This window comes from Sminthopsis crassicaudata, chromosome 3 (genome assembly GCF_048593235.1).
Source record: "Sminthopsis crassicaudata isolate SCR6 chromosome 3, ASM4859323v1, whole genome shotgun sequence".
Lineage (NCBI taxonomy): Eukaryota > Metazoa > Chordata > Mammalia > Dasyuromorphia > Dasyuridae > Sminthopsis > Sminthopsis crassicaudata.
In genome coordinates this window covers 267270517-267414695 of record NC_133619.1, presented here as the reverse complement: position 1 = coordinate 267414695, position 144179 = coordinate 267270517, and the positions used below count along the sequence as shown (strand labels likewise).

Sequence of the window (144179 nt, the reverse complement as noted above, 5' to 3'; positions counted from 1 at the left end):
GGTCGCAAAGTCAGGCAAGATTGAAATGACTGAACAACATGGGATAGTTGTTAATTCTCCTACTCAGAAAAAAAAAAAGAATGCCATCATAGAAAGAATTACAATGTATATCAATAAAATTATTAGAATAGCAGTCTGTAACAACTTATAACTATAGTTACAATCATTGGGAATCTTAAAATATTTCCATTCAGCAGTTGTGTTATACTAATTAGGCATACCACATTACACCTCAACTCTAGGAATTGTAGAAGCAAACAGTCAAGCTTGATTATTTTTTTCTGGTAGCTGAACTCACTTTTACAGAAGAATCACTTGCCTTCAATTTCATAGGACAATATTACAATCTGGTGCCAGTGGCTACTGCTGCTGTTGCTACAGACCTCCAGCCCTTTGAATACACAAAAGGTATCTTGAACTAGTTATTTGCCAAAATCAGAAAAGAACAAATACAACGAGAGGCAAAAACAGACAAGGTCTCCAGTGAAATCTCTCCTGGTTGAGGGCTTTCATGTACCTACCTTCAGAATGGGATCACCATTATATGAGAATAGAAAAGGACCCTATCCTTCATCAACCCTTACTGGGATCACACCTAATTCCTTAGAGAGCTACAACTAAGAAACCAGTTAGATGTTCTCTCTTCTCCTAAAGAGCCATCATCCTTTCCAATGAAGAGCCAATTAAGAGACTTTGTCAACACACAGTGAAAATCCTTCAGTTATACATAGCTAAAAGTAAAATTCCCCCAGACTTTTATGATTTCATACACTAAAAACAAGCAAAGGAGATCTCTGAAAGTTACCAAAAAATGTCCCTCATTAACCCATATTCCATAATCACAAATTTCTCTACCACAAATTTGATGAACAAAGACAGAATTATCTATTTCCCATTGGGTGACTTGGAATCTATTAACTACAAAATAATTCCATGGTTTTTTTTTTGCATAGAAATTATATTAGCAGCTGCTTCAGTTTCTTTTCTTCTATTATTTTACTTATGACAGGATGTGAATTGTCACATGCAAAAGGAATAAAAATTTGTTGAAATTTTCAAGATATCTCAAAAGTCTCATAGTCTACCATGAGAAAGTGTCAAATTTGTATAGTCCCTGGCCCAGCATAAAAAGAAACTGGCAAATAAAATGCAGTAAATTTTTCTGCTAATTTTGATTTGTCTCAGACTTTCTTGGGAATTAGTATCAATGGGAATATTTTTAGTATCTACTTTTTTATCATGATAAAGAATACCAAATAATATCATTCTGACAAATGCCCATCTCTCTGTGCTAGTCATGAATTATTGATATTAATCTAAAGATACAACTTTAATTGTGAGGTCAAAGAAATGCTGCCACAAACATATACTCCCCACTTCTTATTCCCAGAGAAAGGTCTAGGTGACCCTGTATAACTTCTAGATGACTAGATGACTTCCTTAGCACCTTCCAACATTAAAATTATAAGATTCCAAAATCTCAAGAAAGCCAAATTCATTGACCTCTCTCCATTATTTTCTATTGCAAATAGCCTCAGACTTAAAATGGAAATCTTTTCTATCATGGTTGAACACTACATTCCTTATGGTCACCATGTAGTAAAAGCTCTTTTAGCTCAATGATATGGAAAGAAAGAGAAAGGGATGACTTTTACTAGCTGGCCCAAGTGGAATGAGAGGTGGATGAAAGGCATGTTGGAATAAAGAAGAGTACTATTTGAGGAGTCAGAGGACCCATATTCAAGTTCAAATCCACTACTACTTGGATGATTTGGGTAAGTTACTCAGTTTTTTCACCTGTAAAATGAAGCAGTTAAATTAGATCATCTCTATGATTCCTTCTAGCTTACCAATATGATTCATGAGCCACCACTTCTGATAAGATATTGATGAGATGATCCCCGAGGTTCACTAAAAGTCAAAGATCTCAAAGTTCAAAAATAATTCAGAGGTCTAGTAACTACTACAAGCACCTAATCCAATTCATGATATAAAAGTCTATATAATTAAAACTATGATTCTTCTAGTAGCAATGGATGGCTATGAGAGCTGAACAACAAAAAAGAGCTTAGTGCCAACAGATGAATACTTTCACTTTATGGTGCTGGAGGAAACTTTTGAGAATTCCTTGGACATGAAGGAGATCAAATTAAGCAATACTTAAAGAAATGAATTTAAGCCATTCATTGAAAGGTCAAATACTGAAACTAAAATAAGATAGAACTACTTGGGAAAGATCCTGATGTTGAGAAAGATTGAAGGCATAATGGCATGGATAGACAGTATCATAACAACAATGAACATAAACTCAGGTCAATTTTGAGAGACAGTGAATGATAGAAAAGTCTGGCTTGCTATATTCCATGAGACCAAGTGTTCAAAAAGTCATATGACTGAATGACTAAATAATAACAAGTTCTGTTTGAATGTATCAAGTGACGAAATAATTTATGATTTCAGAATAATTGACAGCTATAGGGCTTGCAAAGTACTTTATCAATGTTATCTCATTATATCTTTTGAACAATGTTGTATGTCGGTGCTTTGTTATCTCTGTTTTACAGATATGGAAACTGAGCTTGTGAGAGATTTAGTGATTTGCCCAAGATCACATAAGTAGTAAATGCAAAAAGCAAGATATGGCTCCAGTCTTCCTGATTCCAAGTCCAGCATTCTACCCACTGTGTCACCTACCTAATTCATGCCAGAGAATGACACTGGGCCTTTATCCTATTGTGACCATAAATATTACAGAAGATAAATACCAAAGAATATGGAGAATCACAGACCACTCTTAAAATCCTTGTTAGAAGAGAATTTACAAATCTACCCAGAATTCCTGCCAAGTCTCAATTTTTTTTTTACCCATCTGCTTTCTACAAGAAATAAAATAAACCTCATTTTATAGTTTCAGATAAATATGTCCAATGTGATAGTCTTCTTGGAAGAGAAATCCTTTTTATAAATTCTCTTTTAAATGAATCCTGGTATTGCAGTGAAAATGAACATAGGAAGGAAAAGTTTTTTCTGTTTATAGGAAGAAAAAAGTATATTTATAGGAAAAACTAAATTCAGAAGGACTTTTTATGAGATTGCCTATCAATCTATATCTATTTATCTGATAGGCTTAGATATAGATTGATAGGCAATCTCATAGAGTCCTTCTGAATTTTGTTCTGATGCCATCATGTTGTTATCTGTGGGAGAAAAAAATAAATTAATTAATATATTGTGTTATCTAAATTGTGGTTTCTCCAGACCTTAAATAATTTTGAAATAAACACAATCTAAAAAAAAAAAAACTTCAAAGGCAATTATGGTATACAGTAGGAAATAAGCTTTGATAAAGTATCTATTATATGTCAAGCTCTGTGCTAAGCACTTTACGATATTTATCTTAATCTTACAAATATTATCTTAATTTGATCTTATAACAACTGTGAGAAGTATCATTATTATTATCTCCATTTTACAGTTGAGGAAACTGAGGCAGACAGAAGATAAGTGATGTTGGATTTGAAGCAAGCTTTTCTGAACTTTGGGCCCAGTGCAGTACCTCACTGTCTCGAAATTCTAGAATTTGAAATCAAATTCTAAAATCTAAGAAATAAACTTTCTTCTCCAATTTATTTATAGGATAACTTAATTTAGCATTGATTTACCTATATACACTATGAAGAAAAAATATTGTAATTGTTGAAGTATAGTGTTAAAAAGTAAAGAGATTAATATTTGACTGATGGTTAAAAAAAAACTCTGCATTCTAGTCACAATTCAACCATTAACTAAAAGTATACACTTTATCAATGTCTTAACTTCCTTGTACTTCAATTTCCCTAAATGAAATAGTCTTTTCAGCTTTAACTCTATAACTCCATGGGGGGGGGGGGGGAGGGGGAATTGATATCAAAATAGATGAATTAAATTTTTTAAAGTTTTAAAAATAAAAGTTAAATCTATAAAAAGTGAATCTGTTCATAGACTAAATTTAAATTAAAAATAAATCCTCTTAAACCAGTAGGAATTAAGACATTTTTGTTTTAAAAGCATCAAGAATGGCAACATAGCATTCTAAATGTTTAATACTTCATTAATGTATTACTTGACATATTCTTTCCTTGAGAAACAGCACCATCTTTAGGCCACAGCAGTCACACACAGCTAATGATAAAATGCAGTTGTTTCTCTAGTCATTTGTACTAATCTGCAGACATTCTCCTTGGCAAACACATGTGAGACAGTTGATCAATATTAAGGTCAAATGTACACGACCATGGAACAAATGAAGCTTCCATTTCTTTAGGATATGGAATCACTGACCTAGATGTCCTCAGTAATACCAAGGACAAACTGAAAATCCCAGCTATATACAATTATACAGAAGTATTCTACATCTAATCATAAAATGAAGACTCAAGAAGACTTAAACTAGTTTACAAAATAACATATGTGTGTCTATTATTTGGATGGTAGTAGAAAATGTTACTTGAGAGCAGAGACTACTTTACACCTGTATTTCTATACCCAGTATATATATACTCATTATACCTTGTACAGCACATGACATATAGTAGGTACTTAATAAAAGATTGTTAATTGATGTTCCATTTTTAAGGTACTCTTCTCATATTAGAAAATTTTCAGTATTACAACATTATGTATATATGTTATATGCATCATACGTTTTTGCAATATTATCCTATTTATTATTTTTTAAAAATCACATTGAACTTTAACATGAATGATGATATAAGGGAAAATACTTACCTTGTTTTGCTTAGACCAGAGAACAGAATAAGATACAATTTGTAAAAGGCAGATTTCCATTCACTTATCACCCTACTAGTGATAAGCTTTCAGAGATCCATCTAAAATCTCCTGGTCACTTCTAGGGCAGCTGTACTAAATCCTAAAGGACTTGGCATTTTAGGATGAGAGAGGAATCCTTTAGTTACCATGATAAACAATGGGAAGGGGATGCATCAAAAAGAGTGAGCATCAAAAAAGAGCTTCATAGTCAATTGATTTTAAAGAAAAAGGCAACATCTATTTTCTGACTCTCTTTCCAGAATGCATAGTATGATACTCTACCATACTAGTATTATAAGGGGGTGAGGGGCACCTCTCATCCAGCACCAATGTTTGCACATGGTACCTAGAGCATGTGTTGCTTAGGTAAGCCAGAGTCTGGTCCTTACCTGCCTCTTCTTTTTGTTTCTTTTCCTGTGACCATACAACAGTGAGAAATGGATTTTTCCATGAGTATCTACATTGGATGTCCAGAAGTTTCTCAGGTAGGTCTGGAAGAACAACAGAAGAGCCTCCTGTAGCTAGTACAATGTTTATTGAAAAGAAAAAGCCCACAGTCAGAAGGGTGAGCCTTGCCTGAAGGGAGTTGTTGGGATTGTATAAAGCCCAGGTGATAGTAAAAATGAGTTTTCAGAAGTTTTGCATGTTCTGATGTTTTTAAGGAACCATGGATTCCTAGTTCATATTATGAATCTTTGTCAATGAGTGCTTAAAAACATTTTGTGTTTAAGGATTTTTGTGTGTGGAAGAAATAAATAGCTCTTGTATAATTATCTCCATTGTACTAAATTGTATATCTGCTCTCTTTTGGGGAAACCTTACATATGAGTCAAACCCAAGATTTTCTTTGGGCCTCTTGAGGTAGGGCCAATAAGAGTCAGAAAAGAAAAGAAAAAAAAATGACTCTACTTTTAAATATTCCAGGACCCTCCAGGCAGGTACCCAATGATCTAGACTTAAGTCAAGATCTGAAAAGGCTCTTAGTGAACAGAATACTCTGCTAAATCAGCACTATCTGCTTTACTCTCAAAACATAGCTTGTTTCATAAAATTATTTAGCTAAGATTGTCTTTATATAATAAATATATACCAGTCATGTCCTATCCCAGCTCAGCTCCTACTGTGGACACAGTGGTCCTGGAATTGTGGAAATGTAGAGCAAAGTTTCTTAAATTGCAGGTCATGACCTCATATGGGATCAAATAACTGAATGGGGGGGGTCACAAAAACTTTTGCAATGGTAAAAGGTATTATATATTCCACTAAGATTTAATTCTTTATGTAAAAATAAATAAGTACATCTATCACATTAGTATGCAAGTTTGCTTTCGTCTTTAATAAATGGAAAAATTATATGTATACCTAAGAATTGTTTTAAGATGAATTTCTTTATGTTTCATTATCAGTGAATGTTTAATTTGTATGTTTTTTATACCTATGTAACTGGGTTGCATTAAAATTTTCTCAGGCAATAATGCGTCACAAGTTGAAAAAGTTTGAGAAGCCCTGCTGTAAAGGAGATGCCATCAAATAAAGGTTAAACAAGATATGCTGCTACATATTTAGCCACCAGATGGCATTGCTAGCCACTGTTCCAATTCTATTTATCACTAAAGTTTTGGAAATTCCCACACTCATCTCAATGATTGTGTTTTCTTACTGTGGGTTAGGAAGTCCTAACCTCTCTATAATTCTCAGAGAATAGGTTATCTTTTATCCACTCATTGACCATGAGTGGTCAACCATTTCATAAGTTTAAGGAATGTAGTTGGTTTGGATTTACCCACTCAGAATGGTTTTGAGCCTCCATCTACAAGAAAATCTTTCCTTTTCTCTGAATCTCCTATTTCACTAAGTCCTAATCATTAGACTTTAGTATAATGCAGTTAACACTAGAGGACAGACGGCATTCTAGAATACTATATGCATGACCTGGTTGAGATGGAGCAATAGAAAACAGTATCATCAAAAAAAACTATAGAAAAAAAGAGTATCAAGCAGATGGTGATTAACAGTGTCAAAAGCTGCATGCAGACAGGTCAAAAAGGATGAGGCTTGAGAAAATGCCATTGGATTTGTCAAATGAGAGGTAATTGTGTTGAGGGGTGAAAGATACCCTAACAGTGATGGGATTCACACACACACACACACACACACACACACACACACACACACACACACACACAATGTCCCAGGTTTTTGCAAAAGAATTCAAGTCCCGATCTGCAAGCAAGATTTTTTGTTTGTTTGTTTTTTGTTTTTGCTTTTTTGGAGGGAGGGAGAAGGCTTTATTTTCACACTGAAAAGCTACCCAGTGGACCAATTCCTGATAGAAATTAGTAAAGCTTTTGGGAACAGAATCTTGTCTTTTAGTAGCCTTATATGGTTTGGGGCTAAGGAGCAATTAGGGGCTAATTTTCAAATCAATAAAGGGTGCTGATTGTTTCCCAGACCAAAGTGATTTCCAGATTAATTGGAAGTGGGAAATTCCAATGGGAACTGGATAGGAGGTTGGGGGAATTTCCCCAGGTCAGGTGGTCCACCCTCTACAAAGATCAGAGAGACAAGAGTCACAGAGCCCTTATTGCATCAATTGGTAACTTAGAGAATAGTTTGGGTAAAATGATGAGGTTTGAAGATGGATTGTAAAGGTTAAGGAGTGAAAAGAGAAAAAAAGGTATCAATTGTAGACAGCTTTTTCAAGGAATTTGGCGACATAGGGCAGAAGACAGAAGACAGCTGTTGGTGGATATAGAAGGGTTTGGTTTGAGAAGTCATTTAGGGAGGGGTTTAGGCTAGGAGAGATAAGGCATGTTCATTAGCAGTAGGGAAGAAGACAGGAGACAGAGAGAGGATGAAAATAAATAAAAGAGAAGGTATGATAGAGAAGGCAATTTTTGGAAGAAATAGGATGTAATGGAATTGTTTGGTAGTTTTGTAGTGGGTTTTGGGGGGGGTTGCATGAAAAATAGAAGGAACTAGTGAGCTATCACTATCTGATATCCTAGAATTTAAGGAAATATATCATAGATCAATTGATTTCAAATGACTATTTGGAAGTATTTTTTCTGTGTATATGTGTGATAGCATGGTATCAGACAACATCTAGTAAAGAATAAATTGAAAATAAAGCAAAATATGAGTTTTGGGTTTTGGAGTAAGGTGACTTCCGAGTTCATTTCATGAGCTAATGTTAACTCAGGAGGGCGTTCTGTACCTATTAAAATCTAGAAAGCATAATCCAAGTCTTCTTGTTGAGGTGTGAGAAATAAGAGTTGAGAAATACCCTGTCAGCAATGGGGTCCCCTGGCAGTTGCAGGCTTTGTGAAAGAATTCATAAATCCAACTCAGACCTGTAGAATGGATCTCTTTACATGAACAGATGATAATGATGATGATGGGGGTTGAGGTCCCTTTAAGATTCCTCTCTGACTGCCCAACCCCCATGGCTGACCTTGATTCACAAATCCTGGTCAAAAGCACCCTTTGAATATTCAGGCCTAGCCTCACTATCAGCTCAGCTTCCCCCAGCCCTCACCTGATCTGAGCTAACTGAAAAGCCTGACAAGAACTTGGGGGTACCACCCATCTTCTTCTAGGTATAAAAGAGCCAAGCTGGAACTCCCTCTTTGCAGGAGCCCTCCCAGCCAATACATATTATCCTCCTGGCCATGTAAGGATTCCTGCCCGCCCAGCGCCTACCTTCGGCCCTGGCATCTTTCTAACTGAACTTTACTTCCAAATTTCTACAATAAACCTTTTATTTGTCAATCTAGGTTTTCAGGCCTGTAAATTCACTTACAGAGAATACTGTGCCTCATGGGATTATCTATGCCCCGAGAAATGGGGTTCCCCCTTTCCTTTCCCTCATTAATGATACAAGGAGACTGAGAGGCAGTTGCATCGTCTGACCTCTTTCCTCTGCCTCCCATTTATTTCATCCCCAGTCCACAAGCAACACCTGTGTTTGTAAAGGCTGCTTTGCAATTCCTTCAGATGTTATGTTCCACAGCTGTGGAGGCTCTAGAAGAATTGACCTGCCCCTTCACTTAGGCATAGTCCTTAACAGAAAACAACTTTCTTAGCAGGCACAATCCTGTTAGTATTTTTGCAAAGGTCATATTGAGTTTTTTTTGGCCCAAAGCTGGGGACCTATCTCCAGATGAATTTGAATTGAAAAGGGTGGTTTCCAACTACACCCAGAGAAGGAACACTGGGAAGTGAATGTAAACTGTTAGAACTACTATCTACCCAGGTTACTTATACCTTCGGAATCTAATACTTAATGTGCAACAAGAAAATGGTATTTACACACATATATTGTATCTAGGTTTTATTGTAACACATGTAAAATGTATGGGATTGCCTGTCATGGGGGGGGGAGGGAGTAAAGGGAGGGAGGGGATAATTTGGAAAAATGAATACAAGGGATAATGTTATTAAAAAAAATTACTCATGCATATATAATGTCAAAAAAAATTTATAAATAAAATTAAAAAAAAAAAGAAAAGGGTGGTTTCTTTTATTGAGTTTCTTAAACTGCAGGTCATGACCTTCTATGGGATCAAATAACTGAATGTGGGGGAGTCACAAAAACTTTTACTATGGTAAAAGGTATTATATATTCCACCAAGATTTAATTCTTTATGTAAAAATAACTCCAGAAAAACACAAAACTCAATTTTCAACTCAATAAAGGGTGGTGATTATGCCCCAGGCCAAGATCTCCAGTTGAATTGAATGAGATTACTATCTGGGAGTTTCCCTTATGAGCAGGAGGATGAGGCCAGGTGGGTTTGAGACCTAGGACCACCCTTCCCCCAAAGATCAAAGAGGACAATTTACTTCATTTTCTTACCCTATTCATAATTAGGATTTAAATTAGCAAAAGATATAGATTTTTAAAAATTGATCTCTGAGACTTGCTTTTCCACAAAGATGTATTTATTTATTTTGTTGTTGCCCTGTTTTGTTTGTATCCTTCTGTGCAGTCATTGTGTCCTGACTTTTTGAACATCTTAAGGACTTTGTTTTTATACTAGGAACTAATAATAAAAATAGCACATCAAAAGAGACTCCTCTATAGGAACACTTAACTGAGCCAGGGAAAACAAAAAATAAAAAAGAAATTAGATCATCTAAAGATGTTTCCCCTCTGTATAAAATGACTACAAATAAATACACACTTTTATCAGACAACACAAACCTTTCAAACCTTCTGATATATCTACTTAGAGAAGTAATATCCCTATATTTGATGAGGACCCCAGAGCAGTGATAGATCACTTCAAGGCTACATTTAAATATTGATTTTAATTAATAAATTTAATTTCATATGTCTATATAGCTATATATTTATATAATTTAATCTATTTAATTTAACTAATATATTTAAAGCTATCTATAATCCTACTAGAGAAGATATTGTAACTGATGTAATGATGATTCTTTTCTGCTTGAAAGAAAGACAAACAAATCAGTGTGAAATGGAGATTCATGATTTCCTATTGAATCTTTTTTCCCCCTAAGGTGATTGAGGTTAAGTGACTTAACCTTAAGTGACCTAGTGACACACAACTAGGATGTGTTAAGTGCGGAGACTACGTTTGAACTCTGGTCTTCCAGACTTCAGGATTGATGCTGTATCCACTTCACCACCTAGCAGCCCCTTAAAGTTTGTTTGTTTGTTTTTTTAAGGGGGGCGGGGTTTGTTTCTTTGTTTTTTAGGCAGTTGAGTTTAAGTGACTTGCCCAAAGTCACATGGCTAGTTAGTGTATAAGTGTTCTGAGTACATAATTGAACTCAAGTACTCCTGACTTCATGGCCAGTGCTCTATCCACTTCACCACCTAGTTGCCCTGAATCTTCTTTTTATGTTATGCTGTGTACATGAAAAATTTTTTTGTCTTTTTTGTATGTAAATTCAAAATGAATAGTTGTTTGTCCTTCATACTGGAAGAGGGCCATGACATTAGGGAAGTGTTGCCATGACATGAAAGTGAATTGGATTTAAGTGAGGGAAAGTTGTACAAGGTCACCTGTCTCACTTTCCCCTCCAGAGTCATCTGGCTCCAGTGGCAAGATATAGATCAAGATGACTGGAGATAGTCCTGGATGAAATCCTAGAGTTCATCATAAAAATGCCATGGTCAATCATACTTGCACTTTCGGAATATCACTTTGGTAGTTCCCTAGCAGATAGGCTACACAGAAGAGAAACTTAAGGAAGAGGATCTAATTAGGTAGCTATTTCAATAATTCAGGTAAAAGGTAGTAAGGGCCTTCCATTCTTCTCCCAGCTACACTTCTTTCTCACCACCATGACTCAGTTACCCTCACACCCACAGCTTCCCTCTGGCCCTGAGCCTTATCATTTTGGACATCCTTCACCACATCAATCCTCTTTGTTGAATTCCTTCCAGGATCTTCATATTGGGCACCAACCCAATCCTTGCTCACTGTACTTCTAATTGTCTAGTTTCTGATGAAGATACAAAATGAAGATACAAAAAAAGTTGTGATGCAAATAGTCTTCCCCTTGAATTTTTTGGGGCGATGGGAGGGAAGCTTTGAGGAACTCTCCTCTGGGGGAGACCCATCTCAGGGAATCAAGATAAGTTATCTTGGTAGTGACTAGCCGCTGTACCCTGAGTTGAAAATGGTTTATTTTTACTTGAGCCTGTCTTTGTATCCTTTTTAACAGAGCCACACTTGTATTATATGTATATAGTTATATTGAGTTTGCAAACTAAATTGTCATTTGTGAAAGTTTGTGTGTTTTTCATTTTTTTTCCCTCTTTTTTTTCAGTTTTGTATGAGAGACTATGTATGAGAGAGAGGTTTAAAAAAAAGGTTTGGTTTCCTTGGTTTGATCTTCCTATGAAGAGCCTTAGTAGTCTAGGACTGCTCCTACTTAGCTTCAACTTAAGTGGTCTCATTCAACTGGAAATCTAGGTCTTGGGGCAGTGACAACATTGAAGAAATCTCATTCAATTGAAACCCCAGTCTCAGATCTCTTATAAAAAGACAATTTTAAACTCATATACTTGCAGAAGTCTGAAATAGTATGCTTTGCCAAGGGACCTTTCCTTTTGGCACAGCTACCTACCAGGACTCCTGCCTGCTGTGAAGAGACCTTCTTCTCAGTGATAACCTTTTGTTATTTCTCTGCCAGGACCTTATCACTAAGAAGTCTGCTTTCCTAGCAAAAGCTGGCTTCTCAGTGCCAACAGAATAAACTTCCCTTTTGCCATTCAAACTTTTCAGGTTCATGAATTCTTTTCACGTTGGATCTGCATCGACCAGAAGGGGTTCCCACAACATTCTGCACTGTCACTAACCACATCTCACCCACCCATATTTTCCACTCTCCCCTCCAAGTCTCAGTTCTGAAGGAATTCATAGTCTAATGAGGGAAACAATATGAAAAAACCAAGAATATCCCATACAGGATACATCTGGAGTAGTCTCAGAAGAAGGTACTAAAATGAAGAAAGACTAGGAAAGACTTCTTGCAATAGGCAGAAACTTAATGTGAAGAACTCCAAGAAAGCTAGGATGTAGAGATGAGGGGAGAGTGAGTTCCAGAAATGGGGAACAATCAATAAAAATGTAAAGAGTTAGAAGGAGGGTGCTGTATAAGGAACAAGGAGACCAGTATCATTGGATTGCACAGTGCTTTAAAGGGAATAAGGTGGAAGAATATTGGAAAGGTAGGAAGAGGCCAGATTATGAACAGCTTTCTTCTTTTTACACTTTAATATTTTATTTTTCCAAATATGTGCAAAGATAATTTTCAACATTTACCTTTGCAAAACCTTGTGTTCCAATTTTTTTTCCTCTGTCCCCTACCCAAGACAGCAAACAATTAGGCAATCTGATATAAGTTAAATATGTGCAATTCATTTAAATATATTTCCATATTCATCATGTTACATAAGAAAAATCAGATCAAAAATGGAAAAATATAAGAAAGAAAAAAGCAAACAAACAACAACAACAACAACAACAAAGCTGAAAATACTATCTTTGATGCACATTCAATCTCCATAGTTTTCCTTCTGGGGCAGATGGTTCTTTCCATTAGAAATCTATTGGAATTGCCTTGAATAACTTCATTGTAGAAAAGAGCCAAGTCCATCACAGTTGAACATCTCATAATTTTGTTGCTACCATGTACAATGTTTTCTTAATTCTGTTCACTTCATTCAGATTTAGTACATATAAGTCTTTTCCAGGCTTTTCATTTCTTCTATAGCAATAATATTTCATTACATTCATATACTATAACTTATTCAACCTGCACAAGGTATTTTCATTCATACTTGAAAGAGAAAGAGAAACAGGTCATGGAGAGAGCCTTTATCTGATGAGCATTGCGTCTGTGTCTTTATCCAACTCATGATAAAAATGGTAAATAGCATAGTAACAAGCACCGGAAGTTATTCAACTGTTCCTAAATCTATCTGATTTTGCAATCAGTTAGTCAAGCTCTATCTTAAAATATGTATATATATATAAAATTCATCAATTGTTTTGCTAAAATCTAAATAAACTGTATTTATATTATCTCCCCTCACCAATCTATTTCACTTAGCAATCCTGTAAACAAAACAAACAAAACAAAGTTAATCTGCCATGATTTGCTCTTCATGAAGCCATTTTTTTTTTTATTAATACAATCTAGACTTTTGAAAGAAATGGCAGTCAAGCTCACTGGTCTATAATGGGCAGGGAGTAAGAAATAGCCTTATACTCAAAGTAGTGTCCCAAATGGATGTATATGACAATAGTAAGAGTGAAGAACTTATTCAGCCTACACAAGACATTTTCATTCAAACTTGGAAAAGAGAAAAACAGGTCATGGGCAAAGTCTCTATCTGAGGAATATAGAATCTCTGCTTTTATCCAAACTTAAGAGCTACAAGATTGAGAGGTGGAAGAATTAGCTTCACCCCCAGCTAGAATGAGAAAGTTTGCAAATTAGCTCACATTAAGAAAGTAAATTCCACCTTAATACCTCAGGCTAGCAATTAAAGTAGTAGAAAACTTTGATTATGAAAGACTGTTAACAATTCTTACAAGGTGCTAAGTCACTGGAATGGATATAATTATCTAATTTAGAATGGTACTTAACAATTCTCTAGTTCAGAGTTCACACCTTTCACACCTTTAAGAGTGCATACTTTTAAGGAGCTCCCAAAAGCCCAGGGAGTACCCACAAACCCATTCTCTGGGAGGATATAAGGAGCCAGGATTCAGTGAAGAGGGTCAGAGTCTGGATTGAGTCAAGGGGAGAACTTCAGGGAAGGTCAAGGAGATTCAGAGCCAGGATTCAGTGGATTCCCAAGTCCAAGAGATTCACAAGTCTAAAGGAAAAGCCTGCTCATGGATTTCCAGGAGATTCACATCTAGGATTGACTTCTGGGAAACCCACAATCCCACACTCTTGGAGGTGGAGTCTGATTCATTCCCACTTCAACTTTCGTGCTGGCTGGAGACACTCGGACAAGAGCTCTGGGGAACCAAAGAGAGAAGGCCTCTAAGAAAGCTAGCCAAGCCCCAAGTGAAGGAGACAAGGCTTGAAGGAGAAAATAAAGGATCTGGAGATAAGATTTGGAAAGAGATAGTAAAGGACTTTAACTCCTGGCTGCATTTTGGAATTATTGGAACTGAACTGAAGCCAAGGCTGCCTCCAGAAGCTCCCCAAGGGATCTGCTCCCAGAGAATAATCACAATCTAGAGAAGAACATTACAAAAGACAAACATTTTGTTTGAGGTAATTTTTATTTCAGAAGTAGATTTTATTTTCTCATTGTAGAAAAGACATTGTTTTTATATTTTTTCCTCCTTTTCTGTATTTCCATGACCCCATCTGGAGTTTCATTGGCAAAGACACTAGAAAAATTTGCCATTTCCTTCTCCAGCATATTTAATAAATGAGGAAACTGAGGCAAAAAGGACTAAGTGACTTGCCCAGGGTCACACAGTTAGTAAGTATCTGAGGATGGAGTCATACTCAGATCTTCCTGTCTTAAGGCCAGGTCATATATACACTGACCCAATGCCTCTCTTAAGGGAAAAAAGAAAACATAAAAGATATTGTAAGGTATAAATGATAGAACTAGGCAACAATTTGGATATGGGGGATAAAATAAAATGAAGTATCAATAATACCAAGGAGATACTCTTGAAAGTAATAAGAATGGGAGAAAGAACTAAGATGGAGAAGCAGCAGGAAAGAATAAAACCATGTTCCCACCTAACTTCTCTAAACAGACCTAATAAACACACCAGACCAAATACTGCTAAGGAAATTCAGAAAAAGTCACAGTAAGTTCTTTGACTAACCCAAGTCAGCTTAAGGACACACACAAAAAGATCTACAGACACTGGGAATGGGGTAGACTAGGAACATACCATATAGCACCCTTGGCCCAGGAAGAGACCATGTACCTGGCAAGAGGAGGTCTCAGATCCAGACTAGGGCATCCTTAGAACAACTGCCCTGCAATGCAATGCAGTGCAATGGAGACAGATGCCAACTGACAGTTCATCACTCTTTACTAAGATCTGGGTCATAGAGCCAAGGTTTATTGGAAAAGGACTTGCATTGGGATGTAGCACTCCCAGGTAGGGAGACCCTGCAGCAGCCTAGGTATGGTTCAGAATCCAGAAGCACAACAGGATCCCAGTTCCAGCATGTGGTCTAGCCTGCAAAAAAATACACAAGAATACCAGACCAAAAAAGAACCTGCAATTCTGCCACTCTGAATCAACAGAGCTTTCTAGCTAGCTCATAGGAAACAAATCTAGAAGCATCTACTTTTTTAAAATTTTATTTTATTTTCAAATCATGGAATAAAATAAATATTTACATAACACAGTACAGGAAAAAAGAGAATTGCACGTGAAACTGCAAATCTGTCATGTACAGCTTTCTAGTTTCTCCAAATTTACAACAAAGTTATCATGTAAATTTCTATCTACTTTTGCTCAGACCAAAACCTAAGTCACAAAATTGCAAAGTTCAGACAGGAGGACAGCAATCAGACCTTGCTGTGAATTAGACCACCTTAGGAACACTGAAAGACATAACAGAATAGAATAGAATAACATAGAATAACACAACACTCAGTAAGCCAAGAAAGCAGACACAGACAAAATAGTCCAGAATTCCCTCCAAGCAATCTGGAATTATACCCCAAAAGTTATCAAACTGTGCATACCCTTTGACCCAGAAGTGCTACTACTGGGCTTATATCCCAAGGAAATATTAAGGAATAGAAAGGGACCTGTATGTGCCAAAATGTTTGTGGTAGCCCTTTTTGTAGTGGCTAGAAGCTGGAAAATGAATGGATGCCCATCAGTTGGAGAATAGTTGGGTAAATTATGGTATATGAATGTTATGGAATATTATTGTTCTGTAAGAAATGACCAACAGGAGGAATACAGAGAGGCTTGGAGAGACTTACATCAACTGATGCTGAGTGAAACGAGCAGAACTAGGGGATCATTATACACTTCAACAATGATACTGTATGAGGATGTATTCTGATGGAAGTGGATATCTTCAGCATAGAGAAGAGCTAATCCAATTCCAATTGATCAATGATGGACAGAATCAGCTACACCCAGAAAAGGAACACTGGGAAATGAGAGTAAACTGTTTGCACTTTTGTTTTTCTCCCCAGATTATTTTTAGCTTCCGAATACAATTCTTCCTTTGCAACAACAACAACAACAAAATTCGGTTCTGCAGATAATTATTGTACCTAGGATATATTATAAGATATTTAATATGTATGGGAATGCCTGCCATCTAGGGGAGGGGGTGGAGGGAAGGAGGGGAAAATTTGAAACAGAAGGGAGTACAAGGGATAATGTTGTAAAAAAAAAAAAAAATTACCTGTGCATATGTACTGTCAAAAAAAATGTTATAACTATAAAATTAATTTAAAAAAAAAGAATTTCCCTCCAAAAGCATAGCAGAGCCCAGTCCTAACATTAATTGAGAATTCTGCTAAAAGAATGGATAGAATTGGTGACAGTGAGAAAAGATGAGATACCTTGATTTTTCTTCTGGTTTCCAGCTTTAAGAGAGAAAATAAGTGATACCAACCTCTCTTCAAGACACTGAAAAGAGAAAAAGATGCTTAAGAAGAAAGGCTGGTAGCTACTTTCATGTTCTGATCCCTAGTTTGCTTCACTAAGAACTTCAGGGAATTTCTTTTTTGGTGAGATTTGGGACTCTCTCTCTCTTGGCTGAGCTCAGTTGCCACTCTCCCAAAGGGACAGAATAATAATTCCTTAAAAATTAGAATTGGACAAGGGAAGCTAATGAATCAAGATACAATTAAATAAAATAAAAGAATAAAAAAATAGAATAAAATATAAAATAGCTTATTGAAAAAAATAAACCTAAAAAATAGATTGAGGAGAAATAATTTAAGAATTATTAGATTATCTAAAGCCATGATCAAAAAAGAGCCTTTCCTCTTTCAAGAAATTGTCAAGGAAAACTGCCCTGAGATTCCAGAATCAGAAGGTAAAATGGAAATTGAAAGACTTTGCTGATCATCTTCTGAAGAAGATCCAAAAATGAAACCTCCAGGAAGGAAGGAAGGAAGGAAGGAAGGGAGGAAGGAAGGGAGGAAGGAAGGGAGGAAGGAAGGGAGGAAGGAAGGGAGGAAGGAAGGAAGGAAGGAAGGGAGAGGAAGGAAGGAAGGAAGGGAGAAGAAGGAAGGAAGGAAGGGAGGAAGGAAGGGAGGGAGGGAGGAAGGGAGGAAGGAAGGAAGGGAGGAAGGGAGGGAGGAAGGGAGGGAGGAAGGGAGGAAGGAAGGAAGGAAGGAAGGAAGGAAGGAAGGAAGGAAGGAAGGAAGGAAGGAAGGGAGAAGAAGGAAGGGAGGGAAGGTGGGATAAAGAGAGGGAGGGAAGGTGGGATAAAGAGAGGGAGGGAAGGTGGGATAAAGAGAGTGAGGGAGAGAGGAAGGGAGGAAGAAAGAGAAAAGAAAAGAAAAAGCACTTATATGTACAAAAAATGTTTATAGCAGCTCTTTTTGTGGTGGCAAAGAATTGGACATGGAGGAGATGCCTATCTATTGGGTAATGGCTGAACATGCTTGGATATATGATTATAATGGAACATCATTGAGCAATTAGAAAATAAGCCTAAAATTGATTGTATGCTTTGATTATAAAAAAGAATGCCAAGAAAAGAGAGTCCAGATAACCTTAAAGGTCATCAGTCAAAGAATGAGAGTCCAGAGTAAACAGAAAGAGAAGAGGAATAATGAAAAAAGTGAAAGAAATCCTTTCTGGAAAGGTCTGCCCAAAAATAAATAAATAAATAAATGAAGATATTTTAAAAAACTAATGAATAGTAAGTACAAGCTGAAGGGAGAAAACAGAGAAGGAATTTACTTGTCTAACAGAGGAAAAGGGGGAGGGAAGAAAAAAAAAAGTTAAAAGCAAGGGAGACAAAGGAACTAAAAAGCAAAACCCCAAAGGGAAAGGGGTAACAAATGAGAAGAGGGAACCAGGAGTGAGCAAAAGTGAGCAAAAGAAAACAATGAGAACCAGGCTATCTTTCAAAAAAAATTTTTTTTAAATGAAAGTAGCTGAAGGTACACAATTACAGCAGAAAAGTGAAAAAAAAAGGACAGCTAGTTGGCACAGTGGATAGAGCATGAGCCATGAATTCAGGCCTTAGACACTTAACACTCCTAGCTGTGTGACCCTGGGCAAGTCACTTAACCCCAGCCTCAGGCAAAAAAAAAAAAAGTGGAAAAAAAAATTTATAACTTGGGGGGAACAATTTTAGAGTCAGAGAAAAATATAAATCAGACTAATAACTTTAAATGTGACTAGATAAAACAATCTAATAAAACAAAACAAAAAAAAAAAAAAGAATGATGTTAGATGGTAAAACAAAACCTTATGCTATTGTTACATGCATATCTAGGCAATGATATTAGAGCTTTCCCATAAGAAATGTGCCTTGCATGTAACTACATAAATTCAGTTACACCTGTGAATTACTACATCCGTAAGTGTGATTATTTCTTATTTTAATGTTTGACTTTTTTGTGTTGTATTCATTCGACAACAATAATGATTATATTTAAAGGCTCTTTTTATAAGACCACTAATGTCATTTTTGTTACAATTAGCTAGCTTTACTCTATTAATTAGCCATACTTTGTTAGTTATGCTTGATGGTTGTCCTATGGCAATGCATGAACTTTTGAAATTTTCACGTATTGAAAATAAAAGAGAGAAATGTGCTTGTATTATGACCTGTGTTATAACTGCATATAGGTATGCATCTCATCACTGCAGTACCGTGTCAAGTACTGATGTACTATTACTGCATTTTATTTTGGGTTCTTTGATGCTATCAATTAGATATCCAGGGTGCTAAGAAAATCATCCTTATTTTAAAGCGGCGATATTTCTGTTTTCATTATGTTGTTTCAAGTTATCACTGACTTTTCAACTACCTATAACTTTGATTCTTCAGAAATTTTTGGCATTCCAAAATTTGTAACAATGTGGTATCACTGGGAAAATATGTATTTAAAATTTGAAAATTATCTTCATTGAAGGTGTTTTGGTTGTTGTTTTGTTTATGATTATCATGGACACTGTGAGATAAGATGACCAAAAGTCTTTGTGAAATGATGCTTCTTTTCATTCTTGGACAGAAGAACATAATTCCTTTAAGTTGCCTCTCCAAGATGAGCGTGGGAATTTATCTTTTTGCTTAGTTAAAATTCCCTCTTTGTCAAGAAGATCGAATTTAGTTCCAATCAATCAATGATGGACAGAATCAGCTACACCCAGAGAAGGAACGCTGGGAAATGAATGTGGACTACTTGCATTTTTGTTTTTCTTCCCAGGTTATTTTTACCTTCTAAATCCAATTCTTCTTGTGCAACAAGAGAACTGTACAGTTCTGCACACACATATTGTATCTAGGATATACGGATATACTATAACATATTTAACATGTATAAGACTGCTTGCCATCTAGGGGAGGGGATGGAGGGAGAGAAGGGAAAAATCAGAACAGAAGTGTCAGGGATAATACTGTAAAACATTATCCATGCATATATTCTGTCTGTAATGAAGCCCTGTAAAATGTAGACTTAAGCAATTTTATATATCCTGTGATTGAAATACTGAATTTGGTTATTCTCTTTTCTGTCCCCCAGATATTTTAATCTACCTAACTAATTGATAATAGGATTTGTTTTGATGACTCAAGGAAAGGATCTAATTATCAGAAGCTTAAATTCTTTCTCAGGTTTTGTGAGTCAGAGAAATTACAAGAAAGGGCTCTCTCTGTCTTTCCAAGTTTTGACAGGTTCTAGAAGTTTTGTTTCTGCATTTTTGATAGGAATAACAACAAAAGAGGCCCTGAGAATGCAAAAAGTGAAAAACTTATCATACTTGTTAACTCTTGACTTAAGCTACAAGTCTATTTCCTTTATCTATGTTGTTTTTATTTATCTATATTTATTATAAGAGAATAAAGGTTAGAAGATTGGTACCAGGTAATAAAATTATCTGGCCATGGCAATCCATGAAACAAATATCTGATTACAGACAAAAAAGGGACCTACATGTGCAAAATCTTATTTAAAATTGTTTAACTTTCTTGTTTTTCTTATTCTCCCTTCTTTATATAAACATGCACCTTAATCTGTTGGGATGTCTATCTCCCTTAAAGAAGAAACCGCTCTGGGTACATTACCTCACATAAATGACTTTATTTGATTTGGAAACTCTCTGAGCCTGAATTCTTTTGAAGATGACACTGGAACATACATCTGATACCTCAACAAATTGAAACCCAGGTTTTTCATACTTCAACTCCATCACTTTATCTAGTATATTGTACAGCCTATGCTATGTAATAATGATTTTATCAAATCCAAACTCAAAAAGAAACATCATTTCATGGAAAACTTGGTTATCTTAATTTTAAAAAGAAGTTTTATTTACGCTTTTTTATTTTATACCACAACGAATTTTCTTTGTATGCCCTATTGCCATTGAACCCTTTGTTACAATATAGCAAAAGCCTAGCATTTAGGTAGAGATTTTGTTTTCTGCCTTAATTTAAACATATTTATATCAGTCATTTTCTGGTCCTTTTATGTTTGGGACACAATTGAATACTAGAAACATCTAAGTTAAAAAAAAAAAAAAAGCAAACAGAATGTGTCTTTTAAAATTAGTAGTGAAAATGATTGAATGGAATCAGAAGAAGCTTTGTTCTGGAACTTCCTTCAATTCTTGAGAAGGAAGGAACACATGATTTCTACCACTGTTAAGATGCCAGTAAGGTTCATTCCTCGGTTTTCTGCCACAGCTCAGTTCCATTTTTTTTTTCTTTCTCCATGTGTAGACAATTCTTTCTAATGTAGTCCTTGAGGTCCCCATCCCTTTTCTGCTGCTAGATCATCAAAATTCCAATTCCAAAGCAGCTCAGTACACTTACAGAATATGAATAAGTCCTTCCATCAATCCAGAGACCATATTGTGCCTAAAGGGTATCCAGGCCTAGTTCATACCTAGTTTACACCTTTTGATTCACTCAAGGTATGTTTTCACCTGAAAAAAGTATCTGAACTGAGAGAAGGCAGAAGATCAATCCTTACACCTACATCAATATATTTTTCATAGACTTTTGGAAAGGAATTACAAAAGGATCATAGATTTGGAATTGTAGAGAATTTAAAGGTTATCTCATTAATTCCTTTATTCCATAGGCGAAGAACTAAAGGTCCAGAAAAGTTGAATAATTTGTCCAAGACTACAATTGGTTGTAAATGGAAAAGCCAGAATTTAAACCTAGGTCATCTAATTCTAAACTTTGCCACATTATCTGCCTGCCAGTATCAGCAGAGAAAAAAATTATAATGACGGGCAGCCTTGCCTGTCTAATCTCTGCCACTAGGGAGGCTGAGCTGAAATGGGCTAAATAGATTTCACTGTCTGCCCAAGCCTGGTATCAATACAGGCAGAAAGTAAAAAAGGAGAAGCACCAGGATGCCTAAAGAAGGAGCCCAGGTTGATGATGGTGATTAGTAGTGGTGAAAAGGTAAAATAGGCATCAGAAGTGGTAATAAAATAGCTTTGGGAGAGCAATTGATTGTTAAAAACACTGTTCAATCAACTTGAAGAAATCAAGTCAGGCATCCATTACAGTTTACAAAAGTTTGCTATTTTACTTCATGAGCAATTAACAAAGGGAAAGACAAATTCCCTAATGGAACTCATAATTAACAAGGAGGAAGAAGTGATTAAGATTAAGATTGGGAAGATGCTATTAATGAGGGAAAGGAAAGGGGGAACCCCATTTCTCAGCACAAAGATCCCATGAGGCGCAGTGTCCCCTGTAAATGAATTTACAGCCCGAAAACCTAGATTGATAAATAAAAGGTTTATTGTAGAAATTTGGAAGTAAAGCTCAGTTAGAAAGAAGCCAGGGCCAGAGGTGGCCGCTGGGAGGGCAGGAACCCCTACATGGTCGGTAGGATACCATGTGTTGGCTGGGAGGAAGCTCCTGCCAAGAAGGCTCCGGCTTGGCCCCTTTTATACCCAAAAGATTGTGGGTGGTGCCAAGTTCTTGGTGGGCTTTTCAGTTAGCTCAGATCAGGTGAGGGCTGGGGGAAGCTAAGCTGAGGGTGGGGGGCTGGGCCCGGATATTCAAAGGGTGCCTTTGACCAGGATTTGTGAATCAAGGTCAGCCATGGGTTGGGCAATTAGGAATCTTAAAGGGATCTCAACACCCATTACTATGAGGTAGGGAAAGTATCCTACATTGGGCTAGTTGTAAAAAAGGAGTTAGCAAAAATCTATGTGGAGTTTGACACCATAACTTTGAAAGTCTCAGGGGATGAGGGAAAATAAAGGCAGGAACAAGGGTGGTTGTACTGAAATATTGAGACTACCTTAAAGATAGTCTGGGAAATCTGAGTTTCCTATAACAAAACAGTCTGGGAATTCTAATTGATAAAGGAGCAGGATGGGCTTGTTCCACCGATTCTCAAAGGTTGTTTTGAGTGTCTTTAAATATGCTAAGCTAGACAGTCTTGGGGAACCTAAGTTTCCAAGATGGGTGTTTTAGCATTTCCTGACAAGGGGAGAAAATAAGCTGGATTCAGAATTCACATCAGTGGAACTGGCCACAGTGAGTAACCCTGCCCTTCTAGCCCCAGTAAAATAGAGAGACCTAGTCTTAAAAAAAAAAATAAAAAATAAAAATAAAAATAAAAAATCTAATGAAGCACTGTGACATAATAAATGCAGGGCTTCTTAAACTTTTTCTTCTTGCAGCTCCTTCTCCATCCCTTTCCCTGAGAAATTTTTACATAGCTCTGGATGTATAGTTATATAGAATAGATTTATAAACCAAACCTTTACTGATAATAAATCATAATTTCACAATCCCCACATTCAGTTATATGATTCCATATGGGGTTGCAACCCCATAGTTTAAGGAGCTGTGTAGTAGAAGAAAGAATCTAATTTGGACTTACACCAATTTAAACCTAAGTCATCTAATTCCAAATCTAGTTATTTTTTTCACTTTGCCACATTATCTTATTTAGTAGCCCTGCCAGTATCAGCAGAGAAAAAATTATAATGAAATTATAATTCCAGCCTTGGTGGTGCCTGTCTACTAATCTCTGCTGTTGGGGAGGTTGAACTGAAATGAGCTAAATAGATTTAACTGTTTGTAGTAAGCCTGGTACAATATGGAAAGAATATAGAAAAAGAGAAGCACCAAGACACCTAAAGATGAACTTAGTAGGGTTTAAGCCCTAACTCATGCTTTTTATCAATCAGAAAGTCAGTGCTTTTTGGGGACTCAGATTTTCTTAGAGTCCTATGCCAGATTTTCTTAGGTATAGATTCTTGTACCAACATCATTGGTTTATTGTGAGATTTAAATGAGCATATGTATATGTGTACTTAAGTATCTACTATGTACCAGGCACTGTGCTGAGCTCTAGGTTTACAAGGAAAAGCAAAACAAAAAATTGGATATTAGGAGTTGGGAATGAGAGAGTGAGGTTTGGAGGTTGATACCTTGGTTCCAAACCGGGTTATTGGGAAGAAAGAGATGCTTTCAATAGCAATAGGTTAACTGAAAAGAAGGTGGGACTTGGGGAAAAAAGATAAAAACTTCAATTTTGAATCTGTTAAGTTTAAATGTCTTCTGGGCATCCAGTTTAAAATAGTCTATAGGCAATTGTAGATGTGAAAATTGAGGAAACTGAAGCCCAGGTAGGATTCAACTTCTTGAGTAACTGCCAGTGACAAGCCAGCAAGTTCAAGAACAGCAAATAGTGATAGCACCTCTTAGACTCCTGGCCTTACTTTTCAGCCTGGGTCCTATGGCCTTCATTAAAAAAAGTAATCACTGTGAAAAACGAATTCACTTTTATCAACACCAACTAAGGTTGAGGGGTCAGTTTAAAAGTTCTAAGAGTAGTATCATGTTATGATACGGGAGCCACTTGCCAGTGGCTGCTGGAGGTCTAACTCAAACCTGTAGAATGGATTTCTTCATGTGAGAGGATGATGATGATACAAGGAGACCGAGGGACAGTTGCATTCTCTAACCTCTCTCCTCTTTCCTCTGCCTCCAATTTATTTCATTTCCAATCCACAAGGAACATTTGTGAAGGCTACCTTGTAACTCCTTCAAGTGTTATGATTCACAGCTGTGGAAGTTCTTGGAGAATTGACCTGCCCCTTCACTTAGGCATGGTCCTTAACAGTATCATCCCTTAAACTCAACCATCTTGCCTCTATGCCCAAATCCCACAGCTATTATTTTGGAAATCAATTCCTACATGGGAGTCTTTCTGAAATTATCTATTTTCTAAGAGCCATTCCCCAATTGATAAATAGTAAAAGATATAAATAGATAATTTTCAAAGGAAGAAATCAGAACTGTCTATAGTCATATGAAAAATGCTCTAAATCATTGTAGATTAGAGAAATGAAAATTAAAATAAATCTGAGGTGCCACTTCATACCTATCAGAAATGACAAATGTTAGAGAGGATTAGAAAAAATAGATACACTAATAAAATGTTGTTGGGGTTGTGAAATAGAAATAGTCCAATTATTTGGAAAGTAATTTGGAACTATTCCCAAAAAATCATAAAACTGTACATACCCTTTGACCTAGCAATATCACTACTAAGTCTGTATTGCAGTGGTATCAAAGGAAAAAGAAAAATACCTATATGTACAGAAAAATTTATAGCAAATCTTTTTTTGTAGTGGTAAAGAATTGGAATTTGAGAGTCATGAATCAAGGAATGGCTGTTACACATGGTTGCAATGAAATACTCTTGTGGTATAAGAAATGACAAGGGAGAAAGTTTGGGGGGGGAAGGGGAAACATGGAAAGAACTATATAGACAATAGTGTAAAGTAAGACAGTAGCAATGAAGCTGGTTGTGATCCCTTTAAGAAACTGCATTTCCTATTGATCTGTGATTCCTTTCAGATTCTCAGCTCCTCCTGTCTGAGGCACATCTCCCCAGACAAGTTGTCTTTCCAGGATGCCAGAGCCTTTGATTCACAAATCCTGGTCAAAAGCATCCCTTTGAATTCCAATAGGAGATCCGGGCTTGTCCCTGCCCCCATTCTGACTTGCTTGGGCTGTCCAGGATCCACTGGTTCTGATCTGCTCAGGCTTCCCAACCCCCACTAAGACACCCAATATAAGCTTCCATCAACTAAAGTCTTTGCAGATGGACTTTGCCAGCCTTCTTTACTGGCAGGACCTTCTGTCCACTGAGAACTGCATTCTCAGTGCAAAACTTTGTTTTCCACAGATCTGCCACTATTAAAGTCAGTCTCTTGGTAAAATGATTTCTACCTAACAATAAACTTTCATTTTGCAACTAATATTCAGGAATGAGTGAATTCTTTTACTCCTAAAACCTGCAGCCAATTTAAAGGGATTCTTAATAACTCTCTTATAGCCACTAACCTCTAGACCACCAGGAATCTAGACAGCTCTAAACCTCATTAGCAGCAATGTTGTTGTGGCCCAATGATCAATGTTGAAAATCTTGTTACTTGGATCAATATAATGATCTAAGACAATTCCAAAGGATTGTTGATGAAAACATACCATCCAACTCCAGAGAGAGAACTGATAAACTCTGAATGTAATGTGAAATATAATTTTCTTGCTTTATTTTTTTTCCTTTTTTGACATAACTAATTGGGAAAATGTTTTGTATAATTTCACATGTATAATTAATTGGTATCATTTTGCTTGATTTCTCAGTGAATGAGCGAGGAGTAAGACGGAGGGAGAGGATTTGATTCTCAAAATTTAAAAAGAAAAAATGTTAAAAATTATTTCAAGTTGTCTTCTAGAATCATCAGGTTAATTCTCAGCTTTGATTTCTTCATCTGAAAACTATCTATTCATATATTTTAGCATTTATTAACTGTCTATATTTTTACAATATCTCCAATATTGGTGACTTACAACTGTTATCTTTGATCATCTTGCTGTCAATCTGTAGTTCCCAATTTGCTTGGATCTTCAACTATTTTCAATATTAAATATATATATATATATACATACACATACATATATATATATATGTATATATATATATATATATGTAAAAAGCAATTATCTATTTTCTCATTTTTGGATAAACAGTGGACCTATATTATAGTCATATGCCACATCTTATTTACCCATTGCTCAACCCATAGCCTTGGAGCTGGATTTTTGTATTTGTGTTGAGGTTTGGAAGGGACCCCAAAAGGTTGAGGTCACAGACCAGTATCTAGAGGTATCTCAAAAGAATTCGAGGGCTTGAACCCATGTCCAAGTCAAGGGGCAAAGTTTTTTGTAACTGTAATGCCAATTAAAGTGGGCTGAGTTCCAAAAGAATGTAGCAAGGAACCAAGAGCAAGGAGAAAAATTTATCCAGTTCTTCATGTCATTGATGTGCTAATTTTATGGCTTAGAGGTAGGATTGAGGCATGATCTCAAGAATTTGGTTATCACTGATCAGCAGATGTAGGACTAGTCTAAGGCCAGAAGACTTTAGAATCATTGACAGATTGTCAGAATAATAGTACTCTAAGGTTAGAGAGTATTGGGATCACTAACATATCTTCCCTAAAATCTATAAAATCTTTTACAATCATTGACAGGTAGATTGTTAGAACAATAGCACTCTAAGATTGTGAGGACCTCAGGATCACTGATTCTAAAGCTAGATTGAGAGATTGTGAGAACAAAAGCACTCAAAATCAGGGGGGAACCTCCTTACTACTGTTTCTCCTAGAAGCTATACCATATCATTTTTTCCCTCTCAAGCAGTTTGAACCACACATTTATTTGGGACAAAGGGAAGGAAATTTCAACTTCTGGAGCTGCTTCGATAGAACTGTCCCTGTCTAATGAGGTCTAGACTGAGTAAGAGAAGTATTGGACTTGAAGATGGCGGCAGCAGCATTCAGTGGAGTGCTTAGTGTCAGAATCAGCTGATGGTGGCATTCAGGTTGAACAAATAGTTGTAAGTTCATACCTTGGAGTCTGGAGGAAACAAATCTTACAGTGGGTTAAAAATTCAGGAGTCAAATATGAGCAAAAAGGATAATTAAAAGAGGAGGTGGGGAGGAGGGTACTGGAGACTATCATGAATGTCTCTCGTCCAGACAGCTTTTCTTAGGATAAATACCAAAGAACATTTCTCCCATATCCCTGCTTTTGTCTCCTCAAAGGAGTAGAGATATGAGTAGAATAGTGGCAATATACAAAAGGAAGGAGTGTTCAGGTTGCCTAGGGTGCAAGCACCATAATGTTTAAAAGGCATTAAGCATTGGGTAGAGAGGATGACATGCGGGGTGGAAATAATAAAGATAATAATTAATCTTAAATGGATTTGATTTCCTTTAGCAAAAACCTCTGAGCCTTTTTTAGTATTACAAGGGAAGGCTTTTATCCAATTAGTAAAGGTGTCAACAAAAAACAAAAGCAGTTTGAAGCCCCTAAGAAGGGGCATATAAAATCTGTGCTCCTATAAGTATGTATCCCCTACTCCAGATAGGCTGCAGAATTGGTGGGGAGGGGGTTAACAGCCCTTTCATAATTTACTTGGGCACAAACTGGGAAGACCTGACAGATCTGTTTGTTTCTCCTAGATTGTGAACAGTGAAAATAGGTTTCACAAAGGCATTAGAGAGTACCTTTTTTTCACCCAAGTGAGTAGCTTGGTATATGTCAAAGAGAAGTTTCCACTGGCTGGCTTCAGGATTAGAAGTTAGCCTGAAGATGTTTGAAATCACTCAAAAGGAGAAAATCTATACAATCTAGCCTACCATTTTACCTTTCCTTTAGAATCTTCTTAAATCTCATAGGCCAACAATCCAATAACAATGACTTCCTTGCTATTTCTTGACAAGACAAACTCCCACTTCCAGGGCATTTTCACTGACTTTCCCTCTTTCTGAACTTTTCCAGTCTTCTTACATCTTCATCCATAGACTGTGGAATAGTGACATTGATCTTCTGCTACATCTGCATAAGGCACTCCAAGTTCCCACTCCCTATGTTGTAACTTTCAGTCTCCTTGCTTGGAATCCTTTTCTTTCAAAGATTCAATCTTCTAGATTCCTTCAAATTTCGGATAAAGTCTCATTTTCTGCGAGAAACCTCAATGTATTTCCTCAGTCATCTCCAATTTATCTTGTATATATTGTTTGCACATCACCTCCCCATTAGACCCTGGACTCCTTAAGATTAGTCTGTCTTCAAAACTGTCAATAACTTTAATGATATAGTGTTTGACTAGCCCAAAGACCCCAGCTTTTGGGATAAGAATTCACTGTTTGACAAAAACTGCTGGGAAAATTGGAAATTAGTATGGCAGAAATTAGGTATTGACGCACACTTAATACCATACACCAAGATAAAGTCAAAATGGGTTCATGACCTAGGCATAAAGAATGAGATTTTAAATAAATTAGAAGAACATAAGATAATTTACCTCTCAGCCTTATGGAGGAGGAAGGAATTTATAACCAAAGAAGAACTAGATATCATTATTGAGCACAAAATAGAAAATTTTGATTGTATCAAATTGAAAAGTTTCTGTACAAACAAAATCAATGCAGACAAGATTAGAAGGAAAGAAATAAACTGGGGAAACATTTTTTACAGTCAAAGGTTCTGATAAAGGCCTCATTTCCAAAATATAGAGAGAATTGATTCTAATTTAAAGAAATCAAGCCGTTTGATAAATGGTCAAAGGATATGAACAGACAATTCTCAGATGAAGAAATTAAAACTATTTCTAGCCATATGAAAAGATTCTCCAAGTCATTATTAATCAGAGAAATGCAAATTAAGACAACTCTGAGATATCACTACATACCTGTCAGATTGGCTACAATGACAGGGAAAGATAATGCTGAATGTTGGAGGGGAAGTGGGAAAACAGGGATACTGATATATTGTTGGTGGAATTGTGAACAGATCCAACCAATCTGGAGAGAGATTTGGAACTATGGTCAAAAAGTTATCAAACTGTGCATACCCTTTGATCCAGCAGTGCTACTACTGGGCTTATATCCCAAAGAGATCTTAAAGAAGGAAAAGGGACCTGTATGTGCAAGAATGTTTGTGGCAGCTTTTTTGTAATGTCTAGAAACTGGAAATTGAATGGATGCCCATCAATTGGAGAATGGCTGAATAAGTTGTGGCATATGAATGTTATGGAATATTATTGTTCTGTAAGAAATGACCAACAGGATGATTTCAGAAAGCCCTGGAGAGACTTACATGAACTGATGCTGAGTGAAATGAGCAGGACTAGAAAATTGTTGTATACTTCAACAACAATACTGTATTGTCATGGTCCAGGCTAGCTCCTCTGAAGGGCTCAGGATCAGTCCTAGTCAGGATAAGCAAAAGTCTTTGCCCCATGTTGTAGGCGCAAAAATGTAAATATTCCTGTTGTCTCACAATTGTAATCCTTCTCTGGGAGGAGATTTCTTTTCTGTAAAATCTTTTCTCTGTGAGCAGGTTTCTTGGGAGGCTTCCGGAGCCTCTAGCCAGAGCGAAGGTAGATGTGAGAATGAAATCTTGACACAGAATCTCCTAGAGTGTGGGAACTCTTCACCTTGGCCTTCACTAGAATGACTTTTCCAGACTCTAACTTCTCCTTTTATCCTCCCAGAGAATGGGCTTGTGGGTACTCCAGGGGCTTGTGGGAAATACTTACAACCAATAAACAATCTCCTTTAAAGTATTCCTTCAAAGGTGTGAACTCCCTTAAAGGTTTGAACTAAAGATGTGAATTCTGAGCTAGAGAATTGTTAAGTACCAACTTAGCACTTAGTAAGAACCTTACACTGTATGATGATCAATTCTGGATGGCCATCTTCAACAATGAGATGAACCAAATCAGTTTCAATAGAGCAGTAATGAATTGAACCAGCTACACCCAGCGAAAGAACTCTGGGAGATGACTATGAACCACTGCACAGAATTCTCAATCCCTATATTTTTGTCCGCCTGCATTTTTTATTTCCCTCACAGGTTAATTGTACACTATTTCAAAGTCTGATTTTTTTTTTTTTTTTTTTTGTGAAGCAAAATAACTGTATGGACATGTATACATATATTGTATTTAACATGTATTGGTCTATCTGCCACCTGGGGGAGGGGGTGGGGGGGATGGACGGGAAAAATTGGAACAAAAGGTTTTGCAATTGTCAATGCTGAAAAATTACCCATGTATATATCTTGTAAATAAAAGGCTATAATAAAATTTTAAAAATTAAAAAAAAAATTTAGTCCGTCTTTTGCCTTTCTTACAGTGTCTGGCACATAAGTGTTTATTGACTGACCAACTGACCACTGAAGTCCCACTCAGGATTCTAAAAGTACTTCAGTACCTCATTCTTCCATTCCCAATCACTCAGCACGCTTAATCAACCTGCAAGGAGAGTTTTTCCCTCTCAATCCCAGGAAGGGACGGATTCATAAAGTGGTCTGTGGTGCATTGTACACATTTCAGAATCTTTCACCGCGTGGGGGCTCAATGGATCTTTAAAGGATTGCCCCGAAGCTAACTTTCCTTCCCGTTGCCCCCGCCTATTTCCCGCCCTCTCTCAGCCGCCCGACTCCACCTTCTCTACCCTCCCCCATCCAGAGCTCTGTCTCACAGACTCTCCTTGGCTCTCTGCTCAGCAGGATTTCCCCAGTTTGCGACTTGAGGAAGCCAGAGAAACTCATTTCGAAAGCTTTCTGTAATCGCCTTCTAAGATTGAGATCCGTGATTCTTCCCGCTGCCGACCCCACGGCCTCCCTCTCTCCCCCAGATTACAACCACAGTCCCACCAACTGGTCCCCAGCTCTCTTCTCCCAATCCCTTACATCCCCGGAGGAGGACGGAAAGCTGGCGGAGACGATTGACACAACCTGAGAAGCCGAGACTCTGCGCTGCAAAGGTAAAGCCATAGTTGGGTTGGGTTTTTTTGTGTTTTTTGTTTTTCGCGTGGACGAAAGGAGAGGATCTAAAAGCTCATTTTTAAAATGAGGCCGGAAGTGATTCTCATCTAAAATGTCTGTGACCCAGTAGTGACTCTTCTCCTTTCCACTACTCTCCCGCTAGAAATCAATAAGCAATTAAACTAATATAGATTAGGCACATAAAACGTAGTGAGTATCCAAAGACTCCAGCTTCTGTCATAAGAACTCATTATTTGACAAAAACTGCGGAGAAAACTGGAAAATAGTATGACAGAAACTAGGCATGGACCTACATCTTCACACTGCATACTAAGATGAACTCAAAAGGGACATATGATTTAGTTAGACAAAAAGGATGATACCTTATAAACGAATTAGGAGAGCAGGGAATCTATTAGATCTAAGGGAAAGGAAAGAATTTGTGATAGAGAGAGAATATTATGAAACTCAAATGAGTAATTTGATTACATTAAATTAAAAAGGGGTTGTACATTCCTTTGCAACAACAACAACAAAATTCGGTTCTGCACATATATATATATATTGTACTTAGGATATACTATAAGATATTTAACATGTATGGGAATGCCTGCCATCTAGGGGAGGGGGTGGAAGGAAGGAGGGGGAAAATTCGGAACATAAGGGAGTACAAGGGATAATGGTGTAAAAAGAAAAATTTACCTATGCATATGTACTGTCAAAGAAAATGTTATAATTATAAAAATTAATTTAAAAAAAAGGGATTGTACAAACAAAATCAAGCAACCAAGATTAGAAGGAAAGCAGAAGGATGAGAAATAGTTTTTACAACTGTTTCTGATAAAGGCTTCATTTCTAAAATATGAAGAGAACTGAGTCAAATTTATAAGAATGCAAGTCATTCTCTAATTGATAAATATCAAAAAGGACATAAACAGGCATTTTTCTAATGAAGAAGCCAAAGCCACCTGTAGTCATGAAAAAGTGCTCAAGATCACTATTGATTAGAGAAATGCAAATTAAACTACTCTCAGGTAGTGCCTCAGAGCTGAACAATTTTGATGGAGGATGTGCTATTAAAAATGATGAACAGATGGATTTAAAAAAAAAAAAAAAAAAACCCTGGAAAAATTTACATGAACTAATGTTCAATGAAATAAGTAGACCAGGAAAATACTATGCACAGTAAGAGCAACATTGTACCATGATCAACTGTGATTGACTCTTCTCAGCAATTCAATGATCCAACTCAATTCCAACAGACTCATAATGGAAAATTCTAGGCACATAATGAAAACCATGAAATCTGAATGCAAATCAAAGCATATGTTTTTCACCTTTGTTTTTTGTGTACCTAATCATCCCACTATGTGCCCACTGAATTACCACTTTAATTTTTAGCCAGTACCAAATAGTTTTGATGATTGCTTTATAATACAGTTTTGGATTTCGTACCGCCAGGTCATGTTCCTTTGAATTTTTTTTTTACTAATTCTCTTTATATTCTTGACCTTTTGTTCTTCCAGATGAAGTTTGTTATTTTTTTTTTAGCTCTATAAAATATTTTGAATACTTTGATTGCTGTGGCACTGAATAAGCAAATTAATTTAGGTCATTTTTATTATATTAGCTCAGTCTACCCATGAACAATTAATAGATTTATAATTGCTTAGATCTAACTTTTTTTGTGTAAAAAGTGTTTTGTAGTTATGTTCATATAGTTTCTGGGTTTGTCTTGGCAAGTAGCCTACCAATGATTTTATTTTGTTTCCTGTTATTTGAATTTCTTTGTTGGTAATGTATAGAAATGCTGATGATTTATGTATTTTATGTCCTTTGACTTTTCTAAAGTTATCATTTCAAGTAATTTTTAAAGTTGATTCTCTAAGATTCTTTAAGTATACCATCATATCATCTGCATAAAGGGATAGTTTTATTTCCTCACTCCTTATTCTGATTCCTTCAATTTTTTTTTTTGTTCTCTTATTGCTAAAGCTAACATTTCAAGTACAATAATAATGGTAATATTGGGCATCCTTGTATCAACCCTGATCTTATTGGGAAGGCTTCTAGTTTATGGCCATTACACACAAAACGCTTGTCATTTCAAGGAAAATTCCATTTATTCTGATGCTTTCTGGTGTTTTTAATAGGAATGGTGCTGTATTTTGTATTCGTATTTTGTCAAAGACTTTTTCTGCATCTATTCAGATAATTATGTGATTTCTGTTGGCTTTCTTATTGATATAGTGCATTATTCTGATACTTTTCCTGATAGAACCAGCCCTGCATTCATGGTAGAAATCTCACCTGTCATAATATATTATCCTGGTGACAAATTGCTATAATCTCTTTACTAATGCTTTATTTATAACTTTTGCATCAATATTCATTAGGAAGATTGATCTATACTTTTTTCTTTCTTTTGGCTCTTCCTAATTTAGATATCAATACCATATATGTATCATAAAAGGGATTTTGTAGGACATCTTTGGCCTAATTTTCTAAATAGTTTATATATTATTAGAATTAATTGTTCTTTAATTTTTTTTTATAAAATTCACTTGTAAATCCATCAGGCTCTAGAGATTTTTTTTAGGGAGTTCATTGATAACTTGTTCAATTTCTTTTTCTAAAATAGGATTATTTAAGTATTTTGTTTCCCACCTGTTAATCTGGACAGTTTAGGGGAGGATGTTTTGGGGGTTTTTTGTAAATATTCACCCATTTCCCTTGTCAGATTTATTGGCATACAGTTGGGCAAAATAATTCTTTTTTTTTTTTAAGCTGGGATAATTTTTTTTAAAATATGTAACTTTTTATTGACAGAACATATGCCTGGGTAATTTTTTACAACATTATCCCTTGTACTCACATCTGTTCCAACTTTTCCCTTCCCTCCCTCTACCTCCTCCCATAGATGGCAAGCAGTCTTATACATGTTAAATATGTTACAGTATATCCTAGATACAATATATGTGTGCAGAATCGAACAGTTCTTTTGTTGCACAGGGAGTATTAAATTCAGAAGGTAAAAATAACCTGGGAAGAAAAACAAAAATGCAAACAATTTACACTCATTTCCCAGTGTTCCTTCTCTGGGTGTAGCTGATTCTGTCTATCATTGATCCACTGGAACTGAATTAGTTCTCTTTGTCGAAGATATCTACTTCCATCAGAATACATCCTCATATAGTATCATTGTTGAAGTGTATAATGATCTCCTGGTTCTGCTCATTTCACTTACCATCAGTTCGTGTTAGTCTCTCCAAGCCTCTCTGTATTCATCCTGCTGGTCATTTCTTACAGAACAATAATATTCCATAACATTCATATCACACAATTTACCCAATCATTCTCCAATTGATGGGCATCCATTCATTTTCCAGTTTCTAGCCACTACAAAAAGGGCTGCCACAAACATTTTGGCACATACAGGTCCCTTTCCATTCTTTAGTATTTCTTTGGGATATAAGCCCAGTAGCAGCACTGCTGGATCAAAGGGAGTTTGATAACTTTTTGGGCATAATTGCAGATTGCTCTCCAGAATGGTTGGATTCATTCACAACTCCACCAGCAATGCATCAATGCCTCAGTTTTCCCACATCCCCTCCAATATTCATCATTATTTTTTCCTGTCATCTTAGCCAATCTAACAGGTGTGTAGTGGTATCTCAGAGTTGTCTTAATTTGCATTTCTCTTTTATATGAGTGAAAATAGTTTCAATTTCATCCTCTGAAAATTGGCTGTTCATATCCTTTGACCATTTATCAATTGGAGAATGGTTTGATTTCTTATAAATTAGAGTCAATTCTCTATCTATTTTGGAAATGAGGCCTTTATCAGAACCTTTAACTGTAAAAATGTTTTCCCAGTTTGTTGCTTCCTTCCAATTTTGTTTGCATTAGTTTTGTTTGTACAAAGGCTTTTTAATTTGATGTAATCAAAAATTTCTATTTTGTGATCAATAATGACCTCTAGTTCTTCTTTGTTCACAAATACCTTCCTCCTCCACAAGTCTGAGAGGTAAACTATCCTATGTTCCTCTAATTTATTTATGATTTTGTTCTTTATACCTAAGTCATGGACCCATTTTGATCTTATCTTGGTATATGGTGTTAAATCTGGGTCCATGCCTAATTTCTGCCATACTAATTTCCAGTTTTCCTAGCAGTTTTTGTCAAATAGTGAATTCTTATCCCAAAAGTTAGGATCTTTGGGTTTGTCAAACACTAGATTGCTATAGTTATTGACTATTATATCTTGTGAACTTAACCTATTCCACTGATCAACTAATCTATTTCTTAGCCAATACCAAATGGTTTTGGTGACTGATGCTTTATAATATAGTTTTAGATCAGGTACAGCTAGGCCACCTTCATTTGATTTGTTTTTTCATTAATTCCCTTGAAATTCTTGACCTTTTGTTCCTCGATATGAATTTTGTTGTTATTTTTTTCTAGGTCATTAAAATAGTTTCTTGGGAGTCTGATTGGTATGGCATTAAATAAATAGATTAGTTTAGGGAGTATTGTCATCTTTATTATATTGGCTCAGCCTATCGAAGAGCACTTAATATTTTTCCAATTATTTAAATCTGACTTTATTTGTGTGGAAAGTGTTTTGTAATTTTGCTCATATAATTCCTGATTTTCCTTTGGTACATAGATTCCCAAATATTTTATGCTATCAACAGTTATTTTGAATGGAATTTCTCTTTGTATCTCTTGCTGTTGGATTTCATTGGTGATATATAAAAATGCTGAGGATTTATGTGGATTTATTTTGTATCCTGAAACTTTGCTAAAGTTATGAATTATTTCTAATAGCTTTTTAGTAGAATCTCAGGCGTTCTGTAAGTATACCATCATATCATCAGCAAAGAGTGATAGTTTGGTTTCCTAATTACCTATTCGAATTCCTTTAATCTTTTTCTCCACTCTTATTGCCAAGGCTAACATTTCTAATACAATATTGAATAATAATGGTGATAGTGGGCAACCTTGTTTCACTCTTAATCTTACTGGGAAAGGTTCCAGTTTTTCCCCATTACATATGATGCTTACTGTTTTAAATATATGCTCCTGACTATTTTAAGGAAAAGTCCATTTATTCCTATCCTCTCAAGTGTTTTTATAAGGAATGGATATTGGATTTTATCAAATACTTTTTCTGCATCTATTGAGATGATGATATGATTTTTGTTAATTTGGTTATTGATATAGTCAATTATGCTAATAGTTTTCCTAATATTGAACCAGCCCTGCATTCCTGGTATAAATCCAACTTAGTCATAGTGTATTATCCTGGGGATGATTTTCTTTAATATTTTTGCTAATATTTTATTTAAGATTTTAGCATCAATATTCATTAGGGAGATTGGTCTATAATTTTCTTTCTCTGTTTTAAACCTACCTGGTTTAGGTATCAGTACCATGTCTATGTCATAAAAGGAATTTGGTAGGACTCCTTCAACCACTATTTTTTCAAATAGTTTATATAGCATTGGGGTTAATTGTTCTTTAAATGTTTGGTAGAATTCACTTGTAAATCCATCTGGTCCTGGGAATTTTTTCTTAGGGAGTTGGTTAATAACTTGTTCTATTTCTTTTTCTAAAATGGAACTGTTTAGATTATTTACTTCTTCCTTTGTTAATCTGGGCAAGCTATATTTTTTAAGATATTCTTCCATTTCATTTAAGTTATCAAATTTATTGGCATAAAGTTGGGCAAAGTAACTCCTAATTATTGCTCTAATTTCCTCTTCATTAGTGGTGAGTTTTCCCTTTTCATTTTTAAGACTAACAATTTGTTTTTCCTCTTACCTTTTTTAAATCAGATTTACTAAGGGTTTGTCTATTTTGTTGGTTTTTTCATAGAATCAACTCTTAGTTTTATTAATTAATATTTTTTTTTTACTTTCAATTTTATTAATCTCTCCTTTTATTTTTATAATTTCAAGTTTCGTGTTTGTCTGGGGGTTTTTAATTTGTTCCTTTTCTAGAAAATTTTGTTGTAAGCCCAATTTCTTGACCCTCTCTTTCTCTATTTTATGCAAGTAGGCCTCTAGAGATATAAAACTTCCCCTTATTACTGCTTTGGCTGCACCCCACACATTTTGGTATGACGTTTCCTTATTGTCATTGTCTTGGGTGGAGTTATTAATTATGTCTATGATTTGCTGTTTTACCCAATCATTCTTTAAGATGAGATTTAGTTTCCAATTATTTTTGGTCTATTTTTTCCCTGGCTTTTTATTGAATGTAATTTTCATTGCATCGTGGTCTGAAAAGGATGCATTTACTATTTCTGCCTTATTGCATTGGAGTGTGCGGTTTTTATGTCCTAATATATGGTCAATTTTTGTATAGGTTCCATGAACTGCTGAGAAGAAAGTGTACTCCTTTCTGTCTCCATTTAGTTTTCTCCAAAGATCTATCATATCTAATTTTTCTAGTATTCTATTTACCTCCTTGACTTCTTTCTTATTTATTTTGTGGTTTGATTTATCTAATTCTGAGAGTACAAGGTTGAGATCTCTCACTATTATAGTTTTGCTGTCTGTTTCTTCTTGCAGCTCTCTTAATTTCTCTTTTAAGAATTTAAATGCTACACCACTTGGTGCATATATGTTTAATATTGATATTGCTTCATTATCTATGCTACCCTTTAGCAAGATATAGTGTCCTTCCTTATCTCTTTTAATTAGATCAATTTTTGCTTTTGCTTGATCTGAGATCAGGATGGCTACCCCTGCTTTTTTTTATTTCACCTGAAGCATAGTAGATTCTGCTCCAACCTTTTACCTTTACTCCATAAGTATCACCCTGCTTTAGGTGTGTTTCCTGCAAACAACATATTGTAGGATTCTGGTTTTTAATCCAGTCTGCTTACCACTTCCTCTTTATGGGGGGGGTTTACCCCATTCATATTTATGATTAAAATTAGCAATTCTATATTACTTGCCATCTTGTTAACCCCTGCTTATGCTTTTCTCCTTTCCTTCCTCCTTTTACCCCTCCCCAGTATTAAACTTGTGAGCACCACTTGCTTCTCACAACCCTCCCTTTTTAGTATCCCTCCCCTCACTTTAGAATTCCTCCCCCCATCTTATCCCTTTTCCTCACAATTTCTGTATTCCCTTCCCTTTAGCTTACTTCTTCCCTTTTCACTTTCCCCCTCCCACTTTTCAATGAAATGGGAGAAGTTTCACCATAAATCGAATATTTCTAATATTTATCTCTTTAAGTCAATTCTGATGACAGCACCATACACAGTGTTCATTCCCCCCTCCATTCTTTCTCTCAGATATAATAGGTTTCCTTTGCCTCTTTGTGAGATGTAGTAACCCCCACTTTACCATTTTCTGGGTACAATTTCCTTTCCACCTCTAGTTTCTAGAATAATGTATATACATACACACACACACACACACACACACACACACACACACACACACACACACACACATATATATATATATATATATATATATATATATATAGTTCCCAAGATTTCTTTTTACCTTTTTAGGTTTCTCTTGAGTTGTATATTTGTAGATCAAACTTTTTCTTTAGTTCTGTTTTTTTGTCAAAAATAGATGAAATTCACTAATTTTGTTGAATGTCCATCTTCTCTGGAAAAAGATGCTCATTTTTGCTGGGTAAGTTATTTTTGGCTGCATACCAAGTTCCTTAGCCTTCTAAAAGGCTAAATATCATATTCCAGGCCCTTCGATACTTCAATGTGGATGCTGCTAGATCCTGGGTAATTCTTATTGTGGCTCCTCCATATTTGAATTGGTTTTTTTCTAGCAGCTTGCTGTATTTTTTCCTTTGTTTGATAGTTCTGGAATTTGGCCACTATATTTCTTGGTGTTTTGATTTTAGGTGATCTTTTGATTGACCTTTCAATAGGTGATCAATGAATTCTTTCAATTTCTATTTTACTCTCTGTTTCTATAGCATCTGGACAGTTTTCTTTGATAATTTCCTGGAAAATAGTGTCCAAGCTCTTTTTATCATCATATTTTTCAGGGAGTCCAATAATTCTCAAATTGTCTCTCCTGGATCTATTTTCCAAGTCTGTTGTTTTCCAAAGAAGGTGTTTGACATTTTTTTCCCCATTGTTTCATTTTTTTGGTTTTGCTTGACTGATTCTTGGTGTCTCTTCAAGTCATTCAATTCCATTTGTTTGATTCTGATTTTCAACTAAGTATTTTCTTCACTCACTTTTTTTTATATCTTTTTCTAATTGTCTAATTGAGTTTTTAAGTGAGTTGTTTTGTTCAATGGAATTTTTTTTCCATTTCGCCAATGTTATTTTTTGAAGAGCTATTTTCTTTTTCCAACTCATTAATTCTGTTTTTCAATGATTTGATTTCTTTATCCATTCTATCTTTAAATGAGTGGGATGACTTATCCAGATTCTCTTGCCAAGCTTCTCTTTCCTTTTCCCATTTTTTCTTCTAGGTCTCTTGTGAGAACCTTTTTAATTTCTTCTATGAGAGTCTTGTGCCTTGAGGACCAGATGATATCCCCCTTTGGGGATTCATCTGGAGACAGTCTGTTTTTAGTCTCCTCAGGATTTAAAGTCTGCTCTCTATCCATGTAGAAGCTATCAATAGTTAGAGTGCACTTTAAATTTTTGCTCATTTTGGCAAAGAAGAGTCAAAGAAAACAAACTAACAAGAAAAACAAATGGTCTGCTTTTTTTAGGGGGGGGGGGGCTGAATGGTATTACCAAGCTTCTTCTACAGACTATAGGGAGCAGCAGCGAGGCACTAGCAGGACAGCAATGGCTGTGCTGTGTCTGCATTCTGAGACTCTGAGAGCGTGCTGCATTACTTGGAGTGGGTGTGGCTAGGTCCCGAGGGACGCTAGCTTTTCAGGGTTATAGTCTTCACCCCTTGTGTTTTTAGCTTCTCTGCTTGTCTACTGGCTTACTGCCAGGGCAAAGTAGCCAAGAAGGTGTTAAAGCTCTCCCGTCTGCTCCACTGTGAGCTGCCTACCTTACTGTGGCTGCTGTGCTGCTGCTGCCTGCCTTCAGTTTGTGCCCGATCTAAAACCATCCCCATCCGTGAGCAAAAACAGACCTTTTCTGTTGAATTTCAAGGATGTCTTCTCTTGGTAATTATTTATGTGTGTTTTTTCAGTCAAGCACTAATTCCGAGACTTGTCATGAGATAAATTATTCTGAGAGAAAAACACGGAGCTTAAGCAGATGTGTGCATCCTCTCTGCCATCTTGGCCGGAAGTCCTGAAATTCCCCTAGCTGGATAATTTTGGGCAAAATAATTCTTAATTATTCCTTTAATTTCTACCTTGTTGGGGAATTCACCCTTTTCCTTTTTAATAGTGGTAATTTGGTTTTCTTACTTTTTAAAATCAAATTAAGCAAAAGTTTGTCTACTTCATTGTTTTTCCTTAAAATCAGCTCTTAGTTTTATTTTCAAAATTTCATTGATTTTCAAAATTTCTGATATGGTCCTATATATTAAGAGTATAAAAGGGAGAACTCCTCAAAAAGCACAGCTGTGCTTTTTCCTAGATTCTTCCCTGCTAAGTATATATTCTCAAGAGGTCATTGATAGAAGGTAGAAAAATCTTAAAATTAAAATAGATGCCCATTTATTGGAAAGCGGCTAGAGAAATTATGGTGAATGGGATAAACTGAGTAAAGATTTCTCATAAGAATATGGCCTTGACTTATGCCCTAATTTTGATTTGAAATTTTGCAATAGCAAGTTGAGCTATAGCTAAAAGTTGCAGGTATTTGATTATCTTAGATAAACTTATATACCCTTCCTGTCCCACTATCTTTTCATTAGCACTAAGTTCCTAATGTGGTAAAGAGTGTGTCATTGGTTACTATTCTTTGTTTCTGAGGTATATTTTTAGTTTCTGAGTTGATTTCCATCTTAGGATGTCTACCTGGACTCTCCCAGCCAATGGAAGAAAAGGTCAGAAAGGAGTGGGGCTTCCACATTAGGTTCTATATAATCCTGTATTTGTAACTTGTGCTTTGCACTCCTCTACTGAGATACCTTGTCTGTTGGGAGTTGCCCTTTCTCATGAGACCATAGTTCTTTTTTGCTTTTTATCTTGAAGGTCTCTGACTTTAATTTAGGTAAAAGTCCCACACAGGGATATATGAATATATGGTTATATGCTTGCATTATGAGAAAAGATGAATATATTGAATCAGAGAAATATGAAGTTTTGCAGAATGAAATAAACAAAGTCAGGAAAACTATGTACACAACTCAGGAAGGAAGTGTAATGGCTAAAATTAGTATTAAATATAGTTGTGGACATACTTCCTTCTTCCTGTTTTTGTAGCCATAAAAATCTATGGATGGCAAGTACTGTTTTAAACTGATAGTCTTTTGAAATTGCCTAGAAAATGGGGGGAGATTCCTAGCAACCATTTCTTTCCAGCCTTTTACAATTCCTCAGGACTGTCCTTACCTCAACCCTCCTCAGTCTACCCCTCCAAACCACCTTCCATTTTGTAGCTACACACAGCTGCCTGAAACCCTGAAATAGCTCTACTCAGAGACCACAAGCTAATGGAGATGATAATCTACCTGAACTCATAGCATACCCATTCTTATTTATTTTCAGTCTCTCCCTGTTTCTCTACTGCTTGCAGATACTCCCTTGTCTCCCCTGTCCTCAAAAAACCCTCACTTGATCCATCCATAAGTGCTAGTTGTCATAGGATATGTTCTTCCTTTTGTGGCTAAACTCCTTAAGATGGCCTTCTCCAATTGATGAGCCTACTGTCTTTCTTTTTACTCCCTTTTGGCTTTTGACCTCATCATTCAGCTAAAATTGCTCTCCCCAAAGTTTCAAATGATATTTTATTGTCAAATCTAATAGATTTTTTTTCTGTCCTCATTCTTCCTCACTTCTCTGGTAGCCTTTGAAACTGTTTGACCCTTCTCCTCAATAATCTTTTCTCTCTAGTTTTTGTGACATTGTTGTTTCCCACCTTAGTATCATACTCTTTAATCATGGTTACTCCAAAACTATTTCCTCACACCCCCCTCCATCATTAGCATTCACTTTTCATATGCAAAGTACCTTTGCAACCTCTCTTTACTTCTGTCCCTTTCTCTCCAATCATATAGCTGCCACCCTGGTGCAGGTCCTCTTCACTTCACACTTGGTATTTTGGGCTAGCCTTCTGGGAAGTCTCCTTGATAATTCAAGGTCATACCAATTCATCCTCCACTCAACTGCCAAAATGATCTTCCCAAAACACAAGTCTAACTATACCACACACACCTTACCTCTTCACCAACTCAGTCAACTCCACTGGCTCCCAATTAGCCACAGAATCAAATTGTAAGTGCTCTTTTTTGAGTTGTAAAGCCTTTTACAATCTCACTTCTTTTACATTTCTAATTTTATATTTCACATTCCTCCTTTTACTCAATAATCCAAGTGCATGACCTTCTTGTTATTTGTCACATAGGATACTCCATCTCTCAGCTCTGTACCTCTTTATTGACTATCTCCTATTCCTGGATTCTCTGCCTCATGACTTCTGTGGCTTTTCAAAGTTCAGCTCATATTCCACCTTTTGAAAGAGGCCTTTCCTCTTTTACCTTTTCTTTTAGTGGGACTTTCCATTCATATATCCTACATTACATAGTTTTATGTTCTCTCCTCCATTACAAGATGAGTTCTTTGAGCAGAGGGAGTAGGTGTTTGGGGGGAGGAAGGGTAGAGAGGAGGGGGAAGAAGAGGTATATCCTCAGTGTTTAGCAATGTCTTTATTACTGGTATTAATCAGCAGATTACTGGTAATATTAGAAACAGCAATTTCAAATGAATGATAAAATAAAAAACATTTCTGAGTATTTAGAAGGAAGAAATGAAGTAGAAGCACTAAATATGGTTGGCTTTCTCAAGAAGCAAGTCAAGACAACTCTGAAGTACCACTTCACACCTCTCAATTGGCTAAAATGACAGGAAAAGATAATGATAAATGTTATCAGGGTTGTGGGAAAACTGGAACATTGTTGGTGAAGTTGTGAACTGATCCAACTGTTCTGGAGAGAAATTTTGAACTATGCCCAACAGGCTATAGAACTGTGCATCTTCTTTGATTCAGCAGTGTCTCTACTGGGTCTGTTTCCCAGAGAGATCATTAAAAAAGGAGAAAGGATCACATATACAAAAATGTTCGTAACAGCCCTTTTAAACTGAGTAGATATTCATCAACTGGGGAATTGCTGAATAAGTTATGGTATATGAATGTAATGGGATATTATTATTTTATAAGAAATGACAAGCAGGCTGATTTCTGAAAAGCTTGGAAAGACTTACATGAAGTGATGCTAAGTGAATAGAACAAGGAGAACATTGTACATGGCAACAAGATTATGTGATGACTAACTGTGATGGACTTGCCTCTTTTCAACAATGAAGTTATTCTGAAGGACTTATCTATCCATACTCAGAGAAGAACTTGATTTGTCTGAATACAGACTGAAGTATTCTCTCTTCTTCCTTCCTTTCCTTTCTTCTTTCCTCCCACTCTCCCTCCTTCCCTCCCCTGCTCTAATTTTATTTTTCTTGAAGGTTCCTTTTTTATGAGGGTAGAAGATCTATGTTTTTTTCACATGACTTATGGAAATGTTTTGCATAACTTCACATGTGGTTTCTTAATGGGGGCGGGGATAAGGGAGAGAATCTGGAACTTAAAAGTTTTTAAAACAAATTTTAAAAATTGTTTTAAATTTAATTGGAAAAATTAATTAATTTTAAAAAACAAACAAACAAAAAATACAATGAAGTGATTCAAGGCAATTCTAATAGATTGGTTATAGAGTCATCTGTCTCCAGAGAAAAATCTATGGAGACTGAATGTGGATCAAAGTAAAGTATTTTCACTTTTTTTGTTGTTGTTTGCTTGTTGTTTTTTTTTTTTTTTTATCTAATTTTTCTTGCACAGCATAATGAATATGGAATTTCTTTTCAAGAATTGCACAAATTTAAACTATTGGATTGTTTCCCTTTAGGGAAATGGGGAAGGAGAAAAGGGAGGGAAAAATCTGGAACATTCATTTTTCTAAAAGTGAATGCTGGAAACTATCTTTGCACATATTTGGAAAAATAAAAATCAATTATTAGAATTTTGCAATAAAAGTTTTAATTATGAAAAAAATTTAGTTAAGAAGAGCTATAAGATGCTTTCATTGAATAGGGATAGTTGGATCAAATGAGAATTTTTAAAATGTACTTATTTATTTAAAACTTAAATACAGAATAGAAAAAGAAAAAATTTTCATGTGCACAGCAGAATATGAGAAGATTCAAAATATAAAACAATAAACTTCTATTTCAAAAAAGCATATATAATGAATACTACAGTTATTCTTTTTTCTCCTTCCCCACCCCCCAAGCAGGTTACATTTAGACTCAGATACACACACACCCCCATACCATCTATAATTACACACATATATACACATTTACATTAATTTACATCTATGTAAGATTATACCATTCTTATTTGTCCTCTTTTTCTTTGATGGTAGATAGCGTCATCCTTGTTAGGTATAAATCTTTCCATATTTTTTCTAAATCCACCAATTTATTATTTCTTACATCACAACAATATTCCAACCTTATGCTATCTAAAAATTGTTTTAAATAATCTAAAACAATATTGATTAATATGGCTGACATAGTGTAGTTTCCCTATTTTTTTCTTTTGATTGAATCAATTTTTTTTAGCTTTGTCTGAAATCAATGATTACTCTATCCCTGCCTTTTTTCTAATAAATTCTACTCTTGATCATTGTTATTTGTATTAGTATTATCTTATTATTTCTTATTAATTTGTGTTAATATTATCTTATAAGAATATTCCTATTCTTGCTGACTTCACTACTTTACTTTTGCTTGTTTCCTTGATTTGCTATCATTTAATCTACTCCCAATCCCTCCCTTATTCTTTTCCCAAAGCCTTTCCTTCCACTCTTACCCTCCCTCATTATCCCATTCCCATTAAACTACACATCCTTCTATGCCCCCCTTATCCCTCTGCTTCTTATTTCTTAATAAATTTAGAAGACTTTTATACCCTTCTAGTTATATGTATTATTCCCTCTTTAACTCATTCCCCATTAAATAGGATTCCAAAAGTATCAGTCTTTCTCCTGACCTAGTTCCTCTGTGTTAGTTCTTGCTCTCATACCTCATTTGTATAACTTAATTACTTTTTCTACCTTTTCCTACACAGTTTTGCTTTTTTAGAATCAAATCATATTTAATTCGACACCAATCTTTCTTTTGAACTATCCACTTAGCAATTAAAATTTTAGTAATATGGTTTGTAGTTACACATATAAAGCATAAAAAACTTGTCCTTATTAAATCCCTTAAAATTAATCTTTGACGTTTACCTGATTTTTCTCTTGGATCTTAACATGTCAAATTTTCTATTAAACTCAGGTCTTTTTGCAACAAAATCCTGCAAGTCTGACAATTCATGAATGTTGGTTTGGGTTTTTTTTTTGTGTGTGTGTGTGTGTGTGTGTGTGTGTGTGTGTGTGTGTGTGTGTATTTTGTTTTGTTTTGTTTTCATTCAGAATTATGTGAAACTTTGCTGGGTATGATATTTTCAGCCACAATCCTAGTTCTTTTGCTCTTCAATATATAGTGTTTCAAGCTGCGGTCTTTTAATGTAGCCACCACTAAGTCTTATGTAATTCTAATTGTGGCTCCATCATATTTGAAATGTGTTTTTCTTTTTATTTGTAATATTTTCTTCTTAATCTAGGGTCTTTGGGATTTAGCTATGATGTTCTTATAGGTTTTCCTTATAGGAGCTCTTTCAGATGGTGATAGGTAGCTTTTTCTTTTCTATTTCTAATTTCCTCTCTTGTTCTAACACTTCACGACAATTTTCTGTAATTATTTCTTGTATTATTATATCAAGATTTTTTTTAGTCATAGTTTTCAAGTAGTCTAGTTATTCTTATGTTTTCTCTTCTTGATTTGTTCTCCAGACCTATTGTTTTTCTTATATGTCTCACCTTCTCTTTTATTTTTTCATTCTTTGTATTTTTTTTCACTATTTCTTTAATCTCATAACTTCTCAGACTTCCCCTTGCCCAATTCTAGTTTTCAAAGAATCATTTTCTTTCTTAAGATTCTGAATCTCTTTTTCAAATTGATTGACTTTCTTTATGTCATCATGTTTTCTTGGAACAATCTTTCTTTTTGTTTTTAAGTTTTTTTTTTTCTCAATTTCTCAAAAGTCTTTTTTGAGTTCTTCTATGAATTAATTCTCTTTGGACAGATGACAATTTCATTTTACTTTTTGGGGTAGGAGAGGCTTTTTTTTTTTTAATTTCAGTATCTTCTGATTATAAACCCCAGCATTCCCAATTACCATTGTAACTTTCTATGTTTGGGTTCTTTCTACTTTGTCTGCTCATTTTGTGGCAGATTGTAGGTGGTAATACCTCTAATCCTGAGCTATGGGAGTGGTGCTTCAGAGTTTTTTCCTGTTTTAGAACAGGAAACTAAGAACTCTGCTCTCTTTTAAGTGTTAGCAGTGTTTCTAATGAGGGAAAGGAAAGGGGGAACCCCATTTCTCGGTGCATAGATAATCCCATGAGGCGCAGTGTCCCCTGTAAATGAATTTACAGGCCCGAAAACCAAGATTGATAAATAAAAGGTTTATTGTAGAAATTTGGAAGTAAAGCTCAGTGAGAAAGACACCAGGGCCAAAGGTGGCCGCTGGCGAGCAGGAACCCCTACGTGGCTGGAAGGATCCCACGTGTTGATGGGAGAGCTCCTGCCAAGAGAACGCTCCGCTAGTTTCTTTTATACCTAGAAGATGGTGGGCGGTACCCCCAAGTTCTTAGTGGGCTTTTCAGTTAGCTCAGATCAGGTGAGGGCTGGGGGAAGCTGAGCTGATAGTGGGGCTGGGCCCGGATATTCAAAAGGTGCCTTTGACCAGGATTTGTGAATCAAGGTCAACCTTGGGTTGGGCAATTAGAAAGGAATCTTAAAGGGACCTCAACCCCCATCATTTCTGCCTCACTATTTCTGCCCCCAACTAGCAGGAGTTGTTTCTTTTGAGCCTTATCTCAGCAGCACTGGGTCTAATGTTCCTTATCAGCAAAGATTCCCTCAATCTTTCCTTACTCAGATGCTTGTCTCCACACTGATTGGAGGGGAAAGTTCCCATGACTAGGGATGAGGTTACCTCTCAACCCAACTAACCCCTGGATTTAGCTGCTTGCTCTTTCAGAGGAACTATACTGAAGATGTTTAGACTTTCTTTGGATCTTTTCTACCACCAGCATTTTGCCCCAGCTCTTACTTGTTTGTCACCATTTACATTCACTCTGAGGTGCAATTTCATCTTACTTGTGGGGGAAATCTGGAGCTCTTAGAATTTTCTGCCCTACTTCATCATCGCCCCAGAATCCTCTTCAAATAAGAGTTTTTTTAAGGATGGGAAGATATAGTTGTGTTTGTAAGCAGCAGAGAAGAAGCCACTAGATAGTGAAGATTAGAAAGAGCAAATGGTGGTTATAGAAAGGGTGCCTAGAGGGTTTTGCTTTAGCAAATAGGACTATCCCTTCATGGGAGACAAGCTAGAGGAGAAGATACCTGAATGATATGAAATGGAGAGGAGAGGTATAGAGGAACTCTTGGCAAATTAGCTTAATTTTGGGGGTAAAATATGAGGTGGGGTCTTCTGCTGAGTTGGGGAAGAGGAGAGAGAAGAAGATCGAGGTGGGATTAAAAGATTTGGAATAGTGGCTCTGATGAGCAGGATAACAAATTGATTAGGGAGGTATAAAGGTTTACCTTGTTTCAGTGAGAGCCCAGTTGAAATTACATAAGTTTGTAGCCAGGATCATTTTGTTTCTTACAGTCTATTCAAGGGACGTGGCTTTATAGGATAGTGCAAAGTTAAACTAATTCAAGACTGATACTAAGTGAAATAAGAAGAACCAGGAGATCATTGTACATGGCAAAACAAGATTATATGATCATCAATTCTGATGGACATGAGTCTTTCCAACAATGAGATGATTGAAGTCAGTTCCAATGATCTTGTGATGAAGAGATCTTCTACACCCAGAGAAAGGACTGTGGGAACTGAATGTGGATAACAACATAGCATTTTCACTCTTTTTGTTGTTTGCTTGCATTTTGTTTTCTTTCTCATTTTTTCCTTTTTGATCTGATTTTTCTAATATAACAAGATTATTGTGTAAATATGTATACATATATTGTAATTAACATATATTTTAATATGTTTAACATATTTTGGATTATTTGCCATCTAGTGGAGGGGGTGGGGGAAAGGAGAGGAAAATTTGGAATGCAAGGTTTTGTAAGGGTCAATGTTAAAAAATATTTATTGAATTCAGCCTTTTGTCCCTATTATTTTGGCTCTGTTCATTTAACATTTGTGTTTAATAGGCTCTTTACAATCAAATAATGTTTTTATTTAATGTCATTTCAGATGTGAAAACAAAATAATTTGATCTTAACAAAAATGTTTCTAAGCCAGTGGACCTTATTTATTGGATTACTATTTTTCTTTCCCCCGGGTAAGTCTTTTTTTCTTTTTTTTAATCTTACATGCAATATCATGTGATCGCTAAAAGTCATGTTAGAGGATCACAGACATTGGTAAATCTCCTTTTGGCCTTTGAGGAATAATTTGATACTTGAGTATACCTGTGATACATTCATTGTGGCTATTCCCTTCACTGGTATAAATTGCAACACATCCCTGCTTTCAACTTGTGAAATTTTTTTGTTTATATGCTTCCATACAAAGAACATTTTCTGAGTACCAGTGTAGTAGTTGGGCTTTCTATATACTTTCTTCAGATGTCCTTTTATCACCAATTTACCTTTTTTCTAATTTTACATTTCCTAATCTCTTTTCTGACATTTCTTGTTCATAAATTATCCCTGATGGTTTGTCTACTTACATTCCTTCTGCCTATATAATATATACATGCATATATATATTTACATACACACACATACCTTGATGTACACTGATAAGAGAATCAGTGAACAGTTGTTAGATGAACCAAAGAATCAAGAATGATCTCAACAAGTATAGTTGACAGTTTATTGGAGCAGAGCCTTTAAAGACTATGTTTTGCTCTACCAAATTATATGCATTTTATAATCAGCAAACAATAAATACATCTGGATCTTTCCTTTCTGTCAGTTACATAACTGTGCACATGAACCTTCCCAAAACAGACTAGAATGGCCTACCTCCTAGTAAACCAATTTCTGTGAATAGTTTACCTTTCCATTTTCTAGTAGTTATTGTTCTTTTTCCTCCACCTTTTTTATTGTCTTTCCCTGCCTTGCATTGTCAGCATCACCGTACCATCTCTCCCACTATCATCATCTCAACAGCTTTTTTACTCTCTTCCACCTCTATTTCCCTGTAAAATCTATTAGTTAATAATTAATAAATCATATTTTAAGTATTTTCCTTCCCTCCTAAATATATATTATGTCTGTGCATATGTATGTTTCTTGCTTATTTGTAAGCTTTATTGCTTATATCAACTTAAAATTTTCTTTATCTAAACTGATTTCCATTTTAATTTACTCAGATTATAAAACAACTGTTCCTTTAGATTGTACATAATCACAAATACATTGAATATGCTTTAGTAAGAAAGTAACCAATAATTACATATTGCAGTATTATAAATTTAACTTACAGAAATATTTTCTGTGATTCTAATGCATTATCTTCTTTTTTTTAGAGTCCATCTGCCTTAGCTCTTTATGCACTTCATTGGGTAAGAAAATTTTAAGTGGTTTAAATAAACTTTGAATAGGAATTGGAGTATTTAGGAGTTCAATAAAGTGTGGAAACAGTCAGAAAGAAAGAATTTAAGTACCAAGGAGCCATAGTCAATATCAGGACAGAAAGCATGGAATATATTTGAGAAGGCAAAGAATATAGATTTAAAACCTAGAATAATTTACCCAGAAAAATTGAGTACAATCATGGTGGAGTGGAATAACAGATCATTAATTAAATAAGCATTTCTTTTTCAAAAAATTTATTTTATTTTAAAAAGTAGAATAAGAAAAAGAGAAAAACAGGAAAGGAACACAAAAATAAAATAAAAGAGAACATTGTCATGTAACCAGCAGAATACCAGTGAAGATTCAAAATATATAACAACAAATTACCAATATAAGAAAGCATATATGTATATGTGTATGTGTGTGTGAGTATTAGTAGAAGAAAATATATTCATGAATGTCCATCTTTTCTTTACTTCCTTGTAAATTGTTCTTTTGTTCTTCCTAAACTGACCAATAGTCAAAGGAGCATAGTCAGTCTAAGCCAACAATAGCTATATTAAAAAAAAAAAACAAAAAAAACAACTCTACTAAATCACTAATAAGTAGAGACATGCAAATTAAAATGTCTCTGAAGTACCATCTCACATCTTGTCTAAGGTTACAGACAAAAGCTGGAGGGGATGTTGGAAAATAGATATACTAATACACTGTTGGTGGAACTTTGAATTAGTCTTTTTTTTAAAAAAATTAATAGCTTTTTATTTTCAAAATTCATGTAAAGATATTTTCAGCATTCACTCTTGCAAGATCTTGTGTTGCAATTTTTGTCTCCCTTTCTCTCACCCTTCTTCCCTAGACAGCAAGTAATCCAATTTATGTTAAACATGTGCAATTCTACTGTACATATTTTCACAATATTTACACAAGAAAAATCAGATCAAAAAGGAAAAAAAAATAAGAATGAAAAAGCAAGCAAACAACAATAATTAAGGTGAAAATACTATGTTGTGATCCACATTCAGTCCTCTTCCTGGATGCAGATGACTCTTTCCATCATAAGTCTATGGAAATTGGTCTAAATCACCTCATTGTTGAAAAGAGCAAGTCCATCACAATTGAGCATCACATAATCGTTTTGGTGTACAATGTTCTCTTGGTTCTACTCACTTGACTTAGCATCAGTTCACTTAAGTATCCAGATCTTTCTTAAATCATCCTGTTGATCATTTCTTATAAAACAATAATATTCCAAAACATTCATATGTCATAACTTATTCAGCTATTCCCCAACTGATGGGCATTTACTTAGTTTCCACTTCCTGTCACTACAAAAAGGGCTGCCACAAACATTTTTGTATATGTGTGTCCTTTTCCCTTTTTTATGATTTCTTTGGGTACAGAACCAATAGAGACACCACTGGATCAAAAAATATGCACAATTTGATAGTCCTTTGGCCATAGTTCCAAATTGCTCTCCAGAATGGTTGGATCAGTTTACAACTTAATCAACAATGTATTTGTGTCCCAATTTTCCCACATTCCCTCCAACATCTAACATTATCTTTTCCTATCATCTTAGCCAATCTGAGAGGCATGTAGTGATACCTCATAGTTGTCTTAATTTGTATTTTCCTAATCAGTATGAATTAGTCTTTTTTGGAAAGCAATTTGCCCCCAAAAAACACAAAACCAGGCATACCACTTGACCCAACAATAAACTATCAACTATCAAATCTATACTTTAAATAAAGAGGAAAAGAGCCCCTATATATTTGATGTTGTTGTTTAGTTATTTTTAGTTGTATTTAACTCTTCATGACCCATTTTTGAGGTTTTCTTGGCAAAGATATTTGGAATGATTTGCCATTTACTTTTCCACCTCATTTACAAATGAGGAAATTGAGGTAAACAAGATTAAGTGATATCAAAATAGAAGAATCGTTTTGTTTCAATGAAGAGCTATTTGAGATTACACATGAAATACTGCTCTTTCTTCTTCTTGTTTCCAAGATCCTCAGGATCCTATGGGGAAACTCTACCTGAACTAGTGATTGATAGGTCATGACTTACATTGGTCTGTGGTGTTTAAAAAGTTTGAGAAACATATCATTTATTAATGATGCTTGCATTTTAGTAAGAGGTCAATAACGCTCTCAAAAGCCAAAGACAATCATGGTGGGCTCACTGCTTGTATGCCCTTGGAAAAGCAGGTATTCCAGAGGATTGCAATCAACATTAATTGGTTATTTATTGTAATGAGAGAAAATATTACCATGAGGGGCTGGACTTATTCTAATGAACTTTGATTCTGCCACTTATTTCTAAATTACCCCCAGCCTTAGGCAATCTAATCAAAGAATTTATCATTCCCCAAACCTGAACAAATTACAATGGCTTCCCTATGTTAGATTAAATTCCATGTAAGGTTGGCTGGACCAGGATTGAAGAGAATTAATTCAATCTCATCAGTAATGTCCTTCAAGAGAATGAGCTTTGAGCTGAGAACTATAGAAAAAAGAGGGACTTTGGATTTCCCCAAATCATTAGTGGCCAATAATTATTTCTCTCAGGTCTTTGTGGGCTATTTAACACTTGGTTAGTAGTGAATAGATTAAGAAATACTATATCCTTGAATGTAAGACTTTTTTTTCCTCTTGTTCAAATATTCCTGTTGTGATTATTTTTTGTCCTTTCCTTAGAAATGCCAGTGAAGAATGACACTTTAATGATGACATCTCATAATTTTCAGCACATTTTGTCTTGGAAATTAAGCAGCAATGCCATTATACCAACTCACTATACTGTGTCTTACACAATTATGAGGTCTGTTTTACAATTTGTACTTTGCTAAATTGTTCTCTTTTTCTGTTTGAGGGGTAATACTATTGAGGGAAATTTAATTGTATTGGATCTAAACATTAAAATAAAATTTTGGCTTTTTTCTTCCTTTTTAAGCCAAGATACTTGAAATGTAGACATGTAATAAGCCAAAGGGAAAAATAAATCATTTTTATAAAACAAGTCAAAATCCTTATTTGACCAATGCATGTAAAATAACCAAACTCACAGATTTGCCAAGGGCACTAAGATAGTAAGCCAAATATATTTTCATACTCAAAGAAACTGGTCCAAATTCTTTAAAGTCAAACCAATAATTTTCGGTTTGAGTCATTTTGCTCTATTTCCTTAATTTAGTGTGTTAAACTGGTCTATTGTTTTGGGGAGGGAATGGGAAGGGAGAATTATTTTCTGTGTGTCACAAGATGGGTCTGAACTGAGCATCCCAAAGTCTGTTACTTCTCAGAATTATAGAATGTCAGAGTTGGAAGGAATTTCAAAGGTTATCTAGTTCAATCCATAACCTGAACAAGAATCTCCAACAGATCCATCCTTTCATTGAAGATGCCAAGGGAGGGAGAACCTTCCAAAGTAGGCCATTCCACTTTTAAATAATTCTCATTGTTAGGAAGTTTTATCTAAATTTGCATCTTGCAGCTACCAGCAGTTATTCCTTTTATTGCTTTCTAAGTTCAGTTCCTCTGCTACATTATATAGATAGTATCACAAATACTTTTAGACTATTATCATAAGCCTCTCAAGTCTCTTTTTCCTATTCATTTTCTTCTCTCTCTCTCTCTCTCTCTCTCTCTCTCTCTCTCTGTCTCTGTCTCTCTCTCTCTCTCTCTCTCTCTCTCTCTTCCTCTCTCTCTCTTTCTCTCTCTCTCTCTCTCTCTCTCTCTCTCTCTCTCTCTCTCTCTCTCTCTCTCTCTCTCTCTCTTTCTCTCTCTCTTTCTCTCTCTCTTTCTCTCTCTCTTTCTTTTTTTTGGCTGAGGCAATTGGGTTTAAATGACTTGCCCAGGGTTACACAGCAAGTCTTTCTTTTTCTAAACTAAATATTCCCAGTTATTTCGATGGGTTTTTTTTTTTACATGAACTCAAGGCCTTTCACTATTCTGATTGTCCTCTTCTGGCTAGCCTTTCAGATGGGGTACCCAGAAGTGAACACAGTACTCCAAATGAGATCTGAATACAATGAAACTGTCATCTCCCAAATCTTGGACACTTGTCTTAGTTCAGTTTAAAATCACATTAATGCATACTGGGGGACTTCAACATATGTGATCAAGGTCTTGCAAATATCCTAACCCCTCAGTTCCTCTGTGTTTTGAGCTACTTTTACACTCTACCTTTTCTAAACACAAGGATGGTCTCACCTTTGTTTTTACCTTACTCCTAAACCTTTTGTTCCTCCACTGTGACTTCTAGTAACTCCACCCCTTCCATACTTTTCCCTAGGCCAAAAACCCTTACTCTAACTATATTATTCTCTCTTCCCTATCTCAAACCCCTAATTGAAACCAGTTGGGACCCTGCTAGTCTCTACTCTTGAATCGCTTATATACTCTCCTATCACTATTTCTTGACTTGTCAAAATTGCAATCCTACCTTACTCTTACTATGTTTCCTGTGTTCCTACTCACATCTTTCTGAACAGAATAGGAGAAATCCCTGAAAGTACTGATTGGATCCACCAGAATCTCAACTATTGTTACTCATAGTGTCATCCTCAATCCTTCACTCTCTCTCACTTCATTCTTCCAGTATCCATTCTGTTCACTCTCTTCACTCTTCCAGTATCCAATCTGTTGCTAAGCCCTGGTGAATTCACCTTTACAGCTCTTAAATATACCCCCTTCTTTCCTCTAGCATTTTCATCATGCTGGTGCAGGTCTTCATCACTTCACACCTAAACCCTTGAAACAGCCTGCTGGTGAATCTTCTTACCTCAAGTATGTCCACACTGATCCATCTTCCATTCAACCAACAAAGTGATTTTTCTAAAGTTCAGATTTGATCATGCCATCTCCCTACTCAATAAACTCTAGTAGCTTTCTATTGTTTCCAAAATCAAATATAAAATCTTCTGTTTGACATCCAAAGTCCTTCAAGACCTACCTCTCTTATATGTTTCCAATCTTCTAATACTTTATTCCCTACAATGTATTCTTATAACCAATAACACTGATCATTTGCCTGTTCCACAAACACGACACACCATCTCAGCTCTGGGCATTTTCTCTGGCTATCCCCTATCTCTGGAATGCTCTCCCTCCTATATATCTACCTACTAAATTCCTTTAAGTCCCAACTAACATGTCTCAATCCCTCTTACTTTTAATACCTTCATTTTTAAATTTCCTATTTCATATATAAAATTTATACTTTTTTTGTTGTTGTTTCTTGTTTCTTCTACTAGACTCTGTGCTCCTTGAGGGCAGGAACTATTTTGCCTCCTTTTTGTATTTCTAATGCTTGGCACATTGCCTAGCAAATAGTATGTGCTTAATAAATATTAACTATTTATTTTCATTCACCATATAGGCCATTTAAATCTTTTTCTTTCTCTCACATCTTCTACAGCACATTTTCCCTCTATCTACCCTTATGTAATAATTCCTTCATATCATTCTGCACTATTTCCTCCTCTCCTCATCTCTGATGAGAAGGTAACATTTCTCTTCACCATGACCAATCCGCTATATCTACCTCTTGACTCTAATTGCCTTTAGTTTTCTCTAGAAGTGTATTCTCTCCTCTGATTTTTCCCCACATATTGGCTTTAGCCCAACTACAATCAGTCACTAGATCCCACCATTTTCCTAGTTATCATCTTGCTGAAATTATTATCCCCAAAGTTACTAGTGATTTCTTAATTGTAAATATGGCTTTTTTCTCTTGTGGGGAAAGAGAAATCCCCCTCTTTTATATTGAAAGTTTAAGGTATTGGCTTAGTTTGTGGTTTACTTTATAGAAACATTGGATTAATCATTTCCTATTTCTTTTCCCTTGAACACAGTGATAACAAAGAATGGAAGGCTGTTGAAAAATGCACAAATATCACAAAATCATCATGTAACATGACAGATATATATGAAATCAACGAAACCTACTTTACCAGTGTAACAGGCTTCAATTCAAAGAAAAAATTATTTGAATGTGTGTTTGAATTCTTACCCATAACTGGCAGTAAGTTGGTCTTTATTGATGTTTGCTTTCCTATAAGATTAGGGTAAAATAAAATAAAATTGACTTCATAAACCTGACATTTCTTTTTAATATGTCTAGTTTCATTTCCCAACTCACAACAAAATAGCACTCTTACATATACATTCATATGTAATTATGTGTAAGCATATTATCTAAGAATTTGAAGACGAAAAGGAATTGTATCATATATGAGTAATACCACTTTCTGCCCCAAAAGGATAGGGAGTTTGATCATCTGCCATTAAATGGGTCCTGAAACATTGTTACTGTCCCATTCCCCATCAAAAAGCTCTCATACCCTATATTTTCATTATCTTATATATTAGACATACTAGTGACACCAGATATGCTTAACTTAGTCCCAGAAGCACTGGGCAAAAGGGATTATTGACCCACCTTACAGTTACTGCTGTAGTGCTTTCCATCAGCCTCTGGCTATTTCATTAAGAGGGGTAATTGTCAACTTCTAGATTGAGAATGTTGCTAAGTTTTTGTGATAACAAAATTTCACATAAGTAAATAATTTGGAAGACTTTGAGATTCACTGCAAATTTAAAAAAAAATGCACATAAACCATTGGTAGAAATGAGTCTGATCTGGTTAAATTTAGTAAAATAGTCCATAAGTTAGAATATTTGGTTGAATTCTGTTCTTAGGACTCTCATGACTCACTTCACTAATTTGGGGAATTTACTGAGTGTTTATATCCTTTATTTTTCCTACTAGTAAAATGATAATGATTCTTGATTCAGCTAAAATTTTAGACAGATTGAAAAGAATATATATGTAAAATACTAAGATTATTTGAGAAGTTCTTTGTGAAGCAAGTATTATCATTGGCCTTTAGATGATTCCTCAATTGTGAACCATTCATGTTTGTTTTCTCTAAACAGCAATTTTAGATCCACCAGAAATTAGCATTTTTTATTTTAAGGATGCAATCAATGTCACTGTGCATTTGCCAGAATCCTTACTTAAGATAAAGAATAAAGAAAAAGAACTTTTTTCATCAGTAGTCATTGAAGTGAAGTCGCATGACATGTCAGAAGTAAGTAGATTTTTATATTATGATTATAATAGTAAGAATCTTTTAATGTACTGTACTTAAATTAACTTTTATTTTTTAAAAATTAGTTCAAAATGTACAAGAAAAAACTATTGAAACAGTATGCTGTGGATTTGCCTGCTTCAAGAATCTCCCCATTCAAAACCATCCAACATTCAGCCATCAAAGTGATTTTCCTAAAGTGCAAGTTAACTTTGTCACTCAAAGTGGCCTTAATTTGGAAGGAATAAACCTTTTTTCAAAGGGTACTGTTTAGAAGTATTTGGCATTAGCATTTGAGAAAACTATTCCAAGCTTTCCTAGTTGGTTAGGGCATCAGCATCCTTCTAATCACCCAGCTTCACAAACTCTGTGCCATTTTAGACTCCACACTTTCATTTATCTAGTATAGTTTCCGGATCTTATATTTTGTCTCTCCACAACTTTTCTTGAATATGTCGCTTTTCCCCCAAATAAGCCAGACAACATATTTCAAGAAATCATAAATGATATTTAACCAGAGTTATTCAAATTACAGTAAAAGGTGAAAATAGAACTCATTGATAACTTCCTGATGGAAATTCCCAAATGATAACTTTCAAAAATGCTATTGTCAAAATCTGGAACTTCTAGGTCAAAGGAAAAAAATTCTGCAAGCAGCCAGAAAAAAAAAAAGAAAATTCACATATCAAGGAACCATAGTCCAACTCACAAGAATTGGAAATTATTTCTTAAAGGAAAAGAGATCTTGGAATCCAATATTTCAAAAAAAAAAAAAAAAACACTAAAAGATAAAGACTTAAAACAAAGAAAAAAATTTACACTGGAAAAATAATCATAAAGGGGAGAAAAGATATGGATCTTTATTGCAATAGAGAACTTCTAAGAATTCTTGATAGAAGACCAGTTCTGAGTAGTAACTTGGAAATTGAATTAAGAAAAACCTAAAAGAATAAATACATTTGAGAAAATGAAATGGGCTTTCCAGAATAAGATTGCTTATCTTCTATCCAGGTGTTTAGTGTACACTAAATAAGACAAATAGAGAATAAAGGGAGAGGAAACAGATTTAGTGCAATGGTTATAAAAGAAGAAAGAAAATGGAGAAGAAAAGGATTACACTAGAAAAGGAGGGAATTTACTAATTCTTATACTTAGAGGTGTAAGAAGCATATCCAAACATAGAAGAGAGGATAGAAAAGAAGGCACCACGTGAACTGCATTTTAATCTTAACTGGGCAGAGAAAAGTTTAACACACTTAGAATTTAATGTAGAAATATTCAATTTATTGGGGAAATAAATGGAACAGGAGGACATATTTAAGAGGAAAAGTCAGGTCACATAGGGAATAGTCACAAGCAAAACAAATTTCAGCTTTCAAATCTGAATTATGATGAGGAATAAAAAGATTAAAAAAGAAAATGTTAAGAATCTATAGACAGACTCTATTGGAAGAGAGGAAAGACTGTGCAATGAAAACCAATTACAAAAAATATACGTTAGTAGTGTCCATCATTTTTTTCTTTAATACTAAACTGTCCCTTGTCAATACTGCTGTTTGACATGTCTTTATAAATAGCACTAAGACAAGAAAAAAGAAATTGAGGGATTGGGCGTAAGAGAACAAGAAATAGTCATCTATTTTTTAAAACATATTTCCATATGAATCATGTTGCAAAAGAAAAATCAGAACAAGAAAAGAAAATCACAAGAAAGAAAAAGCAAACAAACAAAAAAAGTGAACATAAGCTTCAATCCACATTCAGTCTCCATAGTTTTGTTTTGGGTTTTTTTGGATGTGGAAGGTATTTTTCATCCCAAGTCTATTGGAATTATCTTAGATCAATGTACTACTGAGAAAAGCTAAATCTATCATAATTGATCATCACACAGTTTTGCTGTTATTATGTATAATGGTTTCCTGATTCTGCTGGCTTCATTCAGTTTCAGTTCATATATGTCTTTCCAGGCTTTTCTATAATCAGCCTGTTCATCATTTGTTATAGACCAATCATTTATTATAGACTAACTGATGTATTATAATAGACTAATTCTTTACCACCACAAAAAGAGCTGCTATAAACATTTCTGCACATGTGGGTTCTTCCCTTCTTTTTTGATGTCTTTGGGGTACAGACCCAATAGTGGTACTGCTGGATCAAAGGCTATGCATAGTTTAATAGTCCTTTGGGCATAATTCCAAATTGTTATCCAAAAAGTCCACAAACAATGCATTTGTGTCCCAGTTTTCCTTTATCCCCTCCAACATTTATTATTGTCTTTTCCTGTCATTTTAGCCAATCTGATAAATATGAGGTAGATATCTCAGCATTATTTTAATTTGCATTTCTCTCATTAATAGTGATTTGGAGCATTTTTTCATATGACTAGGAATGGTTTTAATTTTTTCATTTGAAAATTATCAGTTCATATCCTTTGTTTTTCAATTGGGGAATGATTTGTATTCTTATAAATTTGACTCAGTTTTCCATATATTTGGGAAATGAGGTCTTTATTGGAAACACTGGCTGTAAAAATTGTTTCCCTGCTTTCTGCTTCCCTTCTAATCTTGCCTGCTTTGGTTTTATTTGTGCAAATGCTTTTTAATTTTATCAAAATTATCCATTTTACATTTAATAATGTTCTCTATTTCTTGTTTGATCATAAATCTTTCTTCTCCAAAGATCTGACAGGCAAAGTATCATTTTTCTTCTAATTTGTTCATAGTATCATCCTTTATATCTAAATTATATTACCCATTTTGACCTTATCTTGGTATAAGGCATAAGATATTGGTCTCTGCTTAGTTTCTGTCATACTATCTTCCAGTTTCCCCAGCAATTCCTGTCAAATATTTGAGTTCAGAGTGATCTATTTTTGCAGATATAATGGTCTGCCCTAGAGATTCAACTAAAAATTAATAAAATGATAATGTAAGCAAAGTAACAGTATACAAGAATAAGCAAAATAAATAAAATCATTACTCTACCTCTGCCTTGTGACATGGGGCAAATCATTTCAACTCTCTGGGCCTTGGGTCCTCACATTTTTGTGTGTGAGGCAAATTGTCTGGGTCACACATCTAGTAAGTGTCTGAGGCCAGATTTGAATTTAAGAAGATAAGTCTTCCTGATTTGAGCCTTGGCACTATATCTATTGTGCTACTCAGCTGCTCCCATGTGTAAACATAATGTTCAATAAACCCAAAGACTCCTAGTATTAAAATAAATGCACACAATTTGACCAAAATTGCTATGTAAACCAGAAAGCAAGTCTTGTAAAAATTAGGTTTACACCACTATTTTATGCCACATGCCATAATAGTTCCAAATGGATGTATGTCCTAGAAGGTAAAGGTCATATCATAAATAAATTTGAAAGGAAAGAAAGACATACCTTTGCATCTATCCATGGATATAGGAAGAATCTATGAACAAAGAAGGGATAGGAGGATCACAGGAGATTAAAAATGGACAGTTTTGATGGCTTTAAATTGAAAAGCCTCTACAGAAATAAAATAAGTACTTTAAAATCAAAAAAGAAACAGTTAATTGAGACCAAAAAATATTTGTAAAATGTGTCTCTGATAAAGCATTGATATTTCAGGTATATATGGAACATATTCAAATATATAAGGATAGCTAATCCCCTGTAGAATTAAAGATCACAGGAAATGAACAAGTAGTTCTCAAAGGAAGAAATTTAAGCTAATAAGAGTCAAATGAAAAAAAGTGTTGTCCAATTTCTATCTAATATAGTTTTAAATTGCTCTCCAAAAATCACTAAATTGTACATGCTTTTTGACCCAGCAATATCACCACTAGTGATGTAATATCCCCTTTCCGTGCCTTGCTAGCAAAGAAATTGAAAGGACCCATATGTAATAAAGTATTTACTAGGAAGGAACTCTTTCTGTTAACAGAGAATTGAAAACCAAAAGAATGTCTATCATTTTGGGAATGACTAAACAAATCATTGTAATGGAATATTATCATACTGTAAGATATAACAACAGAGATGGATTTAGACAAACCTGGGAAGAATTGTATGAATGAGCTAAATAAAGTGAAGAAAACCAGAAGAACAATTTATACAATAACTAACATTGTTAAAAACAAAAACTTTGAAATACTCAAAAACACTACTTAAGAAGACCAATAAGAATGAAGAATGTTATCTGACAATTCACAGAAAAATCAAAAACTCAACATGCAAATTGAGAGATATGTATTTCATGTTTATGACCACCCTAAAGCACCTGTTTGGGAAGGGACAGCCCTATGCTACTGACTTTCACAGAGGGATTGGCAGAGAATGCTAACTAAGATCAATGTTGCTTATCTCCCCTAAGAAATTTAGCCAACTAAGGTTCTAAACCACAGGTTAGCAAATTATAAACCAAGGTCTTCCATAAACCAAAATCTTCCAATTTAGATGGAGTTATAGAAATTTTGCTATGACATTTTATGCATGGAAATTGTCATTTAAATATAAAATAGCTGCAAAGCAAACTTAATTAACTGCATTGATGTTCTATATTATGTTCACAATAAGCCTTTTTTAAAGGTAAATATTTGTTCCCATTTCAGAAATTAAACATTGAAATGAATGACAGAGAAAATGTAACTATCGTAATTAACTCTTTGATTCCAAATTCAAATTACTGTATATCTGCTCACTGGGATTCATTTTCCGATGATGTAACACAATCTCCCTTAAAATGTTTCATGCTTTCTCCTAACCAAGAATCAGGTATGTTGTAACTTTGCATATTTTACTTCTGAATATTTCTTGAGGTTACACAAAATAAGTGGGATTTGAGGGTAGATTTTTCTGTTCTGCTTTCACAAACAGCTAATGTATGATTTTTCCATGTATATTCACTCACCATCTCTACTACCACTGCAGCATGTGATTCTCCCACTTACTTTCCTTAACTGCTCAAATTTCTGGTACATAGCCTTAATTATCATAAAAAGTTTCTCAAAGATGACCATCAAAAATTCTCCAAAAGTCTCCCTAAAGAATCTTTGTTCTTACACCTTTCTATTTGCTGGAGTAAAAATATGAAGTAGTGGAAACTTTGTATATTACACAACATATGTCATGTTAGATCTGAGGTTCTCGTTTCATCAGTGTAGGAGCATGGGAGCCTTCCACTGCCAAAGCAAAGTTGCATGTAAGATCCTAGAGTTAAATGAATAATTACCAATGCTCAGAAATCTATGTCAGATGCAAGAGCTGAACCCAATTCTATATTCAAGATTGGGGTTCTATTGACTATATGACAACTATTTTTCTATGTTTTTCTTGAGTAACTTTATATTGTTAATGATTTCTGTGTTATTTTCATTTTTCTATACCATAGAAGCCTCTATAATAGATTACACATCATTTTTAGTTGGTGTTATGTGGTGTTGATGATTTATTTAACATATTAGGTATCAGCCCTTGATCAGAAACATAACTCATAGCTATACCATTGTTTCTGTGGAAATAAGATTCAATTTACATCATTTTGATTTACAGTGTTCCTGTATCTTCCCTCTCCTCTGTATTTATTTTTTATAGACCAATTTATTTTTATGTTATATCGTTCATTAGAATATAAGATTTTTGAGGTCAGGAATTGGTTTTTTTTGTTGTTTTTTCCCCTTTACTTGCCAGAGCTTAACATAGCAAACACTGGACAAGTCAATGTTAAAAGATCTGGGACAAGTCACTTAATCTCTGCTTTCCTAAATTCACTGGAGCAAGAAATGGCAAACTATTCCACACTACCAAGAAAACCCCTTGGCCAGTATAATCTATGGTCATGAAGAGAACATAACTAAACAACTGAACAATAGAAAAAAAGATGTAAGAATAGCCTGAGGGGATTTCAGAGTTAAGTGGATTTACTTAGGATAGAGCAGATTTAGGTGTTTGTAGGCGGTAAGACTGAAAATGATAAAAAAGAGGTATGATCACTTTGACAGGTTCCCAGGTGAGAAAGGAGTAACTGTAAGATCAAGTACATATGTAGGAGGACAGGTCTTGGTAACTTTTTCTTCGGTAGAGTAACTTGTAGTCAAGAATACTTGAGTTCAAATCTAACCACAAAGTTTGGCCACAAAGGGGAGTAAAGATAAAGGATGATGTTTAGTGGGATGGATGGAGTACATGAAGGGTTTTTTTAGGATGAAGGAAATAATATGTAGATATTAGGGAAATAGCCAGACCAAGAGAGATAGAAGATAAGTGAGAGTGGAAGCAATAGAATGTAAGATAGGGATGTAGAATAGGTAAAGGGGGAGAGAAGAATAGAAGGCAGAATGGAATGGAATCACTTATGGGTATAGTGGGGCTTGCCTTGGCAAAGAGAAGGGTGACCTCGTTATTTGAGATAGTAGAAGGCATATCTGTATGAGTTGAGTAGAAGGGGAGAAGTTCTTGACAAATGACCTTAATTATTTGTAGTATAATAACATCTGACAGGAAAGAGAAAGAAAAGTAATAAGAAGTTTGAGGAGAGAGAAAAAGATTTGGAAAAGTCTCTGTGGTTAGTGGGAAAGTAAATCATGGAGGAGTTATAAAAAGATTGCCTTACTTCAGTAAGGGCCTATTACTTTACATAACATGTAATGTTCTGGCTAGCTTTCTGGAGGACCTTGGGATCAACCCGAGTCCTTGGTCTTAGTGGAGAAGTGATGAAGGCAGGAGAGCCACCACAAGGCTAGTAAAAGATGGAATGTCTCATTTCCAGTCCTTCTCATTCCTTAAATACCTTGGTATGATTACATCATTACAGCACACTATGAAAACCATTACATCAACCTGCTAAGCACTAAGTATATGTATTCTAAAGAACCATTATCTTACATTGAGTAGATGCTTAACTATAAGCACTATGCTGACCTAGATTCAAGTACACCTTTTCAGAGTTATGGACCTCTACAATTCCATTATTTCATTAGATAAATTATATTATTACATTACATAAATTTGTAGTAGATCTAGTCAGCATGGTTTTCTATTTTTCTCCAGCTTCATTTGGCAGCATATAATGCAGCAGAAGCAAAGGCAGCAAGTAGGAATTATCCAAAATTGAGAGTGGAAGTAGAGAAAGTGGAGACAGTCATTGTAGATGTCCTTTTTAAGGAATTTAGATACAAAGGGCAGAAGAGAAAGAGGACAATAGTTATCAAGCATGGGAGAATCAAGTAAGGCTTTTTTCAAGATAAGGGAAACATGGATATGTTTGTAGGCACTAGCAAATGAGTAGTAGACAATGAGAGATTGAAAATAACTGAAAAAGTGGTTATGGCAGAAGTTGCAGTATGTTGGAGGAGATGGGATGAAATGGAATCTTTGAACAAGGAAAGGAGTTAGCCTTATTAAGGAATAAGTTCACTTCAAGTGAGACTGAGGAGAAGGAGGGCATATTGGCAGAAGGCATCTGGGTGATAGGAGTTGAAGAGAGGAAAAAAGAAAGCTCATGGCAAATGGCCTCAATTTTTTCTGTAAAATATGAGGCAGGATTCTCAGGGAGAGTGTGGGGCAAAAGGGAGCCATAGAAAGTTTAGGGATGAAAAGGTTGGGAAAAGCCACTGTGGAGAGTAAGATAGTGAGTTGTTGATAGGCAATATATATTGCCTATTATGAGAGTCAGTTCAAGTCATGTAACATAAAGTTTTAGTGGACAGGACATTTCTGTCAAATGTTTAAAGAACATTTAAGACCAATGATATTTCTTTTCAAAAATTGAGAAAGAAGATTATAGGACTTTTTTTTATGATATTAAAAAAAAAAGAACCATAGGCCAATGTCATTAATCAATGTCAGTTCAAAAATTCTAAAAAAAAATTCTTTGCATAGTCCTCCATATTTTTTCGTGAAATCATTCATCAAGACCAAGTTGGATTTTGCCAGGAATGCTAGATGGTTCAATATTAGGAAAACAACCAGAATAATTAATAATATTCAAAACAAAAACATCTAAAGCTACATGATTATTTAAATTTAGAAAAAGTTTTTGACAAAGCAAAACACTCATATATGCATCAGCAACAAAAATAACCCTACAAAATTTACACCAGAAGGACCTTTTTAAAAATCATATAAAATATCTATCCAAAACTAAAAGCAAACATCATATGTGACAAAGATACATTGAAGCTTTCTTAAGTAATACAGATGTAAAGAAAAAATGTCCATTCTCTCCACTACTGATATAATTCTGTAATCGAAGAGTAAAATTAAATAAGTGAAAATGGATAAAGAGGAGTTAAAACTATCCAAATTTGCTAAAAACCAGGAAGGTCAATTTGGAAAATCCTAGGAAGTCCACAGAAACTAATTAAAATAATTAATACCTATTCAGTTAATAATTGAAACAATTTCAGCAGAGTTGCAAGCTACAAAATAAATCCTCAAAAATCAACTTTGTTTCTAAATAATATTAGCAAAATCCAAGAAACAATAATAGAAAAGGAAATCCCATTCCAAACAAAATAACAAGATGCATAAAATATTTGGAGAATCAATCTATTGATTGATACACACAAAACGCTGGTATAGATTTTATTCTTTAAAAAAAGTGCTCCTTAAGAAAATAAATAACAACTTAAATAGCTGAATTGATTAAATGCTTGTATTTGGTGTATGCCAAAGTAATTAAATATTATCAAAGTTAACTTACAGTTTTAGTGCTATTCCAAATTATCAAAAGAAGTATTTTATAAAACAATAAAATAAAAATTCATTTTGAAAAAAATTGTTTCAAAAGTAACTGGGGGAAAATACTAAATAAATAATAAAGATTTTTTTAAAAAATATTTGTTGCAAATATTTCCCCTCATATGTTGCTTTCTTTATTTGAATGCACTGCTTGTTCTGGGGCAAAAACTTGTTTTGTTTTGTTTTGTTTTTTTAAACAAAATAAAATTAATTTATTTTGTCCCTATATCTTCTAATTGCTAACTAAATTACCCACACAATTTTCTGCAACAAATGTATCATTAAAATCTATTTTTTAATGATTTAAAAATACTTAGGTCTTTTTTTCAGCATAATAAATGAAGAATATGAAAAATATAAAGAAATCTAGAAAGCCATGAAATAACATAGAGTGAAGAAATCAAAAATATTATATAAATTAAGATAAACATAAAGACTACAATATTTTTAGAATGCATAGGAAAAAATTCATAAGGAGTCACAAAACCAAACAGGACTATTTTGTTATGACTTTGTTAATCTTTTTTAAAATGGTCCACAAATTACTGAACGTAATGGATATGTGTAAAATATACTTTATTTTCTTTTTTGTAAATAATTTAAAAATTTTAGCTAAAATATCCTTCTATTATAAGTTCATAAATTTTGAATTCCTGGTTTTAAAAAATAAAGGTTTTTATGTTCTTCTTGAACACATATTGAATTTGATTTTAAATAATTTCATTTATACTTTCATTTGCAGATTCAGAAGAAATCATTGCAATACCGTTAATATCTGCTACATGTTTTATCGTCTTCCCAATAATAATTTTTGTGATATTCCTGAAAAAAACAGAATATATATGCAAGAAAAAAAAACATTTCCCCAAAGCATTGGTATGTACTTTTATCTCATTTCTTTGTTCTTATTCATAGAAGGTTTGATTATCTTTTCATTCTGCCCACAGTGAACTATAAGATTGCTTGTAAAGTGTTCACAATGAAGAAAGGTTTCCAAGGCAGATGCTCCTTTGAATTGTTCCTTAACAATTTCTTGGATATGTGTCTTGTTTCCTCAGTGAAATTAAGTTTCCAATGTTTCTCCTACTATTTTTTTAAATAAAAAATTATTTTTTAATGTGACTTAAAATTTCCCCAAAAAATTCCTCTTCAACTTCCCTCAGAGTGCTATCACTTATTCACAAAAACGGAAAATGAGAAAGAATAATTAAACTAAAGTAACCAAGATATTGAAAAACTCCAATATCATATGCAATGTATACCCTCTAAAAAAAGTGCTTCAAATATTTTACATGAAGCTAAGATGAATCATTATAATTACATTATAATTACACAGTATTCAGTTTCATTTGTTTGATAGGGATTGTTCTTCTACTTATTTTATAGTCGTTGTATATATTGCTTTCATTGTTATACTTTACTTTTTCAGTTCATATAAATTTCCCCATGCTTCTCTGTATTTATTATATTCATTGCTACTACAGCATAGTGATATTCCTTGAGAACAGAGATTGTCTTACTTTCCTATTTGTATCCTCAGAATTTACCAGAATGCTTTGCCCATGTTGTTCTGTCATTTCAGTCTTATGTAACTTTCTGGTTAGTTTTCTGGAGATCTTGGGACCAGCCTTAATTTCAGCTGAATAATCGCCACAAAAATCTTCCCAGTTTTCCCAATATGCTTCTTTATCTGATTATTTGTATCACATAGTCTCTAGGTATTACTACTGTAGTTTTAGAATCTCAGATAGGTCATTTGAGAGAAAATAATAAAATAACTTGAAGTGACAGTTAATAAATGGCATAAGCAAAAATTAAATTTTACAAAAAGGAATAGATTGATATGAAATGCCTTTTCCTATGCAGTCAAAGAAAAGATAAGTGCATTTATCTGTGATGCATGAGGATCTATGAAAAGTCAACTGAGAGAATGACTGAAGTACCTCTCCCTATTGAATCAGTGAAACAATGTGTTTAAAAATCTTTGAGGATCTATGAAGAACTTGTACTATGTGTGTCTTTATTGAGTCAGTGAGAAAGTGTGTGTTTATCTGTAATTCATGAGGATCTATGAAGAATTTATATAACACAGAGAGAAGGTGAGAATGGACTTGTTTCTTATCAGAACTGTTTTCAGTGCTAATTTAAGAGCAGAACTTTATGAAGAGTCAGTAAGGAGATAATGGTATATGTGAGGAAAGACCTTTTTTTGGTATTTATTCAAGGAAAAAAAAAAAGTACTGATCCTGAAGAGAAATGTGAAGATAATGTTTTAAACTGTAATCATATTTTAGGCCAAATTTCTAGTAAAGTCAACTACAGAAATTTTTGAACATGTGAAGTGACTCTTGTGATGATGATGGTCAATGACAATATATGGTGTCTACTTTAATTGCCCTAATTTGTTAATAAATGACAACATATTCAGAAATTTAAACAACTATAATCACTAATTTAAAAAGTTTCTCTAACTAAATAATGAATATACTGAATAAATTAGAGTGGGAACTTGAGTTAATTAATAAGAGATTTCAGATTTATTAACAAGAAATAAATTATCCAGTATACTACTAGAACACTATATAGCTTAAGATATATCATTTTAATATATCAAAAGTCACATGTCAGGTGACTTAACAATAAATGTGATCAGAATCATTTATATCTGCTACATGTGAGGGTCATGTGAAACCTGTCTTTTTTATTCTGTTATCATATGTAATTCTTTCCTACGTTTTTTTTAAATAAGTTTATCAAATGCTGAGTTAGTTTATTCCTGATCCTTTCCTAGCTAGGCTTCTTCTTTGATCTACTTTTTAAAAATTTTAGCTAGTCCTCAATGCTTTTGATGATTATTGCTTTATAATACAGTTTATAATATAATGTCTGGAAATACTATTCCCCCTTCATTCTGCCTTTAAAATTTTTATGTCCCTCACAATTCTGTATTTTTTTGTTCCTCCAAATGAATCTTGATACTATTTTATCTGAATCTGCAAAGTAGCTTCTTGGTAGTTTGATTTGTATAGCAGAGAGGCATCAAACTTGTCACCCCGAACCAAATTAAAATGAAACAAAATTTTTAAAATACAATGCAACATTAATAATGTTAATTTTGGTTTTCTAAGTTACTATGCTACAGCAGGAATCCATGTTCCTATTTGACTTTGACATCACTAGTGTAGCCTCATAAATCTATAAATAAATAAAGCATCTGTAAATTAGTTTTTATAGTAGCATTTGAATATATTGTCACAATACCCCATAAGTACTGACTATCCCTCCAACTGTTTAGGTTGTTCTGTATTGCTTTAAAGAACATTTTACATTTGTATATTCAGGTATTAAATATATGTTGGGAAGTTAACCCTCAGATACTTTACACACTCTGTACTTATTTTGCAATCTAATATTCTGAGGAGTTTACTGTTCTTAATTTTGAAACTGCAATTATGGTTGTTGGTGAACTATCAAAAGCAAAACTTGAGCATTAATCTCTCTTCCTCATCCCCTTCTATTCTCTTAAAGGATTTCCCACCTGACATATCTGGTCCACTTCAATTGCCTTATGAGAAGGTTGTGAGGGCAGACGTCATTGAAAAGACAAAGAAGAAAAAAATGTTTAATAAGAGTGATGACAAAAGTGACAGTGAGAGTGAATCAACTCAGAAAATAGAAAGTAACTATACCATGAATGGCTTTAGCCCTAGATCTCTAAGTCAGAACTCCAAATTCACTTGGAAAGAATATAATTCCAATGATGCCGACCCAGATGAAGCTGAAAGTCCAGAGTTTGATCCTCCTCCGGCTGACACAGATAGTACCACATCATATCAAATAAAATCTGGCCCAGATGAAAATAGAATATGCCATATCTGGAACAATCTTTCTGAAGATAGTAACTTTTCTTCTAGGTCAGAAGACTGTTTTAATTTTAATGTGAATTTAAGTACTGTATTTGTGGGAGACACTGAAAATGATACAACATCTGAAGAAGATGCTGCTGAAATACTATTGCCTATGCAAGAAGAGAAAATCAATCTAGTAAATTCAGATGAAACTGAATTAAAACAGATAACTCATGCTACATGTGTAAAAACACAGCTTTTCCATGTCCCATCTAAAGATCTCTGGTCTGAAAATACTTCCTCTGATGAAAGTGTTACTTCAGAGTCAGAAATGGACTTAGGGAATGATTATATAAGAAGATAACTCCTAATAAGTTAAACTCATAGACAATCATGAATATAAGATGATATCTTATTGTATGTGTGTATGTGTGTGTGTGTGTGTGGTTTTGTATGTGTGTGTGTGTGTATCTGTGTCTTTCTGTGTCTCTCTTCTCTGTCACTAGTTATATGTGATCCCAAAGACTCAAGGGAAAATGAAGGAGATCAGACAATGTGTACAACCCTCATTGTAAAAATCAAATATATAACCTATATGTATAGGGGTGATGTGAAGCAAATTTATGTGTAACACTGTATAACATATATAACATTGTTATACATATGTGTAGCATTTTATGTATATTATGTAAATACCTTAACATGAAAATGCTCTATATTAAACTACTTTTACTAGACTCGAAATGTGTCCAGTGGTATTGCTCAGAATGAAGATCATCCTTCATGGTTCACTTGTATATATGAGAGTTTCCTGAGCCAAAAGTTAGATGTTTTTAGGAAGCAGAAAAATTCAGACCTAAGAGAGGGGAGGGAAGGGATAAGATAAAAAGTTAAGACCTAAATGGCTGGTCTATTAAAGAAACAGATACAACTAATAAATTGTAACTGGCAAACCTAGGTGAAATCAAAGAATATCATGAAAACATGGATGCATATAATCAGGAAGAGTGGCAAGTCATTAATTGTTCAGTGGCTTTCAGTTAGGTTTAGCATAAGAACAACAGAATTTGAAATCAAAGGACTTGGGTTTAATCTCAGCAGAATTTAATAAAAGAAAATTGAGATAAGCTATATCAGTTTATTAATAAGGTGAAAGACTGTTAATTAAGTGGTTCAAATGAATGCCTTAGGCCAGTTAATTCAGGGGAAGAAGCATAACTTCTTTATATAAGTATAAAACAAAGAATTAGGTAAGTAAAGAAAATAATGCAACTGGCTATAAAGCATCATGGAGGATTTTTTGTTTTTCTTTTAAATTTATTTTGTTAATGTCTTTTATGTATATTGCAGTAATTTCCCACCTCTTCTCCCTAGATTGAAACATTCTTATATGAGAAAAATGGTATAAAAATATTTAATTCAAGATTCTTTTCTGGCAATTTATTCAATGCTTTGCCCTAGTACTTCCTCATATTTCTGCAATGAGAGAGAAGATAAAGCTGTTAAAGTCTCTTTCTCCATACTTCCTCCTGGGTAATGAGGCCAACAGGGGCTGTTTGATAAACCCAAAGACGGCAGCTTCCAGAATAAGAACTCGGTGTCTGACAAAAACTTCTGGAAATAGTGTAAGGCAGAGTGGCAAGAATTAGATATAGAACAATTTCATTTCATATATCAAAGAGTGACAGCATAAATAAGTTAGAAGAGTAAAGAAGAAATTAATTTTCAGACCTGTGAATAGTAAAACAATTCATGAACAAAAAGTAAATAGAACAATTTCATTTATACAAATTTTCTTTAAAACTTTGTACAAGGAATAGCTAGTTGGTGCAATAAATAGAGCACCAACCCTGAAGTCAGGAGGACCTGAGTTCAAATGTGACCTCAGACACTTAACACTTCCTAGCTGTCAGACTCTGGCAAGTCACTTAACCCCAGTTGCCTTAGCAAAAAAAAAAAAAAATTATACAAACAAAATTGATAGTTAAAATGAGAAAGAATGTAGATGACTAGGATGGAAATCTTTGCAGCAAGCTTCTCTGAAAAACTTTTTTCATTATTAAAGCTTTTTCATTTTCAAAACATATGCATAGAAAATTTTCAACATTCACCCTTGCTAAACTTGTATGTTCCAAATTTTTTTCTCTCCCTCCCCCCGACTCTCTTTCCCCTAGATGGCAAGTAATCCAATATAGGTTAAACATGTGCAATTCTTCCATACATATTTCCACAATTATCATGCTACATAAGAAAAATCAGATCAAAAAGGAAAAAAATGAAAAAGAAAACAATGCAAGCAAACAACAAAAAGAATGAAAATACAATGTTGTGATTCATACTCAGTCCCTACAATTGTCTCTCTGGGTGCAGATGGCTCTCTTTATCAAAAACCATTGGAGTTGCCCTGAATTATCTCATTGTTGAAGAGTCAGAATTATCATATAACATGGCTGTTGTTATATACAATTATCTCCTGGTTCTACTCACTTTACTTAGCATCAGTTCATGTAAATCTCTCCAGGCATTTCTGAAATTATCCTGATGATCATTTCTTTTTAAAAAATTAATATTCCATAATATTCATATACCATAACTTATTCAGCCATTCTCCAACTAATGGACATCCACTCAGTTTCCAGTTTCTTGCCACCATAAAAAGGGCTGCCACAAACATTTTTGCACATACAGGTCCCTTTCCTTCCTTTAGGATCTCTTTGGGATATAAGCCTAGTAGAGACACTGCTGGATCAAAAGGTATACACAGTTTGATAACTTTTTGAGCACAGTTCCACATTGCTCTCCAGAATGGTTGTATCAGTTCACAGCTCCACCAACAATGTATTAGTGTTGTAGTTTTCCCATATCCCCTCCAACATTTGTAATTGTTTTGTCCTGTCATCTTAGCCAATCTGAGAGGTGTGTAATGATACCTCAGAGTCATCTTAATTTGCATTTCTCTAATCAGTAATGATTCAGGAATTTAGAGTACCTTTTCCATATGACTAGAAATGGTTTCAGTTTTTTATTTGAAAATTGTTCACATCCTTTGACCATTTATCCATTGGAGATTGGCTTGAATTCTTATAAATTTGAGTCAATTCCCTATATATTTTAGAAATGAAGTCATCATCTGATAAAGTTTTAGTTCCAAGATACACACTTATCCCTTTCCCATTATGACTTTCCACATCATTATTTCAATGTAGCATGAGAAATTAAATGAAAAATTTGGAGGAGTTTTGTGGAAGCCACAGACAACATGGGAAGGTCAGCAGATGATATAGAAAAAAATTAGAAATAGAAATGCAGAAAACATATGTATCATATTATATGATTTAAAACAGAGTTTAATACCATAAGAATTCAGACTTCTTGTATGTAATGGTTCTTTTTGTGGTGGCAAAGAATTGAAAAGTGAGTAGATGCCCATCCATTGGGGAATGGCTGAATAAATTATGCTGTATGAAAGCAATGGAATATTATTGTTTTAATAAAAAATAATGAACAAGCTGATTTTAGAAAGGTCTGCAAAGATTTACATGAAGTGATACTGAGTGAAACAAGTAGAACTAGGAATACAATGTATACAATAACAGGAAAAATGTGCAATGATCAAGTATGAAAGACTTGGTTCTTCTCAGCAGTTCAGTGATCCAAGGTAATCTCAATAAACTTTGTATAGAAAATGCCATCTGCATTCAGAGAGAGAACTATGGAGAATGAATATAAATCAACATGTGCTATGTTCACTTTTCTTTTCTTTTTCTTCTGTTTTTTTTCTCTCATGATTTTTCCCTTTTGTACTGAGACAGATGGCCATGCCCTACCTGTATCTTCACTGAATTTATGTAACTTATGATTCAACTCTAGCACTTCTAAGTTCAAATTCAATGCTACTTTTCTTATAGCTCATTGTAAATTAAGACATATAATACATCTATTTCTTCTCTCATCTCCAGTGGTTCTATTTAAAGGCAGATATAGCATGGTGGAATAAGTACTAGAAGTCAAAATACCTACTCTATACCAGATTCTATCACTTATTAGTCATTTGACCTTGAGCAAATCACTTAACCTCTCAACCTTTTTTTCCATTTCTTTAAAATTAGGAGGCAGGATGAATGATTTCCAAATTTTCTTCCACTTCTAAAATTATCTGAATCTATAAGTTTCTAGGGTTTCCTTCTCATGTTCATCAAAAAGAAAAACCTAAGATCCCTGCAAATATGCTGGAGTTAACTCATAGAAGCTCAGGAGAGATGATTGTTAAATTTTCAAGATGATTATTTTCCCTCATAAATCAACAAATGCTACAAATCAGGGATTGATGTGTTGTTTAACTGTCTAAAAGCAATGAAGAAAATATTACTAATGAAGGCAAAATTTAAAGATGTATCATTCATACACTCTTCCAACTCCCTACGCCCCGCCCAAGACCTGATTGTCAAAACATTTAGTAGCACACTCTTGAATCCAGTTCAGTTCAAGTATTGATTTTTTTTTAATTGTCAAGGCAAATAAGTAAATAACAAATATTTAATATTTAATTACATAGTAGAAAAAATATCTCTTATAGAAATTCCATTTGAAATAACTGTAAATAATTTTTTAAAATGCTTGGGAGTCTATCTGCCAAGAAAAATACAGATATTATGTGAACATAATTACAAAACACTCTTTACAAGGGAAAGGGGCCTGTATGTGCAAGAATGTTTGTGGCAGCCCTCTTTGTAGTGGCCAGAAACTGGAAACTGAGTGGATGCCCATCAATTGGAGAATGGCTGAATAAATTGTGGTATATGAATATTATGGAATGTTATTGTTCTGTAAGAAATGACCAACAGGATGAATACAAAGAGGCCCGGAGAGACTTACATGAACTGATGCTAACTGAAATAAGCAGAACCAGAAGATCATTATACACTTCAACAACAGTACTGTATAATGATCACTTCGGATGGATGTAGCCATCTTTAACAATGAGATGAACCAAACCCGTTCCAATAGAGCAGTAATGAACTGAACCAGTTATGCCCAGTGAAAGGAGATGACTATGAACCACTACATAGAATTTCCAATACCCTTATTTTTGTCTGCCTGCATTTTTTATTTCCTTCACAGGCTAATTGTACACTATTTCAAAGTCTGATTCTTTTTGTACAGCAAAATAATTGTATGGACATGTATACATATATTTTATTTAATTTATACTTTGACATATGTAACATGTATTGGTCAACCTGCCATCTGGGGGAGGGGGCTGAGGGGAAGGAGGGGAAAAATTGGAACAAAAGGCTTGACAATTGTCAGTGCTGTAAAATTACCCATGCATATATCTTGTAAATAAAAAGCTATAATAATAAAAAAATAAATTAAATTTTAAAAACACTCTTTACACAAATAATGGCAAATATTAAAAATTGGAAAAAATATCAATTGCTCATGGGTAGATGAATGACAATTCAATCTAAACTAATTTATTTACTCTGTACCATACTAATCAAAATATAAAAAAAAAATTTTGACAGAGCTAGAAAAAAATAACAAAAACCAAATGGATAAACAAAGACAAGAAGATCAGAGAAATTTTTAAAAATACAATGGAAGGTCAGCTCTCAGACTATGTTATGAAGCAGTAATCATCAAAACTATCTAATACTAGCCAAGAAATAGAGTGGTAAATTAATGAAACACTGGATCAGTAGTTTAGGTATACAAGACAGTAATCAATGAACATAGTAACCTGGTGTTTGATAAACCCAAAGACTCCAGATTTGGGGATAAGAGCTCACAATCTGACAAAATCTCCTGGGAAAATTAGAAAACAATAGGACCCAAACTAGGTATTAGACCAACATCTCACACTATATACCAAAATAACATTAAAATGGGTGCATGATTTAGACATAAAGCAAATTAGAACAGCAAGAAATAGTTTACCTGTCAGATCTATGGGAAAAGGAAAGAATTCATGACAAACAAGAGAGAGAAAACATGAAACGTAAAATAGATAATTTTGATCATAGGAAAATAAGTTTTTGTATGAACAAAACCAATGCAACCAAGATTAGAAGGAAAGCAGAAACCTAGGAAGCAATCTTTATAGCAAAAGTTTGTGATAAAGGCCTCATTTTTCAAATATATAGAGAATTGAGTCAAATGTGTAAGAATACAAGCTATTCCCCAGCTGATAAATGGTAAAATGATATGATCAGACAATTTTCAAATGAAGAAATCAAAACTCTCTCTAGGCATATGAAGTACTCTAAATTACTTTTGATTAGAGAAATAAAAATTAAAACAATTATCAGATTGACTAATAAAACAAAAAAAGGAAAATGATAAATACTGAAGAGGATTGGGAAATTGTGACACTAATACATTGTTGGTGGAGTTGTGAAGTGACCCAACCATTCTGGAGAATAATTCAGGAACTATGGCCATAAGGTAATTAAATTCTGCATACCTTTTGATCCAGCAATACCACTAGTAGGTGGCATTTCAAAGAAATTACTGAAAAAAGGAAAGGACTTACAAGTCCAAAAAATATTGGAAATATTGGAACTGAGGGGATGTTCATCAGCTGGGAAATGTCTGGAAAAAGCTGTATAATATGAACGCAGTGGAATATTATTGTGCAATAAGAAATAATGAACAGGAAGATTTCAGGAAAAGCTTAAAAGATTTGTACAAACTGATGAAAAGCAAAATGAACAGAACTGAGGAAACTTGTACACAAGATCTGCAACAATGTGTGATGATTAGCTCTTCTCAGCAGCACATTGATCTAAGACATATATAAAAGACTCTTGATGGAAAATGCTATCCACACCCAGATAAAAAACTTAAAGACTCTGAATGCAGATCAAAGCATACTTTTTTCACTGACTTTATTTTTTCATGTTTATTTTTCCTTTTGATTTGTTTCTTCTTTCACAGCTATGACTAATATGGAAATGTTTTATATGATAGCATATGTATAACCAATATCAAATTGTCTACCAGTTTTGGAAAAGGGGAGAAAGAATAAATTGCTCAAAATCTTGTAAATATTGTCCTGACATGCAATTGGGGATGGGAATACTATTTTTAAAATTTTAAAGTAGGCATTAAAATATCTCTATCTAATCCATCTCCCTGTTTCTAAGATACATGTCTATCATATTGTGAAAGATTTCCAAAGAGATTCCATAATCTGTCTTAGTAATCCATGTATTATCACTTTTATTTTCTTTTTTTAAATTTATAAAATGATTGAAATTTGATTAGAAATACACAGTATATTTTGATGCAACTTCACACTGCTTTTTTACAATTGTGTGAACATAGGAGGTAATTCACACATAAGTTAAATTGTATTATTTCAATGCAACTAAAATTTGCACTATTTTCCTCCTAAAGCTAGTCCTCCTCCAAATTCCTTATTTCCTACCTCCCTTCCAGCCACTCACTGTGTTGTCTGATGCTTCCTTCTGCTTTCATTTTTAAGCATTTACCAGTTCTTATCAAATTCTCTTCCATAAATCACTTTCTCAACACTCATGTAACCTCTACCTTAGTATAGAACATTATCACCTCTAACCTAAACTACTGCAGTTGCCTCCTAATTTTTCTCCCTCTTTCTATTCTCTATTCTTCAGTTCATCACAGCTATAAAAATTAATGTTCCTTAAACACAGTTCTAATCACGTTATTCTCCCTACTTAAAGATATCCAACAGCTTTACATTGAATATAGGATAAAAATTCAATGTAAAAGTAATCTTATTTGATTCTGTCTTCTCCAGCAGATTGCCTCCCTCTTTCATCCTATCCCAATAATCTTTCATCTTTCCACATCTATTAGCTATTTCCCTACCGCTTAAAAATATGCCCAAGTCTTCCCCATGATCTTCTCCCCTGATATATCCATCTCCTATACTTATAATTTCTATATTTATTCTTCCTTTCAAGGATAAGTTTAAAAATCTACAAAATCTAATAACAGTTTCTCAGTTTTCATCCTTGTCTTCTCTGCAGCTTTTGATATTGCTGATCACCTTCTCCTTATTCTCTATTCTTCATATGTTTTCATGACATTGGCCTCTCCTGGTTCTTCAACCTGTCTTATACCTCCTTCTCAATCTTTTTTTGCTGGATCTTCATCCAGGTTTTGCCTGCTAATTGTGGGTGTCCAATAGGACATCGTCTGGGCCCTCTTCCTTTCTCCCTCTATATTGTTTCATCCTATCAATTACCAGACTCAATTATCATCCCTACCTAGATGATTCTCAGATGTATTTGTCCAGTCCTGACCTCTCTTTCCAGTCTCATATCTCCAACACTTTATTAGATATTTCAAATGGGATGCCTTATAAACTTCTTAAATTCAATAAGTCTAAAAACTTAATTCATCTTTTCTCTGCAGCCTTACCCTTTTGCTAATGTATTACTGTTAAAAGCACCACCACCCACCCTAGTCCCTTAGGCTCAAAATCTGGAGGGCATTCTCAACTCCTAACTATCTCCTCATATCTAATCAGTTGCCAAGTCATATTGGCTCAATCTTGGTAGCAAATATAGCATTATTCTATATTCCTCTCTTCTCTCCTACAAAACCACCACAAACCAAATGAAAGCTCTCATCACTTCATGCCTAGATTACTGAAGTAGCCTTTTAGTTGGTCACCCTCCCTCAAGTTTTTCCCCACATCAGTCCATTACCTACTAAGCTATTAAATTTATCTTTGGCAAAATGCAAGTCTGATCATGTCACACACACACACACACACACACACACACACACACACACACACACTACACTTCCTAGGTAAAGACCAGTGCATTGAGAAGGGGATCAGGGATCACACATTTCCCTACATCATAAAACCCTGGAAGCAAAGAAAAAATATCAGAACTAGCTTTGAAAACAGCATCCCCAGTTGAGCAGAACTCAGTTTTAACATAAAGTTCAAAGTCAAGAAATACCAGGAAAAAAAGAGCAAACAACAAAAAGGGATTTGATTTTTTAAAAAGCAATGGCAAGACATAACCTCAACAGAAGACAATAATGTGAAATCAGCTATAATCAAAGCCTCAAAGAAAAGTGCTAAATGAACACAAGCCCAACAAAAATTTCTGGAAGAGTTATAAAAAAGAGATAACAATGGTCAAGGAAATTTTGGGGGAAGAAATGAAAGTGATACAAATTATGAAAAGAGAACTAACAGCTTGGTTTAAAAAAAAAAAAAAGCACCAAAAAATGCAAAGAAACTATCCCCTTAACAAAGATAATTAGCCTAATGAAGGGGACATACATAAATTCACTGAAGTTTTCTTCAAAGTTTCTACAGAGTTTGGCCAAATAGGAAAAGAGGTATTATAACTAACTGAAAATAGAATTTCTTAAAAATGAGAATTGGGCAAGTGGAAGCTAATGACTCCATGAGACATAAAGAAACAAAACAAAACAAAAAAAACTATCAAAAGAATGAAAAAAAGGGTAGAGGAAATATGAAATACCACATCAGAAAAACAACTAACCTGGAAAATAGAGATAAGACATTTTAAGGATTTCATACTACCTGAATGACATGAACAACAACAACACAAAAGATCCTGGACACTACATTTCAAGAAATTATTCAGGAAAACTGTCCAACTGTCTTAGATCCAGAAAGTAAAATAGAGATTGAAAGAATCTACAGATCACTTCCTGAAAGAGATCCCAAAATGAAAACTCCCAGTAATATTATAGACAAATTCCAGAGCTCTCAGGTCAGCCAGAAAGACACAATTCAGATACCACAGAATCATAGTTGAATTACACAAGATTAACTGCTTCTACATTACAGGAGCATAGGACTTGAAATATGATATTCTAGAAGGCAAAGAAAGGAGCTACGATTACAATTAGGAATCACTTACCCAGCAAAACTAAGCATAATCCTTCAAGAAGAAAAATAGATATTTAATAAAATCAAGGATTTTTCAAGCATTTCTGAGGAAAAGACCAGAACTGAATAGAAATTTTAACATGAAAATACAAGACTCAAGAGAAGCATAAAAGGTATTCTTACATGGGACAACAACACCTATAACTCCTAAGAACTTTATGATTATTGCAGAAGATAAACGGAATCTATTTTTTAAAAGGGTGTGAGTATGAGTCAGTTATGCTGGGAAATAGTCAGAAGGTATGCATGGGAAGAAGAGGGAAAGGGGGAGGAAAAATAGGAGAAATTTTCTCACATAGAGGTTTGCAAGGAAGAGTTTTTATAATGGATGGGGAAAAGAGAGGGTGATAGGCAACATTTGAACCTCACTTATCGGAACTGGTTAAAAGAGAAAAGAATACACACATACATACATACTCAATGAGGTATAGAAATCTGTCTTACCAATTAGAGAAATTAGAAGGGAAAGGAATAAGAGACATGGAGGTAGAGACTGACAAAAAAGGGAGTACTGACTAAAAGAGGCAGTGGTCAGAAGCAAAATAGACTTTTGAGAAGGGACAAGATAAAAAGAGAGAAGGATAAATAGAAGAAACTAGGATATAAGGAAATACAACTAGTAATCATCACTGTGAATGTGAATGGGATGAGTTTACCCATAAAGTGAAATTATATAGCAGAATAAACTGGAAAACAGGATTCTAAGAATTTGTTGTAATGAGACACACTTTAAACAGAAAGACACAGAGTTAAAATAAAGAGTTCAGGGGGACAGCTAGGTGGCACAGTGGATAGAGCACCAGCCCTGAATTCAGGAGGACCCGAGTTCAAATCTGGTCTCAGACACTTAACACTTCCTAGCTGTGACCCTGGGCAAGTCACTTAACCCCAGCCTCAGAAAATAAATAAATAAATGAAGAGCTCAAGCAAAACATATTATGCTTCACCTAAGTTAAAAAGGCAGGAGTCACAATCATGATCTCAGTCAAAGCAAAAGTAAAAATAGATCCAATTAGAATAATCAGGGAAATGAAATTTTGCAAAAATGTACCATAGACAATGATGTAGTATCAAAAGGACTTACAGTAAGTTTCTCTGAAAAGGCCTCATTTCATAAATATATAGAGAACTAAGCCAAGTACATATATATATATATATATATATATATGTATTCATACACACACACACACACATATATATAAAGAGCCATTCTCCAATTGACAAATAAGCCACTGAGAAGAAGAAATGAATGATATTATCTACCACAATGATCTCCAAAGAAGGAAGCACTCTGAGGAGATACTGAACAATTCCAAAGGCACTGTGGCACATCCTCAATTGGTATGTGATAGTTCAATCTATGGGTAAAAAGATTAATCAAAACACCCTTCTCCCTGGAATAATCAGTGGTAGGTCCTATCTCTAACACAAGTATAACTACTCTTCATCCATTATCCCCAAGTGCTCTGCTTCCCTGCTCCTCCTATTATTCAAGGCTTCCAACTTTCCCCCTTCTGCACCAACCAAAGGCCTCTGGAGCAACAGTAGCAATGTGTATGTTCTACTGGGGAAATTCCAGCCACTTTACCCCCAACATAATATATCATTATACTGTGATGTCACGATTGCAGCTAGCATCTTGTAGAGGGTAGGCCATGTGTTCTAGGGCAGTAACCAACGAATGTCTGCTCTGTTCAGGTCCAGCTATCCTCAGATTAGAAGCTGGTTCTGTCAGAGTGACAAATCTAACAGTAGTTCAACCTAACAAGTTCAGATGGAGGGGTGTATGTGTGTGCAATCGCACTCACAAGGGCACCTGACAGAGAGACAGACAGAGAGAGGTGGGGGGAGGGGAGAGGGAGAAGAGAGAGAGAGAAAAAGAGAAAGTCATAGAGACCCTTGAGGTGATTCTGCTAAGCAAAACTCCCCTCTTGATTCACTCACCAACCCCCTAAGGGTCCCTTTAGTTCTTCTTAATAACTTTGTATTTAGGTGTTAAATCTTTGTCTTTGTCCTCTGAGCCAACCAAGTCTAAGAAATGTCTCCATATTTTTAAAGAAGACAAATTAGTCTAACCTGCAGGGATTAAATGTTCATTTTCATTTCTAAGTCTTTAAAATGTGTAAGGAATGTAGTGTGGAAGCCAGCAAATAGAGAGGAACTGGTGTGGGGAGGATGGTGGTCCTTGTCTATGGCGTGAAGGGAGACAGAATCAACATCTCTAGCCTCTTTTTCTACCACTCTTCTGCAAGGGTGACTTTCATTCTTTCCAGAAGAAACCAGAGGCCACTCTACTCTACTCAGGGAGAAGGGATACAGTATTGGAAATTTATCTATTTGTTCCCTAAAGTATAATTAGACTAGGGGATATGTTTGTGTTCCACCTAACTGTTGATTGCTTTTTAATTTCTGTGAGGAAGAGGAGCCCCCCCAAGCTCTATATCCCAAGCTTGTCCCTTTTTCCATCTAATACCAATTCTACAATGAACATACAAAGTCAATAGTAAAGAAGCCCCTTTATCCAAATCATAGCAAAACAGAAATCAGAGATGGTTTATGTAGAAGAACGTATATCAGAAAACACAGTTTGGAAGAGCTCTCTCATAGGGATCAAGATAACAGCTCAACCAAAAAAAAAAGGGTTCTGGATCTCACCCAAGGGGAAATTCCCCAAAGTCTCTAGAATAGCAAACTGAGAATATGGACATATGTTTTCTAAGAGCTTGGTGACTTCCATTCCAGAGTGTACAATTAGGAGGAAAGAAAGGGACACTTGGATTGGGGTCCCGATGGTGGCAGAAAAGGGCTGGTGGGATAAGATCTGTCAAAACCTCAGCTTTCTCCTCTCTGAAGCCAGAGTTGGGCAATCACCAGTTGTGTGGGCAGCCCGGACCCCAGGGCCTTTCCCCGCCCAACCCAGCAGGCTGGTTTCCTGTAACTTACCCCGCTGTGCTGGGACGAGAGGTGTGACGTTCAAGTTCTAGGCCGGAGGGGTGGAGAGGAGAAGGCGGGACCCCGAGCTGGCTCTGCCCAAGCCAGGTTTAAGAGCCAGATGAATACTAAAGGCACCGCCTGGCATCCCCTTCCCCACATCCTCGAGGGGTTTTGGTTTTCCTTTCTTTATCTAAAAACTGCGTCTCTAAAGAAATTTACTTAAAAGAAGACGGGAGGCGAGATTGCGGTCCTCCCAGACATGGAAAGCAGTTTCCAGCTCTGTCTGTTCAGCTGCCTCGTAATCTCAGGTGAGTTGAGGGACACTGAAAGGATTGCTGGGCTGGAAGACTTCTAGGGGACTGGGATCTAAAGTGGAATCTGTCTCCTTTCTCCCCTCCCCCATGCTTCCTACTTTAAGCCTGTCAGAGAAAAACAGACACCTTCCTCCCGCTCGCCCATTTTTGACATTTTTCTACTTCTGTCTTCCCTGCACTAAATTATATATATGGGACCCTATGGCTGCGCGCAGAGTCGCACACATACAAATAGTCATCGTCACACCTCCACTCCCTGCATCTACCTGCACACAACACAACACGCTCGCGCGCACGTACATACACACCTACACCCAGAGTCTTGCAACCTTATTAGCTTTTATCACCCAGGCTAGAAGCCGTCCCTCTTCCTGAAGATCCAAGAACACTACACTGACCACACGGATGCCCTTATTCCTTCCTTAGGTGTTGAGCCTCGTAAGTGGCAGAATTGGCTGAACTTCCTGCCAGTATTTCCCTGGACCTCCTCAAATTTGGCCACTTTCTTATTCCAGTTTTGTGTAAGACTGGAATCTGAGCCTAGTATGTTTGGCTTCGATTTGAAATCTCTGATATAAATGAAATATTTCATAAATGTTTTATAATCTGGTTTCCTGGAAGTAGATTTCACAATCCTAAGGCTAACCATATATTCAAATAGTTCATTGGACAATTTTTAATTAATACTTCACAGCTGTCAACTCTACTGGATGGTGTGGAGATACAATAGAAAAGCTCATTTGGAATGTTAACTCTACTTATAGAAACAAAAACAAGGACTATTAAGTGTAACAGTACATAACATTGGTTTAATGAACTAATGCTATTTTGGAACTATTTTGGACTATATATGGACTATTTTGGAAAGTGAGGGAAAATTAATTTGGATACTGTATCAAAACTGACATTCATTCCTTGAGCTGACAGAATCAAATTCAGTGAGGTTCTTGTATATCCGCCCAGTTTCTCAATTCTAGGAAACATATTTGTCCTAAATCAGCACAGCTTTTTCTGGATCCTTTTTCCTTTGCTTGTTAAGTCAATTATTTTCAAATCATCATCTTTCCCCTCCTCCCTCTCAGTAGTATTTTATTTTTTCAATTACATGTACTGATAGTTTTCATGTAAAATTTTTTTCTGTAAAATTTTGAGTTCCAAATTTTTGTTCCTCCCTCCTTTACTTCTCCCCTTCCCATGACAGCAAGCATCTGAAATAGCTTATACAGGTACAATCATTTTAAACATATTTTCATATTAATCATATTGTGAAAGAAAAATCACAACAAAAAGGGAAAACCATGAGAATAAAAAAATTAACAAGAAAATGTGAAAATAATATGTGTCAATCTGTATTCAGTCTTCATAGTTCTTTTTTCCATCTCAAGACTATTAGAATTATTTGGGATCACCATATTGCCGAAAAGAGCTAAGTACATTATAGTTGATGATCAGTCTTGTTATTATTGTATATAATGTTCTCCTGGTTCTACTCACTTCACTAAGCATTAATTCATGTAAGTCTAAGCTTTTCTGAAGTCAGTCTGCTCATCATTTCTTAAAGAACAATAAAACTTCATTACATTCAAATAACATCAGCCATCAAATCATCATCTTGATGTACAATGCACTGTACTAGAAATTGTATGTTTCTCTATTTAAATCAGGAAATGTATAAAGACTGAAAATGATTTGGGCCACTTATGAACTTATTAGATCCCAAACATGTAAATAAGAATGAAATAAAACTAATTTGGGAAACTTAGGATTTTAAATTTATAATTATCTTTTGAAAGTAGCCCATAGCTGATATATCATGGTGTATCTCTTTCTTTGGTTACTAATATTTGGGGGCATTACCGATCCATGATACATAAGTCAAGCACTAACCAGCTAGTAATCCAATTATTTTAAATGGAACCAGGATTCTAGCTCAAGTCACTGGCTCCAAGTTCATGACTCTTTCACTATAATATCTTATCTTTTCTTCAACAATTTCATCCTTTAAGAAACAATTATTCAGGGTTGTCCAAGATCCAAATTCATGTTCTGACTCGGGGTGGGGTGAATTATGAAGGTGGTAGTTCATCACATTCTTGACTCACATAACCACCAGATTCTTCTCTATCATCTTCATGACTAAATCAACATTATCTCTGTAGTCTTCCAGGACAAAAATTAATCCCAAGGCTCAGACATCACATGTATGTATGTATGTATCCATGTGTAATGTGCATGCATCTCTGTATATGTATATATAAAATATATACATACCTGTTATATTGATGTGGCTTATGATTTATATATATATATATCATGTGTCATATGGATGATATATTAAATATTTATATACTAAAATATAAATATATTTCTATATTCTATAAATACACATACATATAGTAACTATTCCTTGGAATTTATTTTTGTATATATTTATCTCTTATAAATATGATATAATAATGTAAATAAATATATTTATATGATACATATTTATAATATATTAAATATATGAGTATATTTATATATGTGCATATATTTATAAAACATATACACAGTTTATCTGTAAGCCATTTAATATATTTTTACTGCACTACCCACTGCACTAGTTGTTATGGGAGAACTTAAAGGCTTATGTGACGAAAAAAGTATATTTAGCCTACTAACTGCTTAATACCAGTTACCACAGGAATGTCAATTCATCTATCTAACATTAGTTTCTCAACTGTAAGATGAAGGGTTTGATTAGATCAAAGCTTCTTAAACTGCTGGTCATGATTCCATGTGGCGTCATGTAACTGAATGTGAGGGTTGCAAAATAATGACTTATTATCAGTAAATATTTTATTTGTATACCTACCTTACATACCTATCTACCTGAAATTGTATAAACATTTCTTGGGTGAAGAGGGTTATAAGTGGAAAAAAAGTTTTAAAAGCCCTGGATTAGATGCTCAATCTCTAAAATTCTTTTTGATCCTATGATCAAAAATTGCTTCACAAATTGATACTATTTAGGGTTTCCAGTGCAGCATTATTTATTCTGCTTCCTTTTTCTAGTATGTTTTTTATCAGTTTAGTCTATAAGCATTTATTAAGTGCCTAGTATATATATGCCATGCTATGAAAGATTTACAGAAAGATATTTCATAGTTTTTTTTGGATAACTCATGTGTCATTGCTTTTATTACATGAAAAAAAATTAGCAAGCTGAAATTTGAAGAAAGCTAATACAAATACATTTGGATACAATTTTATGCAACTCTTCACAATTTCATATACATATGAGTAAATCCATATGTATGTATATCTAACACTTTAAGGTTTGTAAAACATTTCTACATATATTCAATAATTTGGGGCTTAGAGATTTTTAGAGACTTTTTGTTGTTGTTGTCATATTTTCATCAGCATGGAGACTTGCAGAAACAGTGATTCCTTTTACCAATGCACTTGGGAAAGTGGCAATTTATAATCTTAGCCTAAATTGCCTGGGCATGCTGAGGGGTTAGATAACTTCCTGGTAAGTGTATGCCAGATATAAGACTTGATACTAGGTTTACTAATTCCAAGGCCCCTGTGAGGCAAGTTATTATCTCACACAATGGATATTATTTTCCATTTTGCAGACACAACTGAGGACCAGAGCACTTAAATGATTTGCCCAGAGTCACACAGCTAGCAAACATGGGGGATTAAATTTGAACTCAATTCTCTCCAGACTCCAAATTTAACTCTCATTCCACTAAATCAAGCTGCCTTCCATAAAAAGTGATTCCAGTTATTCATCTGTGCCTTGGGTTCTTAAAAGCTGTGCCAACAGAATACAAGCTTTCATCATTTCTATCATAATAGAAGGACTTTGAGTAGGAAACAGTGGAGACAGATACTGTGTCTGGTTTCAGAAAATTAGTCATCACAGAAGGCTGAGCACTCAGTGATGAATTTTTGAGTGTGACAATCCACGAAACAAAAGGGTATCAGGTAGAAAGTTCAGGAATCCCTTGTACTCTGCTTTATTTGAGAATTCCATTTCCCTGCCTAAAGATTCTGCTTCCCCACCTGAAAACACCATAACTTACAGTTATAATTACAATGGTTATGAGATGAAGACAGAGATCTACACAGATCATTTTTTGGACTTCACTTTGCCACTAGCATGGCATTTATATGACCTGTCAGGGAGCTTCTTTTTTTTCTAAGTAATAGCATCTCCACTGTCATGACAGGAATGCACTACAATCTGTAATAACTGAGTTTCTTGATTTGATTGCCCCTCTTTCTATCCCTAGCACTTAGCATATTGTCTTGCACATAGTAGACGTTTAATAAATGCTTATTGCTAACTCTAAAAGTCCAACTTGTTAATAGTGGACAATTAAAAGTTAGTTTTTAACTAAATGCTAACTTTCCCACAATTTATCTTCTTACTTAACCTAATCCCATTCTAATCAATTTGACAATAACTAATTAGTCTACACAGGCTGACATGCCTTATTCTGGACCATGTGGACCTGTAGTTCAGGCTCAGGACTGGAACAGAATGGGAGGGATAATTTAACAGAGGGAAGCTTACACAGCAATAACATGGGAAGTATATTCAACAAAGATAGAGCATTTGTTCCACTGAATACAGCTTTTCTTGCTTCCACATTTGCCATGATGGCATATCAGAAGAAACAAAGGAGCAAGCATTTATTAACCACACAAATCAGGCACTGTGCTAAGCACTTTATAAATCTTATTTCATTTGAGACTCACAATACTTCAGAGATAGGTACCATTATTATCCCCATTTTATGGGGATTTTATATTTTATAGTTGGGGAAAGTGAAACAGACAGCAGGTAAATGACTTGTCTGTTAACTTATTAGGCAGTTGGAAGCTTGAAGAATGTCACTTAGTCTTGCCTTTGATGCTTTAAATAACTGAGAAGTTATATAAATGTTTAGAACCTTAATTTTTTTAAATCAAAAATTGACTTTTTAAGGAAAAACTAGCCAAAGTCACAGGGCTTTTCCAGTTTTATTTGACTATGTAGTGTAAAATTCTAGCTGTAAAATGGGGCCTATTGACATTTTTCTCAACCTGGTAAGTAGTAGATATTACTCCTGTCAAATTCCTGCATGCTGATCTTGAAAAAAAAAAAAAAAATTGTAAGTGTGACTGAATGGCAATTTGAAAATTATAAAAAAATTTAAACAGCAGAGTTAGAATATTCATGACAGCCAGGATAAGTAAAACATGCAAAAATACCAGTCTCTTGTCAACATTTATTTGCTTTTAAAAATTGATAGCTTTGGGGCAGCGAGGTGGTGCAGTAGATAGAGCATCAACCCTTAAGTCAGAAAGACCTAAGTTCAATTCCAGTCTAGCTGTGTGACCCTGGGCAAGTCACTTAATCCCAATTGCCTCAGGGGAAAAAAAAATCTCCATTTTTTAGGGTTTGTATTCAAGCACTACAACTTCTGGAATCAGTGGGCATCTGCTTGTTTTCTTCCACTTTTTTGCTACTACCAATGTAGAGTTTTACTTTCTAAAAAGTATTAACTTGATCCAATAAATCAGGACACTGTGTGTATCTATCTCGAAAGAAATATAAAGATAGATACACAATATACGTATATACACATATACACTAATACATACATGTTTTCATAATACACATATGTACATATATTCATTTTTGAATTTGTGTTTTTAAACACAACATTTTAGAAACATGGAGCAAAAGTGAAAGCGTAAGTTACACAATAACCTATGATGGTGAGGCACAGGATTAATGTATTTTCCTTTTGGTACCTGTTTAAGGAAAGTTCCATTCATTTCTTTCCCTTTGATTTTTTTTTTTAGTTCTAGGAATACTGCCAGAGCCAAAAAATGTAAGAATGAATTCAGTTAATTTGAAACACATTCTACAGTGGGATCCACCTGATTTTCCTAAGGAAAATGTGACCTACACAGCCCAGTCTACAAGGTATGTTTAATGTAATAGTGTATTATTGGATTTTTGTAAAATTTCACCTCTACCAATTAGGTTTTGGAATATACATTATGACCATACAAAAGTGGAAAGTATTGAAGCTGAAGATTTTGCACAGGGCAGCCTCGATTAAATCTAATTCACCCTCTGATGTCATTGGTTCTCTTTAAGAATGAAGGACAAGCAACAACAAAGGGGAAGCCTTGCTCCTTCTCCTTTTTACTTATGTTGGTTAAGAAGTATTTGTGGTGTTTTGTCTGGTGAATTCCTTTTTTTTTATTATTGTTGTTAGGAATATGAACTAAACCTGTCATTTTAATAGTAAAAGATACTCCATGGCAAAAGAAGTCCTACCAATGCTGGTTGGAACTTTCTCTGCAATTCAGAGTCTTAATGAACAGCCTTAATTCAGGGCTGACTGGCTACCTGGCCCAGGCTGATTTATTGCTTTCTCCAGTACCACAGGAGCTAAGAATAGTTTTTACATTTTAAATAGTGTTATTGTATTTTAATATGTTAAAACCATTTTTAGCTTGAAGGATGTACAAAATCTGACCCATGGGTTGAATTTGGTCTGAGGGTCATAGTTTTTGCCAATCCCTAGACTGGAGCATGGGGTAGTTAAATGACCAGGTATGTGTCAGAGTGAGAGCTGACATGAGGTCTTTCTTACTTCAAGGTCAGTTCATTAGCTGCTACTATATTGCTGCTTGTATCACTATTTCTTGTCTTCTTATCTTTTTTGATGCTATTCATACAGAAATGGTCATGGGGCAAGTTGCTGTTCTGACACTGACATTCTTCAAGCTTCCAACTGCCTAATAAGTTAACAGACAAGTCATTTATCTGCTGTCTGTTTCACTTTCCCCAACTATAAAATATAAAATCCCCATAAAATGGGGATAATAATGGTACCTATCTCTGAAGTATTGTGAGTCTCAAATGAAATAAGATTTATAAAGTGCTTAGCACAGTGCCTGATTTGTGTGGTTAATAAATGCTTGCTCCTTTGTTTCTTCTGATTTGCCATCATGGCAAATGTGGAAGCAAGAAAAGCTGTATTCAGTGGAACAAATGCTCTATCTTTGTTCCCATGTTATTGCTGTGTAAGCTTCCCTCTGTTAAATTATCCCTCCCATTCTGTTCCAGTCCTGAGCCTGAACTACAGGACTAGTCCATGGTCCAGAATAAGGCATGTCAGCCTGTGTAGACTAATTAGTTATTGTCACATTGATTAGAATGGGATTAGGTTAAGCAAGAAGATAAATTGTGGGAAAGTTAGCATTTAGTTAAAAACTAACTTTTAATTGTCTATAGATCAAAGTTTCTTTCTTTTTTAATAATAGATTTTTATTTTCAAAATACATGCAAAGATAGTTTTCAACATTCACTCTGCAAAACCTTGTGTTTCAAAATTTTCTTCCTTCTTTCTCACCACTCCCTTCTCCTACACAGCAAGTAATCCAATATGTGATAAACATGTATAGTTCTTCTATACATATTTCAATATTTATCATGCTTTACAAGAAAAATCAGATTAAAAAGGGAAAAAGAATGAGAAAGAAAAAAAGGAAGCAAACAATAACAAAAAAGGTAAAAATACTATGTTGTGATCTACATTCAGTTCCCAAAGTGATCTTTCTGATTTCAGTTGGCTCTCTCCATCACAAATCTATTGAAATTGTCTTGAATCATCTCATTGTTGGAAAGATCCAATTCTATCAAAGTTGATCATCACATAATCTTGTTGTTGCTATATACAATGTTCTCTTGATTCTACTCTCTTCACTTAACATCAGTTCATGTAATAAACAAAAGGTTCTTAAACTGTAGGTTACTGCTCCATGTGGGGTCATATAACTGAAGTGGGGGACAGGATGTGAAAATGCCAAGATTTAATTCTTTATGTAAAAAATAAATAAGTACATCCATTTTATTAGTATGCAAATTTCCTTTCATCTTTAATAAATGGTAAAATTATATGTATTCCAACGAATCCTTTTAAAATAACTTGCTTTATCAATTAATCAGTAACTGTTTGATTTATATACCTACATAACTAGGGTTACCTAAAAATTTCTCTGGTGAAAAGGGGTCACAAGTAGAAAAAATTTAAGAAGCCCTACTGTAGACCTTCGAAAAAATGTCTAAAATAACTGCTTTTTGCAGCAGATGACTAAGTGGATAGAGCACCAGTCCTGAAGTCAAGAAGACCTGAATTCAAATTTAACCTCAGATACTTCTGAATTATGTGACCCAAAGAAAGTCACTTAACTCTACTTGCCTCCAAAAAGATAAAAGAACTGCTTTGTGTAGTTCAGTAAAACGATTAGGATTTGTAAACTCATTTTCTGTAAACTCACTGAAAGTATTTTCAGGACAAGTCCAGTAGCAAACAGGACAACTGGGATAATAATATACTTTATTATCAATGAATGATTTTCAGCTTTGATTACAGGGTGCCTGTTAAGGCTCAACATATCCAGTCAGTCTCCTCCCTGACATCTTTGTGCTTAACATGACTTACCAGGAGGTTATCAAAGACTTCTCCAGTCCCTGGAGTCAGTCAACTAGTTAATTCTGGGATCAGTGAAATCAATTAAACACTCTGTTTCTTTATCTGTAAAACAAGAATAAAAATAATACTTACAATATTTATAGAATTGTTGTAAGGATCAAATGAGGTAATGTAAAGTGCTTTGCATTTCGTTGATATCCTAAGAATTTTATCAAATCGAAATGGCATTTTTATATCACTGGAGAAAAAGGAGGAAGAGGAGAAGGAGGAGCAAATAGTGATATTAATAGCTTCTATTATGTGAATATATCATATCTATGTGGAAATTTATTCCCTTCAAATATTCAACAGACAATTATTATTATTGTATGTTTATGAAATTAGTCACAGTTCACTGGAAAACTAAAATAAACCATACCATCTTTGTTAGACAAAGCTGTTTTATAGCAGAAAAAACTATCAATGAGGTCAGTGGTTTTACTTTAAACCCTACACCCAAAATTTAACTCTTAAAAATGTGCAAGGATGAGTCAGTACTAATAGGGTGCTTACAAAGCAATCAAAAGTCAATAAGAATAAGTAAATAGAAAACTGGTGTCAGTCAAAAGATCTGGATTCAAATCCCATCTCTAACACATACTACTTTTGTGATTTTGGGCAAGTCATTTAACCACTCAGAATATAAATTGTAGACTAGAAGCTAATCTGTACTGCAAGAGGACATTTTTTTTCCACTATAACTTCTTTATGTACCAGAGAAGTCATGAGTAGTCTTGTTTTTATGAAAATATTTTATTTTTCTTTTGAGTGCAGATTGTGTATTTTTCTTTCTTTCTTTCTTCCTCCCTTTCTTTGCCAAATAGACCTTGAATTTTGTAATTGTTCTTTACCATATCATAAAAATAGAGGTGGTTTTCTAAAATATTTATATCGGGTTTCTACACCAAGTACTTTTAAACATGTCAAACTGTGATTTATTTCAAAGACACTTCTCATAAATCCCTCCCTACTGTCAAGTCTAGACTCATTGTACATTTATAAATGAATGCAAATTGCTTCTGATTTGCAAAGGCATTTGTATTCTGCAAACATCAGCAGGAAAAAATACCAGAAACTTACTAAGGTGAAGTATGTCTTCAGAGAACAATTACTTGTAAAGCTAGTCTGAATTCTGTGCCCTTTGAATCCACCTATCACTAGTCACTTGAGCTACATAAGGGAATCTGATTCTTTTCCTTCTTTGGCAAGTTTCTCTTACAAAACTAAAGGCTGTTCTATAGTAGTGGCTTTATTCCAGCCATAAATGACTCAAGTTCAAAGTCTAGGACAGGTGGAGCAATTTAGTAGAAGGCAGAGGAGGATGGGGAACAAATCACCGAACTCAGAAGCGGAAGACCTGAGGAATCTTGCCTTAGTCACGTTGTTGATTGTGTCAGTCCAAGCAAGTCAGAAAATTGTATTTTCATCTATAAAGCAGAGATAATGATACTTGTAGTACATACCTGAAGGGCTGTTGAAAGGCTTAAATGAGGTTATGTAAAATCCTTCACAAACCTTAAAACACAATAAAAATATAAGCTATTATTATGCTTCAATATTTCAAGAATCCATAACTTCATTGATGTGGACATTCCTTCTTCTAATATATGTTTTGTCTACTTCAATTCATAATCTTTTTGCATTACTGGGACTTTTTTTAATGTAGGCCTTTTGATGGTGAGTGTTCTGAGTTTAACTATAAGTTGTTGATCATCATCTGATAAATTATTATCACATTGATATTCTAAGCCTTTCCAGGTGGTTATCAGACATGCCAGCGTTTGTAATATATTACAACTAATATTACTTTCAATCTTCTAGTCAATCAATAGGCATTTGTGAAGTACTTAGTATATGCCAGGCTATCTAGAAGGTGCATGGGATATATAAAGACAAAGTTCCTGACCTCAAGGAGCATATGCTCTACTCAGGGACACAGCCTGTATACATATAAAAAAAAAATAAAATAAGTATAAAAATATATATATGAATATATGTTTATATAACTATATAGGGGATGAGGGATCAGGACAGGGCAATAGAACATAAATAATTACTGATGGAATTACATGATAAAAATATTAAATGGCTGAATCTAATTGACATTCATAATATTATTTCTATGGGAAAAAAATGTGTTCTGAGCTTAAACTTGAGAGACTTGAATCCCTGTTTCCAATCTATGCCTCTTTCCTACCTTTATCTGCCTAAAGAGGATGCATTTCTTTTCTCCTCATTCTTTTCATGGTGGCAATGGCAGTAATTCCAGATGGAGATGTAGTGGGAACCCCCAGGAGGAGACTAATGAGAAGAGTTCCTTTTGCAATGGCTATCATACATGAATCTTTATTGAGTTTATAAACTTTTTGATGGCAGTGCACTAGACTTGCATAATGTCCCCAGAGTTGTAGGAAACAGTTCCTTTCAAGGGCTTTATAATTTTGTTGAGGAAACATAATTTTACAAAAACAAACTGAAAGGCAATGCATGGTACACAGCAAATGTGTGCTACTTATAGTATGTGACTTAGGAGAGAGAACTTTGCATCTGAGCAATCAAAAGAGTATGGAGGAAGTGGAGTTTCAGATGAGATTTAAAGCATTTGGATGGGAGAAAAGGGAAGACTAAAAGGGGATTTTAAATACCCCAGTCTCAGAAAAGGAAATATATCTAACTGTAAGGGAACTAACAAAGAAAAACAAAAAAAAATCCTGGTCCTGATCAGTTTCCAGGAGAATTCTATCAAACATTTAAAGAACAATTGGAACCATACTTCACAAATTATTTTCAAAAATTGAGAAAGCGCCATATCAGAATCATTTTATGAGCAAATATAGTACTAATTCCTACACCAGTTAAAGATAAAACACAGAAACAAAACTACAGGCCCATATCATCAATGAATATTGATTCAAAGATTTTAAACAAAATCCCATCAAAGTATAATGATTTATCAAAAAAAAATCATTTATTATGATCAAATGGGATTTAGGTTCTGATTACTGGGATGATTTACTATTAGGAAAACAATCAATGAAAATAATCAAATTAAATTCTAAAACATCTAAAACCACAGGACTATCTAGATTCAGAAAAAGTCCTTTGACAAAATACATCACTAATTTTTTCTAAAAATTTTGCAAAGTATAGGAACAATGGAATTTTTTATGACTATATAAATAACATTTACCTAAAATCAAAAGGAAGCACAATATGGAAATACACTGGAACCTTAACCAGTAAATATGGAAGTGAAGCAGTGCTCACTGTCTTTTTATTACATGATATAGTTGTGGAAGTTCTAGCAATAGTGATAAGAAAAGAGAAAGGAATTATAGAAATAAAGATAGGTAAAGAGGAAGTAAAACTATTGTTGTTTGTTGATAAATGATGATTTACTTGGAAAGGCCCTTGGGAATCAGCAAAAATATCAATTGATACAATTTAGAACTTCGGCAAAATTGCAAAATACAAAATACATCCTCAAAAATCAGAAACATTTCTTTAATAATAATGACAAAATACAAGAAGCAGTAATAGAAATAGAAACCCCTTCCAAATAACTACAGAAGCACACAATACCTTACAAATTACATGAGGCTTGAATAGATTCAATTACAAAGTGTTCTTTAAAGAAATAAAAAATAACTTAAGGGACAAAGTCAAAATAGAAGCATACAGGCTGGGACTCAGCTAGATTCTCCAAACATATCCCTAATAAACATTTTAAAAATAATACTTCAAATCAAATTTGGGGTCAGCAGAGCCAACAAAAGGTTAGAGGCAGATATTTTTCCTTCCTAAGACAATTTAGGTAAGCAGGAGAAGAAGGCTGTAATACTAGGATTAGTGTAGGCCCAGATCATGGCAGGAACATAAGTGATGGACTTTAGAGGGGTCTGAAACAGTGGTATTGACAGCTTCAGGAGTTTTCATACCAGAGATGTTAATTAAAGGAGTTGGATAACTGCTCAGAAAAAGATTACAGAAAACCCTTTGCTGGAACTCCATTCAGCTGGCATTGATTGACAACTCTTTTGCCCAAAAGCTGTTCTGAGTTACAGTTCCAGGATGGAGATGAGTGTTTGTGATGAGTCATAAGGAAACAAGGAATTTGGTCACAGTTCCAGGGCCCAGAACTAGTATTTGTATTTTAGGGGAGAAGGGGCCCTTCCTTGGTAAAGACCAGAGCACAGACTAGGAGAACAGTAGCCATATCTCTCATAGGAAAACACCACCTTGGAAGCACCAAAAATTAGCTCTGAAAACAGCAATAGGAAAAAGCCTGAAGCTTGGAATTGTGCCTCCTCACACCCAGAAAAGCAGAAATCAGCAGAGCCCAACTTTAACATAAAGTTAAATGATGAAAAATGAGTCATAATAAAGAGCTACTATGATGACTGAAAAGACCTAGACATAAACTTAGGAGAAAACAACAATATGAAAACAGCTACAACCAAACCTCTCACCCCTGGGAAAAAATGTTGATAAGTTCACCAAGAATTTCTAGGAGAGTTAAAGAAAGAGATAAAAATGATAGAGGAAATATTGGGAAAGGAAATGAGAATGATACAAGAAAATTATAAAAAGAGAATTAACAGTTTGGTAAATGAGGTTCCCCAAAATACTAGGAGATTTAACCTAACAGTAGGAAGGACAAAATCAAAATACATCCACATAAGATAATAAAGTCAAAACTCCTACATCCAAAGCCTTCTGTAAAAAAAAAATGAATTGATCCTAGATCATGAAAGAACTTAAAAAAGATTTTGAAAGTCAAATAAGAAAGATAGAAGAAAAATTGGGAAGAGAATTAAGAGTGATGCAAAAAAGTCATGAAAAAAAGCCAACAATTTGGTAAAGGAAATACAAAAATTACTGAAGGAAATAATGCCTTAAAAAATAAACTAGACCAAATGGTTAAAAAAAAAGTACAAAAAAAGCTAATGAGAAGAATATATTGAAAAGCAGAATTGACTAAATGGAAAAGGAGGCAAAAAAAATTGACTGAAGGAAAAACTTCTTAAAAAGTAGAATTGGCCAAATGGAAAAGGAGATACAAAAGCTCATTGAGGAAAATAATTCCTTACAAATTAGAATTGAGTGGGAGGTAGCTAGGTGGTGCAGAAGATAGAGCACCAGCTCTGAAGTCAGGAGGACCTGAGTTCAAATCTGTACTCAGACACTTAATACTTCCTAACTGTATGATCCTAGGCAAGTCACTTAACCCCAATTGCGTTAGAGGGGAAAATTACAATTGAATAAATGGAAGCTAATGATTTTATGAGAAATCAAAAACCAAACAAAACCAAAAGAATGGGAAAACATAAGACAATTTGAAATATCTCACTGGAAAAAACAACTAACCTGGAAAAAATAGATCCAGGAGAAATAATTGAAAAATTATTGGACTAGAGCCAATCATCTTTTCAGAAACTGTCAGGGAAAACTGCCTTGATATTCTAGACCCAGAGAGTAAAATGGAAATTGAAAGAATCCACTGATCACCTCCTGAGAGAGATCTGAAATAAAAATTCCCAGGAATATTATATTCAAATTCCAGAGTTCCGAGGTCAAGAAGAAAATATTACAAGCCATCAAAAAGAAACAATTCAAGGGAAGAAAAAAAAAGGATCATCAAGCTAGAGCCAGAGGATACCTTGGAAGCCAACAAGTGCTACCAACAAAAGCCCAAGGAGATATATAACTTTCCCATCATATAAATAGTAAATGTTAAAAGCAACTAAATCCATTCCTTTGATTCCACAGTTAGTGTGGTTTCCTCTATAAGTACAATTTATTAAAGATTATACTTTAATATTTGAGGCTAGTTGCTAAACAAGAGGTTTTGGTCTCTTGTTCCACTTGTATACAGTAAGTTGGTGTTGCCTCTGACCTCAGATCTTAGAAAGACTGGGCACTTATTTTGTTCCCTATTGAAGTATAATATTCTCAGTTTTTTGGCTTTTTTTTGCAACATGACTGTTATGGAAATATATTTTACATGTATAATTGATATAATATTATTTGCTTTTTTAGTGTGGGGGGTAGGAATGGAAGGAAGTCGATAGAATCTAAAACTAAAGAATATTAAAAATAAATAAGAGGAAAAGAATAATTTAAATAGCTGTAGAAATAGTGCTCATGACTGGGTTATATCAAGATGATAAAAATGATGTTTACATGTAGCACATATTTTTAATATATCAGCTACTTGTGCTTCTCTTTTTCCTCTCAAAAAAGACTATTTGTTATATGGGATGGCTCTCTCAGAGAGGGAGAGGATACTATGGTGATATCAGAAACAGAAGAAAATTGATAAAAACTTATTTTAAAGTACATTGACCCTGAGGACTAGGATCTTTTATCTTTGTCACTTTGAGTAATTAACCAAATTTGTGGAATTGTAAATAGCTTAGAAAGATTGAGGAATGTGGATAATATATGTGAGTGAGATAATTATTTTGAGTACTTTAAAATGTAGCTATTGTTTTTATTGTTAGGGCATGGTTTAGAAATCATTATTATTTATTATTGTTCATTTGTTTATATTAACACATGTATAGACAGATTGTAATATGTGTCATTGAAAGGAGTTCCTATACTGAGTTCCCCACAAAAGAAATCACTGGACTTTTACATAATTCATTGCTATACAAATTATTTACCAAGAATAATAGTTGCTGCATGTTTAACATATTCTGGATCACTTGCCATCTAGGAGAGGGGATTGGGGAAAGGGAGGGAAAAAAATTAAAACACAAGGTTTTGTAAAGATGAATGCTGAAAATTATCCATGTGTATATTTTGAAAATTAAAAGATTTAATTAAAAAATAAAAATAAAAGAATAATAGTTGCTGGATATGGTAGTATAGCCTGTGATCCCTGCTACTGAGTTGTTGAAACTAATAGATCTTTTGAGCTCTGAGTTACTATGAACTAAGTCTATTGGATGCCTGAACTAAATCTAGCACCAGTATGGTGAGCCCCAAGAACGGAAGTACAGGGGTGTGAAGTCACCAACTGTTTAATGAACAATCAAAAATTGTGCAGGTCAAAGTTCCCATATCTACCAGCAGTGGGATCAGCCCAAAAGTGGCTACTTCTAGCCTAGATACAATAGGGAGAGACCTAATCTTCAATAACAAACAAATAAAAAACAAGAATGAAAAGCAAACTTGGCCAGTTAAGTTTCATTTTCTCACTTTCCCCCATCTCAATCTGATGGATATTCTAACAAAAATTATTATGATTTTTATGATTATCACGACAATATGTGTAATGAATATACTAATAACATAGATTTCTTAGAGCTGCCTCTTCTGACTAGAGTCAAATTTTTACAATGCAGGTCAAAATGGTCAATCAATTCTTAACAACACTCTCCTTTGCATGTTAAGTGAATATTAGCTACTAAGTAAATGAGAATTAAAACTCTGACCTTTTTTATGGTTTTATAGTTATGACTCGTTCACAGACAAGTGCAAGAATATTATTTTCACCAGCTGTGATTTCTCAAGTATTTCCAAATATGGTACCCATACTTTGCGTGTCAGGGCTGAATTTGAAGATGACCAGTCAAATTGGGTAAAAATCACCTTTTGTCCTTTGGATGATAGTAAGTATTTTTTTTCTTCTTTCCTATTGAAAGTAAATTAGTGTGCTAAAATTGTCTCATTATCATTTTACTTCATACATTAATCAATCAGAAATAACTTACTATCCAACATTCCCCTTGGTTAAAAAAGTATTCACTATCACATCACATATTTGAAATATTCTTGGATAAGACACCACCCTTAATGAACTTTTTTTTTCACCAAAAAATACAAGACACAAACATAATCAAAGGAAAAGTGATATATGTAAGAAATAGGTTCCTCTCCCATTTCAATTAATGTAATCATTGAAAGCATAGAATGAAATCAAAAGCTGTTAAATGAACACATTAATAAAGTTTTGATGAATACAAAGGTGATAGTTATACTTTGTAATTGTTTTAGGAGTGTTAAAAATAACACTCTTGACACTGAAAATTAGATATCAAGGAAAATTTGTTAGAAGAAATTAGAAATTTAGAAAAAATTAGAAGAAAAAAGAAGAAAATTTATTAGAAGAATAAAAACAAGTTACTTAAGGAATCCAGTGGGCCCCACTCCTCTTGGGGAAGAGAGAGCACTGTGTACAGAAATGGAGGAACCTTTATACTCGCTCTTCAGGAAACAGATTGGTCCATTTTATCTGGGTTACAGTCTTTCTGATATGCCCACTACATGTTTCCCCTTAATATGTATAAAATACACTCCCCCTTTCATCATACATTCCATGTTTAAAAATTGTGGAAAACTCCTTCTCCAGGGGTGTGTTGTTTAATATTCAATTAGCCTATTAAGCAAGGGCAGTAATAAGTTGGTCAAGTCAGGTCATTGACCCCAACTAATTTGGGCTGGATGGGCTATTATCTTAAATTTGTGGCTTTCTCAAAACCACAAGACTCTTTTTGATTGGTTAAATCCACTTATGCCTTTCTAGGTTCCCCCCCACAATTTTGTTTGCTCAAGACTTCTATTGATCACTTCATTGTTCTGTGAATCCTAATCTTCCTTAACATCTCACATTCTGAAAACCTCTTGGTCAGTGATACCCACTATCTCAATCAAAGCTTACAATACTGTAGAAAACGGAAACTCAACTTTTCAGTATTTTTCACAGGAGTAGTAATTCTTTTGGATTGCTGTGTAAGAATTCTCAAAGGATTTCTAGTAACAGTGACTCTTGTAGTCTAAGTTTAAAGCCTTTCTTTCCATGGACTGTATATTCCCTATGCTACTAACTCTTCTTACCATATCACCTTAGCAAATACCTTTGCTAAAAACTGGATGATTCTTAATAATAATCATGCAAATTAGGGTTTAAATTATAATATTAAAAATGGAGTTCCATAGAATTACTCTTACAATTCAAGTCATTCTTACTTTGGGGTTCAAATTTGCAAGTGGAATTAGAGAGTAACCCACAAGGGATATCCATAATAATTACATAATAACATACTAATTATGATCAAAGTAAATCACACATTAGGCTAAAATGTTGGAGAATAGATGGAGCTCATCTAATAAAGGTCCTTGGAATAGTTGGAGTTTAAATTGTGACTTTAGGAAGAAATGTGATAAGTCAAAGAAAGAAAGCTGTTGTAAAGATTTAGATACCATGAGCAATAGCTTAGTAGTAATAGATGGAAGACCAGAAGAATGGTGCCCTAAAAAGGTCAGCTTTTCCAGAACTAAGAATGCACATAGGTGTAGCAGGAGATAGTGCAGATGGGGAGAGTAGGACTAGTTAATGAATAATTTTGAAAATAATAGAGGTTTAAATCAGTTCCAATAGAGCAGTAATGAACTGAACCAACTACACCCATTGAAAGAACTCTGGGAGATGACTATGAACCACTACATAGAATTCCCAATCCCTCTATGTTTGTCCACCTGCATTTTTGATTTCCCTCACAAGCTAATTGTACACTATTATTATAGTTTCCCCACGTTTTAAAATTTTCATCTTAAAAGTGTGTAAATTTTATAGCAAATTTCTTTTGATATGACATTACTAACAATAAATTTTCAAAACATAATTCTTTCTTAATATTAATTTCTGTAGAATACCATAAATAAGTAATGAAATGGGTATATTTAATTGCATCTGTTGCTTCCACCCCTGGTGATGCAAAATTTTAAGATTTTAGTTTTTCAAGTAATCACAAAGATCTTAACATGTACTGATGATTTCCTTCCCACTGATTATTAGAAAATGGAGCCTTTTAAATAAGCAATCCATTGTTTTAATCACATCAGTAACTATAGAACTTCCATTTCTGTTATATAATGAAGCTTTTTACAGTAAACAATCCTATTAGCAAATTTATGCAATACGTATAATCCTTTTGATGTTATAGACTTTTTAAAAAGTATGTTATCTTATTTTCCCTGTTAAAATTTCTTATCTTAACAATGCATTCTATAAATATACACTTTCAAGGTGTTTAATTTTGTTAAGTTTCAGCTCTCACAGCTAAAATCTTCATACAGCAAACATAACTTCTGCTCTATCAGTTACATGGCGGGGATTTGAGCTTTTTACCTTATATTTCTATTAATTCTTTTACTGTTTCAGTGAATTTCCTTCTCAGCCTAGTTATACTCTTATTTCTCATAATAGGATGTTATTTCTTGTTTTAAAAATAGACCAAGAATGTAAATTTAATTTAATTTTTATTGCTGAAAACTTCAAGCAATTATTTGTAATCATTCTTAAATGATTTGTGTTTTTTTAAAGTTGCAGTTTTTTTATTTGCCAAATATATTTACCAAATTTAATTATACTGAGAAACATAATACATATGATTTTTAAAATTCTATGCAAAAATTATTTAACTTTAGTTTATGCATTTTACATTTAGAGACAATAGACAAGACAAAATCAGTTTCATTTATGTTTTGCAACTATGCCAATTGACTGTGAGGGTAGCAGATAAACATGTCAGTCAATCAACATTTATTTACTATGTGCTAAGCACTGGGGATACAAGGACAAAAAAAAAGTCCCTGCCCTACCTGAGTTTACATTCTTTTGTAGTAGACAGCATAAATATAAATATATAAGCACATAATAAATACAGAGAAGCTTTGGAGGAAAAAGTTCTAGGAGCTAAGATGATCTGAAAAATATTATATAGAAAGTGGGATTTGAGCTGAGTCTTGAAGGAAATAAGAGAAAACAAAGCAAAAAATAAACTAGGGGTAGCATATGTTATGGAGGACTTTCAGTAAAAAGTCATAGAGAAAGGAAATGGAGTATCAGATGTGAGTTACAGCAAGAGGTCCATTTTGACTGGATTGTAGAGTATGGGAAGGAGTGTAATGTAAAATAAAGTTGAAAATGTAGGTTAATGTCTTAAGAAAGGCCTGAAATGCCAAACAGAGAAATTCATATTTGTTCCTTTAAAAAACAGAAAGTCACATGAGTTTATTGAATAGGAAGAAAATAAGTTTAGGATAAAATTAGATTTAGCTCAATACTTTTCATTTTACACAAATATAAGCTCCAAATGTACATAACCTAGATAAAAAAGGTCATATCATAAACAAATTTTAAAAATATAGAATTAACTGTCTTGTCCATAGATATAAAAGTTCGAGCCCAAACAAGGGGTTCAGAGGCTCATAGCAGATAATATGAATAATTTTGATTAAAGAGATTTAAAAGTTTCTTCAGAATCAAATTCAATAAAGCAAAGGCTAAAAGGAAAACAAATGAAAAAAATCTTTGTAGCAAGTTTTTCTGATAAAAGTCTCATTTCCATGATATATAAGAACTGATTCAAATTTATAAGAATAAGAGTCAATTCTCCAATACATAAATGGTGTAAAGACATGAATAAGCAATTCTTAAGGGAAGAAACCCAAGTTATCTATAGCCACATGAAAAAAAAAAAAAAATCCTGATACTTTAAGTCACTATTTAAAGAAATGCAAATTAAAATAATTCTGAGATTCTATTTCACACCCATAAGAGTAGCAAAGATGACCAAAAAAAAAAAAAAATGCTGAATGTTGAAGTTGCTATTTGAAAACAAACACATTGAAGTACTCTTGGGGCCTGTAAATAGGGACAACTATTCTGGACAGCAATTGGGAAATTATACATAAAAGTTAAGAAACAGTGTATTTGATTCAACTATACTGCTAGTCTTTTTCTCAAAAGAAATCAAAGAAATAGGAAAAGGTCCTATATCTACAAAAGTATATTTGTTGTTTAGTTTTCAGTTATATCTTTTTTGGAATTTTCTTGACAAAAATACTAGAGTGATTTGCCATTTCCTTTTTTAGTTCATTTTACAAATGAGGAAATTGAAGCAAACAAGATTAAATGACTTGTCACACAGGAATCATCTGAGACCTTCCTGACTCCAGGCACTTTATCCACTGTACTACCTAGCTGTCCAAAAAGCATTTATGATACCTATCAAATGAGAAATGGCTGAATAAAGTATGATATTTTAGTGTAATAGAATACTACTATGCCATAAGAAATAAAGATGGAATAAATGGGTCAATAAAGGAAATATGGCAAGACTTGTATAAACTGATGCAGAATGAAATGAACAGAACCAGAAGAACAATTTATACTAAAGCATCAATATTGTAAGCAAACAATTTTAGAGAATTTTAAAGACAATGAAGTGAACCCAATGAGAGCAAGTTTTACAATAACAACACCATTGTAATGACAGAAAACTTTGAAAGTTATAAAAACTCCGTTCATTACAATGACAGTACATGAGTCCAAGAGAAACATCTACCTTCTGACCAAGAGGTGATAGATTTAGAGTGCTGACTGAAACACACACATGCATACAGGCAAGTAGTTATATGTGTGTGTGCATGCACTTACATATTTATTTGTATACAGCCTATGAAAGATTTTGTTTTGCTTGACTATACATGTTTGTTGTACGTGATATGTTTTCATTCTTTTTTTCCCCAATTGGTTAAGAAGTTGGAAGGAGAGAGTATAGATTTATATTCACTAAAAAACTTTTTAGAGAGAATACTAGGGCAAGAAAGAACCAGAGTACTCTGTATAGCACTGAGGGAAATTAATAAAAAATGGGCAAAGGTTTCCTAAGAAGCTGAGAGGGAAATTTTTCCCTTCTTTGTGCAAACCTTTGGAAAGGAACACAAAAAAGAAGCACCTAGTTGCTTCTGTGAACTCAGAATTTTCTTTTTAAAAAATACTTTAAAAGATAACTGTATAAATGTGTATACATATATTGTATTTAATATATACTTTAACATATTTAATATGTATGGGATTGCCTGCTATCTAGGGGAGGGGATGGGGGGGAAGGAGGGAAAAGGTTGGAACAGAAGGTTTTGCAAGGGTCAGTGTTGACAAATTACTCATGCATATGTTTTATCAATAAAAAGCTATAATAAAAAAAAATTAAAGGGAAGAACAATAGTTTTGAAATCTAGCTATGCCAACAGGTGTTATAGAGGTAGAAAGTGTTAGTATTTCAACATACTCACTTCTTTAGTTCAAAGATGCTAACTCTATTTCCTGAAATCTGAGAACATTGCAAAAGCTGAAATCTATATAACACCTATAGAACAGGCCTCCTTTGGCATTTTTTATTCTGTTCTGGGTATTGTCCAAAAAAGTGAAAGGAGAATATATTAGTTTTGCTATTGTTGGTATTGCAAAACAAGCAAGCAAACAAACAAATACAAAAACCAGAGAGAAATGTGGAATAATACTGCTGCAGATCACAAGTAACTTTATGAAAAGAAGGCAACTATACTGAAGGAAAAGCATGAAAGAATATTGTTGTGTACCAGGCTAAAGGAATACCTGATGTGGATAAAAAGCAAGGAGTTGTCAAGACTGAGAAAAAGCCAGAAAAAGAAGGAGGAGGAAGATGAGAAAGATGAAGAAGGACAAAGAAAATGAGAATAATGAACAAGTTGGTTCTCGGGTAGTTTTTTTCTTATCTATAAAGTATTTGAGTATGAAGTAGACAACTTACTCCTTTTAAAGAAAAAAATTTGAAATGTGAGGCTATGTAAGATTTGTTTTTAACTATACAGTATCTTATTTTGTATAGTTAGCACTGAATTTGTCTTTAGGTAGCCCAATCTTTTCATGATATTTTCAATAGCCCCTATCTTTCCCTAGTACAGTACAGGGTTTATAAATTGGCATAGATATTTAAAGCAAGCCCTTATTGATGGCCAGCACAAATTAGTTATATATGGGGGAGGTAGTTCTTTTTTTTTTTTCTTTTGGCAGAGGCAATTGGTGTTAAGTGACATGCCCAGGATCACACAGCTAGGAAGTGTTAAGTGTCTGAGCCAGATTTGAATTTAGGCCCTCCTGACTTCAGGGTTGGTGCTCTATCCACTGTGCCACCTAGCTGCCCCTGCATTCATTTTCTAAAGAAATCACTGTGTTGTAAATTTTGCCTTACTGTTTTATATGGAGTAGGCATATTAAGGAGATGTTTGTAATATAAAAACAAAAACACATCAATAAAACTTAAAAAAAAAAAAAAATCAAGAGAATCCGTGAAGACTGTGTCTCACTATAGTGAGAGATATGTCTCAGGAGTTTCCACTCTTTGGTTCCATTAAATTCCCCATTTTACTAATCTGTTTAATATCTCAGACCCCATAATATGGCCCCAGCCACCAAAGACAATACTAGATCTTACATTTGGTCTGTGCACAGAGTTCACCTGGCAGATAAAGACCCTATTCTAGTTCCCTTCCTGTTTCATGGATTCATCAGTGATCTTACTTCATGGTCATGAGATCTTGGAGAATTTATGAGGGGGGAAGCTGGAGCCAAGCCCTGAGACTACTGAAATCAACAGGAAGCTTCAACAGGGCCACCCAGAATTCATAATATCTGGATCCCGGACATCCCCATTTATAACAAACAAAATATGTTACCAAGAACTCCACTGACTTACTGATGAATGCAGGAAAGATTTATTTTATATTCTTCCAAGAATGGGTTGCCTAGGTAAGTAGGAGACTTCTACCAACAGTCCAGATCAGAAATAGTGACTATATAAGTAGAGAGAAGAAACTGAATGAAAATAATAATATGGAGGTATAAATGATTAAGAATTTTGACTGCTGAATAGACACATAGGTAAGGGAGCATAAGAAGTTAAGGTTAATACAAATTGATAGTCTAGTAATATAGAAATACCCTCAATAGAAATAGGGAAATTCAGCAAAGGGGGAGGTTTGTGATGGGAAATGGTAAGTTCTGTTTTGAATACATTAAGTCTCAATTGTCTATGATCCATCCAGTTTAAATTGTCCAATAGGTATTTGGTGATATGAGATTGAATTTTTAGAGACTCTAGAGCTTGGTATAGAGATCTAGCAATCATCTTCATAGAAATAGTAATTAAAGCCATGGGAGCTAATGAGGTTTCTATGAATGGGAATATAAAAAGAAGAGGACCTAGTATTCGGTTCTACCAACAGTTAGGGAGCATCATATATATGATAAATTAATTAAGGATTGGCAATTAAAGGATCATTGGTAAGAGACGTTGCATAGTGGGTAAAGATCTGGGTTTAGTTTCCATCTCTGACACATACTGATTCTATGACCCTGGTCACAAGTCATTTAATCTCTCATTGCCCACAGGCAGCTGTCAAAACCAGCAGACAAACTACAGCTGAGGCTGTGGCTTCAGCCAAACCCAAACCAAACTTCTCCTTCCACCTATTTTTGTATTGCTAAGAATGATTTTTACATTGTAAATAAAATTATAAAATCATTCTAAGCATAGACAGGTTCAAATTTGGATGAAGTGAGAGAAGTAGCTTGCTAGCACCTGATCTAGACTATAATTTGCAGATTGTAAATTGCAGAAAAGGTGTTGAACCACAATAGTAGAAGTTCCTCACAGGAACCTCCATACACTAATGAAATCAGAGGTCCAAATAAAAACAACAAAAGAAATTATTGGTAACTTTGGAGAGAGTGGTTTCTGTTGAGTGGCTAAATTAGAAGCCAGATTGCAAAGAAGAAGAAACAAAAGTTCTAAGAATAGGCAGGTCATTTTAGGATTTGAAGTCTTTGAATTCATGGTATCTGATATAATCAGCAAGACAAGAGTAATGAGAAATAGACTGACAGAATAATAGAGAAAAGAACATAGAATAGAGCCTTGGAATATCTCTACAATTACAGAGTGGGATGTGGATAATTAACTAGTAAAGTAGACTGAGAAAGAAAACCAGTAAACAACACAATGTCTAATCATTTCATTAAATCTTAAGAAGTTAGAATTTAAGACAAGGCAAAAAGCATATATGCTAAAATGATCTGAACATAGATTCTATCCAAGATTTTTCTCATATCACATATGTAAGACCTGAGTATACATATTCTAGAATGGTATCATAATGCATGATATTGACATTATTTTTCAATATTTTAAGGAGATGTTCCTGGGGTAGGAAACAAGAGGAGGGAAGAAGGAGAAGGTACTGCCTATATTTGGACTACATCACTAAATCTATAATGTTAACCTATAGTCAGTAGTAACATTAGAGAGAACTATAAAATTTAGTAAAAAATTCATATTTCAAGTGCTTCATCTCTAGAAAATGTCAGCATCAAATTAAGCATATACTAACTCAGATTTAGTTTCATTTGTTCATAGTATGTTAAATAATTCCTATATCATACTGTTGGAATCAATTTGTCATGTTAGTATTGCTTTTGTTGGTTTTTTTAAATTTATTTTCATTTTAATATTTTAAATGTTCATTTTTGAAAATGATTATATTTGTAAGGGAGTTACACTCAGAAATATCTAATAATTTTATCCATTACTTCATATAACGCTTTTACAATTTGAAAAAATTCTGATCTAATCCAACTCTCTTACTTTATAGATGAGAAAATAGAGACCTAGAAAAGTTGATTGGTCTGTTCATAATCACACAGCTAGATAGTTTGCTTTTTTAAAAATTATCATAAATTATCAATAAATTCACATCATGAAGATGTTAAGAAGAAGTTATGGAGGCAAATGAACTCCCCAAAATCCTGTTTTTTCTTTAAGTATTTTTTGAGAGTATACTATCTTTATTGAAGGAAAATATTTATAATATGAAGGACAGTCCAAAAGGACTTTGGAAACAGGTCACTGCTGGGAACTCAGGTAACATTAATTACAACTGGATTCTCTACCGCCAACTACTCATGTCTCATGAAATAAAAAATATTTTTCTAAAAAAAGATATAGGATGAAAAGTTTGGTCCTATTCATGATGAAGCATTATAAGAACAAAGAGAAAGGAGGAAAGGAAGGATGGAAAGTGAGAGACAGAGAGACAGAGACAGAGACAGAGACAGAGACAGAGACAGAGAGACAGAGACAGAGAGAGAGAGAGAGAAGAGAGACAGAGAGACAGAGAGAGAAAGAGAGAAGAGAGACAGAGAGACACAGAGAGAGAGAGACAGAGAGAGAGAGAAGAGAGACAGAGACAGAGAGAGAAAGAGAGAGAGAGAGAGAGAGAGAGAGAGAGAGAGAGAAGAGAGAGAGAGAGAGAGAGAGAGAGAGAGAGAGAGAGAGAGAGAGAGAGAGAGAGAGAGAGAGAGAGAGAGAGAGAGAGAGAGAGAGATGTAGATCATTTTGCTGCAAAATCAAAGATGAGACATGTCCAGGGTACTCTACTATCATTCAAGTCAGATGTTATGAGAGTAGGTGAGTCTCCAAAATGATTCTGTTAGCTTTTAACTTTTTCCAGAAAATTAACTCACCTTCTCTGCCTAATCCTTTCCATAGTCCCCTTGGATACCTGATCTTACTATTACCTTGGAACTGTTTTCTCTTTCTCATCATAAGCACAACTTTTATAAAAGAAATATAACCATGGGATTTCTCAGGGGAGAAAGGGAAGTATCCAGGAAGACTTGGGAAGATAAAAGATTTGAAAACTATCTTAAAAATATTCTGGGGAAACTTGGTTCCCATCAAGACTTAACAAAACAGTATGCAAAGTTCCTGTCATAGATATCTAAACATGTTAATGAAAGCAGTCTGGACACATCTTGATTGCCTTAATTATGGTAATAAGACAGTCTGGGAAACTAAGTTCCCAGAATGAGAAATTTAGCATTTCCTGACCAGGAGAGAGTTTCTAAATTCCCAGAATGAAAATTTTAGCATTTCCTGACAAGAAGAGAGTTTTTAAAATCACATCTACAAGATCTTTATCTAGGAAAGATTATTTTGGCAGCAGTGAGATAAAGGCGATAAAGAACAGAGATAGGAAGATCTGTAAGGAGATAATTTTATTATTCTAGCCTAATATTCTAGTAATTCTATTATTATTATTATTATTATTATTATAAAAATAAAAAATTGTACTAGAGAAGTGGTAACATAGAAGGGAATAGATTTGAGAGATGTTGCTGAAATGAACCAATAGGATCTAGTAATTAATTTAATTATGAAGGATAAGGCAAGGAAAGAATGATCAAGAAATTCAATGAGAAATTATAATAAGTGATATCTACTCCATAGATAATTAGCATAGAAAATTTAGCCAGAGTTCTGGAGATAATGCACTTTGAAAAGAGGGTACCTCAAGCAAAGCAGGAGTAAGCACAAGCAGAGAAGGGATACATGTATCCTTCAAGGCTCTGTATATAGAGGCAGCAAGAGTGAAGGACTCCCTTGAAAAAAAAAAATGGTTTCATTTGGGGCATGTTATGGTTAAGATGTCAATAGGACAAACAAAATGAGATATTCAATAAGCAATAGGAGATATGAGACTGAAGGACAGGAGAGAGATTAAGGTTGGAACTGAGAACTGAGAATCATTAATATAAAGATGATAGTCAAATTAATAAGAGTTAATGAGATTTCCAAGAAAATTAACAAAGAGGGAAAGAGAAAAGGGACAAGGATAGAGCCTTGAGGAATTCCCATAATTAGTGGATGGGCCCTGGATCATTTTTTTTTCTCCTTCATTTTTAAAGAGGACTAATAAGATCAGGAAGATGATGTCTTGACTTGCAAGGAAATTGTATTTCAGTGAGGCAGGACTCTTCAAAATCACCGGGGAAGGAAGGAGGGAAGGAAGAAGGAAGGGAGGGAGGGAAAGAAGGAAGGAGGGAGGGAGGGAGAAAGGAAGAAGGGAGGGAGGGAGAGGGGAAGAAGGGAGGGAAGGAGAGGGGAAGAAGGGAGGGAGGGAGAGGGGAAGAAGAGAGGAGGGAGGGAAGGAAACTAAATCTAGCAAAGGAGACAAAGAGGGAGCAACTAAACAGGTAGAAGACAATGAAGAGAGGGCAGCTACAAAAGCATAGAGTAAAGAGATTATATATGAATGTGTGAAATTTTCACATTTTAAAAGAAAATAAATATTTTTCAATTGTTTTATTAATGATACGGATCATTTTTTGAATATTCATTGGGATTGAATATGATGCCTTATTTTTTAAAAATCTATGTCCTATAGTATATGGCAAACTTATAAATAATAATTGTTGGTGATTATTCACTTACTTTAATAATTACAATTAATTTCAACACAGAATAAAAAATTTAAAAAAAAAAAACATTCCCTAACATTGAAAATACCCTTACACACCGAAATACATTCACTGGCACAGAGGCCAGAGCCAGCCACGTCCATTACTGCCAAGAAGTAACCTGGAGGGCAGAGTTGCAGATGCTGGGATTAGGGGAAGGTGATTTTTACATTGGCAACAACCAAAATCAGGAGACCTGGGTATGAATCCTGTCTCTGTTATTTGCTACCTGTGCAACATCAAGCAAGTCATCTAACCCTCCCATACCTCAGTTTCCTAATCTGTAAAATAAAGGAATTGAACTGGAAGGCCATTAAGGTCCGATTAAGCTCTTATTCTATGATCCTATGACAAATACCTAGCACAGATGGTAAGGGGTTGAAAGTTGGCTATATTTAATCATTTAGAGGTTAGAGTATTTTAGACCAAACTGCTGAAATTTAGAATCAGAAAATCTTAGTGAAGGAAAAGATGTTAGAGGTCATAGTCCAAACTCCTATCCGCTGTTGGAATCAACTTTGATAACAACTTTTACCAGTAGTTATTTAATCTCTGTTATTTCCATTAATGGGATGCTTACTATGTCAGGTCAGCTTTTTTTTTTAAGTTCTACTTGTTAGAAAGTCATTCAATGAGTTAGAAAACTAGTGGATTATAAAACTAAAATATTTAGGAAAGGACCCATCCTACCAAGAGGCTTAGCATTTGCCACTGTGGATCCCAGAATAGTAATCTAAAACTGAGTCTGGTGTCTAGAAAGAGTTAGTTGAACAAAGACCGGGAAAACGTTTGAACACTAGGAAGAGATTATAGTCTTCTAACAGTGGTTTAGCAAATTGAGTCTTCCATTTCTTCTTAAGAGTAGAGTAATCTTTGTAGAGAAGCCTCTCTAGAACTCAGTGGAGACAGTACCTTTCATTCAGATTTATAGAAGTTGTATATGGCAGTGTTTCATTCAGCAATATTGATAAACAACTCATATGCTTAACTTTTTTTTTTTGTTGGCTCTGTGTGTGTGTGTGTTATTAAGAGTTTCCTTTCCTATAGTAAAAAGAACTAGAAACATTGAAGATATCTATCAGTCAGAGTATGGTTATCCAAGTTATGGTGCATAATATATTCAGTACATGGTAATCTTATATTATGGTATAAGAAATAGTGAATCTAATTTTATTTATTTATTTAATAGTTTTTATTTACCAGATATATGCATGGGTAATTTTACAGCACTGATAATTGCCAAACCTTTTGTTCCAATTTTTCCCCTCCTTTCCCCCCCTTACATGGCAAGTTGACCAATACATGTTATACATGTCAAAGTATAAATTAAATAAAATATATGTATACATGTACAAACAGTTGTTTTGCTGTACAAAAAGAATCGGACTTTGAAATAGTGTACAATTAGCCTTGAAGGAAATCAGAAATGCAGGCAGACAAAAATAGAGGGATTGGGAATTCTATGTAGTGGTTCATAGTCATCTCCCAGAGTTCTTTCACTGGGTGTAGCTGGTTCAGTTCATTACTGCTCTGTTGGAACTGATTTGGTTCATCTCATTATTGAAGATGGTCACATCCATCAGAATTGATCATCATATAGCATTGTTATTAAAGTATACAACGATCTCCTGGTCCTGCTCCTGCTCATTTCACTCAGCATCAGTTCATGTAAGTCTCTACAGGCCTTTCTGTATTCATCCTGCTTGTCATTTCTTACAGAACAATAATATTCCATGATATTTATATACCACAATTTATTCAGCCATTCTCCAACTGATGGGCATCCACGTAGTTTCCAGTTTGTGACCACTATAAAGAGGGCTGCCACAAACATTCTTGCACATACAGGTCCCTTTCCCTTCTTTAAAATCTCTTTGAGATATAAGTAGTAACACTGCTGGATCAAAGGCTATGCACAGTTGGATAACTTTTTGAGCATAGTTCCAAATTGCTCTCCAGAATGGCTGGATGCAGTGAATATAATTTTAAAAGAATCATGGGGTAATTTATAGGAATTGATGCAAAGTGAAGAAAATAGAACCAGGAAAATAATATACACGATGCCTACAATAATATAAATGAAAGAATCAAAAAAAATTACAATAGCACTTTTTAAATTTTAATATTTTCTTTTCTTTTTATTAACACTTTTAACTTTTTTATTTATTTATTTTTTATTAACACTAATAAGTGTTAAATGTCTGAGTCTATATCTGAACTTAAGTCTTCCTGACTTGAGCCAATACTCTACTTCACCATCTAGGTGCCCCCTTTTAAATTTTTTTTTTTGATGATGCAGTTAGAGATAAGTGGCTTGCCCAGAGTTTCATAACTAGGAAGTATCATGTCAGAGACTGGAGTTGAAGTCGGTTCCTTCTGATTTCAGGGCCAGTGCTCCATCTGGCTGTCCATTCAGAGTAGCACTTTCTTAGTACTTCAAAACTGAAAACAAAATAGATATCCTTCAATTGGGAATACTTAAATAAGATGTGGTACATGAATGTAATGGAATGTTACTGGGCGTAAGAAACAATGAATCATGTGGACTATGGCTCTTGGATCAGCAATGGAAGGAGTCAGAGTCCCTAGGCAGTTGTGAAACTCAGGTAGAAAAACCTGTTCACAGTCACAGAAGTCAGAAACAAGATAAACAATTCCAGAGTTTTTTGCACTTTGCAATACTACTATTTCTGAGACTATATTGCAACTATCAGAATATGATGAAAATTAATTACTAGAAAAAACTCTTTTGGTGTCTTCCCCACAGGTATGATTTTCAAACTTTCACAAACTCAGTATCGCATTGATTTTTGCCATAGGAGTACATAAAAGCAATAATGTACACCATTGGCGTGAAGTATAATACTAGTGCATGTTAGGATTCTTACAAGGTGCTAAGTCACTGGAATGGCAACAGAACATCACAAGTGCATGTCATATTTAATATTTATACCGAAAGCTTATTTGACTAATTTTAGGCCTAAGGATCTGCACTAATTTGTTTTCCTTATGTTACCTATGAAAAGTTAATCTTGGTGGACAATGAAATATAATATGATTTTCTTTTGTTCTTATCCTTAGCCGTCATTGAACCTCCTCAAGTACAAATAGAATCATTGACTGGTTCTTTACATGTAAGCTTCTCATATCCACACATTGAAAATGAACCTAATGAGTGGACTTTAAAAGATTATTATCATTCATGGCGTTACAGAATACGATACTGGAAAAATAACACCGATCATAAGGTAAAATGGGGTTTTTGCTTCTCTTTTGAAGAATTATTGTGGTTTCTTTTGTAAGTCAGACCTGACTCAAATTGATCTGGTAGTTCAAATTCAAAATTAGAATGAAATAAAACAAGACAAAAAATCAGAATAAAAAAATAATGAAACAAAAATTAGAATGAAAAATGTGTAGACAGACTGGGGTTTACAATGTCATAGAAGAGAAAGAATATTCAGCAAAGATACAGTACTGGTTCAGGCAGACAGATCTCCTCTTATCTACCTGCAGGAATGTATTTGATGGGCAGGATATAGTATGGCAGTGAGGCATCCACCAAGTCTGAGAGTGGTGGAGTCCTTATATACTTTCTTATACCCTTAACAAACTTGGCAGCTGTGTCAAGCCACAAGCTAGGGCCCCATAGAGCACCAGCCCTGAAGTCAGGAAGATCTGAGTTCAAATCTAGTCTCAGACGCTTAACATTTTCTAGCTGTATGACCCTGGGCAAGTCACTTAACCCCAATTGCCTCAGCAAAAAAACAAACAAAAACAAAAAACAAACTAGGGTCCCAAGGTAGTTGTCTCAAAAACAGCTTCCTTGTCTTTTAGGAAAAAAATAAAACTGGCTAAACCTATGTGGCTATATCTAGCTACATTAATAATACCAAATATTTTAAGAGTAATTGATATAATATGTAATATGCTCCCAAAATATTGTTCTAAAAATGAAAGGAGGAAAAAGCATTTTGGAATGAAGTTATTTTTGTGAGACATATCGTTCTCCTACTCAAACAAGGAGACAAAGCAGACAGAGACCTGTCTCATTAATGAATAGTAATGCACTATTTTTAAAAGATATACTGAAAAACAAGTTAAGGACTAGACTTGTGGATTTGTTATTTGTTTTTAGTTTTTAGCATAGGGAACTCCTAGGTGAGAAAACTCTCTTTATTAATGCAGGTCAGTTGGGGGCAGCTAGGTAGCGCAGTGGATAGAGCCTGAGCCTTGAATTCAGGAGGATCCGAATTCAATTTTGATCTCAGACACTTAACACTTCCTAGCTGTGTGACCCTGGGCAAGTCACTTAACCCCAGCCTCCAAAAAAAAAAAAAAAAAAAAAAAATGCAGGTCAGCATCTTATCTGCATCTTGGACTTTTAGGGAATGGCCTAAAATGTTAAGTGACTTGCCCTGCATAAATGAAACAGTTATGTGTCAGATATGAAACAAATTTTTAAAAATAACATCTAAGTTATTTGCTAAGATATATGTTTGCTAAGATCCATATGTGTCCATACTGTTCGCTTGAAATAGCTTTACCCCTCTTTTTTTCATCAGAATTATTCCTGTTTTTAGCTACAGCATTTTATTATTGAGAACTTTCTTAGTCTAGCAATATCTCCCTGTAGAATTTTAGGCCATGAAATCATACCTATTTTTCCTCTGAATCCATTATTATCCACTCCTGAAAATCTAGGGTTTTTTTTTTATCAGACTAAAACTCAACTTTTCTATCTCCTTATTTATTAATTCTAAGACAGGTCACTCTTGTGGCAACTAGTGCTCTTTATTGGTTAGGATAAAATTAATATCAGTGAGTGATTGACAGCATATTAATTTTGCAAAGTGAAAGAAAAGAATTTGACTTTTCAGTAATCATTTTAAATAGAGAATTAAGGAAGTGGGATGCTTACCAATAGTTAAACAAGGTCCTCCTAGAGAGAAGAGGAGATAGTCATCATTTTAATATTTCCCTGAGTATGTATTCTAAGTCATGAGTATAAGTCCTGTATATAACAGATCATTGCAAAATTAAATTGTTCTTTACCTGTGGCATTTTTCTTTTGTTCATCTCCAATTTTAGTTTGAAAAAGATACCATGTATGACTTTGAAGAGCTTACTGATCTGGATCCTCAGACAGTTTATTGTCTTCAAGTTCAAGGGTTTGTAATTGAAAAAAACAAAAGTGGAAAATGGAGTCAGCCTATCTGTATCCAAACTACTGAAAATGGTAAGTGTTATCAATTAATTTAGCTAATGCCACTTAAGCCAGAACAAACCAGAGTACAGGTTTTATTATATTTAGAGTTGACATAAATCAACAGCAGTTGATGGGGAATGTGTTGTTCATAATTCAACTAATAATATTTATAGAGAAAAAATGCAAAAAAGACAGTTGCTCATTGCAGCTGGTTACAAACCAAAATAAAGTATGCTTGTTAAGGAAAATGTATATCAATGTATATCAATAGCTACAATAAATACATCCTTGTTAAAATAGCTAGTTTTATTAAATCAAAGGGAGTACCTGTTAGGATAGATGATTGAGGACAATATTCTAGGCTCTAAAATCTTCCTGTTTTAGCAATTAAATCTTTTTGTACTAATTAGAGGAAGACAGAAGAGATTTTCTAAACTTTCCATCAGAACTCTATTCAAAACCCTTGGTTTTCAAACCAGTTGGATACTTGCTGAATAAAAATCACCTCTAAAATCCTATAGAATTGTATTAAATATATCTATTCATAAAAATAAGTTTAAAACATTCTCTCATGTGAGAATATAAACATGAAATTAATATGCTTTAATAGCCTGTAGGAAATATATATATTTATGTATGTTTCCCAGTATATTTTGTTTTTATAAAACTTTTAAATTTACAGGCAAAAAACCCTTCATTATTAATATATATATATATTTAATTATAGCTTTTTATTTACAAGATATATGCATGGGTAATTTTTCAGCATTGACAACTCCAAAACCTCTTGTTCCAACTTTTCCCCTCCTTCCCCTCACCCCCTTCTCCTAGATGGCAGGTTGACTAATACATGTTAAATATGTTAAAGTATAAATTAAATACAATATACGTATACTTGTCCAAACAGTTATTTTGCTGTACTAAAAGAATCGGACTTTGAAATAGTGTACAATTAACCTGTGAAGAAAATACAAAATGCAGGTGGACAAAAATAGAGGGATTGGGAATTCTATGTAGTGGTTCATAGCCGTCTCCCAGAGTTCTTTCACTGGGTGTAGCTGGTTCAGTTCATTACTGCTCTATTGGAATTGATTTGGTTCATCTCACTGTTGAAGATGGCCATGTCCATCAGAATTGATCAGCATATAATATTGTTGTTGAAGTATATAATGATCTCCTGGTCCTGCTCATCTCACTCAGCATCAGTTCATGCAAGCCTCTCCAGGCCTCTCTGAAATCATCCTGCTCATTGTTAATATAATATTAAAAAGTGAGGAGAATATAAGAACCTAATAAAGACAATAACAATGAAAACTCCAGTAGTTTTATAAATGCTAAATAAATACATACATACATACTATAATAAACAGTGGTGATATCTGTGGCCTGGGCTGCTCCTCCTTGGCCTGTGCTCCAGGTTCCCAAGAGGTTAGTCTGACAAAGTAGACAATTGCAATTAAGAGAATGGCCTCAATAGGCCACAAGTCTGGCAGGAGGTAGCCATGGCAGATGGTGATGTGAGGAGTATGAGAACTTAGGTTTCCACAGGTATCAAAACAACATGAAGGCAGGGATGAAGGAGCTTAAGATATCTCTATCCAATCACTGTGTGAGTCAAGAAACTGGCTAAACAACAATAACTGACAAAGGGGCCCAGGCTTAAATTGGCCCAAACCTATTAGGATCAATGACAGGACACAAGCCTTTTGACATATGGAATGGTTGAATAAAGAGGATTGTAAATCAACCTTTGTAATATTGATTGTAAATCTGATCTAATTGTAATTTGGATTGTAAAGCTGACCAATTGCAACTAACTCTGACTATAAATCCAACCATTCTGAATCCATGAAGGGGGTAAGGAACCAAACTAACAGTATAAAGCTTGTTCCTGATGCCATATTTCGTGGATCCTTTGGGAGGATACCAGTTTCTCTTGATGACTGAATAAAGGATTTTTCTTTCACTCTAAAAAAACATTGGTTGTAACACTACTCCTGGAATAGCTTGCAATAGGGAAGCAGTGATACTCCTTGATCCCGCTAAATTCCCCTGGTCTTTTGATAATAGTAGTGAGATATGGGTAGACTGCATAGGTGCAGACCAGTTCTCCTCCATTACCAGAAACTATACAAAAATATGACACTACCCTAAAAAACGCCTGGCTTCTCTGCACCCAGAGAGAGGACGGTGGGGACTAAGTGTGGATCACAACATAATATTTTCACTTTTTTTGTTGTTCATTGCTTGCTTTTTGTTTTCTTTCTCTTTTTTCCCTTTTAGTTTAGATTTTTCTTGTGTGGTATAATTGTAGAAATATGTATAGAAGAATTGCACAAGTTTAACATAGATTAGTTGTCATTTAGGGGAGGGGAGTAGGGGGAAAAGAGGGATAAAAAAAATTGAAACACAAGGTTTTGCAAGGGTGAATGTTGAAAATTATCTATGCATATATTTTGAAAATAAAAAGCTTTCAAAAAAAAGAAAAAAAAATGCCTGGCTTGCTTTTGTGTTGTTAGGCCCTGGATAACAGGCCATACATCCCCTCTCCCCTTTTTCATTTGTGCAATTAGACTTGGAAAAATTGAGTTTAAAAAGAAAACTTTAAACCTTGAGGCTCGGACTCCCCTTCATATACCATTGCAACACAATGAAGCTTAGAAAAGAAAATCAGTATCCGGGTGCTTGCCTCTCTGACTTCATCCCTGTCCAAAAACTACCCTGGGAATAGAATTACTGTCAAGGACAATCTCATGGCCTGCAGTTATTCCCTCTTTATAGCCACTATATATCCAAGAATGGTCTCACTTCTCTGTCTGATAGGGTCTGAGGCACAATCTCCAAGCTGTAAATACCAAGTTAACTCCTCTCTCCCTGTTCTCTCTTTGAAGTAAACAAAACAACAGCTGCAACACTAATTTCACTCTCCCTTCTGTATTTTGCTTGCTAAAAAAACCTTATATAAACGGTGTGCCTCAATTGCTCTGAACCAAATGCTTTAGAAGTATATTCCCATTTTGGTCAGCTAGCTTAAATTCTCCACATTAAAGATTAAAAACAGAAGGATTGCAGCTTATGAGTTATTGTGAGTTACATGTTTTCTGCAGTCTCACTATTTCTTCCTCCAAAAAATACACATAAGTGAATGAAAAATTTGAATTACATTCATATTTGTTACCTGCCTCATAAATTGTGTTGAAATTGATTCGCATATTTAAAATAAGTGTTATAGCAGAACTGACTATACAGGTCATATACATCCTGGTTGTTGTTAGCTGAGATGGAGAAAATCAACACAAACATAAGTTACAGGATTTGTTCAGAGAGCTATGTGTAAAACACTCTTTGTGGTTGATTCTAGGAAACTGTCTGATATTTGAAGTATCCCCTGAAGAACATTCACTCAATGTTTCTAAGCTGTCTCCTAGAGTTCTTTTTCTGACAGCCCAAACTTGTTTCTCTTTGCTCTCACAGCTGTACTCCTATCCTATCACATTGATCTCAGGAACAAACAGATAGACTAAAATCAATAAATGAGTCTAATAAATGAGTTTATTAAGCAACTACTATGTTTCACACATTGTACTAACTTCCAGGGATACAAATAAAAGAAATGATAGTCTCTGCCCTCAAGAAGCTCATAATCTAATGGGGAAAGGAGATTAGAAAGATGAGTTACTGGAAATGATAAAATGCAGGAAATCAGCCATATTTCTACTCATAGTTTCAGCTCTAGGTACAGGAGCACCAATGGAGGGAGGAGCATTCAGGGCCTCTTTTTCTTGTTTAATAATTTCTTCATTTATAGTCCTAAATCACATGATGCCTATTGTATAAGGCTAACTATCATGGCTTGTGAGCAGAGCAGGCACCATGCTCTGAATCAGTCAGCTAAGCATTTCCAGTTTGTTGAACTTGATATAAGGAAAGCTTACATTTAAGCTAATCTTTAAATATAAATAGGTTTTCAGTGGGGAGAACTTGTCATATGAATGGGGAGAGTAAGAGGAAATAGGGGGGAAAGTGAGGGCAAGGATTTAGAGGAACAGTAAGAAATAGTCTGGGTATAAATCAGTTCCAATTGTTCAGTAATAAAGAGAATCAGCTACACGGGGCGAAAGAACAATGGGAAAAGAATGTGGACCACAACGGAGCATTTCCACTCCTTTTATTTTTTTTTCCTCCTCAGGTTATTTTTACCTTATTTCTAAATCCAATTTTCCTTATGCAGCAAGATAACTGTATAAATATGTATACATATATTTTTTAACATATACTTTAACATATTTAACATGTATGGGACTACCTGCCATCTAGGAGAGGGGGCTAGAGGAAGGAGAGGAAAAGTTGGAACAGAAGGTTTTGCAAGGATCAATGCTAAAAAATTACCCCTGCATATGTCTTGTAAATAAAAAGCTAAAATTTAAAAAAAAAATAATCCGGATATAGGAAACAGTAAGGAAAAAAGATACACAGGTATGAAAGCAAGTTGTATATGGAATGTGGAGAAATAATCCCATTTAGTGGGAGCAGAGATTATATGAAGAAAATACTTTAAGATAAAATATTCTCTTCCTGTCCAATCAGAGCCAGCCGTTAGGCATTCCAATTAAAATTCTGTTGGTGGCTTTTCTTGTCTCTCAGCTCTTAGTTAAAATGAAAATTACCAATATTACATAGAATTGATAAATAATAAATAATCCCAGTCCTGGCCTCTCTGCTTTTTTTAGCCTTCTCTTCCTTCTCAGATTGCTGTGACATGAGCTAATTTGTTTATCTGTAGATAGTTTTTTTAGATTCCTGATTTCCCAAAATTAAAAGTAAATACATTTTAAATAATGCAATGCAAAGTATACCCTGCATATAAAATAGAGGGGGGCCTCCATCATGTAGTAGTCTCCACATGTAGAAAATAGGAAATTACACTTAGTCTGAATGTAACAGATTAATGCTATAGCTATAGATAATTCTGCTTGTTTTCTTAAATGCAAAACAAATTGACTCCTACCTTGACTGTCTTCCCCTTAGCTTGGTCTAAATTTTAAAATGCAAAATAATTCAATATGTATTATTTCATCGATTTATTTTAAATTGACTCATTCATCTCATTTTCCATTGAGATTCTTGACTCCTCATCTTCTTGTGGGCAAAGAAAAAAATTTTGAATTATGTGTTAGAATATATTTGCTCCAATATATTAGAGCCTCCAAAGGGCTTGAACTATTGCTACTTGTACTAAGGACTAAACTTCTGAATGGACTGAATGATTTGAAATCACTGAATCACAGCCTATGAGGCTGGTAGACCATGGGAGGAAAAGTCAACTTTTTGAAGTATCCTCCTCTAGGCTTGCTCATCCAATTTATACTTGCACAGGAAGTTTGAGTCTTTAGAGAACAATCTGTCCTGTTTCCCTAGAGGCTCTATGGATAATCCTGAGAGGTTGGGATATCTAGTTCTGCAGTTTATGAGCTCTCATCTGGCGTTGACTCCATTATCAATTTAACAATAGACCAAACAATGGACCTGGAATCAGAAAGACCAGATTTCAAATCTGACCTCAGACACTTACTAGCTGTATGACCCTGGGCAAGTCATTTAATCCATTTGTATAAAACTGAAAGTTAGTTGAAGAAAATAGCAAAGTACTCCAGTATCTTTCACACACACACACACACACACACACACACACACACACACACACACACAAAAAACAAAAAAACAAAAAACGGTGAACTGTTGATACTCCAATCACAAATAGTTGGATGTGACTGAACTATCTATAAATCATCCTTTCCCTTTGTTAGAAATATGCTACAAAGATAAAAAGAATTCTGGAGTGTATGAAGTAAATTGGTTTATTTACAGATCTTGCTAGAAGCCTGTACTCTAGGCAGGAGCAACGCCCTATTTATAGACATGGGAATGAGCCTTTTTATTTCCTATCCTGAAGCACAAGGTCCACCACTAGTTGTTTCTTTAGCTGAGGAGGACAAAGTTAACAGATTTCTTGTTCCTCCCATTGCATGTTCCTCCTTGATATGTCCCCCTTCCCTCGTTATATACCCATGTTCACTAGAAAACTCCTTTGGTGAAGTCAATATTAATTAACTCATTAAGTATACTCAATACTTGCAGTTACTTTCACCCACTTTTTGTTTTTTCATTGATTTTTTATCATTTTATCACTTTAGTGGCTCAATATCTTATTTTATACAACTATATCAGCTGACCTTTCTCTAAGTTTTTGTCCCTATATGGAAATATAATCCTAGAGATTGTTTCACACCCTCCACCATAGATACTCCACTTCCTCAAAAAAAAACCCAAAACAAAGTGGACAAACTCAAGCTCCCTGAGGAGACTGGGATCAAGGCAATAGTAAGGTAGCTAGATAGTACAGTGAATAGAGCACCAGCCCTGGAATCAGGAGGACCTGAGTTCAAATGTGGTCTCTTACTACTTTGTCTTACTATTTACTACTATCTGTGTGACCCTGGACAAGTCATTTAATCCCAATTGCCACTCAAAAAAGCAAAAAATATTTTTTTTTAAAGCAAAATGTAAAAGTATAATAGAAGTACATGTGGCCAATGGAAATATCATCTAATCTTGGCCCTGGAAGTCTTTTTTTTGTGGAATCTCAATGAGGTTTCCTTAGGTATAGATAGCTTAGTGCTGAATTATGTGATATAGAAAATGTTTGAGAGACATAGTTTATGGGTAATTAACCATTTTATTAATTATTGCTAGTGGGTAGTCAATAAAAGAATAATTTGGTTTTCTCTCCTAAACTAAAAGAGGGATCTTAGGAACCTATTATACCCTTGAAAGAGTGGGTGTTCCCAACAGGTGGCAATCAACTTTTGATAGGTTAACAATGGATATTATAATGAGAAGTGGATCTTTTCCAATGAGGGGCTGGGAGATTATGATTCTGTCACTCATTCACAAAAAGAGTATCTCAAGACAGACCACCCCCAGCTTTGACAATCTAGACAAAGGATTTACCCCAGAACCCAAGCTTCAATAGACACAGTGCACTGGAATTCATTTTAGATTAAACTCTTTGTAAGGTTTTCTAGTCGGGTAGAATATCCTGTCCATATTGAAAAGCATAAACCCCGGAATTTGGGCAATCTCATCCATCAATAATATCCTTCAGAGACTGAAAAACCTTCAGATTTCTGGTTTCTGAGTGAAGAAATAAGAGGGGAAAACCTTAATCCTAATTTAATATTTGACCATTAATGTAAGAGAGAAATAATCTTTTTTTTTTCAGCTCTAAGAATCAGTGCCTTTCTAGAATCCATATCCCTAGCATTTTTCTTTATCATGAGGGATCACCATCCCTAAAGCTCCCTTCTTGGGGAACCGACTTTCTACTTCTACCTTCAGAACCTGCTGCTGCTGCTAACTCCATTCAATTCTGTTACCAGAATTCTGATACTTAGGAATATATTGGGAGAGGGCAGAGTGGTGGCCAATTTCCTTTCACCACCTGATAACTTACTGAAATCTTTCTTACTTGAAAACCACCAGAGAAAAGATTGCCCATTCAAACTTTGTGAATGAACACTGAATCCTTACTCAGTATTTTGTAAATCATCAGTCCATCCAGCTAAGAAGTCAATAGAAAATTTTACATCATCAGCAACACTCCCTAACCCACCAACCAGGATAAGTTGATCACCAGAAACCTTATCACCTTGAAGAAGGTCTCAAGTTCATCTTTTCATCTTTTCAATTTGCCCTCAGTAGCTTCTCTCTCAAAAATATAAATTCTTTGAGGGCAGGGATTGTCTCTTTTTCTTATCTGTATACCACATTGCACAGTTCCTGGCACCTTTTTTGGTCATTTTTTCAGTCACGTCCATTTGAAGTTTTCTTGGTAAATATACAGAGTACTTTGCCATTTCCTTCTAAAACAAATAAGTGACTTGCCCAGGATCACACAGTAAAGTGTGATTTGAATTCAAGTAGTTAACTCTTTCTGACTCCAGGCCCAGCATTCTATCTACTGCACTGCCATTTATTGAACTGAGTTTTCAAGTATTAGCTTGGGTTGATAGTTTGAAAGAAAATCAATTAACTCCAAATTTATTGTTTCATTGTTACATTACTAATCAGGAGATACATTCTTATTTTTTGAATACAAAAGATATATTGGAAACCAACCTTTAAAAAGACAAGTGGGAAAAGCATGCATTTCAACTTTTATTCTGTCATTTGCCCTATTTCCCTACAAGTTCTGAATGTCTAGAATTGGTATCAGGAAATATTTTGTAATGGATAACTTTGCAAAAATTGAATTCTCAAGAGAAATTATTTCTTTCTCTTCTATAGGATTACCTTCACACTGGATTACTGTTACTGTGCTTATTGTATCCATGATTGTGGTTTTAATGTTGGTGCTCGGTTGTTTTTGCATATGGTTCTTCTACAGAAAAGCAAAATGTGTATTCTTTCTTGGGTATTCTTTTCCTCAGCATCTGAAAGAGGTATGGTTTATATATATACATATGAAATACTATAAAGCATTCTTCTTCCCTGTCTATATATTTACTTTAAGCTCATTATTTCATAGATGGGTAAATTCTAGCCATATAAAGTTATTTGCCCAGGATCTCATCATGAATTCCAAATCTTTTTGAGTTCCACAAGAAGACATATGAATTCCCTTGATAGGTTTATCAATTTCTGGGCAATTGAAAATAGCACATACATACTATATTGATAATTTTGCCCTAGTTAAGTGCACAGATAAGTGCAATCTATATCTAAGGTCAACACAAGGCAAATTTAGGAAATAAATAATTTGTCTTCTAAAAATTTCCCCTTTCCTTTTCTTCACTTTCTCCTGATCCTTTTTCAAGGGTTCCCTCTTTGTCCCAAATGTCCAGTGCCTTAGTAGGAATAATTTGCTAAATTAATCTATGTTAAGATACTAGTCATTCTTTTTTAATAGTATCAAGATAATTTTTAGCATTCATTTTCATTGAGTTCCAAATTTTTCTCACTCCCTCCCACATCGCTCTTCTTCCTCAAATGGTAAGCAATTTGATATAGCTTACATATGTGCAATCATGTAAAATATATTTCAAGAATATTCTCATTCTTAATGACCTCCAGGAGTACTCACATTTTAAAAGAAGCTTAAATAAGAAAATGTTTATCTCAAAGGAATTAATATCGAACTATACAATGAGAAAAAAGTATTCTCTTGCTGCTACTCAAATGATACCACAAAAGTTAAAGCCTGCTCATCCTTTTGTAAGGCCAAATTGTCTGTCTTTAGATAAATGTTTTGCATCATATTGTACAGCTAAAAGTCAATATAATCGTTCCACCTTCATAAACATCAACATTAATTGACATAGTCTTTACCCTTCATGATGCTTAAATTCTAGAGGAAGAGATAGCTCAAATTTAAGTAGAACCCTAAATTCATAATACATTAATAAAATTCTAGCATAGTCAATAGATAACAAGAGAGATGCACAAGTAGCTTGGGAATTCTGAAGTGGTCAGAATAAAAGAAGTTTATTGCAATCTAGCTTCAAACAGATGAGCAAGCCTTAAACTGTATCTGAAAAGGAATTAGTCATTTCCTGAGAGGGAGAAGTAATTACCTGTAAAAGGAAGAAGCTAAGAAATTATACATGTTCAGGAATACTAGCAAAAGCTTGAATAAAATGTATTGTTGTTCAGTTGTGTCCAGCTCTTTGTGACCTCATTTGGAATTTTCTTGGAAAAGATACTGGAGTGTTTTGCCATTTTCTTTTCCAGCTCATTTTACAGATAACAAAACTGATATCAATAGAATGAAGGGATTTACCCAGTGCCACATAGCTAGTAAGTGTCTGAGGCCAGATTTGAATCAAAAAGATGAGTCTTTCTGACTCCTGGCCCAAAGCTCTCTATTCAACAGGCCACCTAGTTTCCTGAGATTGAAGTTGATTAGAACTAATCAGATGAAGTAAAGTAAGCAGTAAATTAATGTTCTTATTCTGAATTTAGAACAAGAATATTAAGTTGAAGCATACCACAATTAAGAACCACTATGGGCTTCTGATAATAAGATAATACAATTAAAGCAATTCTCTTTATAAAGAGAATTATTATATTTTATGTAGGGAAACTAAAAGAAAAAAAAGATGTTAAAAAGCCAGAAGACAGGTCAAGCTATAAAAAAACTTAGGCACACTGGACTATTAGAATACACAATGAAGTGGGGGTTCTAGAAGTATAAAGAAAAAGGAAAGTGTATATGAAGAGAGAAAGAGCAGGACAAGATAGGGGCACTGAAAAAGATAACTACAAAATTCATATACCTTGGAGGACATGAGTGGTGATGATGCTGTGGATAATATTAGAAAATTTAGGAATTGCAAAGAATTTTGAGGGGTAAATGATATGCTCAATATTAAGCATATGAAGACTGCTAAAGAAAATTTTTAGAGATTGGAAAAATAACTGATCCAAAGGGCTCTTTTTAAACATAGCATAGACTATTTTCATTTTTCCTTTGTATCCCCCAGTCCTTAGCACAGTGCCTGACACATAGGAAATACCTAATAAGTGCATATACTTTAAAGAAAACCTCACAAAAATTGTATAAATGTATATACATATATTGAATTTAACATTTTTAAAAACATATTTAACATATATCAGCTTGCTTGCCATCTAAGGGAGGGGAGGGGGCAGGAATTTGGTCTTGCAAGGGTCAAGTGATGAAAAATTATGCATGCATGTTTTGAAAATAAAAAGCTTTAATAAAAAAAGAAAAAAAATTAGAAAACCTAATAAAACAATAAACTTTATAGGGAAATTAGGCCAAGGAGCTCAACAATGAGCTTTGAGGATTGAGCTCATCTACTAATTGTAGTCAACTACAACAAAAATATGAACCAAGTGGACAAGCAGAGCTGAACCCAGTGAGGGCTTTTCCAGGGGATGCACAAACAAATAGTGGGGGGTGCACAAAGGAAATCCTATATTAGTTGCTGTTGCAGTAAGCTAGCACTGGTTCCTCTCTCCTCTGCCCCATCCCAAGGGCCACATTGAGGCCTTGGCAGCTGGTACACAGATGCAGGCCGAGTCAGAGGATTAGGGAGAGGAATCCTTACTCCTGAGTTTTTGTCCTCATCATCCCAGCAAGATATCAAATTCTACTTCTTCCAAGCCTTCATATATTTATTTATATTTAACATGAACCTACTGGCTCTAAAAAATATAGAAGGCTTCTATTTATTTTCCAAAGTCCACTTATTGCTTGCCTGTCTCTTTGAGTCAAAAGAAATCACAAAGAAAAAAATCCTTATTTATATAGTTGTTATCACCCTAGAACTATAAAATTTAAACCTCTCATTCCTGTCCCCCATCCTGGAAAGGAAGTTAAAAATCCTCTAACTCAGTCTTCTCACTTAACCAATGTGAAAACTGAGGATCAGCGAGTGCCCAAGATCATACAAGGTAGTAGAAGGCAGATCTGACCTCTGTCCCAAGTCGGGTGCTCCTTCAATAGGATTGAATTTCTAAAAGGACATTTAAATGAAATAGAAGAAGTAAATTACTTTCAAGATTAAACATTTTGGGAAGGAGGTGGAAGCAATTGGGATTAAAGTCACTTGTCTAAGGTCACATATCGAGTAAGTGTCTGAGGTCATATTTGAACTTAGGTACTCCTGATTCCAAGGTCTGTACTCTATCTACTGCACCCCTAAAAGAATAAACATTTTGAATGTGAGATTTATTCAGGATCATGTAGCAAATCTTCAGTAAATTGATTTAACAGACTAATTATTAACAGGTCTTAGTATTTTTATTTGAAAATAATATTTTTCAATATTTCAAATAAACTTATTCTACTTATAACCTTAGTAAGTCTTAATTAAAAAAAAAGGAATGGATAAAGCATAATTTTAATTTTGTTTCTTTTTTTCCTTCACAGTATTTGGACCAACCTTCCAAAAGCATTTCACATCTCTTGCCAGTACCTTCCAATGAGGGTGAATCCTTTGATAAATTAAGTATAATAGAAGAATCAGAAAACACTGGGAATGACACCATGGATCCATGTAACTATTCGACAGAAGTTTTACAACAATCCCTACTTTCTGGAGAAAAAACCACATAGCTGGTCATAGAATTCAGAAAGTTTGTCCAGTCTCATCCAGTGAAGAAGATGTAGTGAAATAGAGTTAGGCATCAGATCAAACTCTGACTCAAGAGCCTTCCATAAATAAATTAGTTGTAAATTGAAATGATCATTTGGCAGAAAATGCTACATTATTATTATTTCCAATTTGATAAATTAATAAAAAACAAAAAGGGGATTTTTGATTTTTCTCTTTCATCAGAATACTTTTTGATTTATCTAATGCCAAATAAGTGACAAATTTAATAAAAATAAACATTTGAAGGAAAGAATGCAATCAAAAGCTTCTAAACTAAAAAAAGCCTCTAACTAAAAATATGGTCTCCTGGGAAGGAGAGGGGAGGGAATACTTGATGCAATTTAAGATCTAAATAATGATGTACAAAATACTAATTTTTTCCTAGAATTATTTTTATATTTTTGCTCTTATAATATGAATAATGCCACATCAATCTGTATTTTTCTAATTTAATATATCAGTGACACAATTTGTGTGATTATTATAAGACTAAATAATTCGATTGTTACTTACATTGTCTACTTCTCAGGGCTATTTTGAGAATCCAGTGAGGAAATGTTATGGAAAATGCTTGTACTCATGAAACTTTATGTAAAGCTGAGCTACTGTTAAAGTCTAAATAATGCTGTACAAAATACTAAATTTTTTCCAAGAAAATTTTTCCTAGAATTATCTTTATATTTTTGCTCTTGTAATATGAATAGTGCCACATCAATCTGTATTCCTCTAATTCAATATATCAGTGAAACAATTTGTATAATTATTAATAAGACTAAATAATTTGATTGTTATTTACATTGTCTACCTCTCAGGGCTGTTTTGAGAATCCAGTGAGGAAATGTTATGTAAAATGCTTGCAGCCATAAAACATGTAAAGCTGAGCTACTGTTAATGTCAGTTTACAATATTTTTTAATGAATTTGATTTTGAACCAAAGAGGCAAGAGTTATAAGAATCATGAGAAGAATTCTAGTCACATTTCTTCTATTTATTTGCAATCTTAGGAATATGTTCTTCAATGTATACACAACACATTTCCCTATTCCTGAAAATCCTTCCCCTAGCTTGCAATCTTTGCTTATCTGAAATGTTCTTTATCTTCCTAAGCTCAAATATTGCCTGTCCAATAAAGTCTTTATATATTCTAGGTCTATGCCAAATCACTTCCTCTAAAATTGCACAGCAGTTTGCCCATATTTTTCATGCCTATCTCCTCTGTTTGTGTTATATTTATATACAGGTCATCTTTTAAATGTACAATCCTTTTAAACATATTTCCACATTTGTCATGTTGTGAAAGAAAAATAAGGCCAAAAGGAAAAAAAAAATCATGAAAAAGAAAAACCAAACAAAAAAGGTGAAAAATAGTATGCTTTGGTCCATATTCCATCTCCATAGTTCTTTCTATGAATGCAGATGGCATTTTCTATTCCAAATCTATTATACAGATTATCTTTGTAGTGCCTTGTACATAATAAGGTGTTTTACAAATCTTTGTGGAATAATCAAAAGAAATTAAATGATTAAATAAAATTAAAAGTATAAAATGTTTATCCTAATATATATATATATATATATATATATATATATTTATATATAGGTCAACCTAGAGTACAGCTGTAGCCTATTTTTAAGGATAGGAGTATACATCTTTCAGGGATGCTGGGTGTATAGTAGATAGTCTACTGTCTTAGAATGGGGAACCCCAGTTCAAATACAGCCTCAGACACTCAGTGGCTTGTGACCTTGGGTAATCTTATTTCAGTTTCATCATCTGTAATATGAGAAGGAGGAAATGGAAACCAAGAAAACCCCATATGGGATCATAAAGAACAAACATGATTGACTGAAACAACTAAATGACAAAAATTTCTGATTCCAGTTCCAGTTCTGTTACCCATTGATATCTTGTAAGTCAGATCTGTTAACTATAACCGAACTGATTGACCTAATGATCATCAGCCTACAAGTTTTCTCCTCAATTTTATCTGGTACCTATAGGCAGGCCTCCCATGGATAAGAGGCCACTGATAACTTGATAACCTTAGGGTGATTGCTATCACCACAGCTTAGCTGTCTTCACATTCTTAATGAAGTAACAACTCAGTTTCTACATAGATAAAATGAAAAGTTTTAAGCTAGATGATGTATAAATGCTTTTCAGCTTTAGTATTAAATAGTTTTATGCTTATACTACTCCTACTTCCCTCTGAGCCTCATCCAAATTTATTCCACACTGAGATACAGTAAATCAAAGCCGATTATCACCAAGTACCCAACAAAACTTAGATAATCAGTACAGATTTTGGACATCTATTGTTCCCCATAATTTCAGTAAAGTAGATTGTACCATTTGATCCTAAATCTTCAACTAGTGTTACTGTCAGCAACTAACTGCCTGGAACCTGGATGATGATAGAGTGCTGGGCTTGTAGTCAAGAAACCTTAATTTGAAACCTGCTTCAAACTTATTAGCTATATGATCTTGGGCAAGTCACAACCCATTTGCCTCATTTTCCTCATCTATAAAATGAAGAAAATAATAGTATCTCTCTTTGCAGGCTTGTTATAAGGATCTAAAGAAGACATGTATATAACTCTGCAAACATCTTAAAGCCCTGTATAAATGCTGGATATTATTAAGTTGTGGAAGAGATGTCAGATAGCTAGATGGTGGGAATTTATTCTAAGGTGCAGCTGAATGGTGCAGGATATAGAGCATTGAAATCAGGAAGACCTGAGTTCAAATGCTGTCCTCAGACACTGTGTGACCCTGGACAAGTCACTTAACTGTTTGCTTCAACTTCCTTATCTGTCAAATGACCTTGAGAAGAAAATGGCAAACCTTTCCAGCTTTTTTGCCAAGAAAATCCCAAATGGGGTCATAGAGCTGGACATTACTGAACAACAAACAATGGCATGGAAGTGTTGTCAAAGGGAGGCAAAATGGTTATCACTAGTGTCTCCTTTACCTACTCGTATATAAGTGAGACTTTCTTCACTGTCAGCAGGAGAAGCAAGGAATTAGATTCAGACACTTCCATTCTGTTTTCCTCAGAGATAGGATAATATCAAGTTAGAATTTTACTTATTTTATCCCTTAAATATTATTGGAGGATATGATCAAATTCAACCTAGATTTTAATCACTGTGTCTTTATTGAAGGGAAGGAGAATTCTAAGTTCAATATCTAAGACTTGACCCCTTTCCCACCTAACGCTGATTCCAAAATGAACACACATATCAGAGAGCAGATAAACCCACTTATCCAAATCATAGCAAAAAAGAAATCAAAGATTTACAAAGGAGGATACATAAGTAGGGGTAGGGGAAAGGGAAGGGGGGATTATAGAGAATAAAGGACCTCCCATTAGGAGAGAGATAATTTGGCTCAACCAAGAGAATTCTAGATCTTATGCAAGAGAAAGTGTAGCAAGCTAGGAATAGGGATATGATAAAGAGTGCCATTTTATCACATATTTTCTCAGAATATTTTTCTTTCAGCAATCTAAAGTGAAATTGACCTCTTCCATCTTCCTTCTCAAAACTAGAAGTCAAAAACACCCAAATAGTTTGAAGGTCAAAAAAGATAGAACAAGATTTGAGCTCTCTCATTTTAGTCAACTCTACTTCATCCATCATGTATAGCAGCGTATTCATCTTTGTAAATAAAGAGAGACTATCTTTGAGCTTTGGGACAGGGATTATACTACAGTAAGCTACATCTTCACAATCATATAATTGAATTAGAGGTAAAATAAATAAAAATTTATTTTTTAAAAATTTTTTAAAATAAAAGATCTCATTGTTTTGCCTAATGATCACAAAGAACATCTGATTCTCTATAACCTTAAAGACTTTCCTTCAACAAAGGGTCTCTGTGTACATGCATATGTTAAATCATATAATACTCCTTGATAAATGCAACTATACTAAAAAACATATATTGTTCAAAGACACTCTATCAATATCAAGACAAAAACATATACTTGCCAATGGTATTCACTTAAGGTTTAAGTAGAAGAAAGATTCCCTATAGTTGGTGAGATCCTCTAGAATTTCTTATATGCCAATAACATTGTCAACCTGAAATTTTAATGAAAAGTCAATGCATAGCAAGTGTTGAATTACTCAAGGAAAGGGTTTGGAAACAGGGTTTATATAGAACACCAAGGCTATTTTGTGAGAAGGACTATTTTGCCAATGGAAGGGATTAGATATCTTACAATTTTACCAGATAATTTGTTTTGTACACCATGCAAAAATTTTAAAGAAAGTTTGGGAATCTGGGGAGGGGAGAGCTTGGGAGATTTACAAAAGCTAGAGTGAAAATGTTTGGTCAGTCCAAGGCAAATTCATTGGCCTGATAACTGAAACAGGTCAGTTTAAGTCATTGTTTGTGTTTGTCAATACTGAGACCAGAAACACTAGAGAAACTCCTTTAAATAGTGTTCTAAATAGGTGGACCTTACAATCTACATAGGAAGAGCATATGTACTCTTATGTAAGAATATATATGTTTACATAAGATTATACTTGTATAAGAGTATACACTCTCATAGTTCAAGTCTAGAAATGGAATGAGGGGCAGCTAGGTGGCGCAGTGGATAGAGCACCAGCCCTGAAGTCAGGAGGACCCCAGTTCAAATCTGGGCTCAGACACTTAACACTTCCTGGCTGTGTGACCCTGAGCAAGTTACTTAATCCCAATTGCCTCAAAAAATAAAATAAAAATAAAAATGGAATGAAATGAGATGCTCACAATTCACCTAACAATTAACAGAAGGAAGTTTGCTTAATACATGTTTAAACTATAGTGGATTGCCTACTATCTAGGGGAGGGGAGAGAAAGGGAAGAAGGGAGGGAGAAAATTTGGAACACAAGATTTTCTAAAGGTGAATGTTTGTTAGATTCTTACTAAGTGCTAATGAGATAATGAGATATTAGGTTCTTACTAAGTGCTAAGTCAGAACTTGCATTATCTATAAGCCCTTGCATTATCTCACACCCATTCTCTGAAGAGAGCACCTCTAGAGAAAGAGTCAGTCTCTGCTCTAGACCAGACTTGAGACAGCTCTCTGCAGGAAGGGAAATCACTTATCTGGACAAGAGTTAACGGCAACTGTCTGGAGACAACGGTTCTCTACAGGAAGAAGAATCTGTCCGAGAGATTTGAGTTGACACAGCAGATCTCCTCCCAGAAAGCAATCGGCAGCTTCTGGAGACAACAGCACATTACAAATGTTGAAAACTATCTTTGCATGTATTTGGAAAAATAAAAAGCTATCATCTTTTTTTTTTTTTTAAAGGAAATTTGCTTAGTGAGAACAGAGAAAAACATTAGAACAATGAGTGGATGATCATCTAGATTAAAGTATTGATTCAATTGAGCAGATTCTCAGTTTTATTCATGCTGTTTGTCTACAATCTGAAGCTTCAAAGAGGGGCCCCATCAACTCTCAATTGATTTGTACCCAAGTGACCAGAAAATTACGTCAACAGGATAAGTCTCAGTCTTCCATAATAACTAAATCTCGAGGGCTGTTTCAAAATATTTTAAGAAAAAAAGAACTTAACTTACATGGAGGAATAGAGGATTAGGATACTGCTCCCTTAACACCTAAACCTTTAGGTTCATCTAGAGGACCTTTCACCACCTAAATGACTTTAGGGCTATTAGTCTACCTAGATCTGAGGTAAGATGAGGCAAAAAGCATTTATTAAGCCTTTTGTGCTAGATACTTGCACAGAATATTAGAGATGCAAATACAGACTAAAAGAAAGATAATCCTTTAAGGAACTTTCATTCTAATGATAGTGAGACAGAGACACCACACAAAGGGGCATGGTGTCAAAGTCAAGAAAGTCAGTAGCAAAAACAGGACACAACTCTACAAAATAGAGGCTCATGGAGAAATTTAGCAATGGAAGAAAGGAAGACTGCCTTAGCCACAGCCAGTGTCATTGCTCACTCTGTTGGGGCCCATGACTATCCACTGTACTGTTACTATGGACAGCTACACAGCCCACTACTACTTAACCAATGGATGGATGCATGGCCAAAAAATATATTATATGCCTCATAATTGAATACATCATAAATGAAACCTTTCCAGATCTATTAGAACCATAAGGTAAAGAATTCACTACATAGATTTATTGGTGCGTCTAAATCTCTCCAACAATCCCAATATACTTTTTATATAGTAGCAACTATTTCACCTACTGGCTCAAAGCATTTCACCTTTCAAAATAAATAAGGATCTTTCACACCTAGTTAATGCTACCTATTATCTTGGCAAGTTCCATGGTATATTTCCCTAGCAAAGGACAGAGGTATAGAAGGATTGGAAATGACAGTGAGGATGAGAACAGGGTTAACGGTCAGAAGGTTTAAGTGAAGGATGCAATGACAAAAAAATTATCATCAGAGAAAGGAATTTCAGGATTCATAAAGTGGCCATAACTCTTCAGTTTGGAAAAGCGGCTACTTCTAATGATCCCCTGCTTTCACATAGCTAAAAGACGGTACAGCACGGATCCTACTACTCTATGAACAAAGAGCCAGTATTCCCAAACGACAAATGGCTTTTTCCATGGTGAGTCACATGGATACAATTGAATGGGGCGGGACATGGGGAGAGGGCAAAGAAGGGGATAATTAAGCTCAAACAATCTACACTACCTTTGTCCAAAAATACAAATTACACACTTTTTCAAAATAAAAGTCAATGTATCCGATCTGAGAACACGTTAAAAATCAAAACGTACTGGGGGATGGAGAATGAGTGTAAATTGAAACAATAAAATGTAGCTGGTAAAAAAAAAAAATCAAGAATATTAGATACAAATGGCAAATCCAAAGAACAGAATCAATTTCTATTTGTTTACGCAGCTCTTCCCCTTCCTTCTACACGAGTACAAAAGTTCTTCGAATTGTTTCTCCCCTCCCTTCTCGGGATGGTATCTCTAACGTTTCAAGATTTTATCTTCCACAACTAGCACAGACGCGGAGGTTTCCGTAGGGTGAGACTCAGTTTTTCAGAAAAGCGTAGGTGGACGGCAAAAGGGCAGTCACGTGACAGAAAGAGGACGTCCTAGGGCGGGAGAGTCCCGGAAAGGGGGAAAGAGGGGGAGGATTTTTGCTCCCCCTCCCTTCTCTGCCTTTCCAACTCTTCTCGCCGCAGGGTTGCTAGCTGTTGCGCAAGCTGGGCGCAAGCGCAAAAGAGAAGCGAGCCGGCCGCGTTCTGTAGCTGTTTTCCCAGCCCAGGGCTCCCACTCCTTCCAAAAACTGTTCCCTTTCGAGGATGTAACCCCGAGAGCGGTGGCGGCTTTGCCACCGGCCGGGACGATGCTCTCCTTCATCCTATCTGTGGTCCTGGTGCTGCTGGTCGCCTCCGGAGAGTTGTCGCTCTTCCCCCTCGCAGCTGGTGAGCCTCCCAGGGAGGAGGGCGTCTTAAGGCGAAAAGGTGTGGCCGAGGGCGATGGTGTTCGTTGGGTAGTGGGCGAGGGGACAGTCCGCGGACTGAGCGGAGTAGGCGATTCTGCGAAGACCGGCCCTTCCTCGCTTCCAGTCTTCCTTTTCCTCCTACCCCGGGCTAGCCCGAGCCCCCCTCTCTCTCTTTCTTCCCCGCCCCCTCCGCCCTCCTCAATCTAATGTTTTGTGTTTGAACCTGCTCCACGCGAGAGGAAAGATACGTTGGCACGGAAGAATTAGATAACTTGCTACGGTAGTCTTCCTCCTTATTTCCAGATGAGGTAGCTGAGAAAACGGATTAAGCGGCCTGCCTAGCTTCCATCCGCTGTTAAATGTTAGCAGGCAGCCAGCCAACTAACATTAATGAAACGTCTGCTACATTGTCCCAAGCTCTAGACATGCAAAAAGAGGCAAAAGACAAGTCCGTTTCCTTAAGGATCTCTAGTTCTAAGGGGATGAGATGGGGAGACAACATGCAAACAACCCTGTACAAACATAATATGTGCAGAATAAATTGGAGATTGAGTAACAGGAAGAAGGCACAAGTATTAAGAGGAAAAGAAGGATGCTTTTCGAGCTAAAGATTTTAGCTGGGACTGAAGGAAACCAGAGCAGCCAGGAGGAGGCAGAGATGAGGAAAGAGCATTCCACGAGGGACTGCTAAGAAAATGCCAGCCAGGAATCCGAAGATGGAATGCCTTTGGGAAAGGGGGGGGGGGGAGATCAGGTCAGGCAGCTTTCACTGAGCTTTCTTTGTTTGAGGGGGTTAGGAATCTAATTGATCTAGATATTTATATAGTATTCAAAGAAATATGTAAATTTGCTTTTTATATTTATAAAATTTGTACCTGGAAAAAGTTACTTTTTTAAAAATGAAATTTACTATGTTTTTGTTTTTTCCCAATGATCAGCAGAAAAAGGTAATACTTCCTTTTCTCCCAGCAGTTCTTCCAATGACAAGTAGCTTTTACAAAGCTACAGGTTTCAATGTACAATTTTTTAAATATACAAATAAAATGATACATTTTTCTAAGTACAGAGTAATAATACTAACATAAGGTTATTATCATACCAATAAATTAGGTATCTACTAGGGCTGAGTAGCAAGGACCTGAGAAGCAGATATTTCAGATGCTTTTTCTGTTGCACAGCTTGCATTGAATGGCAGGAACAAGGTAAGAGAGGGACAATGTAAGAGGAATTTGAATCCAATACAGGTCAGATGGCATGTGTGCATTGTGGAGGGTCTATTAATGACTACTTTAGTTGGACTAATAATGGTGCATTAAGTAGTTGGGAAAGGGTCTCTTACAGAGTTCAAAAATAAAAATAGGAGCGATAAGAACCAAAGTGAGAGAAAGAAGTCAAAGAAATTTCAACAGCACTTACAAATTGACAAACATTTTTTAAAGGACCTACTCTATGCCAGGCAGGATAGAACTTAAGTCAAAGGATAGTGTCAAGAGGCCTGAAGCTAGAAAAATGGTTTGTAGGGGTATCAGAGACAAAATATGAATAAGGTTCTCAGATGGGCATGTTTCAACAATGATATGCTGTCCTTGAGAAATTCAATTAGACAGACATAACTGTTGTAAAAAATTGCCCCATTAATGCTCTGCTATTTGGATGTATGGAAGTGGAAGATGGAAAACCCACATTTTGTGGGTTGTCTGTAAGTGTTCTTCCAATTGATAAATAAGGAATTACTGAGGCTCTCAATCTTAAAGCATGAGTTCAGGAGAATTTTAAACTTTGAAAAAGTAAAAGCATATTATATATATATGTATATATATATATATATTATATATAGATAATTGAAATAATAAGTCCTAGCTAAAGTTTACTTGACCTCTACATTTAAAAGCTACTAGTTGATAAAACAGAATATTAAGATACACTATAAGGCTTCAGAATATACTAACATTAAAAAAATATGACAGGTTACAATTTTGTCTGTTCTCATACAATTGTCTTCACATATTCACTCCAAAATTGACTATTACCACCTTTTCTTGTCTTTGTCAATTTGCAGTATGTGAGATGAAATCTTAGAGTTGTTTTTATTTTATCTTAGAGTTAATTTATTATTTATTTAGTTAGATAATTTTAAAAAACATTTTAAAGATTATTTAAGCTTTTTAAAAAGTGGTTTCTTAGTAAAATTCAACATAACTACTATGTTATATATTTTCAAGCTCTTTTAAAATTTGCATTATTAGCTGCTTAGTGACTGAAAGATTGCATTTATATTCCTAGCCTTAAGAATATTGAAAGAACAAGGTTTTGATGCATACATAACATTTTTGATATGACCTCAAGAGACAAATTCTAATGGCAATAGCTCTAGTGACCAAGGTAGTTGTGCAAGAAGACCCTCTCTAAGGGATTTGCTGATATAAGATCTTGTCCTCCAGAAACTGTTATATATGCCATGTATAATGTGGTGTTTCATCTTGTTAAAATTAAAAATGTATTTTAAAAAATGCGTAGGTGTAAATTAAATTTAATTAATTAAACTTTCTAATGATGTTTTTTATATATTTGTAGATTTTATACTTGAGAAGATATTAAAGTTTAAAACTACTCTTAAGACTTTTGGAACATTTTATATATATCTTGAATACCAAACTCTTATCTGAAAAATTTAAAATAAAATTTTTCCAATTTGACCATTTTCCTATTTATATTACATCCTTTAGTTTGTGCAGAAGGTTTTCTGTTTCATTTAATCACAGATATTTATTTTATCTTTTGTAACTGCTCTTTATCCATTGTTTGGTTACAAATACATTTCGGGGGCAGCTAGGTGGCGCAGTGGATAGAGCACCAGCCTTGAATTCAGGAGGACCCGAGTTCAAATGTGGTCTCAGACACTTAACACTTGTAGCTAGCTGTGTGACCCTGGGCAAGTCACTTAACGCCAGCCTCAGGGGGGGGAAAAAAAGTTAAAAAGAAAATAAGGCAATCAAAAAAAAAAAAAAAAAAAAAAGGAAAGAGGAATACGTTTCCTATCCATTATCATTGACATGAAATGTTTCTCTTCTAATATTTTCATGCTATTATTTTAATATTAAGGACATATAGCCACTTAGAGGATTATGGAATATGATGTGTTGATCTAAACTTACTTTCTGCCAGACTGCCTTCTAGTTTTCCCAAAAGTTTTTATATGATAGTTTTTTCCTAAATAACATACCTTTGGGTTAATGGAAAATGAGGTATTGAGTTCTGTTGCTTCTGATTCCATTGTTTAGTCTATTTGCTTGACCTCTGTCTCCATCTTTTTGACCAATATGGATAGTTTTCATGACTATTACTTTATAAAGTAGTTTGAGGTTTGGTAAGTGTGAATTCCCCCTGCATTATTGCCTTTTATATTCTAAATCTATTATTTTTCCAAATGAATTTTGTCATGATTTTTAAGGTCAATAAAGTAGCTCTTTAATAATTTAATTGGCATAGCATTAAAATAAATTATACCTTTTGTAGTAATAGCTATTTTTATTAGATTAGAATAGGTCAGCCACAAGCACTAAATATATTCCTCCATCTATTTAAGTAGCACTTTATTTCTTTAAGGAGAATTTTGAAATGTATTCCTTACAAGTATTTTGTGTGCTTTTATAGGTGAATCTTAAGATATTTTGTTTTATAGTTCTTTGGAATGAAATTTTCCCTTTTTTGCTGCAGCTTGAATTTTGTTTTTATTACATACAAATGCAGTTATTTTTTGAAGTTATATTTTATAGCTTTCAATTTTACTGAAGTTCTTGCCTCAGTTTCTGCTAGTTCCCTAAAACTTGATGGAGAAGGGAAGGGAAGAAATTTTTTTGCAACTGAATTGGGGTTAAGAGACTTGCTCAGAATTACAGCTAGTAAGAGTCAGGTGTCTGAAGTAGGTTTTGAACTCAGGTCCTCCTGACTCCAGGACTGGTCTGCTATTACTTGCTATGCTACTTATCTGCTTCTCCCTCAAAATTTTCTCTTTTCCCCTGTATTTATGCCTTTAATTTCTTTCTCTTGTCTTATTATTAGTACTAGTATTTTCAAAATTGTCTCATAATTGTGGGAAGAGTGGACATTCTTGCTTTTATTCCTGTGGGTTGGGGGGGTGGAGTTTATAGTGTGTCCTTTCTGCATCTGATATTTACTTTTGGTTTTAGATATACATTATTAAAATAAACATTTATTTAATTAATATTTTTCCCCAGTTACATTAAAAAAAAACTTTTTGCTTTTGTTTTTACAACTTTTTGAGCTCCTGATTCTCTCCCTTATTCCCACATTCAACTCCCATTAAGCTATGCAAAACATTTCCATAAAAGTCATATTGTGAAAGAAAACATATTTCCCACTCAAATAAGAAAAAAAAAAACCCTCAAGAAAAGTAATGTTTAAAGAGAAAGAGAGTATGCCTCAGTCTGTATGCAGACACAGTTTCTTCTCTAGGAAGAGATAGGATTTTGGATCATTGTATTGTATTGCTAAGAACTGCAACCTCATTTATAGCTGGTCATCCCAGAACATTGCTATTACTTTGTATACTGTACATTTCACTTTGCTTGAGTTCGTGGAGGACTTTTCAGGTTTTTTTCCTAAGAGGATCCTATTCTAGATATACATTTTAATGATTAAAAGATCCATCTATGCCTGAGGTACTTTGTAAGATTTTTAAAAACATAAATATAATTTATCAAAAGCTTTTTTTTTTTTTTTTTTTTTTTGCATTATTAGGGTAACTACATGTGGCTTTGGATATTTTTCTTTCTAATGTGATTAACTATGTTGTTGTTTTCCTAACATTGAACCATCTTTGTATCTCTGGTAAAAATCCAGCTGGATATGATGAATGGTTTCTTAGATCAAAGCTTCTTAAACTGAATGTAGAGGTTACAAAATTATGATTTGTGATCAGTAAATGTTTGATTTATATACCTATTTATCTGAGATAATGTCAAAATTTCTCAGGCAAAAAAGTGATCTTGAGTAGGAAAAGTTTAAGAAGGCCCATCTTCTATTTGGAAGAATTTTATTTAAAATTTTTGGATCAATATTCATTAATAATATTGGTCTATAGTTTTCCTATATTTTATCCTTTTCTAGTTTAGGTATTAACATATTTGTCTCATAAAAGGAAACTTTCTTAGTTTTTGAGAATAATTTGTGTAGTATTGGTTCTAATTGTTCCTTAAAAGTTTGATAGGCTATCTCATTTGATAAAATTATCCTGTGAATCTGTCAGGAACAAGAATATTTTTCCATTGGCAATTTCTTTAAAACTAGTTCTACTTCTTTTTTAGAGATTGATTTTGTATTTTTATTTGGTCTTTGTTAATTTAAGTATTTAATATTTTTAAATGATATCGCTCTATTTTTTGTTTTTAATTTTATTAGCATAGCACTACATTATAAGTTATGATACAGGAGGGGGAAGGGATACATGTATAAATATACAAAACATTTTAAATATTTATATAAAATATATAAAACATTAATAAAAAAATTAAAGAAAAAATTGTATAGAGAACAAAAGAATTTTTTTTTGTTTTTCTACTTTTGTTGTGATTTTACCTATTTCACTTTCTATTTGTTGATTTGCTTTTCTGTTCTCTTCCTTTTGATCAGGTTACCTAAAGATTATTAATTTATTAGTATTTTCAAAGAACCAACTTTTATTTTTGTTGATCATTTGAATGGAATTTTTTGGTTTCCAGTTTTTCACTCCTTTCATTTTTACGATCTCTTCTTTTAAGCTTATTTTAGGTTTATTTGATGAATCTCTAATTTGTAGTGCATATTTGTTTCATTAATTTTCTCTTCTCTGTTGTGAATGTGTGTTATATAGAGATATTTTCTCCCCAGAAAAATTTTAAGTTGCATCCCAGAAATATCTTGTTTCATTTATTTCACTTAGTATTACTTGTTTCTATGACATTTATCTTTGCCTCACTCAATATTTAGGACTTCATTTTTTTTATAATAGCTTTTTTATTTTTCAAATTAATTCAGAGATAGTTTTAAATATTTACCTTGCAAAACTCTGTGTTTAAAATTTTTCTCCCTCCCTTCCCACTTCTCTCCTCCCCTAAACAGCAATCCAATGTAGATTAACCATGTACAATTCTTCTAAACATATTTACACATTTGTCATGTTGCACAAGAATAGTCATATCATCAAAAAGAGAGAAAATGAGAAAGAAAAAAAAATAAGCAAGCAAACAACAAATAAAAAGTGAAAATGCTATGTTGTGATCCACATTCAGTCACCATAGTCCCCTCTCTGCATGTGGATGGCTCTCTATCACAATAATATTGGAATTGCTCAGAATCACCTCATTGTTGAAAAGAACCAAGTCCATAGCAATTGATCATTACATAATTTTCTCTTGGTTCTACACACTTCACTTAGCATCAGTTCCTATAAGTTTCTCCAAGCCTTTCTGAAATCAGTCTACTGGTCATTTCTTATAGAACAATAATATTCTGTTACATGCATATATCATAACTTATTCAACCATTCCCCCAATTGGTGGGCATCCACTCAATTTCCAGTTCCTTGCCATTACAAAAAGGACTGCTGCAAACATTTTTGTACATGTGGGTCCTTTTCATTTTTTTTTGTTTGTTTGTTTTATTCAGGATACAGACCCAGAAAAGACACTTGGATCAAAGGATATGCACAGTTTTATAGTCCTTTGAACATACTTAGGATTTCACTATTAAGTCTTCATTTGTGTCTGTGTATTTCTTTTGTGATCCCTGAACTATTAATATTTTTATTTGTTATAATGTAGAAAGCATATGTTTGCAATTTCTGGTTTTTTCTTTTATTTGCAATATCTCTGATCTAATATGGGATTTGTTTTTGTAAAAATGAATTTTTGTAAAAATCCATGTGGTGTTGAAAAATATTTATCTTATATTTCAGACATGTTTAGGATTTTAAATCTTCTAGCTCTAATTTCTCCAGAATTTTTTTCAATTCTCTTTTTTCCATTTTGGTAACTTATTTGTCAAATTTGTCTAAGAGGGCAGAATTTAACTTTCCTGCCACCATTGTATTACTACCTATGCCCGCTTGTGATTTAGTTCATTTTTTCTTTTATGCACTTAAATGGTAATGCATTTGGAGTATATAAGTTTAATGTTGATGGTTTGTCTATGGTTCATTACAGCATAAGATAAGAATGTTATTTATCCCTTTTTAATGTTGTGACTATTTGTTTTTGCGTTTTCTCATAGCATTATTGCACTCTTATTATTATTATCCCTCTGGTGCAGAGTAAAATTTGTTCCAGTTCCTCATCTTGTTTAGAAATGTTTCTTGTAAACTACAGATCATGAAGTTTTATTTTATTTTATCTAATACATCACTTCTTTTGTTGAATTGTTTCATCCATTCACTTTTAAAGTTATTAAAATTAATAGATTCATTTTTCCATTTGTTCCTAACTTTTCCCTGATGCAACATTTTTCCCTCTTTTATATTTAATTACAATGATTCTGTGATTATTTTAGCTTGATCATCTTGAAAGCAATCCTCTTTTCACCAAATTTCTTCCCCTTACCCTTAAGTCCTCTCCTTCCATTTGTTACCCCTTAGAGTTTTCCTTAACTTATTAGTTCCTTTTTCTAGCTCCTTTTTCTTTTTTTTTTTCTATTATCTAGTTATATAAATTTTCTATTTTTTTTCCCTTGCAAATAAGTAGTCAGGTAAAATCTCATTTCTATCCTACCCTTCAACTTTTTTGTTAGTTTTAAATTTTCATTTTCTGTACCTTTTTCCAAAAAAAAAAAAAAAAATTCTTTTTCTAGTTCTCTTCATTACTTATCTTCCCTTTCTCTCTATTTTAGATTATTCTTTGATTCATAGCCCTTATTCTTTTTTAGTCTTTAGTCTCTATTCTTCAAGAAATTAACGTTTAACAACATCCTGATCCTAAATAGTTTCTATGTTATTGTTGTGTGGATCTTGCATCTTCCCCTGAACACTTTTTTCTATTCTGCCTCCCTTTTAGAAAAACCAGTTCCAACAGATAAGAAAGAAGATATTATCCCTTTAGTATGAATGATTACTTCTCTTTCCCCCTTCATGATCATTTTTCTCCCATTTGCTAAGAAAGTTCCCTATAGGATCCATACTCTCACTCTTCTAGGTATCAGTTCTTCAAAGGATATTTGATTCCCTTTCTCCTGAGACAAGGTGAATGGTTTCTCTAAGTACCAAATTCCTCAAGTTTATATACTGTATAAGAACCTCATATTGATATATAGAATGTCTTTCTTCCCTATTGGGAAGTGAAATCTTCTCTCGCCAAAGAAATAGGGTTTCCATTTTTATTAAGCCTTCTTTCAAATTCTCTTCCTCACCTATAGTCCCTTTTCTTACTGAAAATCTACTCAAATTATTTTCTCCTCATTTTTACCCTTTGCCTTGATTAGACTTCATCATATATTCATTCCCCTTCCTTTTAAACATCATCTTCTTTCAAAAAAAAATAAAATTGATTCACTTATAGGCAAGGTGTAAAATTTACTCCACCATGTTTTAGCCCTATTTTTCCAATATCACTTTTTTTTTATTTGACTTGTACTTTCACCTTTGTGTCTTTGTGTATTTT

General features: G+C 34.5%; 2 protein-coding genes across 6 annotated transcripts in view; both read left to right on the top strand.

The window, feature by feature from the left end:
* Nucleotides 1–31086: 31086 nt before the first annotated feature.
* Nucleotides 31087–129227, top strand: LOC141561305 (interleukin-10 receptor subunit beta-like). Of its 3 annotated transcripts, XM_074300740.1 has the most exons (13): nt 31087–31334; nt 48848–48935; nt 50130–50165; nt 52881–53004; nt 56039–56208; nt 57123–57277; nt 61865–62027; nt 88871–88994; nt 99019–99176; nt 113771–113937; nt 115781–115928; nt 124245–124399; nt 127855–129227. In XM_074300740.1, exons 2-13 carry the CDS (start codon nt 48881–48883, stop codon nt 128038–128040), a joined length of 1641 nt encoding a protein of 546 aa, XP_074156841.1. In that variant the 5' UTR covers nt 31087–31334; nt 48848–48880; the 3' UTR covers nt 128041–129227. The 3 variants fall into 3 exon arrangements, with proteins under 3 accessions (XP_074156841.1, XP_074156839.1, XP_074156840.1); XM_074300738.1 differs by lacking the exons at nt 88871–88994; nt 99019–99176; nt 113771–113937; ... (1 more) ...; nt 124245–124399; nt 127855–129227 and adding exons at nt 66736–66869; nt 69522–70576; XM_074300739.1 differs by lacking the exons at nt 31087–31334; nt 48848–48935; nt 50130–50165; ... (2 more) ...; nt 57123–57277; nt 61865–62027 and adding an exon at nt 82727–83017.
* A 6021-nt stretch (nt 129228–135248) lies between these two features.
* Nucleotides 135249–144179, top strand: part of IFNAR1 (interferon alpha and beta receptor subunit 1) — a 46347-nt gene continuing 37416 nt past the window's right edge. For 2 of the 3 annotated variants that reach the window (XM_074300734.1, XM_074300735.1), the window contains exon 1: nt 135269–135511. In XM_074300734.1, coding sequence (XP_074156835.1) covers nt 135433–135511 — 79 coding nt within the window. In that variant the 5' untranslated portion in view covers nt 135269–135432. Of the gene's footprint in view, nt 135551–144179 lie in introns of all 3 variants that reach the window. The other variant, XM_074300737.1, reaches the window with a different exon arrangement.

Coding starts and splice junctions, on each gene's coding strand:
- LOC141561305 (XM_074300740.1), top strand. CDS start 48,881: ATGTTTCTAAGCCAGTGGACCTTATTTATTGGATTACTATTTTTCTTT. Junction 50,166..52,880: donor CTCTTTATGCACTTCATTGG/GTAAGAAAATTT, acceptor TCCTTTCCTTAG/AAATGCCAGTGAAGAATGAC. Junction 56,209..57,122: donor ATTCTTACCCATAACTGGCA/GTAAGTTGGTCT, acceptor TTCTCTAAACAG/CAATTTTAGATCCACCAGAA.